General features: G+C 35.7%; 1 protein-coding gene across 1 annotated transcript; it reads right to left on the bottom strand.

Annotated features, from left to right (window-relative positions):
- Positions 1-52876: 52876 nt before the first annotated feature.
- On the bottom strand, positions 52877-133638 carry LOC149544745 (acyl-CoA-binding domain-containing protein 1-like). Its single transcript, XM_089795326.1, has 6 exons — positions 132635-133638; positions 131823-131928; positions 131588-131694; positions 131259-131350; positions 95741-95838; positions 52877-53408 (listed from the first exon to the last, which is right to left on the bottom strand). Exons 1-6 carry the CDS (start codon positions 133501-133503, stop codon positions 53241-53243), a joined length of 1440 nt encoding a protein of 479 aa, XP_089651452.1. The 5' UTR covers positions 133504-133638; the 3' UTR covers positions 52877-53240.
- Positions 133639-144179: the final 10541 nt, after the last annotated feature.

The following is a 144179-nucleotide window of genomic DNA, read 5'->3' as shown; positions in this document are numbered from 1 at the left end:
GATAGGGAGTAGGAAATGGGGGTTGAAAGAGTACATTGGATGGGATACAGAGAGAGAGAGAGTAGGTGATTAGGGTTCAAAGAGTACATTGGATGGGAGGCATAGAGAGAGAGGGAGAGGATGGGATAGGGAGAGAGGGAGGGAGAAGAGATAGAGAGGGAGAGAGAGGGAGGTAGGGGGGAGAGAGAGAGAGAGAGAGGGAGGGAGGGAGATAGAGTGAGAAGGGGATAGGAGAGAGAGATTGGTAGGGAGTAGGGGATGGGGGTTCAAAAAGTACATTAGATGAGATGCATCGAAAGACAAAGAGTAACACAGAGTAGAGGATGGGGGAGATATATATATATATATAAAGAGACACAGAGAGAGTAGGGGATGAGGTAAAGAGTATAGGATAGGATGAAAAGAAAGAGAGAGGGGATGGGGTAGGGAGAGAAGGAGGCAGGGAGGAACAGAGTAAAAGAGAGAGAGAGGATGGGGTTGAGAGAGAGGGAGGGAGAGAGAGTAAGGGTTTTTTTTAATGTGATTTTCAATAGTGCTTAAGTGTTATAGCGTGTATGCACTATGGAGAATCTCATAGTGTGTACACACTATAGCATGCACACCCTGTGGCCTAGGCTCCACAAGCCTAAGCCTAGGACATAGTGCATGTGTGCTATAGCATGTGCACACTATTGGAGATTTTTAAAAAAAAGAAAAAAGGTGTCATCTTTTCAGCACCACAACATGGTGCACTCACCTAGATCATAGTTCTGACTTGTAATTATAGAGGACTTGTTGATGGATCAATGGTTGCAAAGATGGAAGATTGATCTTGTTGAGGCATGATCATAGAGAGTTTGTAGATTTCAGATATGTACTCCTAGACTTGTGATTTGGTTCTTGATTGTTCGTGTGAGTGGAAAGTTGTGATCTGAATTGCAGACAATTTGAGGTTGTCACAATGAGCATGGGAATAATTTGTTGCAGAGGGTTTCCAAAGATCTTGGAAGATGGCTCTAAGAGGATTGGACCCTGAGATGATTGTGAATCTCTGTGATGTGGTGGAAGAAGAGGTTTTTTGAGATGTCTACTTGGTTTGAAGCTAATTTAGTTGATCAAGCTAAGGAAGTTTTTGCTCAATTTGAAGCTAGTTCAGTTGATCAAGTTAAGGACAAGGTGAGGATGGCATTCTATATATTTTTGTGGAGATGGAGTCTACCAATTCTAAAGATATTTGTTTGGCTAGTTAGAAGACATGTTCAAGAGAGAAGATGTCATAGCAAGCTCGAGGTGGAAGAAGTTGGTTTTATTGATCAATTTGTGGAGTCTGATGTGAAACTTACAAAGAAACTTAAGGCTATTGCTAAGGATATTCCTAACCTTGTTGATGCTGGGATAGAGAATCTTTTCATGATCAGTTGGTTGAGTTTGACATGGAAATTACAAAGCACTTGGTTGTGGATAATCAAGTTGATGTTGGTGATGAGTTACATGTTGCAGAGCATCTTTTTCTGAACAATGAGATTGTTGAAATTGTTAATTATGAGGATTTTCATATGGTTGTTGATATGGATCTTAATTCATATGTTTTTGCTAAGTTGATTGAGGATATGGATGTTCCTACTAAATTGGATTTTGATGTTGCTGGTGTGGATTCACTAGTTGTTGATTTGGTTTTGGATCTATGTGATATGGTAGATATGTATGTTCCTAATTTGCCTATGGTTGACATGGCTTAGGATTTACATGTTCTTATTGGGGATTTGATCTTACATGTTTCTAACTTGGTTTTGGAGTTACATGATGTTTATAACATGGATTACATGCTTGAGGATATTGTTGTTTCTAGTTGTGATCAGTGGTAGAGATTCTTGGTGAAGCATTATGTTCAGTTTATTCTTGGGATTGAGCATGTTTATTGGGTTGCTAAGATTTATTTGATTTTTATTTTTTAGTAGATGAATCATACATGGTTGAATTTCAAATTTTTCCTATTGACTTTGATGAAGTGGAAGCCTTTGGTAAAGATGAAGTTAGTTGCAGATCTTTCTTTAGGCATCAAAGTATGGGACATACTTTTCTATTTACCTTGGGAGTCTAATGTAGGAGCATCAAGCTTGGATTTTGGTAGACTTAAATTTTTCATAATTGGGGATTTTTTTGAGACACATTGGGCAACCTTGTCGTATGTGCACATAGAGATTGGAGTTATCATGTTGAAGTTAGAGTAATTTTTACCTTGTTGAAGCTATGTTTTCTGGTTTCTAGGTGCCTGTTGTGGGTTGTGTAACTAATTTTGGAAATGAATTAGAGGATGATCTTTTCAAGAATTTAAGAGGGCCTAGATTACTATCTATATCCCAAGGTGAAATACCTAATTCATCATAGTTTGGGATATATGGTCATTTTTCTCATGCATCAATTTTCTACCAAATTCACCATGGGTTTCTATGCATGAATTTCAAGATGGATGTGTAGTTATCCTTGAGGATTGAGCCTTTTTGCACTTAAGGAATTTTAGAGGACCTAAATTTATACATTTAATTCAAAGAAAAAGCTCTAATTCAATCAAAGCTAGGAGATATCACAATTTTTCTTAGGTGTCAATTTTTGGACAGTTTCATGTGAAACATGTCAAGTTTTCATCTTGTGTGGTTTTGTAGGATGAAATGGGATCTTGTTAAGATAGGGAAATGTTTTTGGATCATATGTGGACCTAAATATAACTTTTTATTTATTTTTGTTCATGTTTGTTAGATTTTTGGTTTACTCTTCCAAGGTGGACCTATATTGTAATTAAATACTTGACTAGCCAACTTGTGGCTTAGCTAGCTATATAAGGAGCTTGTGTTGAAGTATAAATCATGATCATGGGATGAGTGTGGATAATTGGAGTATTCTATATCATTAGTGGAGGAATAGATGAGATAGTGCATTTGGAGAAAAGCTAGTGGTTGTAATTTACAAACAAGGAGGTTGCTAGGTGGTTGTTAGCTATATTTGCCCTCCCACCCAAACTAAAATATTTGAATTCAAACATAGTTAACATTCAATTATTTAAATTTTCAAATATTATGGCACGTGAAAAAAATGTTTGAGAACCTTATATTATATTCTATTTCCTAAGTGACTATGTGTTTTAATGTTTCTACGGGCCCGCATCTTCCCAATCATCATATCCTTCAAAATCAATGATTGGCACTTTCTCCCATTTTCAAGATGTTTTTAAAAATTTTGAGGACATGCCAATTTGGCATGCATCCATGGTGGGCCATTTTTTTTTGTGGCTAGTGGGTTGTCAAAGGAGTGGAAAATGCCAATTTCTCATTTGTTGCTTGGCAAAGTGGGTCAGTTTCTCGATGTGTTTTCATTCACTATTAGATAGATTATCATCTAGGATTTACACTTTCCCACATTTTCAATATGCAAAGTTTTTAAACAATGTGGAGAAGCGACATTATGACATGTACCATTATGTGGAACTTGTTCTCATTTTGAGCTGCATGCAAGGATGTGTTAGGTTGATTTGGCATACGAAAGGCAATTCATTAGTTGAGGTACTAACATGGGAAATCTTTTGTTGTCCAATCTTTTGTTGAGTGATTGCACATTTCTTTTGTTGTCCAATCTTTTCAAATCAATGACAAGAACTTCCCCAAATTTTAAACTTGCACGGCCTTTAGATAATGCAGGGAAGTGACATCTCAACATATGTCCTTGTAGGCCTAGGTGGAGTAGTTAGTAGTGACACTTAAGGTCCCAATGGTTTGCAAGGTAACAAGCATTTCATGTTAAGAAAAGAAAACCATGGGTGACGATGTAGTAGCTTAGAATCCTATAGTCACCAAGTAGTAGAGAGCTTGTAGACAAGCTAGGAAGTAGTGATCATGGTTAGTCTGACTGAGTTCATAGTTTTGAGGGGTAAATAATTAATAGAAGTAGAAAGGTGGGAAAGCTAGGACTAGGCTACATGGTCAACTCATGAAGACTTGCAAGCTAGCGAAAAGGAAATAACATTACTGGTCCATGTGGCTCACTCTAGTTGCTTGACCCGGTTGACTGCTGATTTTTTGATGATTTGTCATGCCAGGGATGAATTTCATGCTAGGGATGAAAGAAGTTAGTTTTTTTTTTCATGATATGATCTCCATGATTGATCCCAACCACTCCTAAATGAATGTAAGGCTAGTAACGATGCAAAAGACATGCTTCTTGTTGACTAGCTATCCATCTACTCGGTTAGAACAATTAATGGCATCATTTCTATCACCTTCAAGGTTTCTTCTAATCATGGTTTTGATGATTTTCATGCCTCTAGAGGTTTACCAAATCAAATCTATCATCTAGATCATATCCAATCACCCTCTAATAGTCTTAAATGCATCAATGAAGTTGTGAAGCAATCTATGAGTTATTCTTGAGCTATAAAGACACATTTCAAAACCCTTGTAATGGTTGATCCTTCTCTATTTCTTTGGCATTTCTCTAGCATGCTTATTGTAAATTCCCCTTGCCTCTGAACTTCATGACTTTATACCTTATCTCTTTCAGCGATTGATGTATTGTGCAAGATCCATTTTCCTATCTTCAATGCTTTGCTATTATCTTCACTCTGTGTGATTGTATCTCTTTTGGCCTATGAATCATATATAGTGAAACTCTTTTTCTTTGTGTCATTTCTTTGGTTATTTGATCTTTAGGTGGTTATTAGATTATACAATTTTGAATCTATATATTTTGGTGTCAAGGTAGTTTAACTACATATTTATGGGTGGATATTGGGTTGAACACTCTAGTTTGGTTCATCACCTCCTTAGATTAGATTAGGTAGTTTTTGTTTCATTCATTCCTTCTCCCTTTCCCTTTCAAGAAGTAGTTAGGTGCATCCTGATAGAAAAGGAAGTTGGCCTTCTCTAGAGACTCAACCTCATTGTTCAAGTCCCAAAACTTGGAGGTTTTTTCCATGTTTCACAAGGTTAGCTTTAGGTAAAAAATTTAGGCAAGGGTGAAAACTTTTGTGACAACAATTTTTGGCACGCCTAGTGGGACAACATTAGAGCATATTATAAGTTTGCTAGTGTCAAAGAAGAAAAGTTTCAATATATGCTAAGAAGATAGTGTTGTTCTCAGTATTTCAAGCCTTCAAGAGGCTCATTTTCAAGTACTTGGCAACTCCATCTCTACATTCTGGTATCCAAACCAATGTTTTTTTGATTCATGCCTAAAGCACACACAAGGGCATCTGCTAGAGGTAATTTTCAATACACTAAGCTTTCATTTTCACACCCTAGAAAGAAAATAAAGAATTTGTCCTTACCACCAATTAAGAGTGTTGCAATAAATCATAACCTACAAGATCTCTTTCCACTCCTATTGTTCATATGGTGTAGCCTAGGTTGTCATCTTTTCATTTGAATAGGTCATTATTCCATATGGCACAACCTAGAGCACATGTTTTTGCCACCTTCGATGGTGGAAGTGCTCTCCTCTTGGCTCAAATACACGACATAATAGTATCATCTCTTAAGATTATACCTGAGTTTACTAGTGACACCTCTATTTCTCCTATAGATCACATTCAAGAGATATCGAATGTTTGCAATATTCATGGTTAGGCTTCTAGCCTCATGCTTGAAAGGAAAAGCACTCCAATGAGAGGTTTCCTCATAAATCTATAACAGATTGGGATGGATTAGGAGCAGCCCTATGCAAACATTTTGAAGATAAATGTGACTATATTTCACTCCTAGAGTAGTTGACTGCTATAAAGAGGGGACTTCATGAATACATGACTGATTTTAACAATAGATTCCAAAAAACATGGATTAGAATACCAACTCTAGTGAAGCCTACTCCTGGTAATGCCTTCTTTCATTATCTAAGAGCCTTAAACAATGATATTGCCACTACAATCCAAACTATGTGAGGGGATACATTGCCTGATGCTTATGAGATAGCAATAAGGGTAGAAAACATTCTAATACAAGGAGGTAAATTAGCTCCAAGGCCTCCTATGCCTTTCTTCCCTGAGATGCCAAATCACTAGCTAGCAGTAGCCCCTATTCCCACATCTTCCACATCAAAACCTCTTGCTCTAGCCCGTCAACCTTCTACATCATCCAGTGAGCTAGGAGAGTTGAAGGCCTTATTGAAAGATATTGGGAAAAACTTGAAAATTCAAGATAAGAAGTTGGAGGATAGGTTCTCTATGATTCAAAAGGTGAGCAACAAAGTGGTGACTTTGGAGAGGCAGAATTCTAAGGGTAATAAGGTTTCCCAACTACAATATCAAGCTCCTTTGAATGGTAGACTTCCAAACTAGAATCAAGGAAATGTGTCTTTTAATAAAAATAGGCAGAATGGCCATGCTTCTACTTCAAATGCAAATCAAAGTAGGGCTTTAGTCCCTCAAAATAATCTTTCTCAAGATCAAGATTTTTGCCCCTCTTGCAACTACTCCTATGCCTATTGTGTGTGTCAAAAGGTTGAATCCTATTTATCTTTGACCACTCAAGAGCCTACAGCTAGGCAATCATACAATGTAAGCCAAACCAATGATGCCTCACATTTGCAACAACAAGGTGATTGCTCCTTTATGAATCATTAAGTGGAAGAACATTGTAATGTTAATCAAGACCCCATTGCTCGCAACACTAGGAGTAAGAGAAGAGCCATTGAGGATGTTGCCCCTCCTCCTAATCATGCCTTAACATCAAATGCAATACCTCATGTACAAGTAGTAAATGATAAATCTCATGTCCCTCAATAGCATAGGCAAAATAATAGTAGGGGAGATGTAAATGATCATTAGGTTATTCCATCTCAACCTCCTGCACATGCAACTACCATGGTTTCTACCAAAGAACCTAATGCACCATTCAGTATAGTAGAACAGATGAAGAAAAAATTGTGAGAATTTCCATGTGGGATGTTGTTTCTACCATACCCATACAAAAGAGGTTGTTGCAACAAGAATTGGAGAGCATTGAACCAATGGATTAGCCATCTAGCATGGAGAATGTCACAAGTCTTGTACAACCATCAAAGGAAGGAGAAACAAGTAAGAAAAATAGACCTCCTCCCTTTTATGTTTCTTTGATTATAGGGGATAAACTAGTCCACAATTAAATGATTGATTCAGGGGCTAGTAGTTCTGTAATGCCTAACAGTGTTGGTGATATCATATGAATGAAATATGAGCCCATTATTAGGGATGTATTGCAATTGGATGGTAGTAGTATCAAGACTATAGGAATCCTTAGGAATGTTGAAATGGCCCTACATGCATGTGCTGGTTGTATTAGTAGTTCAAGATATATCAATTGTTGAAGTTAAGCCACACTTTTCCATTTGTCCCTCAAGAGATTTCACTACCCAAATAGGTGGCTACATATCCTCTGATTAGTCATACATGTTTTTTAGAGAAAGATATGGAACTAAAGCTTCAATCAAAGCAAAGCCCCTAGCCTCAATTATATCAAGACCTACACTCCTAATCTCATCAATATGAATTGTACTATCCTAGAGATAGATGAAAATGACATAGTAAATGAGCCAGCACTTCCCTAACAGAGACACCTAATTTTCTCTTAGAAGAATGGGCTAATGCATATCAATTTGATTCTATATCAGAAACCCTAGATACAAGCCTTTGTACTTATTGCATACTTGAAAAGGATACTCTTGTCCCTAACCTTATGAAGACCAAAAAAGATACTAGCGGGATATGGAGTATGTACTTTGATGGGTCAAGGAATAAGAATGGATTAGGGTATGATGTGATATTGGTTTCTCCTACAATAGAAAGGTACTACTAATTTAGGATTCAATTCAGTTGTACTAATAACATAGTAGAGTATTAGGCATTGATTCAAGGTCTTCTACTTGCTCAAAAAAGAGGAATTCAAGCCTTAAGTATATATGGAGATAGTGAGTTGATTTTCCATCAGGTAAGAAATCAAAATGTCACCAAAATTGGTTTGCTCAATTCTTATAAACATAGAGTGTGGGATTTTCTTGAAGGTTTCAACACATTTAATATTCAAAGCATCCCTAGGAAAGAGAATAAACATGTTGATAGACTTGCAAAAGTAGGTGCATCTTATGATGTGCCAAGGATCCTTGAAGATGAGAAGCATCATATCAGAGTGGTGGTTAGGCCTACTATTCCTGATAATAATCTCAATTGGCAAGTGTTTGAATCTAACGCACTAATTGTGAGTTTCTTGTAGAACGAAGTAGAGTTTTCAAATAGAAACTCGCCAAGATTACATGACCAGTATGGGGATCAGATCATTAATCTCAGTTCCAACAAGTTTCCTAAGGGTCTGATTACCTGAGAGAGTGCTTTCACTCCAAATGATTGAGCAAGAGATAAAGGTATGAACCTTTCTACAAGAAAGGATGATCATATACTAGTCATGGTTGTTGATGGGAAGACGTTAAACATGGGAAAGGTATGTACCAAAGTAGAACAAGAAAATTTCATTCCTCTATGTCAAGAATTTAGTGATGTGTTTGCATGGACATATGATGACCTAAAGGGTTTTGACCCAAGTCTATTTCAGTATACCATATATTTAAATGATAATGTCAAACCAATGAGACAAAAGCAAAGGCCAGTGAATCCTAAAGTTAAACCATTAATGAGAAAGGAGTTATCTAAGTTGATTGAAGCTAATATTATCTTTCCAATCAAACACTCATCATGGGTAGCCAACTGTGTCCCTATTAGGAAGAAGAGTGGAGAAATCAAATTATGTGTACACTTTAGGGACCTTGACCAAGCCTCCCTTGAGGATCATCATCCCCTTCCCTCGATGGAAAAAATCCTATCCAAGGTCAATGGTTCAAAAAGGTTTTCATTCCTAGATGGATTTTCAGGCTACAATCAAGTGTTGGTTAAAGAAGCTGATAGATATAAGATTGCATTTACCACAAAGTGGGGCACTTATGCTTACAATAAGATGTCATTCGGGCTAACAAATTTAGGTGCCACTTTCCAAAAGGAAATGGAGATAGCTTTTAAGAATATGATAGAAAAAATTGTATTGGTCTATCTTGATGACATTAGAGTATACTCAAAGAATGTGATAGATCATTTTGGCCATCTCAAACAAGTGTTCATAAGATGTCGAGAGTATGGAGTATCTTTGAATCCAAGTGTATGTTTTCCACTAACCAAGGGAAGTTGTTACGAGACATTGTATCTAAGGATGGTTTGATATTGATCCAGAAAGAGCTAAGGCTATTCTTTCTCTTTCTCTTCTTAGCCACAAGAAAGGGCTGCAAAGTTTTCTTGGTAGGATAAATTTTGTAAGGAGATTCATTCCTAATTTAGCTACCATGGAGAAAACTCTTACAGTTATGCTCAAGAAGAATATGGTCTTTGTATGGACCAAGGAAGGGAAAATAGGTTTTGAAGAGATCAAAGTAGCCATAGCCTCATCTCCTACTCTTATCAATCCAAATTTTGAGAAAGATTTCATTCTTTACACCCTAGGAGGTGAGTCAAGTATTTCTACTATTTTGACTTAGTTGAATGATAAGAGTGGGGAATAACCCATTGCCTTCTTTAGTGAAGGGCCTAAGGGATATGAGGATAACTACAGTTATGTGGAGAAATAAGCCCTTGTAGTCATAAGATCCTTGAAGAAATTTAGATATCTTCTATCCCACAATAAGATCCATTTATTGGTCCCTCATGCAATTGTTAAGGACTTCCTTTTGAGCAAGGATATTAATGAGAAAAGAGCGGGTTGGATTACTAATGTGATGGAGTATGATGTGAGCATCTAGATCACCAAGTTGGTAAGAGGGAAGGGATTGTGCAAGCAAATGATCTCATCTCAAGAATCAAATGATGAAGTTACCTTGGTATTAATAGATCAACAAGAAGTAGGAGATGAGAATCCAAGGATTTGGATAAATGACATGATGACCTTCTTATCAAAAAATGGATATCCTCGGGGATTGGATAGAGCTAAAAGAAGACAGTTCATATTGTAGTCAATCCCTTATGCCATAGTTGATGGTATTCTTTTCAGGAGGGACTTAAATGAAGCTTTGCTAAGATATATTGATGTAGATCAAGCTGAAAGAATGATTAAATAATTACATGATAACCTAATGGTGGCCACTTTTCAGCAAGAACCACTGTTGTGAAGATAATGAGGGTTGGCTATTATTGGAAAACCTTATTTAATGACTGATATAAGTGGGTAAGAAAGTATGAAAAATGTGGCTTCTTTGTAGGAAAGAAAAGGCTTGTAGCCCTTCCACTTCATCTTATTTAGGTGGATCAGCATTTTCCCCAATGGGGATTAGATCCTATTAACCCTCCTTCTAGCATTGGCCACAAATGGATTATAGCTGTGACAAATTATTTTACCAGGTGGATGGAGGAAATTTCATTAAAGGATGCTATTGAGAGTTCAATTGTTGTGTTCCTAGATGGAGTCATCACAAGGTTTGGTACCCCTTCCACCATCATTTCAGATAATGCAAAATCATTTGTACAAGCTTGGATCTGTGCATGGGCAATTGATCATGGTATTTATTTGAGTACATCTTCCAATTACTATCCTCAAGGTAATGGATTAGTTGAGTCATTCAATAAAAATTTGATCAAAATAATGAGAAGAACCATAGAAGATAATTAGAGGTGTTGGCATCAAAAGTTGAAAATAACTCTATGGGTTGATAGGATAACACCGAAGAGGGCCATGGGAAATCCTCCATTTATGTTGATTTATGGAAAAGAAGCTAGGCTTCCTATATCCTTGGAATTTCCTACTCTTAAATTGGCTCATCAAATTGAGTTAACTGAAGATGATGCTATGACAGTGAGAATAGCAGAGTTGATGGAGTTGGAGGAGAAGAGAAATCAAGCAATGCAACCCTTGGAGACACGTCAATAGCAAATGAAGAAAACCTTTGATAAGAAGGTCAAGGCCAGGAGCTTTAAGGAAGGTGATCTTGTGTTGAAATGGGATGTAGATAGAGAAAAACCATGGAGGCATTCAAAATTTGATGCAATATGGAGTGGTCCCTATGTAATAATCAATTGCAAGTAGTCAAATTCTTTCCAGTTAAGCAGACCTAATGGTGAAATCTTGCCTATTCTAGTCAATGGAAGATATCTTAAGTTTTGTTTGTAATGGAGATGAGTTTTTTTTCATGTATATAGTTAGATTAGTTTCCTTCTAGTTCTTTCCTATTTTCCAAGAAGTGCAAGGTGCACATGGTGTTGTTCCTTTGGAATGATAGTTTTGAAGAGTTGTGTAGAGGCAAAATTTCATGAGTTGCTACAGTTATAGAGAGTCACAATTCTTCAATTTTAATCATTTTATAGGGTGGGTCTTCATTTTTTTCATGACTCAATAGCCCAATGGATTCTTAAGGTCATTATTCATATGCATAGCAGGCTCGCATCCCCCTTGAGTCACCAGAATTGTTTGTTATATTTTCCCTCCCACCAAACTAAAAGATTTGAATTCAAACATAGTTAATGTTTTATTATTTGAATTTTCAAATATTGGGGCACACAAAAAAATGTTTTAGGATCTTAGGTTATATTTTATTTCCTAAGTGACCACACGTTTTAATGTTTCTGTGGGCCTGCATCTTCCCAGTCGCCAAATCCTTCAAAATCAATGATTGGTGCTTTCTCTCATTTTCAAGATGCAAGGTTTTTAAACAATGTGGGGAAGTGCCAATTTAAAACATGTCCATGGTGGGATATTTCTTTTTTTTTGGTTGGTGGTTTGTTAGAGGGGTGGAAAGTATCAATTTCTCATTGATTGCTTGGTGAAGTGGGCCAATTTTTTAGTGTGTTTTCATCCATCGTCATATCAAAGATCATCTATGATCATCACTTTCCTACATTTTCAAGATGTGAGGTTTTAAAAAATGCAGGGAAGTGACATTATGACATGTAGCATTATGTGGGACCTATTCTCACTATGGGCCATAGGTAGGGATCTGTTAGGTTGAGTTGGCATATGGAAGGCAATTCATTAGCTAAGGTACTATCATGGGCAATAGAGTGATAGCATGTTTCTATCACCGTCCAATCTTCTTAGATCAATGATGTGCACTTCCCTAGATTCTAAATTTGAATGACCTTTAGATAATATGGGGAAGTGACATCTTAACATGTGTCCTTGTGGGCCTGGGTGGAGCAGTTACATGTGATAATTAAGGTCCCAGTGGTTTGCAGGGTCACAAGCATTTCATATTAAGCAACGTGGACTGTGGCGATGATGTGAGATCTTAGAATCCTATAGTTATCAGGTTGCAAAGAGGTTGGAGACAAGATATGAAGCAATTATCATGGTTAGTCTAACTAAGTTCATGGTTTTACGAGGAAAATAGGTAATAGAAGTAGAAAGGTTGCAAAGCTGCGACTAGACTGGGTGGTCAACTCACTAAGACTTACAAGTTGGTGAAAAGGGAATAAAATTATTGGTCTACATGGCTCAGTTTGGTTGCTTGACCTAGTTGGTTGCTAATTTTTTGATGATTTATCATGCCAAGGATGAATGTCATGTGAAGGATGAAAGAAGTTAGTTTTGTTTGCGCAATCTGATTGATCCCAACCACTCTTGAATGAATGTAGGGCTAGTAACAATACAAAAGACATGTTGCTTACCAATTGGTTATCCATCTACCTAGTCAGAATGACTAATGGTGTCATTTCTATCACCTTCAAGGTTTCTTCTAGTTAGGGTTTTGATGATTTTCATGCCTTTAAAGGTGTACCAGATCAAATCTATCATCTAGATTGTATCCAATTGCCCTCTAACAGTCTTAAATGCATCAATGAAGTTGTGAAGAAATATATGAGTTATGTTTGAGCTATAAAGACACATTTCAAAACCATTGTAATGGTCGATCCTTCTCTATTTCTTTGGCATTTCTCTAGCATGCTTATTGTAAATTCTCTTTGCCTCTGAACTTCATGACTTTCTGCCTTAACTCTTTCAGCCATTGATGTACTATGCAAGATCAATTTGCCTATCTTCAATGTTTTATTATTATCTTCACTCTGCATGATTGTATCTCTTTTGGCCTTTGAATGATATATAGTGAAACTCTTCTTCATTGTGTCATTTGTTGGATTATACAAGTCTGAATCTGTATATTTTGATGCCATGATAGTTTAACTATACATTTATGGGTAGAGACTAGGTTGAACACTCTATTTTGGTGCATCACCTCCTTAGATTAGATTAGGTAGTTTTACTTTCAAGCATTCCTTCTCCATTTTCCTCTCAAGAAGCAGTTAGTTGCATCCTAATAGCAGAGGAAGTCATCCTTCTCCAGAGACTCAACTTCATTGTTCAAGTCCCACAACTTGGAGGTTGTTTCCATGTTTCACAAGGTTTCCTTTAGGTAAAAACTTTAGCCAAGGGTGCAAACTTCTGTGACAACACTAGCTTGTGGGCACAAGTTGAGATTGTGGAGGTTTCTACCAAATTGTTGTTGTGTTATAGATTTGGGCTAGTTGTTGTTTGAGTTGGATCTTGAGGGATCTTAGAGAAATATTGTAATTTTTTTATGTTTTATCATAATTAGGAAGCTTACATCCTGACACACTAATTGTATTCAATTGTTTTATAAATAAAGAGTTGTGAATTTGTATCAGATCTTGTATTGTTCTTTATTTTCCACTGTGTGGTTATTTGATGGGGGTTAGGACATCTCCATTAGGGATTCTCCTACCTTGCATTGCATCATATATTACTATGCTAAATAATGGGTATACTCATTTTATTTTACTATATAAGAAATTGAAGCCAACAAGTCTATCTTAGCACAAACTCCATCATGTCACCATGTATCCATTGTTTGGTTTAGCTTTAGAAGTAGTCAAGTCTCTAAGGTAAAGTTTGGCGGTTCCAATACAAGTTAACTTACATCTTTATTTCCAAAGAAAGGGCATTCATTATAGCTAGATGATCTTTCATTAGAACCCATTACCATGCCAGTTCCTAAATTCATAACTTCCAAATGAGTGGCTTACAAAGAAGAGCACTTATTTTAATGATTTCATCCTCCACACAACCACAATATGTTTTTCACCAGAGAACATGCCATATTGTTTCATATTTTGACATACAATACACATCTATTAGTGATGTTAGAAATAGTCTTTGAAATAGTCAAGGTAGATACAATGAGTTATTACAATTGAAGGGTATAATACATTTTGGTATGAGATATTTAGGGAATGATGAATTGATGTTGTAGAGAATTATGGGTTTTGACTAGGAAGGAGATGCAAGTGATAGGAAGAGGACTTCAGTATATTGCTTTAGAATATGACTTGTTCGACAATGATATGTCACTTAGTGTAAGTCTAGTTCAACTTTTATATGTTTTTTTTTAGATAACTAGTAAATGTTAAAATGCCTACTTATTTTCTGGGCATCAACACGAGGTAATGATCGATTTTTCATTTTTTCCATGTAACCTTGAAATATTAGTAGTGTTTGATATGAAGTTTCAAATTTTCTTAGTCAATTTGTGTATTGGAAAGACCATGAGAATGATGATGCAAGGGAGGAGGCAGAAGATTTTGATGATGATGAAAAGGCAGACATTGAGACTCTTAAAAAAAATCTGCTTAGACAGAAATAATAAAATCAATAAAAATCAATAAAAAAACTTTACTAAGTAAAAAATCATAAGCTATAGATGTGATGTGGTATATTTTAATCTTAGGCCCTTGTTTGTGTGGGGACAACTAAAAGTGCAATGGGGGAAGTTAGGAGTCCTACAATTAGTACTATTTTAGCTTCTTTATCCTTTTCATTACTTCCATCAAACTTTAAGGTGCGGACAATTTTTTCACTTAATTATGATATACATGTTATATATAATGAATGATTATGGTATGTGATTGTCCATGGTTATTATACTATCATTGTGTTATTAATGGTATAATGTGAATGGATGCTTTTTTGTTAAGAGGGCCCTTGCAACCTATGTAGAAGAAGTTAGAGGGCATAGACCAAATGCAATTGCCAGAAAAATTTGTCAACTCTATATTGGAAGGAATTAATACCCAAAGGATCTAGAGGACTTTTCAAGATGATAATATTGTGTTTCATTAACTCATGTAGTGATTCTTGCATGTTCCTATATTCTTGTATGTTGACTAAAAGTTCAAATTGTTAGTTTGTGGTAACTGATCAGGGAAGTACTATACAAAAGAGCTTAGAGTTAGGGGTTTTCATAATGTGTGAAAATACTTGTATTAAAGAAATTAGGGTTAGGGGTTTTATTTTAATGTGTGATGCAAAAATTGCTTCTTGCAGTGGTATTGAGTTGTAAGGGATTATGGATTGTAATCAGGTTGTAATCACTAGATCATAACAATATTGGTCTTGTTGTTTGGTGGATGTAGCCTAGGGTTTGGGTGAACCATGTTAAATCTTAGTGTCTTGTGTTCTCTTATGTGTGATCTATTATCTTTGGATATTGTTTATATTTGCATGTAATTGTTATTTATGTCTATGGTTAATCCTAACATAAACATGACTGAGACACCTGTTAGTTAGTTGAGGTATTTTAGTTTCAAAAAGGAATAAGTCACCCTAAATGTTAGGGAGATGTGACATGTCTCCCTAGAAGAATTTAAGATGTAACTAAGACCACTCTCGTGGACTGTGTATAAAGTCCAATTTTTCCAACAGTTGGTGGATTAGCCAATGCACATGTGATATACTCAAATTCTACCTTGATTTTTGGTTCGCTAAGTTGTTACTACAACTATCTACATGTACTATTTCAAAGGAATAAAGTGAATGACTTGATTATGTGTTAAGGTTACTTGTGAGTCTGAGGTTACATATCCTCAAGCAATAACTACTTGAGGCAATTTGATTCTCTTGTAGTTAGATTCATTTAATCAAGCAATAATGGTTTGTATTTGTTTTCTATGCAATAACTGTTATGGTGAAAATGAATCGATTAGCAATTATACTACATGCTCAAAAAAAAATTCCTAGAAGCCATCTATAATTAGACAAATGCATGGGCCAACTTAATCTTGGTGCCTTAATCATTAATCATTTGATGGAGACCTTGTGTTGCTAGGAGCTTTGATCATTTTATGAATATGATATTAAGTGTGGTGGGTACCCTCTATTTTGTGTGTGGATTCATTCATGTTTGTTATGGTTTACCTTTGACATATGTGGGTGTGAGGGAGTTAATCATCAATAGGATATGGTTAACTCACATACCTACTCATGGTATAGGTGGGCCAGCATGCTACGACCCCAACATAAATTATCTCCCTCTGTATGGTCTGGATGTAGGGAATGAGACACCTTGATAGATGGGAACCTCATCCATCTATAGCAACTTATAGTGCTATCAATATAGGTCTGTGAAATCTCATCTCAAGGTGGTGGTAGACCCACCAAAGACCTAAAGATAAATATCCAAACTAATCACTGACTAGGTTGTTGTCGATGATTACTTTGGATATTTAACTTCCAATAAAAATGTTTTAAACAAAACATGTTGATCAAAATTTCCACCAATTTCCCAACATTGGTGGAAATTTCAACCAATCTTGGTCAACATTTCCACCAAATATTTGTCGGCATTTCAACCAATGCATCAACCAACATTGGTGGTTTGACATTTCCACCAAAGATTTTTTGAAATTTTGACCAATACATCGACCATCATTAGTGGAAATTTTGACCAAACTTGATTGAAATTTCGACCAATGTTCTTATTCACAAGAGAGGTCAATTTTGACCAAATGAATCATCCCAATTCTGACACCTACAAGCTTTGGTCAAATTTTTTACAACAAAAATATCCATAAACTAAGTGGTCAAAAATTAGACCAACATGAGTCAAAAATTCAACCAATTTTCATCAAAAAAAGAGTGAAAATGTACTAGTGAAGTTGCCTACTACCATGGAGCTACCACAAAGGAAGACCATCTTTAGGACTTCTTGCAACTCAGGAGGTAAGGTATGTAAATTCATCATTGACTCTAGATCTACTAAAAATTTAGTTTCTCTTAAGATGGTTCAGAAGTTAAATCTTAGGAAAGTACCTCATCATTTTCCTTATAAGGTTTCATGGCTAATAAAGGGTCAACAAACTCTTGTAAATGAGCAAGCATGGGTTGATTTTCATATTGGAAAGTATAAGAATAGAATTTTTTTTTGATATAGTTGATATGGATGCATGACACCTATTGTTTGGTAGGCCTTGACAATATGGCTTACATGCACAACATAATGGAAAGTTAAATGTATACACCATCAAGAAGGATGGAAAGCTGATTAGATTGGTTCCATTTGCTAATCATGAAGAAGTGATAGAAAGAAAAGAGAGAGAATCTAAAACCATGATGGTTGATAGGAAGGAGTTCTTACAATACATTAAGGATGAATGTACTCCTTTTTTCTTTTGATACCTAAACCAAAACCATAAGGATTAGTTGAAGATGACAAGAAGAAGGTTGAAACAAAGAAGGTAATTCCTATTGAAGTGGAAGCACTCTTGGACAAATATGAAGGTTTGGTTTCATAAGGTATGCCCAAGTTTTTACCACCTATAAGAGACATTATTCATTGCATTGATTTTATTCTAGGAACTACTTTACCAAATAAGACTACATACAAGATGGAACCTCAGCAAATTAAGGAGATTGCTAAACAAGTGAAGGAGTTGATAGATTATGGTTTAATTGCAAAGATTTTAAGTTCATGCATTATATCTATTGTTTTGGAACCAAATAAGGAAGGGTTGTCAACACACCTTTACCTAGTCACTTAAAATTGACTAAGGATATGTGTAAAAAGACACTAGAAGAGGTGGCTAAGATGTCCAAGGTACCTTATGCTTCAACTGTAAGGATCTTAATGTATGTCATAGTATGTACTAGGCCAGATATTGCACATGTAGTGGGAGTCATTAGTAGGTATATGAGTCATCCTAGAATTGAGCATTAGAATAAAGTTAAATTGATTCTTAGATATTTGAGAGGAAAATCTAGTAAGTGTTTACATTTTGGGGGCTCTACTACTGATTTACAAGGCCATGTTGACTCAAATTTGGCAAAGGATATTGATATCAAGTGGAGTACTACAAGTTATGTATTTACTATTGGTGGAACAATAGTGAGTTGGATTTCTCAGTTACAGAAGGTAAATGCTTTATCCATTACAACAGAAGAGTATGTTACTGCTATAGAAGCAACTAAATAGATGATATGGCTTCAGTTCTTCATGGAATAATTGAGACATCTACAAAGGGATAATTATTTGTTTATAGATAGCTTGAGTGTCATTCATCTTGCAAACAATCTTGCTCCACATTCAAAGAAAAAACACATACATTTACATTATTATTTCATTCGGTGAGTTTTCGATGCTGGACAATAAAAGATGGAGAAGATGCATACATATGATAATCCAACATATATATTTACCAAGGTATTGACAAGGGAGAAGTTGCAACCCTCTTTAGCTTTGGTTGGTCTTCTAGACTAAACAAAAATAAAAGAACATTAGAGTCTAGGGTGGTTTTTAATTCTAGTAGGAGCTACAGGTTCAGCAGTGTTATGATCAATCTCCAAGTGGGAGGTTATTAGTGTGGAGTCTAGTTAGTCTCTTAGTGGGAGATTGTCATGATGTGGAGCCTAATTAGACTTGGAGGTTAATTTATCTCACTTTATTTGGTATGATTTCCCCCCATATTATTGCTATGAGGGTTTGGGGGTGCTTCCCCCAAAACAAGGTCAAGGGCTAGCACCCCTTGCAAGGCCTTGAGATAGAACCCCAGGTGTAGGGGAACACCTTGGCAAGGGTTTTAGGGGGTAGCGCCCCAAAAGCCAAAAATTAATTTACTATTGTAAAAGGCATCATCTGTTATTTTTCTATTGGATGACTTATTCTAGCCCTAATTTTGTAAGCAAAAAAAAGATTGTATAAAATGACTTAGGGTTAGGGATTTCATTATGTATGATGAGATTGTAGCTTCTTGTGGCGATATTGAGCTGTAAGGGATTGCAGATTGTAATTAGGTTGTAATCACTAGATAATAAGAATAGTGGATTCACTATTGGTGGATATAGTCCAGGAATTGGGTGGACCACGTTAAATATTTGTGTCTTGTGTTCTCTTCTATGTGATTTATTATTTCATGATATTGGTTATATTTGTATGTAATTGTTATTTCTATCTATGGTTGATCCTAATATTTACAATATGTTTTTTTGTAGAAAAATAACTCCTAACACCTTTTATAATAATAAATTCACTCATATCCTCAAAGGTACTACCCCTTGGGACCCTACTGATGTAGAGATATCAAAATTCCACAACACTCTTGCAAGATTTCATGAAATCAATGAGTAAATAGGCCTAATTTGGCCACATTAATGAAGCAAGTACCAAAAATTAGATTGATTTCACAAAAATTTAACTTGTAACAATTAGGAAATCCAAATACCAAGTTTTAGCCTCTACCTTACTACTGCCTATAAGTTACAAGTATTTTTTTATGTTTGTATTCCTTGAAATTAAGAGAAATAACCCGCCTAGGGCCTACCAGCATACACTATAATTAAATTATTCACCAAAATAAATTTTATAAACCTTAAATAGACTCTTTAAACTAATTAAATCCAAAAGGAAATTGAGTTTTGTTGGTGGAATGAGGAGATAAATGAATTTCTTTTTAGAACCCTTGATTTACAAACAACTTCACACCTCCTATCAAAGATTTTATCGTTTCTCACCCATGTGGACATCTCAAGACTTCAAACTTGATTCATTTGAAATATATTTCAACCCCTTAAATGTTTGTAAATTTTTTAGACATTTATCCTTCCATACGTGCACGTGCCAAAGCTACAAACAAAAAAAAATAGTGAAATATAATACCTAGTATTTCAACCACTGTTCAATAAATTTCACTTTTCTCCCACATACGGATGAGTTAGAACGTCTAACAAGATTATTTGGAAATATAATTCAAAGTTATTTTCAACCATATAATTTATCTAATAGGATTATTTGGAAATATAATTCAAATTTATTTCCAACCATATAATTTTTAGACCTTATCTAAGCCATACAAAAAATTGAGAACTAGACAACAACAATGTTTCAATCAAAAATCAGATTTTTTTCTTTGTTTTTATATCCAAACTTGTTCAAAAACCTTTTTTTGTTGTTCATAAATCTTCCTCCTGATATGATTTGACCAAAAAAACATATATAAACTTGAATCTTGGATTTTTGAGCTCTTGTGTGTTTAAAAGACTCTTAGACTTCTAAAATTGCTAGAATTTTCTAGTTGTAAAAGTGCAACTTTTTGGTATGCAAGCAATATTAAACTACCATGCATTTCTATTTTTGTGACCCCTCTAGAAAATTTAGATTATCTTAATATTAAACTAAATTTAACTAAGTACATGCTCATAGGAAAACTTATAAATTTGGTCATGATGGTGTATATAGATGCCAAACATTCCAATGCCTTACACAATAGGCCTTTATTACAATAATGATGAAAACAAGTGATTGAACATACCCTACTATGCATGGACATGACATGATCTATCTAATATGCATGATGGTCTATGTACATATGAAAATGAAAATATTAAACAAATTCCTCATGTGCATGCCCCTACACTACCTACCTTGGGCATTGTCCTTAGACTGACACGAAGCATTACCCCTTGACTATTATAATGGTGGTGCTTCCCTCAAACCCACATAGAATAAATATGGGAGGAAATTACAATGAATAAAGTGGGAAAATTAACCTCTGAGTTTGATTTGTCTTCACATAACAATAATTGTTCACTTACTAAAACCTTATGATCATCTTTGATCCATGCAATCTGATATAAGTTCAGGTGCTTCATTCCTAACAATTGTAACTTTGTAACCAAAAGCCTTGTTGGTAAACTATCTAAACTCCATTTATCAATGATGACTTTGTGACACTTCCTTACAACTTTACATATGGTTTTGAATAGACATTTCCTTATCGTTGGTTCTTGATCAAGATCCTCATTACATAGGGTACTTCTAACTATTAGGAATTTTCCATCTTTGGCATTAGAGAGTCCAAACGAAATTACCTTCCACTCTTACAATTAATTCATCTCCAGCCCTTATCCTTATCTAATGGTAGCCACTCTTGAAGTTAATCTTGGAGATATATTTTGCACCATCTAAGAAATCAATCAAATATTCAATTCTTGGCAATTCATTCATCTCCAACCCTTATCCTTATCTAATGGTAGCCACTCTTGAAGTTAATCTTGGAGATATATTTTGCACCATCTAAGAAATCAATCAAATCTTCAATTCTTGGCATTGGAAACCTGTATTTGATTGTAATCTTATTAATGACCCTTGAATCAATGCACAACCTCCATAATCTTTAGCATTCTTCAAAAAGAAACATTAAAATACATTCTCAATATAATCAGCCTCAAATAATGTCAATTTTGTGTTCTTCTTATCTCTACAAATTTTGATACCAAGGATTTGTTTTGCTACCCCCAATTCCTTTATAGAAAATGAATGTGCTAACTGTTGTTTCAACCCCTTAATGTGATCCATTTTAGACCTAGCTACACGCATATCATCAACATAAAAACATAAAATAATGTAGTTGTCATCATCCAACCTCTTAAAATAAACACAATTCTCTAAATGACAATGACTATAAACATGCTCATTCATAAAACTGTCAAATTTAATATACAATTGTTGAGGTGCTTGCTTCAAACCATATAAACTTTTCTTCAATCTGCATACTAAATTCTCCTTACCTTTGACCTTAAATCCATGTGTCTGTGCCATATATATCTCTTCATCCAAATCACTGTGAAGAAAATTTGTTTTAACATCAAGTTGTTCCAAATACAAATCTTCAGTAGCCACAATAATTAAAAGTGAGAACAGAGGTCATTCAACAACAAGAGAAAATATCTCATCAAAATCAATTCATTTTTTCTGTGCAAATCATTTTACAACTAATCTAGCCATCCTCTTCTTTCAACCTATAAACCCATTTTTTATATAAAGTCCTTTTACCTACATGCAACTTACATAAATCTCAAGTCTTATTTTTCAGTAAAGATTCCATTTCTTTAGTCATTATTGACTCCCACTAAATATTTGTATCCACCTACATAGCTTCATCATAATATTTAGGTTCACCAACATCTATTAAAAAAATAGAATACAAAGAGGGAGAAAATCTTTCTGGATAAAGGTCTACTTAGCCTTGTTGACCATCTAACATTCAATAGGTTTTGTGTTATTTGTTGTTGTGTTTGCTACGGGGCATGAGGAACTGTTGGAACATCATTCTTTTGAGTATCATCTAACACTACATAATCATTTTTTTTCTTCTCGTATTATTCCAATAGATCTTTATACAACACTTTCTCATTGAATATGACATCCCTTTTTCTTACAATTTTAAGATTTCAAAATCCCAAAGCCTATAAGAAAATTCATCAATGTCACATCCAAAATATACAATTTTCTTTAACTTAGCTTCTAGCTTGGTTTTATTTTCAGAATCTATGTGTGAATGTTTCACAACTAAAGAGTTTGAGAAAACAATAACTCACCATATTACCAGTCTATGCTTCCTTTGGAATACCACAACCCGAAGGAGTATAGGGACCTCTATTAATCAAATATACAACAATATTGACAACCTCCACCCACATATTAAAGGGTAGCCCAACATGTAACCTCATACTCCTTTCATGCTCCATTATTGTCTTGTTCATATGTTTAGCCACTCCATTTGCTTGTGGAGTCCTTGGAATAGTTTTATGTCTATGAATACCATTAGTGGAGCAATAATCTTCAAATTTATTGCTGCAATACTCACCACCATTATCAAATCTAAGATGTTTTAATATTTTACCACCATTTTCAACCAAGCATTTCCACTTCTTAAAAGTTATTAATACATCATATTTCTATCTAAAGAAATAAACTCATATGTTTCTAGTTGCATCATCAATAAATGTAACATAATAATGAGAGCCACCAGGGGAAGATACCTGAGCTGGTCCCCATACATCTATATGTATAAGCTCTAATTTCTCATCTTTCTTTTCCTTCTTGCTCTTCACAAAACTAACTCTCTTTTGTTTTCCATACACACAACTTTCACAGAATTCTATATTCACAAAATTTAGACCTAGTAAAACTTCTCTAAAAGAAGTAATTTCATACCTGTTTCACTGATGTGCTCAAGTCTATTGTGCCATAGCATTATTTTAGAATCTATAGAAAATATTTGTTCTCCCTACTCAACTACAACAATTATTCTTGAACACTAATATTTCTCTACAATAATTAAATTAGACGGAACAGTATGACTTGTACAAAGATATAAGGTGCCTACTTTCACAACTTTTTCTACTACAAGGGAACCTTTTGAAGCCTTCTTTTTTTTATAATTAAAATTAACTATTCAACCCTCATCACCCTGTTGCTCTACTGAAATTAAATTCCTACTCAACCTTGGAACATGTTTTAGCTCTTAATTTTCCCCTTTCCAACAATCTGACAGAGTTCATTCTCTTCCAAATAAACAAGCCCAAAATCCCCTTGGGCATAATTAAGAAAATAATCTCTATGGTTAGTAGCATGAAAGGAAGCCCATGAATCATCAACACTTTCTAAAGAAAGAAGCAAAGCATCCTCTTTGGATTTATTACTTACCACATTTCCTCCTTGTTTGCATCTTATTTGTCTCCTTCATTGTTATTTCGAGTCCAACAATCTTTCTTCTTGTGCCTTGGTTTTCCATAGTACCAAAAATCTCTTAGTCCTTTTGATTGGGACCTCTTCCCCTTTGATTTTCCTCTTGATTTCCCACAGTTTCCATAATTATTTCCTCTCTTAGTCATCATGCCTCCATTTTGTGCATTCAAAATACTTCCTAATGTAGATCCACCTAAACTTTTCCTATGCATTCCCTCACTCACATCATCAAATTTTAGGGTATTAGATCTAGAAATTGAATTACTCAGCCATTACCAAGTCATTCCATATTTCAGGCAAAGAACACAAAATCAAGAGAGCCCTAATTTCGTCATCAAATTTAACACTTACAGAAGATAACTGACTAGTAACCATATTAAACTTGTTTAAATGATTTGCAACAAATCCACCTTCTTCTATCTTCATATTAAATAAAAGTTTCATGAGAAATACCTTGTTTGAAGCAAAGGTCTTTTCATGCAAACTTTCTAGGGTTTGCCTCAACTCTTCTGTCATCTTTTCTTTTGGAACATTAAATGCCACTGATTGTGCCAGACATAAATGAATACTTCCAAGTGTCTTTCTATCCAAAATATTCAAGTCCTCATCTGTCATAGCGGTTGGTTTCTTAGTTTTTCCTTCCAATGGCCACTATAAATCCTTCTGATAAAGATACTCCTCCATTTGTATTTTCCATAACTAAAAGTTGCGCCCATTAAACTTCTCAACCTTTGGCTTACCCTCATCTTCCATTGCTCTCACTCAATCGTGAGACTTTCTTGTAGAGGATAACTAAAACAACCTGTAATTGATACCACTTGTTAGGATCAACCATAAACATAAATAAAAATTACATGCAAATATAACTAATATCATAAAATAATAAATTGAACAGAAGAGAACACAAGAAACAAAGATTTAACATGGTTCACCCAATTCCTAGGCTACATCCACCAAAAGTGAGTCCAATATTCTTATTATCCAGTAATTACAATTTGTAATCTCTTACAACTCAATACTACCACAAGAAGCTATAGTCTCATCATGCATAATGAAATCTCTGACCCTGAGCCATTTTATACAAGTTTTTTGTCGCTTACAAAATTAGGGCTAGAATAAGTTATCAAATATAAAAATAACAACCAGTACTGTTTACAATAGTAAATTTGTTTTTGGCTTTGGGGGCACTGCCCCCAAAAACCCTAGCAGGGGCATTGCCCTACACCTAGGGCTCTTCCCCAACTCCCCACAAGGGGGATTGCCCCTTGACCTTTACTTGGGGGCACTGCCCCCAAACCCTTGTAGTTATAATCTAGGAGAAATTGTGCCAAATAAAGTGAGAAATTACCCTCAAAGTCTTATTAGGCTCCACATCATAACACTAACCCTAATTTTGTAATGGCCATAAGTCTTGTATAAAATGGTTAAGGGTTAGGTAGTTTACCACATAAGTCTTGTATAACATAGCCTAAGGTTAGGGATTTTATGATGTATGATGACTTAGTAGCTTCTTGCAATGGTATGGAGTTACAAGGGGATGGTAAATTGTAATTAGGTTGAGATCACTATATAATAATATTAGACTCGCTATTTGGTGGACGTAGCCCAAGAATTGGGTGAACCAAGTTAAATCTTTGTGTCTTTTGTTTGTTTATGTGTGCTTTCTTCATTTGTAATATTAATTATATTTGCATGTAATTTTTTATTTTTTTCTAACTAATCCTAACATATGGTATTAAATGAAAGGTTGTTTCAGATATCCTCTATAGGAAAGTCTCACAATTGAGTGAGAGTCTTATGGTTTACTAGGAGAAATGGAAAGATGAGGGTAAGTTGAAGGTTGAGAAGTTTAATGTGTAGAATTTTTGGTTATAAAAAATACAAATGGAAAACTATCTCTATCAGAAGGATTTATGAGTGTCATTGGCCAAGAAAGAAGCAAATATGACAAATGGGGATTGGGATATTTTGGACAAAAATGTACTTGGGAGTATTCTTTTATGCTAGGCATAGTCGGTGACATTTAATATTAAAAAAGAGAAGACAATTAAAGAGTTGATGGAACCCTTAGCAAAGTTGTATGAAAAGTTTTCTACATCAAACAAGCTATTTCTTATGAAGCATTTATTTAATATGAATATTGTGGAAGGTGGTATTGTTGTTGGTCATTTAAATGAGTTTAATATGGTTACCAGTCAATTATCTTCGAGAAATTTCAATTTTGATGAAGAAATTAGGGCTCTCTTGATTATATGTTCTTTCCCTAAAAGTTGGAATGGCTTCGTAATGGTTGTGAATAACTATGTTTCTAGTTCTAATATCCTAAACTTTGATGATGTTATTTGTGTTACTCTGAGTAAGGAAACTCATAGAACAAACTTAAGCTGATATACATCAAGAAGTGTCTTGAACAGACAAATAAAAGGCAAAATGAATGAGAGGAAACAATTCTAAAAAATGTGAAAAATCAAAGGGAAAGCAGTATTCCATAGGACCAAGAGCTCGTTGGTACTGTGGAAAACTAGATCATAAGAAAAAAGAATATTGGTTATGGAAGAACAATGAAGGAGACAAACAAGAAGGAAATAAAGAGGCAAATGTGGTAAGTAATAAATATGAAGAGGATGATTTTCTTCTTTCCTTAGAAAATATTGATGAATCATGGGTTTTAGATTCAAGGGCTTAATTTCATGCTACAGCCTATGGAAATTATTTTCTTGATTATGTCCAAGGGGATTTTGGGCTAGTTTATTTGGGAGATAATGTATTGAAGGGTGCTTCCCTTGATACCACAAAAAACAATAGAAATAGAGAAAAACACAAGTTGGAAGAACAAAATATGGTCTTCTTATTATCGTCTTAAATGCAAAATTGCAAAATTACAATATGCCAACTCACATGGGCACCCTCCTTACAACAATTTACAAGATAGAGGTAAGTCGTAACCCTTGCAGTCGACCAAACTCATATTATATCATTTCATTACACTTTAGTTTCATAAGATCAACTCAAGACAAATTACAAATTACATTTTTGGAAGGATCTACTTCTGAAGACCATAACTAGAAAATCGTTGACCCAATGGGCTATTATAACCCCATTCTAGAATCCTAGACTAGAAATCTATAGTAGTTGATTGTAAAAGCTTTCATTAGTCAAGGTTTCGCCTCATTTTGGATTCATTTAGGCCTGCATCATTGGATCTGAAGTTTGGATAGCCAAAATTCATACTGAAAATCTGTAATAATTGCACCAATACATATGATATGATAATTAAACTTAACTGGAAGGCTAGTATGTCTAATATGAATCTCCATTTATGAGATTAGAACAATCTAAGCACATAATACCAACTTACTAAAATTAGTAAGCTCTACAAATAGAAACTTTGTACAGGAATAGCCCTTCATGAAAACACAAAAATTAGAAAACTAGAAATAGAAATATTTTTAGGTGATGCAAGATTGTCCTTACATCAGGATGCTTTTGCATCAAACACCTAGGGTAATTTGAGAAGTGGCCATATCCGTCTCAAGTAGCCAAAGGAAAACCAAGATGGTCAAACTCCTCTCATGCTTGCCATGATGAATCCTCCACTGGCCTCCCTTTCTATTTGACAATATACTCCTCATATGTTATGTTCCTTGTGCTTCTTCCCACATAATTGCCTAATACCTCCTCAATCTCTTGTGTAGATGAACTAGATGTAGAATACTCCACTAAGCTTCTGCAACTTCGTCTCCATCACCTCCCTCATAATATTTTATCAAATCTAAAATATTAAGCACTAGTGAGATGTTCAATTTAGTAGGCAACTCTACTTCATAGGCATTTTTAGAATCATGTCTTTTCACTACCTTGCATGGTCCAAAATTCTTCATTTTCAACTTATTATATGTACCCACAAAAAATCTCTCCTTCCTCAAATGAATTGTGACTTCATCACCAATCTGAAATTCCTTGTACATCCTTTTCACATTAGCCTTTGCCTTATATTGTGTATTCATATTTGTAATGTGTTGCCTCACCTCCTCATGGATATTCTTCAAATGTTCAATAAATTCCTTTGCTTCAGTGCTAATTATCTCTCATTTATCCATTTGTCTCAATTTAGAAGCATTTTTGGGACTACTCCCATATACAATCTAGAATGGTGATTTACCAGTACCCATGTTGACAGAATTATTGTATGCAAATTATGTCTATGGTGAAATCAAATCCCAACCATTTGGTCTATCTCTAACCAAGCATCTAAAAAAGTTCCCCACAATCTAATTCACAACTTCTATTCGTCCATCTGTCTGTGGATGGTGTGATGAACTGAACTTTAAATCTATCTTCAATTTCTTCTATAATGTATGCCGTGAATTCCCAACAAACTTGGTATCTCGATTAGAAATTATGCTCTTTGGCAGCCCATGTAGTCTCACCGCTTCTTTGACAAACAACTTTTCCACATGAACAACATCACTTGTCTTCTTCTAAGGAATTAAATGTCTCATCTTTGAATATCTATCAACTACCACAAATATGGAATCATGCCCTCGTTGTGTCCTTTTTAAACTAGGAATTAAATCCAAGTTAACATATTCCCATGGTTTCTCAGGTACAAGTAATGGATGATATAACTCCATATTTTGTTTTACTCTTTTTTTCCATCTGACATACTCTATAACTCTATACAAACTTCTTCACATATTGTTGCAACTATGGCCAATAAAAATTCTTAGCAACCAAAGCAATGGTTTTATCTCTACCAAAGTGTCTAACCAATCTTCCACTATGCTTCTCCTTGATGAGATTCTCTCTCATGGAACTCTTGTGAATGCACAACTAACTTCTCTTGAACAACATTCTATCTTGGATTACAAAATCTAACAACTTTGTCTTGTCAAGTGTAACAAGTTATGTACAAGATTTTCAATTCTCACCAAAATCAAGAGCATACGTATACAAATTCTTAAGTTCCTTGAACCCAACCACCTCAATCTACATTTTTGTCAACAAAACTTGTCTTATAATAAGAGCATATGCAACTCTATTAGACTTTCCACTACTGTCTTTCAAAACAAATTTATAACTTTGCAAAAGATCAATCCACTTTACATACCTTTGATTCAATTTTCCTTGACTATTCAAATTTCGCAAAGCTTGATGATCAGTATACAAAACAATCTCCTTAGGGAGAAGATAGTGTCTCCACTTCTTCAATTCCTAAACTATAGCATAAAATGCATGATCATAAATAGAATACTTCCTTTTGGCATCATTTAATTTCTCACTAAAATAAGCAATAGGTCTACATTCTTGACTCAAAATAGCTCCTATTGCAGTACCACTAGCATCATAGTCTACATGAAACACCTTTTTAAAATATGGAAATGCTAAAATAGGTTGCTCTGTAACTTTCTACTTCAACATATTCAAACTTTGATCTACTCCTATAGTCCATTTAAATTATTTTCTATCCCCTCTCATCATTTCAGTCAAGGGTCCACAAATACTGCTAAAACTTTTGATAAACTTTCTATAAAGACAACCAACCCATAAAAATATCTTAACTATGTTGCACTCCTTAGAGTAGGACATTCAAGGATACAATTTAATTTCTCAAGGTCCATTTTTATATCTTCTATTGATACCACAAATCCCAAGTACACCAACTCCTTCACAAAACTACACTTCTTCAAATTCATTAGCAATTTATCCTCCCTCAACCTATCAAATACCTTGCAAATGTGCATCAAATGATCCTCCAATGTCTTACAAAAGATCAAAATATCATCTAGTTAAACAATGAAAAACTTACCCAAAAACTCCACTAATACCTCATTCATGAGCCTCATGAAAGGTCTCAGTGCATTGGTTAACCAAAAATGCATGACCAACCACTCATACAATCCTTCTCTTGTCTTGAAGGAATTCTTCCACTTGTCTCCTTCTCTTATGTGAATCTGATGAGGCCCACTCTTTAGATCTATCTTTGTGAAATATACAACTCCATTCAAACAGTCCATAATATCATCCATCCACGGTAATGGAAACTTATACTTGATCATGATCTTATTGATAGCTCAAGAATTCATACACATCCTCCATTTTCTATTCTTCTTTGGTGCTAATTTTGTTGGTACAGCAAATGGACTTAGATTCTCTTGAATCAACCCCTTCTGCAACAACTCATGAACTTGTCTGTTCAACTCCTCACTCTCTATTGGTGTCACCATTTGTGATGCCTTATTTGGAAAACTAGCTTGTGCAATCAATTCCATCTGATGACTGATCTTCAATCCTTGCTAGGGGTAATCCATCAGGGATGTTATTTGACACAATATCAAGAAACTCTCCCAATAAATTTGCAACTTTCGTAGATACCTCCTCGACTTCTTTACCATCTTTTAGGAGTATAGAAAAATACATATGATCGCACCTCATACCCTTGAGAAACTTTTTTCCATCAGAAAAGAAAATTCTATTTGCACTACATAGCTTCTCTTCTTTCTCCTTTAATGGATTTAACTTATGTTTCACTCCATCTTTTCTTAGAGCATATGTGTTTGCATGCCCATCATGTACAGTATGCCTATCAAACTACCATAGCCTGCCCAGCAACATGTGACATATGTCCATAGGTATGATATCACATAGAACCCCATCCTAGTAGCTTCCAATCTTGAACTTCTTTGAGCATTGCTCATTGACCATGACCTTGTGGTCATCCTACACCCATGTAATATCATATAGATGCAGGTGTTTCTGCCTCTTGAGGTTTAACTTTGTGACCATCTTTTTTGACACCAAGTTCTCATTGCTTCCACCATCAATGATAACATCACAACACTTATCTTCATGTTTGTACCTAGTGTGAAACAAGCTCCTCCATTGATCAGGTTCACTCTCGTCACTCAACAGGACTCTTTTGTTAACTAGGAATTCTCTTTTAACATCTTCAGAATGTGATGATTTAGCATCTTCATCAACATGTGCAATTTTGGCCTGACCTTTTGTTCTTCTATTAGTACTTCCTTGGTGTTGGGAAAAATCAAATGCTTGATGCCCTCCTTCTCCATAGTGAAAACATTTTCCACGAAAGCCTCATCTTCTAGCTCCTTTTCCTCTTCCTCTTCCTCTTTGATCTGTATTGTTTTCGTCATGGAAATGATTGAAATTGTTTCCCCTCTGGTTGCTACTACTAGCCTCATCCTTGTTCCTTTTCTCATCTTTTCGGCCTCCATGAGACCTCCCACCAAATCTTCTGCCAGGACCTCTTATGCTATTTTTGTTATCAAATTTCTTGTTCATCTTTTCCTCAACTCTTAGGGAAAATCGATATGCCTCTTCGATATTGTTTATTTGGACTAGAGTTAATTCCTCTTGAATACATGGCCTCAACCCATTAAGGTAATGGGAAACTTTCTCCTTGTCAGCTTTTGCATGGCCTGTTATGATTAGAACTCGGTAGAGCTCCTCGGTATACTCTTGAACGGATCTTCCTACTTGCTTCAACCCTTGCATTTTCTTTAGCAAATCAAGCTCATAATCCATAGAAATGAATTATTGCTTCAGTTTGGCCTTTTCAAATTTGACCTTATCTAGGTCTTCAATATCTTCATGCTCAAAGTATTCGTCCAATTCATTGATCCAATCAATCAGTTCCTCCAAGCTAAGATTTCCCAAAAAATGTGGGAACCTCAAGCTTAGGTCTTTTTTCCAATTCTAGAAATGGCCCAAAAAAGTCTATCTTCTTCTAGGTTCAAAATGGCCTCTTCTTCAACATTTGCTTCTTATTCTTCATCCTCACTTTCATCCCTTATGACAAGATGTATTCCTCTGTGCATTTGTTCTTCCAATGCTTGCATTTTTCGTTGGAGGGCTCTAAAACCCTCATGTGTAATCCTTATGGCTCTTCCACCATGCTCTCTTTGTGGAGGTAGTTTTACACTTCTGCTCTAACCCTAGTACAAATTGTCTCACAATTGATGATCCCTCCACACACTCAACCCAAACCATAGTCCTAGTGTAAACTACCTCCATTTGGTGAACTATTTACATACTGAGGAACTCCCACTCTATACCACTTGATGAAGGGTGCTCTCTTTGATACCACAACAAACAACAAAAATAGAGAACAACACAAGTTGAGATAACAAAATATGGGCTTTTTACTATCGCCATAAATGTGGAATTATATAATTACAATATGCTAAGCCACATGGGTGCCTTCCTTACAATAGTCCTCAAGATAGAGCTCTGACTATCACCCAAAACTACGCTAGAAAACCTTTGGGTCTTCCTTATATAGGAACTTTTAACCATCCAAGAAGGTTCTAGACACTAGCCCTAATCCTAAAATAAAGTGTTCTAGATAATAAAACTAGTAAAAGATTAAAATATCTTAGATCTAATAATGATGGTGAGTATTGCAACAAATATTTTGAAAAAAATTGTTCCTCTAATGGTATCTGTAGGCAAAAAATTATTTCAAGGACTCCAAAAGAAAATGGAGTGGTTGAACGCATGAACAAGACAATAATGGATCATGCAAGGAATATGAGGTTACATGTTGGTCTACCCTTAAACGTGTTGGTATAGGATGTTAATACTATTGAATATTTGATTAATAGAGGTCCTTCTACTCCTTTAGTTTATCATGTTCCTAAGGAAACATAGACAAATAAGATAGTGAGTTATTCTTTTCTCAAAACCTTTAGTTGTGAAGCATTTGCATGTATAGATTCTAAAAATAGAACCAAGTTGGAGCTTAAACATAAGAAATGTGTATTGTTGTTGGATATGGCATTGATGAATTTTGCTATGAACTTTAGGGTTTTGAAAATCATAAAACTGTAAGAAGCAAGGATGTCATATTCAACGAGAAAGTGTTGTATAAAGATTTGTTGTAGTAGTATAAGAAGAAAGAAAATGATTATGTAATACTACATTATATTCCAATAGTCTCTCATGCTTCACAACAACATAAAAAATAAATACCACAAACCCTAGTGAATGTTAGACAATCAACAAGGCTAAGTAGATCTCAAAAAAGATTGTATCCATTTTTGGATTCTATTTTATTAACAAATGTAGGTAAACCAGAATGTTATGATGAAGCTATGAAGCTAGATACCAAGATTTAGTGGGATACAGAATGAAAGAAGAAATAGACTCCTTGTTGAAATGTCGGACTTAGGATTTATGTAAGTTGTCTACTAGTAAAATGGTCTTACAAAATCAAATGGATTTATAAGTTGAAAGAAGAGGATGGAGGTAAGCAAAGATTTAAAGCCATGTTAGTTGTCAAGATATTCACATATAAAAGGGGTGTTGATTTTGATGAATTTTTTTCTCAAGTTGTTAAAATGACTTCTATTCTCACTATTTTGAGTATTGTGGTGCTTGAAGATTGATTTGTGGAATAGTTTGATGTTAAAAAAACTTTTCTACATAGTGATTCGTATGAATAAATATATATAAAACACTCACAATGATTTGAGGTCAAAGGTAAGGAGAATATAGGGTGCAAATTGAAGAAAAGTTTATATGGCATGAAGCAAGCACCTCAACAATGGTACATTAAATTGGATAATTTTATGAATAAGCATTGATAAAATTGGTGTCATTCAGACCATTGCATTAATTTTAAGAGGTTGGATGATGATAGCTACATTACTCTATATTGGCAAGGTCTAACATGGATCACATTAAGGGATTGAAATGATAGCTAGCGTATCCATTATTTTATCGAGGATTTGGGGGCAGCAAAACCAATCCTTCGCATGAATATTCGCGGAGATGGGAAGAATAGAAAATTGACATTATCTCAAGTTTATTATATTGAGAAGGTGTTGCAATGTTTCCATATAAAAAATGTCAAAGTTGTAAGCACACTTTTGCCTAATCATTTGAAATTGACTAAGGAGATGTGTCCAAAGACACCATAAGTTTAGTATAAAATGTCCAAGGTACCTTATTCTTAAGTTTCAGATAGTTTAATGCATTTCACAGTATGAACTAGACCAAATATTACACATGTTGTGGGAGTCAGTAACCTATATATGAATCATGGGATTGAGCATTGGAATGCAGTCAAATGGAATCTCAAATGCCTGAGAGGTACGTCTCATAAATATTTATATTTTGAGGGCTCTACTAATTCACAAGATTATGTTGACCCGGATTTGGTAGGGGATCTAGATATCAGGTGAAGTACTGTAGGATATGTATTTATTGTTGGTGGGACAACAGTGAGTTAGATTTCTTGGTTGCAAAAGGTGAATGTTATATCCACTATAGAGGCATAGTATGTTGTTGCTATAGAGGAACCACAGAGATGATATGGATTCAATTTTTCATGGAAGCGTTGGGACCCTCTAGATGAACAATTATATGTATACAAGTTGTAATACCCCAAAATTGGCTCATTGCCATGATACCAATTCTGGTCTATTTCTGATCAATCCTAAGTCCTATTTCACTAGGAAAATTCTTATTCTACTACTTGCTACTTGACTTAAATGTCAGATGCAGAAAACCCTAATCTACATTCATCATGCTTATTATTTAATTCCTATAGTATTTACTCATATTAGTTACATTAAACCTATTGATTAATATTTAATTTAATTAATAAGTATTTATACTTTAATTAAATTAAATTATATCCTAAGGCTAATGTACCATGGAATTAAATTTATTTAATTTAATAAATATGCCTATTTTAATTAATTAAACAAAATTATTTAATTAAATGGAGAACTTACTTCTAATTAATTAAACAAAGTTATTTAATTAAATGGGAAGTCATTCCTAATTAATTAAATGAAGTTATTTAATTAAATAAGAAAAGTGCCTCTAATTAATTAAATAGAATTATTTAATTAAATGAAAAAGGTAATTATGAGAACATATCTCATTTTATTAAATTAAATTATATCCTAAGACTAATGTATTATGGGATTAAATTTATTTAATTTAATAAATATGCCTATTTTAATTAATTAAACGAAATTATTTAATTAAATGGAGAACTTACTTCTAATTAATTAAACAAAGTTATTTAATTAAATGGGAAGTCATTCCTAATTAATTAAATGAAGTTATTTAATTAAATAAGAAAAGTGTCTCTAATTAATTAAATAGAATTATTTAATTAAATGAAAAAGGTAATTATGAGAGCATGTCTCATTTTATTAAATTAAATATCTCTCCAAAATCCTTCTTCAGTTCAAAAAGGGAAATTCTCAGTTCACTGTTGATCAAAAAGGAATTAAATTAGTTAACTCCTTATTCTACTCAAATTGAATAAGTTAACTCCTTATTCTACTCAAATTGAATAAATTAACTCCTTATTCTACTCAAATTAAATCAGTTAACTCCTTATTCTACTCAAATTAAATCAGTTAACTCTCTTTAATTTGGGAATCTTCCTTTATGACTGAACTTCACCTTTAATCCTGATCGTTGATTGAAATCGATTTCAACCGTTGATGGATTCCAGGAAAGTCTATTTAAGAGACCCTCATCTCTTCATTTTGAGAGAGGGTTGAATGAGAATTTGCATCGATTTGCTGTTGGATTGTGCATTCGTTTGAGCTCCCTACTTTCATATTCATTTTCTAGATTTAATATGCATACATTTAGTATAATTTCTTTTACATGTTCTTAGATTAAACGTGCATACTATTTGCATCGAATCGCTGCTGGAATTCATACTCACATTTGCTCATATTTTTACATACATCTTGCATTCTTAGTTTAAATTCATCTAGCTTAATAATGCATACATTTTTAGCTTAATGTCTTTTATTTCTTAGATTAATTGCTTGCACTTCATCTAGATTACTTGCACATTCATATAGCTTAAATTGCATTCAAATCTTTCGTTCTTACAGGGTTTGGTTGCTTAAACACCTCGAATCTGAGGATATCTGACAAGCAATTCCCTTTAGATAGAAGGCAACAGGTTGCTTTGCAGGCTGATTTTCGGATGAACAATCCAATGTTCATTTCGGGATGAATCCGCATACAATGACCATGTTGAAGTGTGTGTGTTAGCATAGGCCGCATATTCACACATACACAAGTAGCCAGAGTGTCATTCATCTTTGAAAGAATTGTGCTTTACATTCAAAGATGAAACACGTATAGCTATGGTACCATTTCATTTGACTAGTTTTGGATTATGGACAATGAAAGCTAGAAAAGATACATACAGATGACAATCCAGCAAATATGTTTATTGAGTAGGTACCAAGGCAGAAGTTGAATTGTCTTGACCTTCGGTTGGTCTTCTAGACTAGACATAACAAAAGAATAGTAGAGTCAGAAATGGTTTTACATTCCAATGGGAGCTACAAGTTTACCAATGTTATGATCAATCTCTAAGAGGGAGGTTATTGTTGTGGATTCTGATCAGTCTCCAAGTGGGAGATTATAGTTACATGGAGCTTAATCAAACTCATAGATTATAATTTTCCACTTCCTTTGGCACACTTTCCCCCCAAGTTTCATCTATGGGGGTTTAGAGGCAACACCCCCAAGATAGGGGTCAATAGGAAACATCCCTTATGGTGTTCAGAGGCAGATGCTAAGGCAGGTTCCTAAGGTAGAGTCGTGGGTAAACTCCTCGAGATTGAGAGGTAACACCCTTGAGGCCAAAAATGACTTTATTATTATAAAAGGTGACAGAGTTTATTTTTAATTGGATGACATAATCTAGCCCTAATTTTTTAATTGTCATAAATCTTATATAAAATGGATTAGGTTTAGGGATTTTGTGATGTATGGTGATTTAGTAGCTTCTTGCAATAGCATTGAGATGCAAGAGATTGCAGATTCTAATCAGGTTAAAATCACTAGATAATAATATTGGACTAGATGTTCGATGGATGTAGCCTACCAATTGGATGAACCACGTTAAATCTTTGAGTCTTATGTTTGTTTATGTGTGCTTTTCCTTTGTGATATCTTTATATTTGCATAGAATTTTTATTTCTATCTAACTAATCCTAACAATAATGTCTTGCGAAATTGGATATTAGGTTATATCATGATGTTCTTTGTAATATTATGTCAATTAATTGTTCTCATATCTTGTTGAGTAGACTATAACAATATGATAGAAAATAATGTAGGATGATAGATTAAATATGTATATTACTGTGGCTAATGAGTTGAAGCAAGTATTATTACTCTTGGTAAAATATTTTAAGAACTTGAATTGTACCACAGTAAGAACTTGTTTAGTCAAAGAAAAAGCATTTCTAGTTAGCTTGAAGAAAGCAAGTATGTGTTTTACTTTGATGCCTAAAAAACTTAATTTGGGGACAATGAGTGAGTAACCACCAAAAGTAAAAGAATTACTAACAAAGTTTGAAGACATCATTTCAGCGAACATACTTGATGGATTACCCCGTGTTAGGGGTATCAACCATTATATAGATCTAATTATGGGAGCAAGTTTACCAAATAAGGCACCACATAGAATGGCACCTGTAGAAATGAAGAGTTAAACAAGAAAGAGCAAGAATTTTGCAAAAGAATTGATAAAATAAATTTTGATCCTTGTGCACTACTTGTATTAGCACCTAAGAGGAATGAAAAATAAAGTTTATTCCAAAGCTATAAACAAAACCATACTGAAATGTTGCTTTCCTTTACCTAGGATAGATGATAAAATAGATGGTTTGAGTGAAGCAAGGTATTTTACCAAAATTGATTTTGAAGAGTGGTTATCATAAGATTAGAATCAAAGAGGAGATGAATGGAAGACTACTTCAACACTACTAAGGGTTTGTATGAGCGGTTGATTATGCCTTTTGTTTTGACTAATGCACCTAGTCTATTTGGGGCTAATGAATAAGTATTGGAGAAATTCTTGGGAAAATTTGTGATTGTATAATTGGATGATATTTTGATTTCCAATCAGAGTAAGAAGAGCATTTGTTGCCTCTGAGACAAGTATTGAAATTATTGAAGGAAGAGAAAATGTTGATCAATATCAAGCATTGTATTTTCATAAGGGAAGAGAGTTTATCTGGGATTTTTTATTCTAGCTAAAGGTTTAAAGATTGATCCTAAGAATGTTAAAGCAATTGTTGAATGCCCTACACCAGAGAGTGTTAAAGAAGTCGGATCATTTCATGAGTTGGGTAGTTTTTAGTGGAAGTTTATCAAGAAGTTTAGTTTGGTTCACAATCATATGACAAAGACTATGAAAGATGATAAGAAATTATTTCAAGTGGACATAAGAAGCTATTAAAAGTTTTGAATTATTGGTTTTACCTAATTTCACAGCGGTATTTCAAGTGGATTGTGATGCAAGTGGAAATACAATCAGAGTAATGAGTCAAGAAGGTAGACCTATTATTTTTTACAATAAGAAGTTGAATGGTGCCAAGAGGAGATACTCAATTTATGACTAAGAGTTTGTCATAGTTCAAGATTTGAATAAACGAAGACATTAATTCTTACCCAAGGAATTTGTGTTGTATAGTGATCATAAAGCATTACAATATTTGAGTAGTCAAGATAAGTTGAATCAAAGACACGTGAGATGGGTTTCCTTATAGAGCTATACTTTTGTTTTGAAACATATGAGTGGATAGTCAAAAGTTAGTTGATGCATTGAGTAGAAGAATAATTTTGTTAACAAATATGAGAGTAGAAGTGTTTGGATTTGATGAATTGAAGACTGTGTATGGGGATAATCCGGATTTTGCAGACCCATGAAAAGCTTGTAGTAACACATAGAGCTACAATTATATCTAGTGTAGTAATCATAATTGAGAAAATTGAAAATTGTCACTATTTCATTGTTAAAAGAAAAGGATAATTAAAACACATTTACCTAGATCGCAAATTAGATGAGTCAAAACAAGTTGAGCAAAGTTTACGGTAGAAACACAAAAGCATACAAGCACAAATTGTGTTGTGCATTTGATAATGCCATTTGTAGCATAAAATTGTTCGTTGACAAGGTGTTTTGGCATGATAGTTTTTAGAGCAGCATCATTATGTGGCACTAAAAGATTAGTATTATCAATCATTTCCTTGTTTAAGTTTGCAAATGAATATCTATTTTTATGTTTTTCCAATATAATTGCACATGTATTAGTATGTCAACAACTATTTTCCACATTTTTGGGTTTTTCATGTAGATTGCTAGAGAAACGAAATATATCATTCACAATGAGGAGGTTGGAGTCTAATGTAATAACATTTATGTTGTGTGATGTAGAAATTTTTCTCAAAATATACACTTTAGATTTATTATTAATTAATCTATAATATAATTATATTATTAAAACTAATTATATTAAAACTAACAAAAATTGGAATCAATTTTATCTATAGCACCAAACATGATGGAGGTGTCAAAACCCTAAACAAAATACAAGAAATGAACCCTACCGCACACAAATTAAAAGCTTTTTTGTTACCAATTTACACAGTGATCAAATTTCTACACAACAATGGTGACAATCTCTACAAATTTATAATGCAAGCTAGTTTAATTCTATAAACAAAACTAACATAACCATGAACATTCCAATTTAATCCATCTTCCTAGCATATATGCATATAGACTATGAATTCTCGTTGCTACACTAGTAATAGTGTAATGGTGCTAACAAATAAATAATCATTTTCCTGACTAGGATGTGTAGACACCTAAAAACCTTTAGAAAATAAAGTATTTTTATTTTCTGAAAAATTCTTGATGATATCATCATTTTTTAATTAATTATTTATTTATTTTTATGCCATTAAATCCCTTTATCTTAATTAAAAATATTTAATTAAGGAATCCCTCCCAAAAATGTTTAAATCTTATTTAAACATTATTTCCTTATTTATTAATTATTTAATTAATAAATTGACCAAAAAACCCAAAATAAATTAAAAAATTATTTTTTGCCCAAAACTTGGCCAATTTCCTTAAGACCACTAACCTCTTCCAAAATCTTCTAATCCTTCTTTAATTTTGATTAAAGGCTAATCCCATCATTTTCTACCCCTAATCCCAACTCAAAATATTTAATTAAGATTAAATATTAATCCTCATGTTTATTAAAAAAGTTTTAATAAATATCTCCTCAACCCAAACCCTTGAAATAAATAAAACTTTATTTATTTCCTAAAAATCTAATTTATCCTCATTCTAAGGAGTTCTAAACTCTTCTAGAAAGTCTTCATCCTCATCCTAAGAAGTTCTAGACTCTTCTAGAAAGTCTTCATCCTCATCCTAAGAAGTTCTAGACTATTCTAGAAAGTCTTCATCCTCATCCAAAGTCTAGACTCTTCTAGAAGATGTCTTTAAACCTAATCCTAATCCCCTCCTAACCTTGTCACATTCTCTAAACATGGGTTAAGACTTACTAACCCAAGCCAAAGTTAACAAATATCTCCTCCTTCACCCACCCTCATTAAATGTCATCCACTTGCCTATCCCTAAGCTAATCCTAAACCATCCTAATCCATCCTCTAATCATTTGCACAATCTTAAGCAACTTAAAACCCTCCTAATCAAGCCCAAGTCGAAATTGCTCTCATCTCCTTCAAAATATCTCAACCATAAAACTTTATGAAGCCCACTAGGCCATAAATGACTCTTCTAAGCCCTTTTATTGCTCTTACAAGCCATTATGAGGGTCTTTATGAAGATTTTATCCCTTGAGCCTCCTTTGTTGACTCATACTTCCCCTTTCTTCCATCCTCTCACCCTGTGACATGTGTCACTTCCTGATTGGTTGTAAGGAAGCACAATCCATGTGCTCTCCTCTCATGCAATCTGAGCCCTCCATGAGCTTTTCCCCATCCTTGCATCTTAGCCCTCAATCCCTCAAGCCTCTTTCCTATAAATTGGATCCTTCCCTTTTGCAAAACAACACAATCCATGAAGTAAAGTCGTAATGCCATTTTAAGAAGCCATTTTACATCAAAACCATACACTCACACCTAAATTCCAACTCCATTTGAAGCCCTTTTTGAAGCATAAGCTTGAGCATACATCCTATCTATTTAGACAAAGCCACTCAACAAGAGAGCTTCTTATTGAGAGAGCCCATTAATGGCTCATATTCTTAATTGAGAGCTCATCTTAATCTATCTTGAAGTTTATGAATTTTGTTTAGTTTGTAGAAGCTTTATTTAAATTTGGTTTCTATTAGCATACTAACATTGCTCATATACATTTTGGCACGCCTGGTGGGACCCCACATGGGTCATCTTCATTAGCTTTTTTAGTCAAGTTTTGTATGTCATTTGCTAATTTTGGCTAATTTTGCTTGTTTTTGTGATTGGTAGGATTGTATAAATTGGTTTTGTAGGTCCACATGAGCATGAAGAAGACAAAATAACTCATAGACTATCTCATAGTGTTTGCAGATTTTTCAAGCTTATAGGTGGACAAAGCACTTGAAATTCTTCTTCCTCTTCTTGTGGGAGATCTTGGCCAATTTTTTTTTAAGGAAGCAAAATCATACACACTTCTTTTTAGTGCTTAAAATGAACCCCCAAATCATACTTAAATCCATTAAAAAATTAAAAATTTGCAAAAAAGAAAAAATCTTTTAACAAGTGAAACTAAACCAATCCAATCATTTGCATCCTTGCAACATCAAGGTTTTAGATGCATTCATGCAAAGTTAGGAACACTTCATTTTTGAGAATTTAAAAAGAACTTCAAGTTTCCATTTCAAAAGGTTCAAAATCAACACTAAGTGCACACTAAAATCTAAATCAAACTCAAAGCATCAATCAAGGATAAAATGAACCTCATTTGCAAATATTTTAAAGTTTTTTTTAAAATCTCATGAAAACTAAGAGTCCTAAATGGTTGCCAAAAATTGTCTTAAAAGCTTTGTTATTTGTTCCAAACAAATGTCTTGTTGCAAAATCTTGAATGTTTCTTAGGTTTTTCATGCATCAAAACAATCTAGGAATATCATTTTTGGGCTTAAAATATGCAAACTAGAACACAAAATCTTGAATGAAAACCAAAGTCCAAAGAGTCATTTTCACTTTTGAGTCCAAAACAATCTTGAATGATCTAAGGTTAAAACAAAGCACTTCAAAGTTCTTAAAACAACACACAAAATCTCAATCTTGAATGCTCAAAGGAAAAAACTTGAATGTTTAATCACTTGTCTTTGAATGCATGTTGCTAAAATCACTCTTGAGTGTCATGGATTAAAATCAAGTTTATTTTTTTTATGAATGGATGATTAAAACAACAAATCCAATCTTGAATGCCATAGATCAAATAATCATCTTTTGGGGCATAAAAAGAATCCACATTTTTGAAATCTTCTAAGTTATAAAAACTAATAAAGACGCTTTTAGTAAGTTTGTAGTTGGACTCACCCTCTTTAATCACCCATCAATTTAACCATTGGTTGCAATCTTAGCGCCATCTATAGAGATGGGTCTACCTATGAGGGTGTTAAGTGCTCAACAAAGATCAAACTCCACTCACTTGGGTCTTTAGTGGTTTTTCTAAGTTGGAAAATTTTTTCAATGTGCATTAATCTCTCTCACACTTCATCTGGGCATAAAAATTGGACAAATCTTGACTTGGAGGGCCTCCGGGCGTGCGCTTCGCAATCGAGTTTCACACATCTTTGTTTTGGGCTTAAAACAAACTCACACTCAATCTTGAATGCCTAACAATCAATGAACATTGCATGGTTTGGACGCATTTTCAATGACGCTCGCATTTCTTATGTTGATGATCTCTCGACTTTCATTATGCTGACGATGCTGTCAAATTGGAATGAACATTGTATGCCATAATCACAAGTGTCTTCAATCATAGCTTACAAAATCTAAATCATCAATTGGAATAAACACGTGTCTTTTAAAGCCTAAGATCATGTATGTGGTCTTGTTTTACACTTTTTAGGAGGCCTGCTTGGGGATTTCATCACCCCTTGGGACGACCTCAACTCCAGCGTTTCGGCGGAGTATAAAAATCGGGAGGTGAATCCAAAGACACCTCTCTTGGAATCAAGATTTTGTCACTCAGGCTAAGCCTCAAGGAACTTTATACCCTTGAGAAGTGAAAGAGAAGTGGGTTACCGCTCCTCTCGGCTGTGTGACATCTTTTTGGTTTCATCTACGAATTTGGGTCTCACGTACCTTGCGTATATCGAGGACTCCCTAGCTATAACAAATTTCATCCTTGTAGAAAGCTTCCTAGGATGTTGGTGTGTTTGACGTGCTTGCTCCAAAATTTTGTCTGCTTGTTTGTTCATAGCTTTTGAATGAATGTTTGCCAACTTTGGTCAAAATCCCAAAAAAGCAGAAATCTCCCAACTCAAGGCATACTTAGCGTAGTCAATGCCTCATCAGAAAATCATCCAAGCTCCCTCGCTGCAACTGAATCTATCTAGTTCCTTGCTTTAGAACAATCCCAAATCCAAAGTCTCTCCAAATCATCCCCCCCAACCAGCTAGCAACCCAATCCAAAATCACCCAAGCCTTTAAGGAATTGTTGTTACTCTGCCAGAGTTTGCTATCCAATCAATCCTACCAATCAACCAATCTCACCAAGGTTATCCTTCTAACAGAGCATTGTCTAGGGTAATCCAGCTTTGTCACTTGTATCCCTCATCGCCTTGAGCTAAAGGTTGGGATCCACAAGTGGTCAATCTCGTGTCATACCCATAGGATCATTAGTCTATCCTCAAGTTGACACAGCCACCAATCCTGCACATAGGAAAGCAAAACCCTCACCTTTTGACAACATGCCCTTGAAGTCTTCCATCCTTAGAAAAGCCTAAAATCCCCATCCAATCCTCCTTAGGTTTGTCATGCAGCTTTGACTTTTCCTAGAAAATCTTTGCAAACCCAATCCAAAATCTAAGCTTAATCCAAATCCAACCATGAGCTTCCGTGTTCATCCATATTTAAGACCTCATCCCCCATCAAACTCACCGTCAAAGCATGAAGTCCCAATCCTATCATGATTAGTTTGGTCACATTGTCCTTGCTCCCACCACCTTCTATTCCAATGATGATGAAAATCTTGTTGACTATGACGGGTATATTGAAAGCCTTAGAAACATTTTGCCACCCATCCCCCAAAATCCAAGAATTCTTCCAAACTATCTAGTCATGCCATCTCATATCTCAGCTTCTCCTCCATCACCCAATCAACCAAACTTCCAATCTTCCACCCCCATCACACCAGCTATTCCTATCAATCCACCACCTCCACCTCTGACAGACGAGTCTCCCAAGAATCTCCTAGAGGAAATACAAGAAAAGCCACCTCCAACAGTCGATAAGCCATGTCATCTAATCCAACCATGTGAAGTAGTCAATAATGAAGCTTCCCCATCTATAATATCACTTCCATCTCCTATAGCTATCATCCCCATACCATCCATAAAATTGCTTAAAATCCTTCCACTTCCTGCAAGCATCAAAATCCCACCATCTGTCAAAACCCTCCAAATCCTATCCACATCACCTCCAAGCATTTCCCAAATCTCTCATAATGACCCTTATGCATCCATCTTCTACTCACCCATCTCCACTACTGAATCTCCCATCTATCCATCTGCTGCCTTTGAAGAGTCCATCCCTTCACCTCCTATTGCACCATCCACTCCAAACGAATCCTATCAAGATCCTGCCCAAAAGCATGTTGACATCCCCCAAAGAATAAATGAAGATATCATCGTACCATGTCTTCCATCCATAGTGTAGTCAATATCCCCTCCATCTCCAAAACCTCAAGCCATACCTCCTCTACTGTCGGATATCTTTTCATCCCATCAGCTAAATCAAGATCCTATCCTACCATCTCCTCCACTCCATGCTTCCATCTTACCACCTACCAAGCTATTTCACCATCTATAATATACCCTCTTGGTTCACTTACCTTCATCCATAGTGGCCTCCTCTTAGCAGAAGAATTAAGAATAGTATCTCCCTATTGCAGTACATCTGATAAAGCACTTCCACCATTTTCTGCAAGAAAAAAGTATCCTCAGCTAGTTCAAATGCTCAATCGATGGCATTATCAAGGTCAAGGTTTAGGACCACAAGAGCAAGGAATCAGAAAGCCTATTATTGCACAAAAAAATCTAGGATTTCATGGTCTTGGATATGTATTCAAAGGCTCACCATCTAAAGGTGTTGGTACACCACACCCCCAAACCAAGCCTATCTCCAGACCCCCCATGCCAGCCTCCCATCACTCCTTCAAGAAATCTTATGTCATCCCCCCTCCACCATCTTTGCAACCTAAAACAACCGACCATATCCCCCCTTCATCCGCTAAATCCATTTTGGGTCCCTATGTCCCAAAATCTACCATCCTCCATCCTCCTATCAGCCATCATTCAAATCCTATTCCCTCCATTCCTATGCAAGATCAGCAAAGGCACATATCGAGGCACATCATCCATCATCATCCCCCTACACGCTCTCCCATATCCTCTCCATCTCACAAAGCTTCTCCTAACCATCTTCTCAAAGCTTACCACAGCAATGTAAATGCCAACTTCAAAATGCATAAAGCTAAAAATCCACATCCTAGGCGATCATATGTCTATTCTAAAAGACATACTCCAAAAAGGAAAAATCCAATCAAAGAATGCAAAATAATGCAAAAGCCTATGAAAAGAAAATCCAAAACCAGGTGGATCCCAAAGAAAAAAGTTGAAACCCAATGCATAATGGCATCCACCATTGCTAATCCTCCATCTAGTGACTCATGTCCCCCATCTCCTAACTCCATCTTGGGTGCCTATATCCCCAAGCACGCTTCCACAAATCCTCCATCACGCCCGCATCTACCATCTATCCCCCATATGCTCTTTTCACACTGGTCCCAACATGTGCCAATGTTGCTCTTGCAAGCATCCCCATCTCATGCTCCTTTCCAACCTTTTCATCCCTCCATCTCCTACCATCAATCCCATCTAATCCAATCGATTGCATAAATCACACATCCGGTGTACCAACAGCTAGCAACAAAATTGAACATTCCAACATCCAGTGAAAAATCCCAAAAAAGCCAAAATAGCTGAAGAAAGCCAAAACCATTCCAGCTAAGTCCAAAGTCAAAAAGTCAAAAAAAAAATAAAGAAAAATAAAGCGTCCACTGGTGAAAACTTGGCAATTCAAGCACCTTGGACAAGTACCATGATGAAAACTTGGCAAACAAGCGTCATGCGTAATCTCGCCATCCCCAGCTTAGCCTATCACCCTCATGCTTTTGGTCATCTCTTGACATCCAACTCCATCTTCCAATCTATCCACCTATCCTCCACCCTCCATCTTCCATCTCACACCATCCACTTATCTCCTGCAGCTTCAGCCAACCATCCCAGCTATCATCCATCTCCCTAGCCCCTTCAGCTTTTTCCATCCTAGCTTCAATCCTATCACATCCATCATAAGACCTCCTTCTGCATGTTATCTTCTGATTGGGGGCACTATATTCCTTGGAGATCTTGTCTTGTCCATCCTCCCTTGTCATTGGTATCTAGCTCTAGGCTATCCTCATGCAAACCCAATGTCATCTCTTTATATCCATCATAATCCTAGCTATCTACCATCCTATCCAGCCATCTCATCCTGCTCCTCTAGCTATCCTTGGTCACAAAATCTCTCATCATCATTGGATGCATCCTGCCAAATCCATATCTTTCGCTATCACCCCACCCTTAGCTTTCGCATCTTGCACAACATCGAACCATCCTGCTATCCTATCATCTTGAGCTTTTGCCTGCTTGTAACTATCTTGGTCAGCTTCAGCTTGTAAATATCTTGGTTCGTCAGCTTGTACATCCTCTTTAGCTTAGTACCATTGTATCTATCTAGCTTTTGTGGCAGTTGCTCCTTGATCAGCATCTTGCACACATCGCACATCTTGGTTAGCTATTCCAATGCATCCTTTAGCTAGATCTCTTGTCACCGAAGTGTTATCCTTCTTAGTTCAGCTTGCCAGACACATCACTCATCTAGATCCATCAGCTTAGGTGCTCTCCGATAGATCCTTGCAGGATATAGCTTTCATCATGTCTGATCTTGGTCCGTTAGTACCTTGTCCTACCCATCTCGTTGGCAAACAGTTCTCTTTTGGATTTTCACTTTCTTTCGATTTGGAATCTTCCCTTTTGGGTCTTGAAGTATCTTTTCCAAGCAATCCTTTTGTTCCCTCCTCAAGGTTGCCACGATCTTCCATATCATGGTATATTGTGAATGGGGCAATCTGGGCGTAAGGTCTTGATCAAGTCTTTTGTTTGTTTTTCTTTTCTTCTTGTGAGTTACCCAGTGTCGGTTCCACTCTGATTCTTTCGAGATTTATGTGTGATGCTGGGGCAATCCTTGCGTATTTGTTTTGAGTCAGTTCGTCTGTCCTCTGGACAGTTGGTGAAAAGGCATTGATGTTCTTGGTAACCTTGGCAATTAACCAACAATCCTATAGCAAATCTAGTGCTCAACTACATGGTGGTACTTCTCTTTGAAGTATCCCCCTGCTCAAAAAGCTTCAATGGTTTTCCTTCATCTCCATTATCCCCCATCCATATCCAACATCCGTCTCTCCTACCCCAGCTTATGCATCAATGTCTCTTTGAATCACTCCTCACCTTTAGCTTTAGGGATCCACAATCCTAGTCTTAGGGATCCACCAATCCAAATCAATCCACCAAGCCTCATCTTTCGAGATCCACAATCCTAGTCCTAGGGATCTTCGAAACCCATCTTCCACCAATCTGACTCTTTGAAATCCTATTGCATCAGCTTTTTAATCCCCTCATCCATCTCCCCATCCTGGATTCCTTTTATAGCGCTCCGCTCCTTCATCCTCTGTAATCCCTGAGATCTTAAGCTTGCTTCCTCTTGTGCCTCTGATTCTCCCTTTATCATTCTCCCGTAGTGAGAGTTTGAGCTAACTAAACCTCTTCTCTTAAGCCAATCTGAGTCTTCTTGTTCATCTCGAATTCTTGTACTTTTCAAGAAGTCGTCGAGCCTCGCTTTCTCTCCCCGCCGCCTTCTTGAGGGGGCATCTTGCAGTCCATTCTCTCCTCTTCTGCTCTAGCCTTGGGCATCTTATTTTCTTATCTTTGATGTCATGCCACTTGCGGCATCACATCAAAGAGGGGCAAAATGTAGACACCTAAAAACCTTTAGAAAATAAAGTATTTTTATTTTCTGAAAAATTCCTGATGACATCATCATTTGTTAATTAATTATTTATTTAATTTATTTATTTATTTTTATGCCATTAAATCCCTTTATCTTAATTAAAAATATTTAATTAAGGAATCCCTCCCAAAAATGTTTAAATCTTATTTAAACATTATTTCCTTATTTATTAATTATTTAATTAATAAATTGACCAAAAAACCCAAAATAAATAAAAAAATTATTTTTTGCACAAAACTTGGCCAATTTCCTTAAGACCACTAACCTCTTCCAAAATCTTCTAATCCTTCTTTAATTTTGATTAAAGGTTAATCCCATCATTTCCTACCCCTAATCCCAACTCAAAATATTTAATTAAGATTAAATATTAATCCTCATGTTTATTAAAAAAGTTTTAATAAATATCTCCTCAACCCAAACCCTTGAAATAAATAAAACTTTATTTATTTCCTAAAAATCTAATTTATCCTCATCCTAAGAAATTCCAGACTCTTCTAGAAAGTCTTCATCCTCATCCTAAGAAGTTCTAGACTCTTCTAGAAAGTCTTCATCCTCATCCTAGGAAGGTCTAGACTATTCTAGAAAGTCTTCATCCTCATCCAAAGTCTAGACTCTTCTAGAAGATGTCTTTAAACCTAATCCTAATCCCCTCCTAACATTGTCACATTCTCTAAACATGGGTTAAGACTTACTAACCCAAGCCAAAGTTAACAAATATCTCCTCCTTCACCGACCCTCATTAAATGCCATCCACTTGCCTATCCCTAAGCTAATCCTAAACCATCCTAATCCATCCTCTAATCATTTGCACAATCCTAAGCAAGCTTAAAACCCTCCTAATCAAGCCCAAGTCGAAATTGCTCTCATCTCCCTCAAAATATCTCAACCATAAAACTTTATGAAGCCCACTAGGCCATAAATGACTCTTCCAAGCCTTTTTATTGCGCTTACAAGCCATTATGAGGGTCTTTATGAAAATTTTATCCCTTGAGCCTCCTTTGTTGACTCATTCTTCCCCTTTCCTTCATCCTCTCACCCTGTGACATGTGTCACTCCCTGATTGATTGTAAGGAAGCACAATCCATGTGCTCTCCTCTCATGCAATCTAAACCCTCCATGAGCTTTTCCCCATCCTTGCATCTTAGCCCTCAATCCCTCAAGCCTCTTGCCTATAAATTGGATCCTTCCCTTTTGCAAAACAACACAATCCATGAAGTAAAGTCATAATGCCATTTTAAGAAGCCATTTTACATCAAAACCATACACTCACACCTAAATTCCAACTCCATTTGAAGCCCTTTTTGAAGCATAAGCTTGAGCACACATCCTATCTATTTAGACAAAGCCACTCAACAAGAGAGCTTCTTATTGAGAGAGCCCATTAATGGCTCATATTCTTAATTGAGAGCTCATCTTAGTCTATCTTGAAGTTTATGAATTTTGTTTAATTTGTAGAAGCTTTATTTAAATTTGATTTCTATTAGCATACTAACATTGCTCATATACAGGATGAAGACTACTAATCATGTCCTTCCTTAAGTCTTCAATATTATCCCCAACCAACTATAGTTTGGGCACGTGCCTATCCCATGGGTCATCATGGGAGCCACTATATAAAATGATTATTAGGTTGTTGATCACCACTATTTAACACAAGTTTTTCTAATGGCAATTGATTCAAACCAAAGCCTTGGCTCATTTGTACTTATGGGTTGGTAAAGGCAATATTAGTTTAGCTTACCATCATGCGCTAACTTTATTTATGTTTGGAAAAGACTTTAAATAATCACACCAACAAAAAAAGTGGTTGCAATATGTTTGGAAAAGACTTTAAATAATCACACCAACAAAAAAAGTGGTTGCAATAATGTATTGCAACCAAAATCAATTGATATTGATATAACCTAGGGTATCAATTTAAGTTCAGGTTCAAAGAATCGTTTCATTAGTACAACAAAATTTTAAATGGGGTTTTGGCCCGTTTGGGTTTGTTAGTACAAAAACTTGTAAAAATCATATGATGTATGTAAACCTAGAAGCATGACTTAAGAGTAGAACACCATATAGTATCATGAAAACAACAAAAACACCATAATCTTGTAATCATAGCATCATACCAACATCAAAATATTAAAATGATCAAATTTAGTTCAATAGTCATTTTTTTTACTCTCAACAATTGGAACTTTATACTAAGTTTCAATCATTTAATGAATTGTCCAAATCTTATTCTTCTTCATCATCAAAGACATTAATTGATTTAGAAACAGTGTCAATGCCAATGGGATAAGCTACATCAATAGCATTCTCCCTTTCCAAGATCTTAAATGCTCATCACTTTTTCACTACACTAAGAGCTTGGTTGTTTGTAATTAACATCCTACTTGAAAAATGTTTAAAAAGAAAGCTAGCAACTTCTTTAGCCTATTGAGAAAAAAATTTATCGGTAAAAGGCATAATGCATTATTTATTATATTTAAACTACGGGAACTAGAGGGGAAAAAACAAGGAAGAAAACCCCCAATATAGCCTAGGACTTTATATGTCCTGTTATAAATAACATTTGCATTTGTTTAGTCATAGGTCTTTGCAAGGGCACAATGATTTAACACTATAGATAGCTTCCAATTAATCTAACACATGGGTCAATATCAACAATTTGACATAAATTTCAGTGGAGAATCTTTAAGGCAATGATTATCAACATTTTTTTCATAATATACTTTTTAAGTGGAAATGTACTTGGTTTGCCTAATTATGATGTAGTTTGACCCTAATTCGACCTAGGTTCAACCTAGTCGAACCAACATGCCTAAGTTCAAACCCTAGGTGAACCAAACCAAAACAAAGTACCAATTCAAACGCAACCCTACTCTAGCGCTAAAACAAACAAACTAAGTAATTTTGGGTGTAACCATATGCATTTTAAAACCAAAAAAAAAATTATAAAAGAGTTGCAATTTTCTTTTAGCCAATAAACTTTAAAGATTAAAATATTGAAATAGAGTCATTATTATCAATGATCAATGTAATCACTCCCTAAATTTGTTTTGTTCAGTTCATGTTTGCCCTTTTGGCTCTATCTGTCATCTGTTATTTTGTTCTTAATTCAAATTCTACTATTCAAGTTCATTTTTTATTAAATGATAATAATATTACAAAGGACGGCAGTAAAGCGATTGCCCTCACTAGATATTTTCGCCTAAATTTAATATAGGCATGACAAACCCAAACCAAATAAAGGAACGGAGGGAGAGAGAGAGGGGTAGAAACTTGCCATCCTCCTAAAAAGCTTGGAAATAGGAAACGAAAATGACCACATGGCATAGAGGGAATATGTTTTTAAAGTTCGGCAAACCTCAAATAAATATCTAAGTGCATTTGGTCGACCCCTCCCCCAAAATGCATAAAAGGAATTTTTTTGCTAGTTGGGCAAACTGCCAATAAATAAATCTTTAAGGCTCGAGTCCCACAAATGCCATCTTTTTCAAAAGTAGAGCTGCACCTACCGAAATTTTTTATGAAAATTATAAGGTGGATCCTATCAATTCTATGGCTATGGCCCTAAACGGCATCTCAGAGTAATACCCATGATACTGAGATGTAGCCGCACCCCTACCACTGATAGCAAAGTCACTACCAAAAGTAAAAGGAGTGGGTAGACCCTAGATATGCCCTCCAATAACTACTGTAGGCCGCAGATCAGCTGCGATAATAGAGGTTCTCTATTGGTTGAGGGAGGAGGGGATATCAGATTCTAGATTAGAAAGAAAGGAGGGGGTATCCCAAATATCGAAATTATATCTAGGAAAAATAGTATCAGGGGGATTGGTGGAGTGAGTTGGGCGCCAATTGCTGGTTCTATGAATTTTGTAGTGACAAGTTTCAGCTCCTAAGTTTTAAGGAAAATATTTTTAAATTTTATACTTTGGTAAAAACAAATTAAATTTTGATGAGAATAAAATATATCAGTTTTTGACAAGATGCTAAATTTTTCTTTAAGTTGGTGGGGCTATTTCCAGCCCCACCCCATTTTCACCCACTCAAAATAAGAGTCCTGAAAAAATCAGTCTCTTATTTTGAAGGGAAATACTCTAATTAATCTAGTAGCCCCCAGAAAAATTCTTGTAGGACCTTTTGAACCTTAAAAATAGACCTATAGAAATATTATATTAAGGCAAAGAGCTGGAGATATAATGTTGATAAACAGCAAATGCCACTTTTGGTAACAACTGATTTCCATTGCAATGTATCAAGGAAACACAGTGTGATAACAAAATGTGTTTTTGTAGCAACCAATTCATGTTAGTTTGTGTTCATACAAATCATTTGAAACTTCTAACAGATCAATGAAGGAGATGTAATTCAACCTCCGTTAATATAATAAAGATCATCTAATCTGTTCATAAGGAACTGCTTATAATGAAATATAATTGTACAATTGGTCATTTGATTCCTTAACTGCAAATCTTTAGACGTTTTTCAATTATGAACTCATTATTGTGCAATTGGTCATTTGATTCCTTAATTGCAAGCCTTTAGACATTTTTCAATTATGACCCCATAATTGCACAATTGGTCATTTGATTCCTCAATTGCAAGTCTTTGGACATTTTTCAATTATGAACTCATGATTGTACAATTGGTCGCCTGATTCCTTAATTGCAAGTCTTCGCACATTTTTCAATTATGAACTCGCGAGGTGGTAGTTACAAAAATTGAAAATAGCAATTTACTTACGATAATAAGAACTTATTCTTTAAATTGCTTCCGGCGATCTTAATTGGGAATATTGTTGTATAGGAACTACTCCTATAAGCAGGCACTTTGCGAGGATTCGCTCCATTCTGTTATATTAAAAAGCAAAAGAACCCGAGTTTTTTAAGTCTTACTCGCAACTTATTCTGGAGGATATAACAAGAGAGGAAGGTACAAAAAGAAAGCCCAAGTGCATTTATATTAATGTGGTATATACTTTAGTAAAGCATGTACGGATGTCAGAATGATTTACAACGCTAACATATCACTCCATCAAAATACAATAAAATAATGTATATGATGCTTCCAAAGATGAATAATCAAGGATGAACATAAGGATCAACCATATTTACCATCAAACATTGATGCAGTCTTCTTTCTGGTACATATTTACAGAAAATCAAACCCCACAAATGCTATTGCATTTATAATAGTTCAGAGGTGTGACAAACATCACAAATCAATCATCACATTCATTTATAATAAATGCACCATCTGTCTCGTATTCCATAGTTCATCGGAGAAAAATACACCAATCAAGCATTGCCAGACATCCATGTCCATTTTGTAGGACAAATATCGCATGGAGCATCACCATCATTGTCCTTGATGGAAACATCTGCACCATGGTCGATAAGGTACTTGGCAATATCCTCCCGCTCACAAACAAAGGCATAATGAAGAGGAGTTTGCCCTTCCATGTCCTGATACAACAGGTGGAATATAAAATGTCATTTACTGTAAATAGGCAAAAATATTTTAAATGACTCTTTACATTTCTCAAATTAATTTCACAACTTTATTAATGATCCATTAAAATTGAAAGGAACTAGTTAAGATGCACGTCATAAGATTGCTAGAGAGGCAATCTTTATAATTCCGATCAAGATGAAGAAGCAAGATCCCGTGCAAATCTTGCTCCGGAATGCCAACTGGTGCAACATAGACTTATTGTGCAACATACATTTTCATAACAAATAACAACAAATTTGTTTGTAAAGGAACATTAACCTGTCTGCCTTTAAAAACCATTTTACTGCTCAAATCACATTTATTACAGCCCAGTGCAGTATGATCAAACTCTGGCTAATTGCATTGTTATGATTAGACTGGCATAAATTATTTAAATACATCTATTTTTTTAAATACAAAATTTCTATATCTTGTTTATTTTGAAATATTATGTTCGTTATTGTAGATTAACATTTTGGCATGTAAGACAATTGTCAAATTCGATACTAAAATAAAAGTTATTAACATAGGGAGCATATTGTGGTGTAACGGCAAAGGGGTTGCATCATTAATAGTGCAGCCATGATTCAAATCCCAACTTGACCCAAATAAATGGTGTTAATAACTATATATTACTGTCGGTTTGGGCGCTCCTTCACAGGGTTAGTGTGCTCGGGATCTATACCCCTGCTGGATTAATTTCAACAATAAAAAATATATATTAACAGAGTTTGTGTTAATTTTCACGGTCATCTGTTCTGACTTATAAAGAGTTTCTCCTCACGTCTATATAGTAAGCTCCCTAATTAGATATAATGCCCTCATTTAGCATCCAAAATTTTAGCTGAAAATATTTTCCTGACCACTATGCTTTGTTTGTAACTATTTCCTCCTGTTCGTTAGCTAGGAGGATGAGTGGGAAAGACTCCAATATGTGACACTGGAAAGAATGGAATGTGCCAAGTATGTCCCAAGAATTAAACACACTACAGATGAGTTCATGTCATGCATAGGCTTTGCCCTCCCATAGAGACACTCAAAGCTGAGAAGTTTAGAGCCTATGGGAGTTGTGGCCCTATTAGCAGGGCAGTGGCTGTAACAATCAAGTATGAGTTCTAATCATTTATAAGAAAAGCCTTGAAATTTAACAGTTACATTTTTGGATGTGGAACGAACACATTGTTAATATGTAGGAAAACAATAAGGAAATGTTGAAGAGCAAACTCTTTTTCAAGCATGAAATGAATATAAGAGAGCCAAAATCCATGAAAACAAAAAGAAATGTTGAAGAACAAATTCTTTGTTCATGGTTGCATATTTATGTATTAAAAAATATAAAATGTGAACAAGCAACCCATAAGACGGCTCAAGTCTGAACGAAAATTATGACTCTGTAAGATATTTAAATAAGCAAGTTAAGCAATAGCATGATAATAGCAACTAAAATTATAGACCCGAGCCCTAACACTCAGGGAGTTGAGTCCACCGAGTACTCGCACAAGTCTTTATCTGGGACTCGCCGAGTCTTAGGGCCGACCCCCCAGTCCTGGGTGAGGTCTCTCGGGTCTGCCAGCTTAAAAACTACGTTTTTTTTCTTTTATATATATCCTAACAATTTAGTTCTAGATAAATTGGAAACTGGATTATTATTTTTTACTTAATTCTTATATTTCTAGTTAATTTTATTTAACATGAAAGAATTATGGTGCTGACAAGCCTAATCTCTAAAGACAGCTGTTTGTATTTTGTCTCAGCCATGTAGTGCTTCTTTATCTGAATGCTATTGGAGATTATATGAGAACATTCACACAAAGAAAAGATAGGTTGACTTAGCAGTGCCTCAAAGATCTTGTCTTTTGTTCAGTTCGACCTTCGCCTTCCATCTAGGAAGGTCGTGGGTGTTTCACAAGTCCATTGAGTTGGATGATATTGATCCATATGTTGAATAGACTGTCAATGAACAAAATGATGATAATGTCCTCTTTACTGAAGATACAGCAGAATCAGATGCAGTGGAGAACAAAGGCACTTTTTTAAGAAACAATTCATCAACATTTTAATATCATAGCACCTTCTAGAAGCCTAAAAATTGAGTTACAGTAGGAGAGGAAAGAATAAGATGTATATTGTATTTGATTGGTTTCCCATTTGACATATCATTATATGTAAACATTTATGAACTTATGATGCTGCTATGAATTTGGGGAAGTCTGAAACTATAAACTCTGAAAATTCAAATATTGATGTCTGAAGATCATATGACATGTGTAATGCTTTAATTATGACAAATTGGTAGTCAAATTAGGTTCTTAACTTTCTCTAAATGCATTAGAATTTCTGTTGTTTTATTTGGTAGAACTAAAGTTTTCTTTTTTACCATCCATGCAACTCCCAAGACAGTCCTTTTTTAATCTGCTGAGTCTGCAACGAGTCTGAGTCCTAGAACACTGATACAAGAACTTTTATGACAAGTGTAATATATCAAAAGTACCAGGCACACAAGAATGCCGTAATTAATTAGAGATCAACGAGCATGTCAGCAATATAGACACCAACGAATCTTCTCACAACAGCAGATCAATACATAGATATGACGTGCAGACAGATGGTTGCTGTTGCACGACGTCAGAATGCTGCTACTGTGAAGGAATGGGATCAAATGTATCTCGATCTGATGACTTTCAACAATTCCTCCAATCTGTATTAGATTTATGTAGCCATCAATCCAACTTGGAAATTATTAGATCAGCTTATAAATTACTGGCAGATTTCAGAGATATGAGATTACCATTTGCACTGGGAGAAATCAGGAAGGCAGGTCTACCTTTCAGCAATCCAATTAATATTGATGAGTTAGTCACCTTGCACAGAAAAACATTAACTTTCTCTTTCCTTGGTTCCCATGGTAATTTCCTTAAAACTGTTTTGTGTTTGTACATCTCATGCAATCTACGGAGAATAAGATATTTCCCTCCCAAACAACAGTTTATGGCAGAGTTGATTGTAATTGCTTGTGATTTGGATATTATCTTTTTGCAAACTATATCCTCACCACTTCCTAAAGTCTTCTGTCTAAGTCAAAGAAAAACTCAGCTTCAACAGTGCCATGGGATTGGAGCATCGATCCAATTGAGTAGATAAGCATGCTAGGGTGGTTGCTAAACACTGAAACTGTGATTACAGACTAGAGAGGGTCTTCCAACTCTGAAACTATAAACAAGACAAGAAGTCTGCTTACCAATTCCAACTGGAACAGAAAATATAATGACAAAAGATGACTGGATGATCATATACACAATACCCAGCCATGACTTTTTAAAGGGTTTAAAAGTGTCTAGAAAATTACAATAGGTCAATGGCTAACATTTATTTTAATATTTTATTAATTTTGGTACCCTTCAATTAAAATTTAATTAATCAAAGAAGCTCCAATTTTAAAAATTTAGGACCACATAAATTACCTAATTAAATCACATCAATTAACTGTGGGCATTACAACAACGGGCTTGAGAAATTCTGGTGAAAATGACAAGTAAAAGCATGACCATCTAATGGAGATAGATATTTAGATGCTGCTGATATATACACCTTCGTAAACAAGATGTTTCAGGATTGGCAGACCAAAGCTTTGCCAAAAATGGCTACAAATAATGATGTTTTACAGATTTGTAAATTAAATTATAAAATACAAAAAACTGAGTACAAATGTAATTTAGCATTGCATAATCAGTGAGTACAAAGCAGCTTTCTTTGTCCGTCTCCATTCCTGGTTTCTTTTTAAGAATTTCTAGCGGTTGTTCTAGTAGGTCTTTCTCCTTTTCCAAGTAAACATGACCCTGTTTCGACCTAAGCTCCCAAAACCTGAAAAAGCCTGTTTGTTGAGCTCCCTGCCAGAAATTCAAGACATATTCCCGGTAAATGTAAACCTAACTGAGCTCGTGGAAAGAACCAGAAACACCCAAAGCTGAACCATAGCTCATAAGCTAGTCAATAGTGGATTGTTAGAAGCAGTGGCCTTTCTGCCCGCTATAGAATGTCCTGAATTGGTAATAGAATGTGTGAACCATTATGACCCTCAGAGTAGGTGCATAAAGAAAGCTTTAGGAGAAGTCTTGGCAAGAATTGACAAGATAATGGTTTTGTCGTCTCTGAAAATTCCCCACAAAGAGCCTTACGAGCCTTGGACTTTTGAAGAAGCATAGTAGCTGTATAGAAAGAATAAGAAGGATTGCGATTGTGGTGGTGCAAAGTTGGCTCTTAAAACCAGCATCTGGGGGATCAAGGTTGCCTAAGCTGCTGACTATTGAGCATTTTATTGAAGAAATTGCTGATATAGTATTCCTCTTAAATAAAGTGAAAGGAAATGAGCATGCTTTCCACTGGGAAAACTGTATGTAACTCTTCATCTAGAAGATTGTAGGAGACGAAAAATTTATTGATTGGGTGGACTTGATAGCAGAGGGATTGCATAAAGGGCTTTTGGGTTTGACTAACTTTACTCCCTTTTTCATGTCATCTTTCCTTATTTACATTCTAGTTGTTTCCAAAGAGTGGGAAGGGCTTCTTCGTGAACCATGGACAAAGGATATGACAATATATCAATACTATAAACATTTGTAGACTAGAAAACCCTCTCAAGATTTCAAGAGGATCAATGATGTGTTCTTAGGAAGGCTGGTGTTTGAACTCTGAGAAAAAGAAAATTGCAAGCTTTCTGAGGAATCCATGCAAGCAATACAAACCTATGGTTGCTATTACATTCAGTTTCCCAAGTTTACCTATCTCAGAGTTGGCGCTTTTGATGGCAAGCCCTTCAAGTTATCTCACTATTGTTTAGACAATATTGTTCTACTGGAGCTTTGCAGGCAACTGATCATTGTAGAAAATGTGTCTGAAAGTACTAAGAAAACGTCTGCGATTCTTTTTCCTATAGAATTGGGTCATTACAGATGCACAAATCTCAAGCATGCTATGATGGTAAAAATAGAGATGTCTGACCTCTATCTCAAACCTTATATTGCTAGGAATGGTTTTGACTATTCAGGATTTGCTAAAGAAAAACTCAAAGTTGCATCCTCTTTCAGAGATATTCCTCATTTAGAGGATTACTGGGCCAACTGCTCTAATGAATTGGAGGTTAGAAAATGGTTATGTTCAAGGATGACTTTAGATCAAGTAAAAACCTTCCAAGGTAACATAAGTTGCATCCTCTTTCAGACGTATTCCTCATTTAGAGGATTATCGGGCCAACTGCTCTAATGAATTGGAGGTTAGAAAATGGTTATGTTCAAGGATGACTTTAGATCAAGTAAAAACCTTCCAAGGTAACATGGACATTGGAGGAGTGAAAGATGAGGAAAAGGAGGAGGTAATAGACCCTTGGTATATTGAACAAATTGAATGTTTTCCCATTTCTGAAGTAGACTAGAGCAAAAGGGAAGAGGATGATCTGCATTCCCGAATGGCAGATGTGCTTACAAGAATTGAGGAATGGTTTAAAAAGAAGAAAGGCCAGGGAACCATTGTCAAATTACCAAAGGAGCGTTCAAACACTAGAGAAAAGAAATCCCCTCAAAAGCTAATCGTTTCCTCTTACTATGGTGTAAATGACTCTATTGCAGGTAAACAGGAAGTTGAAGCTGAAGTGGACATATACAAAGTTCAAGTTCAACCGAAGGTGGAAGCCATCAGAAGAACTACTCGTTCAAGTACCAAAAGGAAAAAGGACAAACAGCCCTAAAGGAGGAAAAGCCCTAATAGAATTGGATTCCCCTGAAACAGAACAGGTTCTTGTTAACAGTATTTCAAGAATGGAAGAAAGTGATCAAATATCAGCTGGAGATGGGAGTGTGCCCATGGATACCCTCACCCTAGCCAATACCTTCACTATGCCTGAGAAGAGTCTCATAGCACCGAAGTGGCTAGAAACCTCAGTTGTAAAGAAATGAAACATAGTACCATTATCCCTACCCATCGATGACCTAGTGAGCAAATGCCTAGGTAAATCTTTTAGAGCCAAGAAGGCAAAAATTGAATCCCGACTCGAGTTAGATAAAGACGCAGGGCATTTGTTGGCCGAGATCGCCAAACCACCTCAGGACAAAGCTGAAGATGAGATAGCTCCTCAGGACTACCAAGTGTCGAAGGTGGACCTTGGAAAAGATAATAGGGTGGTTGATATGAAGATATTTGAGGTCTCCAACAAGAAAATTGCAAACAGAGTTTGCAAGGATGCCAAAGATAAACAAGACATGAAGGAAACAATGAAGAGTATGGCCCAATACATTAATGTTATTTTGCATCCAGAGCCAAGCCACTTAGTGAAATGTCTGCCATCGTTGATGTTAAATCACCAGTCAACCAGGAGTTCTTAGACAATCCGCAAAGGAGCAAAGCAGTTACCAAAATATTTGAAGAACGGATTCAATTTGTCCAAGATGAGACCGTGAAGCAAATAAACCTCCTAAAAAAAGCCTGAAAGGAAACTGCCAATATGATTAGAAAGATGGAATCAATTATCGATGTTCATGAAAAAGAGAAGGCTAACTGGGTCAGAGAAGTTTCATGGATGAACAAAGTACAAGAATATGGTTTACAAAATTTCACTGCAGAACAGTCGATGGTAGGTTTGGATGACAAACCCTCTATGTGATCAAAGACTGCATTGAATGGAGGAATGAAGCTATCACACAAGAAATTTCAGCTATCAAAGATCTGCTCAATGGACTTGATGACATTGACGATATCATCCAAGGTGATTTGAAATGGTTCCATAAACAATGGGCTAAAGAGGATAAAGATCCAGTTGCTCCCACTGAAGAGATTGTCAAAGACATGCAAAAGAAGTTCCTGGAGGTGAAAGAAAAGAAGATGCTACCAAAGTAGGACTTCTCCAACATAGCCCACGTGGAAGTCATGCTGATGATTAATCAGAAACATCTGGAGATGCATGAAGCAAAGATTGGTGAGCTTCATAAGGAAAAAGAGGTCTGGAAGCAGAGAATCGCATATCTGGGTCTACCACATCAATCAACTATCTCTGCCTTCACTATTGCATATGAGAGATGGAAATTAGGGAAACTTTCTGCTGCTGCTGTGGAGAAATCTTAGGACCCTATGACCCCTAGAGTCGTCTAGATGGCAAAGATTGTCATATTTTAGTTTCTTTCCTTTATCATGCTTTAAGCAGTTAGCATAGTTAAGTAACTAAAAACTACTAGATTTTGGTGGGGTAATTTTAGATCATGGCTTATCTAGCCCTTAAAAAGGATATATATATGTAATAACTGACTACTACAAAGGGTAGACTCTCAGTAGATACGAGACAGAACTATTTTTGATTAGTATCTATGCTTTGAATTCTAAGTAAGATCCTAGTGATAAGGAATATAAAATTCTGCTAGTTTTATGATTTGAGCTTTCTCGGATAGGTATTGTTGTCTATTCAACTGTGATTTATTTACTTGTGAAGATGAATCACATGTGAAAGTTATTCATTACTTATAGATGAAATCTTGTATTGAAATGAGAAGAAACTGAGGGAAGCAAGTGAAAGTCATAGTTAGTTTTCATTTTTAATATATAATCATGTGGATGATTGTTGTTATTAAATCTGAATGGTTTTTCCAACTGCACATTCTCTTCATATTGAAGAATTGATTGTTATAATCTTTTAAGTATTTTCTGGTAAAATATTCATGGTAAGGTATAACCTCATAAAGAGAAATTAACGAATATCTTTCAATTTGGTTGCTGCACATTTAATATTGGAAAGCCATATTATTTCCGTGGGAACTCAAACAGTTGGTGTTAATCTGGTATTTTCTCTATTAAGTTTAGCTCACTTTTGTCAAGAAAAAACTGTTCACTAACAAGGATGATGTCGCAAGGTTTTTTATATGAAACCCAGTCTCTCAAATGTCTTTTTGAAAACAATAGTTTTTCTATTTGCAATATTTTAGTTTGAGAAATAAATATGTTTTCTCCTGGTCATAAAATATTCCTACTAAAAAGAGAGAATATTTTGATATGTAGCTAGGTCAGATCCCTTCTTGGGCTGACCTAGTACACCTAATGGCTAATTGGCTTGTCGACCTTAGCTATGTTGCAAATGAACCTTGTCATATCAATCCTTATTTGGGTCTGGACATAATTGGGTGATTCATGTAACTTGCAGTTATGTAATTGGGCAAGACCTACATGAATGTAACTTCTAATTAACCGATCTGATCCTTTTCTTGGTGCCAAAATTACAAGGCTGACTGGAGGTAAATTAGGACATGGATATGCAAGGCCATTATTGCATCAATAGTAATGAATTCTGTATTGTACAGAATATGCAGTGTGCTAAGGAGTGATGATAAGAACGTATCATCTCTGTTTGGGAAGGCAACAGATTTGATGCTTTGTCTATGGTTAAAGATCACTAACTTAAAATTACCATGGTATCAGACTGGGTCTAAGGAAACAATCCGAACCAGAATAGGAAAACTGAATTCTAGAAGATTTGTGATGACTAATGGGTGTCAAATACATGGTTCAATGGATTATTGAAAACTGAGAAATTCTTGCTAACTACATAGTGATAGGAATTTGAGAGAAAGAACCTATTCAGATTGTCATTGCAAATAGTTTCTTCAGAAAGGAAGAAATGACAATCAAAGTGAGACTATTCAGCTGCAGAAATGAGATACCGAAGGAGCTTGAATGGCAGATGTAGAATGACAAGTTTTTTGCAGAGGATCAGCAATCTTGTGTAGCAATGTGACTGCAAAGCTCATAGTTGGGCAAGCATTGGAGCCAATAACCTAGTATTGTGATAATCAAAGCTATGAGAATGTTTCTCTTATTAGGCGGCAGTCACAGCTGAGAGGGAGTCTCAGAATTTAGGTGATCCTTTATGTGCTTTAATGAATTCTTCTCTGTGAGAAAGAAGTTTGAGGTGCAATCCCTTGTTAATGAGTTCTTTGTGAAGGAGAAATCTGAGGAGCAATCCCTTATTAATAAGTTCTTCTCTCAGAGAGAAGTTTGAGGTGCAATCCCTTGTTAATGAGTTCTCTACAAGAGAATTTCAAGGTGAAACCCTTGTTAATGCTTTCTTCTCTATGAGAAAAGTTCATGTCGAAATTCCTTATTAATGCATTCTTCTTTGCAAGAGAAGTTTGAAGTGAAAGCCCTTTACAAATAGGCACAAGGCATGGTGGAGATGCATTCTTCTTTAGAAGACTAAGTTGAAAGCCCTTGTTCCACCTTTTGCAAGTAGGTATGGTAGATCCACCCTTTCCAAGTAAGTATAGTAGATCCACCCTCTGTGAGCAGGCATGGTGGATGTCATGTAAGAAATCCCATGATGTAGCACTTTTTGTCATCACATTTTATAGATGATCACTTGCGTTTCCATTCATGGAAGTAGCCATAATGGACCCACCCTCTAGGAGTAGCCATGGTGGTTGTGATCATTTGCATTTCCATGGGAGTAGCCATGATGGTTGTCTCTATGCAACTTGGATATTGATAAGGAATTCACCCTAGCTAATGCTTAAGATTGTAGCTGCGAAGAGATCTTTATCTCTGATTTTTCTGCATGTTGAAATTGGGAGAATACCTCAGTATTGTGTCAACAGCTAGAGAAAATATTTTTGATGGTACTCCCATTATGTTAAGTGAGCACAATGTGGCATTAAATGTGTGCGAGGTGTCTCATTATATAAAGAAGAATGCGACATGCAAAGAGTCATGTGAAAAAACTTGCATTCGGAGATTGAGACCTTCAGTTGTGGTAAGAAGAGTCTCCTAATTCAATGTATATATATGATTAGTGTGTGATTATGTGATGGGGACACAACCCAAGAACCAAATAGACACAATAGAAAAGGGAAAATTATATTAACTGAGAAAATAAGCTAGTACAAACAGTACAGGAAAATAAACTTCAAAACATGCCCTAAGGGCTTACAATAGCATAACTCTGGAGATAATTTCTCCTTTCAGTCCCTCCTCTCAAACTCCACTCCGAACTGCCTTTTACAATGCCAAAAATCTCCTTAAATAGACCCCAGAGGGTTAAGGACTAGGAGTACATTCTAGAAAGTGCTAGTAGGCACCCACCGACCAAATAGAAGGTTCCAAAAGCTACGGTAGAAGTCGGTGCAAATCTAGAAGAATCCAGAAACGATAACCAAACTTCCGGGAGGCATAACTTTTGAACCGTAGCTCTGATTGACGAACCGTTTACATTTCCGGAAAGCTCTCGAAGCGCTCTATAGCCCTATGGACCAGCTTCGCTCGTCCCCCATTTTCCGACCCTTTTCGAGGTCATTTAATGCCCCTAACCTGACTTTGAAGCATTCTTAGGAGGTCTCCAAAACCCGAAAAACTGCAATAACTTTCAAACCGTGGGGCCTTTTGACTTGATTCTTTTTCTGGAATGCTCTAAATCACAATTACATTCATCTGGCCAATTCACACCTTCTAGGTCACCAAAATGATGGCCAAATTGCATGCTCCTATTTTTTTGGGATTTTCTAGCACACTGATAGTTGAACTGTGAGAGTTGGAACCTTTATTTGACCCAAATGGGTGTCCAAAAATGAAAACACATGAAACAGAAACTAAGTCTAAGTACATTTTTTTTGGGTGACACAGGATTGCCCTTATACCTCTGGATGCTCCTGCATCATTATGATATTGTATCAAGTTGAGAGCATTGAACTTGAACTTTTATTATTAATTAAATAGAAATTTTTCTGGTGTGGCTGGGTTTTCCTCTATATTTGGAGGGTTCTCCCAAGATAAAGTCGTCCTGTCTTTTGTAATTATTTTGTTCTACATTTAGTTATTGTTGTTTATCATTATTTTCAAGCAAAACATCAACATGGTATCAGAGCCAAGTTTGATAACATCAACAAAGAAGAATGCTTAAGACAGTACATGATTGTTAATGTCCTGGTAGCTATGTGAGAAATCATTCATATTTGTGATTATCATGTGGCTAGGAATCACTCAAGGTTGAGTGTGTTCTCATCAGTCAACGGCATCCTCTATGTCTTATCAATATTCTGAAAGAAGTCGGGATGTTATAAAATTATTTTGATCTCTAGTTATGCAAGATACAAGATGGAAATTGGATTGAGTTATTCATCTATACTCAGGTTAGATTCAAGTGTTCACTTCATCGGGGAGTACTTGTTCTAGTTATCTTCTTGAGAAGAATATTGATTGACAGCAGTTTATTTGAAGGTATTGGAATATTTGATTAAATATTTGTACTAAATGTGCCCAATGTACATATTATTATGTCAATCAGGGATGGTGTAAAACAGAACGGCATATTTACTCCATATGAGAGGACCTAATGAATATGGAGTAATCTGCAACTGCCAAGTGTTTTATCTGTCATGACAGTATTTCTGGAGGGATTTGCAATGGTAGTTAGTACTGATTGAAGAAACAATTGCTCGTTGTTTATTGTATTTTCGGTTCAGTTTTACTTAATGGTTCCATTTTCCTTGCATCATCGATGTTCTATGCAATCGTCGGTGGACATTCTTGTTCATATCATCAGTTATGAAGAAGACTCCACCTGTGGCTATTCACCTTCAGCATTCGAGTATTGTCTTGTTCATGGCATTATCATTGGCCACCATTCTTTTTATTATGGCATATTATTCATGTACTGTGATGATTGTGTCAGTCATCCCCTCTCGAATCCTCTGTCAGTTCACAACATTTTGACTACTAAGTTTCAATTCATAATTGTAACCATTCTTTTATAGCCTTGGTCGGTGAATTGTCTATTGGAGATTATGTGTTCAGGTGACAAAAGACTGATTATTATTTGTGAAGAACCCAACCAGTTCAACCCTGCTGCTGTACTTTTTTTATTTAAATTTTTTTTTTGTTGGATCTTTCAGAAGTTGCAGAATGAGGTTTTTGTTTAGGAATTCAGTTAGAGTTGTCCACACAATGGCAAGCTTAGATTAAAATACAATAATTGAATACTGAAAAAAAACAATTAAGGCTTATTTCCAACATACCCGTGTCGAGACCCTAATTTTATTGAAGCAATAAATCAAAGTGCTGGAAATTATAAAATCTGAATTAAGTCCAGCAAACACAATGTTCAAATCTGCTCTTATTCAAACAGCAGGATGCCCAAACAATGGTAGATGAAGTCAAGGAAATGAGCAGTTGTGTTGTGGGAAAGAGACCTCCAACCACAGTGAAAAAAATAACAACAGCAATAATTGAAAGAGAAAGCACAGCAAAAATCCACCCTTCAGAAACACACATCTCCAATAAAACAGTTCCAATTTGGCCTCTGAAATGAAGCCAGCCAGCTGCAACAATTCGTTTGATCTTTCACAAAATAAAAGTCATTATAATCCTCCAGTGCATGCATTCCCAGGAAGACTCCAAACCATAGTAACCACAGGGACGCATCCCCATTATTTTGGGGGGCCACAACCTAGACAGGGACACACCCAAGACAAGGCGATGGCATTCCTGCATCTCCAGCAGTGCCACCAAATTGCCACCAGGAGGGGGACATCCCTGCATCCCCATTGCAGACTTGGGATGACAGGGATGCGTCCCTCAACCCAGCTAGGGACGGCCGGTTGTCCCCTGTTTTTTACATGAAAAAGTGCAAAAAAATAATTTAAAAGGTTTTGTTATGAAAAAAATTGATGTTTGCTACCCCTAGAGTATGTGGGGCCCATCTAGAAGTTGAAATCTCATTAAATCTCTTTGTTTTCTCGTTTCTATTCATTTCATGGATTTCTAATTTTTGCAATAGCAGCAAGAAGAAGAATAAAGAGCTCATAGAAGGGTGATTATTTGAGTGAAGAGTGTGTGGAAGGCAAAAAGAATTAAGGAGCAAGAAGAAGAGGAGAAGCAAGATTGTTCAGCTTATTAAAGAGATTTGTGAAGCAAAAGGTAGGGTTTTTCATGGTTTTTTAATTTTATTTTCTCGTTTTTCAAGTCCAGATCATTGTTTTTTGTTTCTAGTTTGTAGCTTTTAGTTTTAGTTGAATTTTATTTCTAGATTTTAGTAGATGTTTCTTGTTTCATTTCCAAATTTTTTTCGCTTAAATTTTACTTTAAAAAATAGTGATTTTGAAGAAGGGCATAGGCTGAAAGCATGTATTTATTTTATATTTTTTTCATTTTGTAAAATGCAGTGTGAAAATGAGCTCCCAAGGTCATGACTCAAGTAAGTCAAATCACAATGATGATGAGATGGATTTAGAGGCCCATTCTCATAGTAGCCAAGATGATTATAACCCTACGGCTGAGCATAATGAAGAGAATATAGAAACATATTCAGAATCAACAGATAATTGGCCACCCGGTCCACCAGCTACAGATTGCTCCTCTTTTAGCAAAGTGGGCTAGAGGTACTTATGACTCTAAATCTCCTCTCAAACAATTTGCAACAAGGATAACTACACGGACAGCTGCAGGTGGTGGTACAAGGAAGTGGACATGTAACATTTGTAAGACAGAATGGTTTGGGAGCATCACTAGAATTCTCGATGAAAAAGACAAATTTGCATTACAGCATTGAGCTCACCAATCTTTGGTGTGTTCCAGATCCTTACCACCTTGACTTGTAAGCAATAGGTTCAAAATCTTCAGCAGGCTTATGAGTAGGGGCATCCACATTTTTCTACTCCTAGTCCTAGGGGTAGACCACAACAGAGACCTATAGCTACATCATTTGCAAGGGCGGCCACAAGTCCCCCTCTGCATCTAGTGCTATGCTTGGAGCACAGTGCAGCAAGGGGAAAAGAAAGGTGTCATCTCAAAGTAACCCCATTGCTGATTTATTTAATGCTCATCTGAGAGATGAGATAGAGGAGGCCATTAGTAGATTTCTTTTTTCCAATGGAAACCTCTTCATGTGACACGGTCTCCTTACTATAAGGAGATGATGCAGCTAGTGGCAAGGGGAGGAGGACCATCATTTGTGCCACCTGATGAGCACAAATTGCAGACTACAATCTTGGATGAAGTGTATCCCAAGATTGCTTTAGATAAGGGGAACTTGAGGCCTGTGTGGGAGGAGTTTGGTTACAGCATCATCATGGATGGGTGGATGGACATTAGGAACCATCCACTCATCAATATCATCATCACATGCATAGAGGGGCCATTTTTTCTCAAGGCTATTGATTGTTCAAGGCATCGAAAGGATGTCGATTTTCAATTGCATATACTTCGGGATGCTATTGAGGAGGTTGGGCCACAAAATGTGGTCCAAGTAGTGACAAATGCAACACCTATGTACAGAGCTACAAGGAGACTTGTTGAGACACCTGACAAACACATTTGTTGGACTCCATGTTGTGTGTGTGCCACGAACAATGCATTAAAGGACATGGGGAAGATTCTTGGATTAAGGGAGTAGTGAGCGATGCTAGAGATGTGCAAATGTTTATCTGCAATCACCACATATCACATGCCTTCTTCAAGAGCCTCGCAAGGAAGGAATTCCTAAAACCAGTTGAGACCTGATATGCATCCTACTTCATTCTTTTGGAGAGAATGATTGAGTTGCAAGAACCATTACAACTCATGGTTATGAAGAATGAGTGGAATATGTGGGATAGGTCTAGGACAGAGCAGGGGTTGAGGGTGAAAGAGATAGTGAAGAACAATGTATTTTGGAATGATGGAAAATACATTGTCTCTTTCATCACTCCAATTTTCCAGGTCATCAAATATGGGAATGCGGATGCAACTACTCTTGGAGAGTTGTACGAGTGCATTGATGCAATGCTTGGCTAGATGAGGGCAATTGTTCGAGAGAGGTACCTAAGTCTAGCATTTTACACTGAGCACATGTGGTCTATTATTCAACATAGATGGGACAGCCTCAACATTCCCTTAAATATGGTTGCTTATGCATCGAATCCAAAGTGGTACGTGCCTAGGCCTGGGAGAGTTACACTATTGAATGATGATGAAGTAATCTATTATCAATTTTGGATTTAGTAGACTTGCACTTGAAAGTTAGAAGTTAGTACACTTGCACTTATGAATATTTAATTTGTTAATTTACTGATTTTAAAATTTGAATTTCAAGTGAAGGAAGGATTCTTCAAGTGCATTGATAGGATGTATGACATTGAGATAGCAGAGAAGGTTTAAACTAAGTGGACCAAATTTGCTAATCTTTGGGGTTATACAGCTAGAGCAAAGGCTGACATAAAAACAATGGCACAAGAGGATCCTATTTTGTGGTAGAATTGTCATGGAACCAAAACAACAACTACCACACTAGCCATTCGTCTCCCATCTTAGTTTTCATGTTCTTCAATTTTAGAACCTTTACTTTTCACTTTCAAATTTCATTTTCACTTTTACTTTAGTCTTTTAGTCATGAATTTCAATTTCCTGATTCTCATACTAGTCATTTGATTGCTATCTTAAGTATATCCAGTTCTTCAGCTTCTGAGAAGAACTGGTCTACTTGTAGCTTCATCCACTCTCTTAAGAGGAATAGACTTACCTCTGAGAAAGCAGAGAAGCTAGTGGTTGTACATTGTGCCTTGCTTATCAAACATCGCAAGACACGTGTGCACAAGGAGAGCCTTGCAGCACAATGATATGTAGAGCCAAAGGAGCCCTCATTGGTTGATGAGGATGTAGATACTTCTGATGCGGGGTTGGTAGTGATGGAATATTGTCATTGATGTCAAAGGATTGAGAAGTATGAACTAAAAGTATCATCAATGTCAAAGGGACGATATGTGAAAGATATGTCTAGAAGAGATATGCGTATAAGGTTGATAAGAGAGAATATGAGTGTAAACATTGAGATTGTTGACAAGAAAGAGGATATGTTTTAATTAATGATTTAAACATTGCTAAATCAATAAAGAATTAAAGTCAAGATAGTTGGAATGATTAAATAGGATGGATGATTGTTTATCAATTCATAATAGATATTACTTTTATAGTATATATATCAATACTTTGTAACGATTATATAAACAGTGACTTCCTTGTCAAAGACTTTAGCAGATATAAAGACAACATTCAGACTTAAGAAGGTCTCTGTAAATACAACAAATGATGACAGTATGTTTTTAAAGTAAGCAATAAGAATGCAGACACAACATAAATAGTATCCACATCATTGTATATGCATAGTTCATGTTTGAAGACATGGACAGAGCCATTATTTGTAATAGCATTCAATTTAATGGAGACAAACAGGGCAATAAAGAAATATTGATACCAGCAATATATCCTACCTTGCAAACAACGGAGGAGAAATGAAATTGCAGATGTGTAGAAGATATTCAAATCCTTATATATATATATATAGGCCATTGGAATATATAACTGCAACAAGTATATTGAAAAGGTATGATGCGAACACTCATAGCAACATTGGAAGGAAAAAGATATTTACACCATTGTTACCGCAGAGATAATGGTTAGTAATATGGAACGGTATTGCATTTGTAATAGAGATGTATGGGCAAGTGCATGAAGAGATCTGAGCATGAAGAAGTAGCTGTATAGATGTAATGGTAATGGATGAAGAGTATTGTTATAAAGAACTATTATGATTGTAAATATCTTATGCGACTATGAAAACTTGTAACTGTAAATATCTTATGCGACTATGATGAAGACTTGATGTGTATGGTTTCCTATGTGGTCAATGGCAGCAGTTTGAGAACATTGTTTCGGTAAATAAACAAAAGGGGTATATTAGATTCAAAATGGTATCAACGTCAAGGTACCATATGCTTAGTTACCGGATTCGTGCCCTAGAGGCCGAATCCGGATTCGGGTCCGATCCGGATCCAAATTTGTGCCTGGATTCGTGCAAATCTAGGCAGGATCCTTGTTTTACACAGTGGATTCGTCCGGATTCATGGCCCACGAATCCTAACGAATCCACTGTGTAAAACAAGGATCCTGCCCAGATCTGCATGAATCCAAGCACGAATCCTCAAGGATCCAGCGTGAATCCTCAAGGATCGACAAGTTTAAGTGAGTCTAACTTATTTAATATGACTTTTTTAAATATATTTTTTTGCTTTCTAGTGCTAAAATGACCTTTTTATGCATTATATATACTAATAAATGAGAGAAATAAATATATATATATATATCTGTTACTAGTTGGGGCTTGGGCAAGATCAGTAATATATATATATATATATATATATATATATATATATATATATATATATATATTCACGAATCCTCCACAAATCCTAATCGGGAAAAAAAAAATCACGAATCCACGGATCCGATTCACGTGCCCGAATCGGATTCGTATCCCGAATCGGTAACTAAGACCATATGTGATTATTCATTATAAGGTCCGAATCATCAATATTACATAGCAATTTGTAAAGCAGTAACAATCAGAGTTGTGCTACAAGCGTACAGAAAAATGGAAAAGGTGTGTGCAGATTGATATTAAAGAATTTATGCAAATCCAAGTATCAGTTCAAAGAAGAAGAGAAATTGTGAAATTAAAGTATCCATCATCAGTTGAGAAAGCAAAAGTGTCAAGGTGGAAAAGCAGTCTATGTGCAGTGGGTCGGTGCTCATGAAGACAGCACTGGGGTTGGTGTTTCCAATAGGTGGGTGCCTGCGAAGTGTGGGAATTGGAGCCTCCAATAAGTCGGTGCTCATAAACATAGAGGTTGCAGCCTCTAGGACGTTGGAGCCTACAAATCATTGTAAAAGACCAGTTTATATATAAGGCAAATATTTGCCATGGTTTTCTCCCACATTGGGTTTCCAAGTAAATCTTCTTTCATTGTGTTCATGTGCATAATTGTTTAATTCAGCATTTGAAGTTAATTGTTTGGATAAAAGTTTTAAATTGGTAAATTTCTTATTATATTGATTCACCCCCCCCCCCCCCCCCTCAGTAAAATAGTGTGCTCTTCAGGTAGTATTCCTCTCACAGCTCTTATACTTGAAGAGGCCGAGAGTTTGGAGGATGAGTTTGTTGAGCTCGAGCCTCAGGTTGACATGGGCAATTAGGGGGCTTCTACTGCATTTTGGCAGCCCTTAGTACTTGACATTTTGTCTTTTGATCTTGTAGTTTGTACTTAGACTTGGATATTATCATATTTGTCATTTGAAGTTTGAAACATTGAAATATTGGACATTGTGATCATATCATGGTTGTTGCTATTTGATGTAATTAAGTTTATGATGCCATTGAATGATTGATGAGATAAAGATACTCATTACTTTGATGCCATTTGAATCTTCCATCTTTGATTATTTAAGTTATTTGATAGAAGTTAGAACTTAGAACTTAGATCTCTTTCATTGTTCACTGTTCAATGTTCAATGAAATGTAAAACTATACTAGCAATAGTGGTCTTGATGAACTTATACTTCATATTTATGTCTTATATTGTTATACATCTTTTCATAATTAGCATTTTAAGTATCATATGTATAGTATATACTATATACCCTCTGTCCCTCGCCGCCGTCCCCAAATTGGGGCCCCTTTGTCCCCATCCTAAAAACTTGTCCCCCTATCTTCTTGTCCCCCAAGATGGTGTAACTATGCCTAGCCACCATAGCAAGGATGAAAGAATGAGGGCAAAATATTAAGTGAACAAAAACAATTTTGGTTGGAAAAACCTTTGTCACCCTAATTTCCCTTTTCCAATTAGGCCCCCAACTTAGGAGAACTTTAATTTCAAGTTATAAAAAACAAAATGACTTAATTTTAATTTTATTCAGAAGACTTTAGTTGCTTGCAAGAACTTTATAAAAATTCATAACTCCCTCAAAACAACTCAGAAATTGAATCCGTCAAAAGTTGGGATCTCGGTGAGTCCACCCAATAAATCCCGAACTAAGTCAAAAAAAATTCACTTAGTACCTAAAAAATAGAAAACCACCAAAAAAGTTGTCTACCACTGAACACGAGGTCTCACTTTTACTTCCCTTGGCCTAGAGCAGAACATCACAGTCCACCCCTCCCAAATTTGCTTGCCCTCAAGCAAACTCAAAGCTAGATGTTGTAAAATACAGTCACTCTCCCATAAAGCATCCTCAATCACTAGGAACTTTTTCGTCCTAATTTCCCTTTTCCACTTAGACACCCAGCTTAGGAGAACATTATTTTCAAGTTGTAAAAATTAAAATGACTTAATAAGTCATTTAATTTTTAATTTAATGAAAAGATTATAGTTGCTTACAAGAACTTTATAAAAAATCACAACTCCCTTAAAACAACTAGGAAATTGAATCCGTCAGAAGTTGGGGTCTTAGCGAGTCCATCCAGTGAATCTATAGTACTAAGTCAAAAATATTCACTTGGTCCCTATAAAATAAGAAAACCTAAAAAGTTGTCTAAAACTAAACACAAGGTCTGACTTGTACTCCACATGGCTTAGAGTAGGACATCACAATCCACCCCTTCCGAATTTGCTTGCCCTCAAGAAAACTCAAAGTTCGATGTTGTAAATATTGTCACTCTCCCATGTAGCATCCTTAGTCGACAGGGCCTTAATTGTCTTCTCGATCTCATCCTACAACCACTTAGGATGCTGATATGATATAATTATAATGAGCTTAGTGCCCTCCTCCAACTTGATGATGCGTTCACATCCCCTTTCAGGTGGTCTATCATTGAACACCATAGAATGGTTAATTATAAAGTCCTAATTATCTTGATGGTATGTTGTTTTGTGAGTTTCATTTTTATAAGGCATCACTCTAAACTTTTTGCCCACTCCACAGTGTCATGCCTAATCAATCTCTCCATCCTCCTAAGTGAAAGGGTCTTCGGATTACTTTATCTGATGGCATTAAGGATATGCTTAGACCGATCAATCTCAAACTTCATCTTCATCTCACATAAGTTCAGTATGAACTCTCCAATCGCATGGAGCCATCTCATGCCAAGGAGCACATCAATATCACTCATATTCAAAACATAGAAATCAACCTTAATCCGGAACCATTCTCTCACATTGGAGAGTGTACCCATCTGCAACCTTTCCCCGAAACCCCTCAAATCCCTGTGTCTATATACCCCTTCTCTCTACAAGGTGTGTGTTGCACCTGTGTCCAGTAAGGAAATGACTCTTTGACCAGCCAAAAGTCCCCGCATTCTGAAAGACCCCTCCCACTGCATGCTAGATAGGTGGGCTTTTTGTAGGTGCAAAACTCCTTCAACTTGCACCCTATTTTCTATATGTGTAGCTTCAGAATCATGGTGACCAGCTTGCTAGTCTATTACAACAGCAAGGTCCTCTTCTTCATAAAACCACTACATGTACTTGTTAGCTCGTTTGGGTCTGAGAGGACATTCATGGTTAAGGTCATAGGGACCTTTGCAGTAGAAACATAGCCTTCTCCTGTGCAAGTCATTTAAAGTCTACCTATCCAGAGAGGCTGGAAATTTCTTCTTCTGATCGTCATTATCAGATTTCCTCGGTTCCTATTGGTTGTTGATAAATGATGAGGATGATGCACTTGGAGTAGACTTGTTCCGTAGAGTTGTGAGCTCAATGTTTCATGCCTTCTTCATGGTCTCTTGCAGAGTGGGGGGATCAAAAGCCTTGATCCAATCTCTCATAGGTTCATACAGCCCTTCCACGAAAAGTATAACAGCCGCCTTTCTGAAATTCTTGTAACCATCACTGATAACTTCTAGAATTCACTTATGCAAGTATCCAAACTGTCCACTTGTTTGAGCTGTGACAAATCTCTGAAAGACAATTTTGGGCCTCACTTAAGAAATCTTTCCACCAACCTATCTGTAAACTCCTGATAAGTATGAATCTGATCATGACGCAAAGTAATCATGCCATTGTTCCACCAATCATGAATTACACCATCTAAATATAAGGCTGCAAATTTTAAGACGTCCTCTTCTACCATTGGCCGTAGTGTCAAGAAAGTGCCTAGCTTACTCACCCAAGACCAAGCTGTGATCTTACCGCTGCCATCAAAGTTGACCGGCATGAGTTTACTAGTAGCCTGTCAAATCATAGTTCCCATTCCTGGGTCCCCTATTATTTTGGTTTCTACTGTACTCTCTCCTTTGGCTAGTGAACCTATCAAAGTTAAGGTGATCCTTAACTGGTTGAGGTAGAGCATCCCCCTCTTCATGCAATGTCATGATGTTGACATGCAAACTTCTTCCTCCTCAATGTGTGGTACATCCCTAATAAAATTTGGGCGTTTGGACCTAACAAATGTGTGTTGGTGTTATCGCCTTGCATGGTGTGCCATGAATGCTGCCCTCTTCCAGTTCTGGACCAAATCTTCTTTATCCTTATAGTTCCTGTAGTGCTGAAGCACATCAGCTTCCTGTTCCTGCCCTGTAATAAGCCCCCTTAGTACCTCTCTGACCTCTAAAACTTCCTCATTTTTGTCACCAATATTTCAAACCCTACAGGCTGGCAGGATTATGGCACTGATACCACTGTGAAGAACCAGTTCAACCCTGCTGCTGTACTTTCTTTTTATTTTTATTTTATTTTTTTCTTTGATCTTTTAGAATTAAACAGAAGTTGCAGAATTAGGTTTTTGTTTTGGAATTCAGTTAGAGTTTTCCAAACAATGACAATCTAAGATTCAAATACAAAAATTGAAAGCTGAAAAAAAAAAACAATTAAAGCTTGTTTCCAACATACCTGTGTCCAGAGCCTAATTTTATTTAACCAATAAATCATGGAAATTACAAATCTGAATTAATTCCAGCAAACACAAATCTTAAGATCTGCTCTTATTCAAACAGCAGGACACCCAGACAGTGGTAGTTGACATCAAGGAAATGAATAGTTGTGTGTTGGGAAAGAGGCCTCCAACCATAGTTAAAAAAAAAACAGCAGCCATAATTGAAAGAGAAACCACAGCAAAAATCCAACCAGTAGAAACCCAGATCTCCAATAAAACAATTCCAATTTGACCTCCGAAATGAAGCCAACCAGCTGCAACAATTTGTTTGATCTTTCACAAAATCAAAGTCACTATAATCCTGCAAAGTATGCATTCCCAGGAAGACTCCAAACCCTAGCCACCATACCAAAGATGAAAGAACGAGGGCAAAATATTGAGTATGTAAAAACAATGCTCTTTCTAAAAGTAAAAATGGTCCATATAGGGCTGGCGTCCAACCTAATTAGGGTTGGAAAAACCTTTTTCACCCTAATTTCCCTTTTCCACTTAGGCGCACAACTTGGGAGAACTTTATTTTCAAGTTATAAAAATTGAAATGACTTAATAAGGCATTTAAGAGTGCGAAAACAATGCTATTTCCAAAAGCAAAAACAGCCCATATAGGGCTGGCGTCCAACCTAATTGACTTAATAAGTCATTTAATTTTTAATTTATTAAAAAGACTATAGTTGTCTGCAAGAACTTGACAAAAATTCATAACTCCCTCAAAACAACTCGGAAATTGAAGCCGTCAGAAGCTGCGGTCTCAATGAGTCCACCCAGTAAATCCAGGACTATGTCAAAAAATTCACTGGTCCCTAAAAAATAGGAAACACTAAAGAGTTGCCTGTCACTGAACACACGGTCTCACTTTTACTACCCCTGGGCTAGAGTGGGGGCATTACATTATTCTTCTGCATTGTAGTTCAAGATTTAGCTAAGTGTTATTGGTTCAAAGATAGTCATTTTCTATAGTCTTATATCATGATATTATTGTGAGAATGATATCACGTACTATGCATTTCAAGCAGATCTGGAACTTATGTAATAAGCACATTTTCATTTATGAGTATCATGATCTTTGAAGATGGATACTCAGTTTGCATAAAGCATAGGTCTTTTTGGTTTGTGGGTATTTCATGCCATCCTCTATACGAGAAAGAGCTTTGTCTCAGTTGTGGTCTCACACACACCGGCATAACTTATGCTTCTTTACAAAGCGTGGTTGTGATATGTAGGTCTCCAGATTCGAGTATCAAATACCTTGAGTTTAATTTACAGAGACTCCATTGATCGGGCGTGTGCATGGTGTGGTTCGTAGTGGAAGTTAGTTGCCTGCCTGTTCATGTTTTCAGAGTTGGCTGGATGGTCATTACCTTGTGTGCATATTGAGATCCTTCTCAAGGAAGATTAGACTATAAAGAGAAAAGTATTCTATGATTACAATCCTGAATGTTGATCATGAATTTTTTATATATCACTGGGAATAGGATATGCTTTTAGCATGGATAATCCTGAATATTGATCATGAATTTTTTATATTTCACTGGGAATAGCATATGCTTTTAGCATTGATCTCTATATTTCATTTCTTTATTATTAATATCTCTTGATTGTAAGACGAATCAAGAAACAATGATAATGAAGATTGCAGCTGTGAAAAGATATTTTTCTCTGATTATTTGAAAATATGATTGATATAACTGTCACAGTCATCATTAGCTGAAGAAGACATTTGTAATAATATTTGAAATAATATTAAATATAGTGACATGAGTCATACGTCATGCATAAAGGCATGCATTTGGAAATATGAAGAGACTTGTTTTGGGAATTTTAAAAGACCTTCAGCTGTCATGTGAAGAGTCTCCCAAACTCTATATATCTGTATGATTACTTTGTGTATAAGCATCACACCAAGCAAAAGCATTGTACTTAAAACATTTTCTGTTATCAATAAAGTAATACTTTTGTTGCGTGCTTGGGTTTTTCCCTTCAAATGGAAGGGTTTTCCACGATAATTTTGTGTCTTTTGTTACTATTATATTTTCATTATCGTTATTTTCATTATTTATGGACAAAACCTTGACATGGTATCAGATCCAGGTTGATACGAGCAAAAAAGGGAGTTTCGTTTATTCTTTAGTTTATCTGCTGTAGATTGCATTGAGTATCTTTCAAGTTTTTTTCCTGTGTTAAATCTATAGCACCAATAGATATTTTTGGTCATTATAGAACTTGCACCTTCTTCTATTTACATTTGTAATTCCTCTCTATGGTGACGTCTCAGTTTCTGTTCATGTTGCATCTTTATTTCTACTTGGATATTAAATTACTTGTCAAGTCATCATGCTCTATTGGGAGCCTTGGTGTATTCCTTGTGTCACATATTCTTGTTTTGTCTTCTAGTTTGTCATTCTCCTCTTTTGTGAGTCGTTTGTTTTAAAGGCTTGTGTATTTCTTTTTATAACTACCACCAATATACATTTTCTTCTTCTCCGGTATTGTATCCATATGAGCATTGTGGGTAATACAATTCACTCTGGTTCTAGTGGTTTATGTTTTTGTTCCAGGCACATGATATTAAGTCCATCACCATCTTTCAAAATTACTGAGGAAGATTATCTGTATGTTTATCTCAAGTTCTTCATATTCAGTTGTCATGTTTGTCAATACCAAACAATATATGTACATACATACGCAATTTTGCATTCAATGTTTTGGCTCTGCTAGTTTTCGTCAGGTTGATGTCCAGTTCCAAAAGACTTTATAATCCCTTATTGCATTTTTTATGTTGCTTGTGTGTGTCAATCCACTTGTCACCTAAATCTTCTCACTATCAGTACGTGCCCTTGTTTAATATTGTTCAACCACAGAGACTTTTGTATCCTCTTTCTGGTGTGTTTTTCCAGATTGCTTGCACAGTTTTCTCAACTTCCCAACTCGATGTCGTCTCTGGTTTCTAGGGTGCAGCTTCTGCAACAAGGTATCCCTTCTTCTCTGCTCTATCTTTATCTCCCTTGTCTCCTTTCTTTCTTCCTCAGTCACATTTTTTTAAGTTTCTAGCATTTGGTTTTTCTTTTGCTCTGCAGGTGATCCCTATCATGTATGTCAAGTTTTTCCATTAGTTTCTTTGCTATGTGTGACACTGTTCCTTTTCTTTTGTCATCATTCGTTTCCTTCCAAGATTTTGGCCTATTCATGTTCTTTCCATATCAGCATGATGTCTTGGCATCTTACGTGTCGATTATTGTTGGCAGTTATGTGCCTATTGATACTTCTTTAGCATTTTTTGTATTAAAAGTATTTTGAAATCAATTCTCCCTTGACTACTTTGTGTCCTCCCATCTGTTCTTTATGCATATTGTAAGCTATGGATTTCCTCGGGGGTGGTCTCTACTTGTATATGGTTACTCCTTTCTATTCATGGTTGGTGTGACAAGAGTCACAAAGTAAAGATCAATGAAAGTTTTATTAGATTTGGCATACTTCAGACTAGAACATAATGTTATGGGCAATAGAACACGATGGTGGAGAGGACTAAAATAGTGAAGGCCTTAGAGTGCTATGCAAGACTCTTCTCGTTCTTAACTAGGGAAAAAAATACTTATCTCTGATCACATGCCTTTTATTGATTGATTAGGGGTACTGCATGCAGTCTGTGAACGAGAATCTCAAGCAACGACTTGTTGTGATTTAGAAGTTGGTTGCAACATCACAAACAGCAAATGAAACAGGAAATTCCAAAGGCTCTTTGGGACAAGCTACTGGAAATGCCAGTGCTAAAGGTCTTGGAATAAAATCTCAGTCATGATACATCATCTATCTTATTGTGGTGATTGTCTTGTTGATTATGAAATCTTATTAAATTAATAAAGTTGTATGGACAGCTATGCAAACTCTTTCACTTATGAAAGAAATCATAGTGAACATCATGTAAAGAGAGTCCATGGCATCATCACGTTAAGAGATTTCGTGATTGGAATTGAATGTCATGTTGGAAGATTCCATGACAGCATCACATTGAGAGAGTCTGTCATGTAAGCTGGTTGCAAGCCTTGCAGACTTTTCATATTGAGAGATTCCATGACAACATCAAGTTGAGAGAGTATGTGTGACTGCTATACTAAAGATCTCTCTCTTGCTAAGAGGGATTGTTGAAGATTGCAGCTGCAATATAGATCTTTAGCTCTTAATTGTTTAGAAATATGATCATTATAACTGATATAGTCATTTTCAGCTTTATGGTGGAAGTCACAGTGGACGTAGCTATGTGTGCCAGCCATGACTTTAATCTTATGTTTATATGGTTCACCCTCTAGAAGTAGCTATGATGAATAATGCTACAATGTTTTAACGTGGATCTATGTGATGAGAATTTATTATTAACATCTTGGGTTGCAGCTATGTGTGCCTACCATACTAAAGATCTCTCTCTTGCTAAGAGGGAGTATTAAAGATTGTAGTTGCAATAAAGATCTTAATCTCTGATTTTGTTGTATGTTGAAATTGGGACAATACCTCTCTATTGTGTCAACAACTAGAGAAGATATTTATGATGATATTTTCATCTATTAAGTGAGCACAATGGAGCATTAAATGTGTGCTAGGTGTCTCATTACATGAAGAGACATGTGACATGCAAAGAGACTTGCATTTGGAAGTTGAAGAGACCTCCAGTTGTGGCACAAAGAGTCTCTCAATTCTGTTAAGTTTTATTGATCTCTGATAGATAAAACAATTACAATGCAATGGAACTCTTACTTGTACTATAGAAGAGCAGAGTATGCCTTCAAATACTGATGATCTCTTACTGACCCGGTTCAATATCTTCCTTTTATGATTCGTTGAGAATATCACCTGTATGTTGAATGTGCTCTGAATGTCGTATGCTACTGCAGGTTAGATTTAAGTAAAATATATTGGAAATGATAACAAAGTATTACTTGCAAATCGTTGGATCCTGTGATGCCGTGGATTAATTACATTCCTCAACGATCTGCTCTCTTTAAATATGTAGACGGAGAGTCATGACCCCCGTAGAGTCATGGCATGACTAACTGCCCATTAGTTAAAACAAACCAAATATAAGTGATGAGCCCGATCTCAATACAAGTAATGAGCCCGATAACACATTCATTAACATGTCGATGCAAACAGCGATTGCCTTACTGCTTTAATATGCAGTTGATCATACTATCGATAGGCAATGTGTTGCAAACATATATTAATCCACACACACACACACATATATGTATACATACATACATATGTATATGTATGTATGTATGTATGTATGTATGTTTAATAAGTAACAATGACAGTTTGTCTGAAAACATAAACACTGATTAGTGTATCAGATAATCATCATTTTACTTCTACTGATGCTAAAACATTAACACTCCCTCTTTAGCAAGGGAGAAGTAAAACGCTTTTAGAATTTTAGTATAGAATACTTGATCACTTTATCTGATCTTCACACACAATAAATAGTTATAAGTTAGATAATAAAAATCACAAAATTATGAACACTAATCATAATGTATATTATAATCTCTAATTGTCTAAAACAATATCTAGAGTAACCACAATGAAAATGTTACTTATGATCTCTAATTGCTTGAAGCAATGTCTAGAGATGTCCATAGTACTAACATAAGATTTCATGATCTCTAATTGCCTGAAGCAATGTCTAGAGATGTCCATGCAAATTTGTTACTCATTATCTCTAATTGCTCGAGGCAATGTCTAGAGATGTCCATGATAATAACATGAGTTCATTATCTATGATCTCTAATTGCCCAAAGCAATGTCTAGAGATGTCCATGATAACAGACCTATTATTTACAAGATCGTCACCTTGTAAATAATTACCTTCTAAATAAATGTCCATGAAAGATCGTCACCTTTCATTACATATGATGCTACTAACAAACAATAGATGCATAAAATCACATGATTTTTTAGAATTTAATTTAATATTCAATATTACAAATTAATCATACCAAGTTTTTCTCTGAAGTATTTCAACTTCACTTGAACAAGAGGCTTGATAAAGATATCAGTTGTTTGCTCATTAGTATAGATATACTCTAATATAATGATTATTCAATTCACCATATCTCGAATGTAATGAAAAGGAATTTCAATTTCTTTAGAGCGATTATGGAATACCAGATTGGTTGAAAGCTTGATGCAACTTTGATTATCACAATGAATCACAGTGGGCTTCAAAGGTCTTTTAAACAAATCTGCCAACAACTTCCATAGCCATACCGTTTCTCTAGCACCCAAGGAGGATGCGATGTATTCTGCTTTGGTGGAACTTAATACAACTAAAGCCTATTTTCTACCGGACCAAGAAACCATGTCAGATCCTAGACTGAAGCAATATCCAGAAGTACTTTTATGTTCAATAGGACTGCGAATCTGAATATCCATGAAGTTCGATCTTGACTTTATCATATTTGATTCCCATTCCAATAGTACCCTTTAAGTATCTCAAAATGTATTTCGCTACATGTAGATGTATCCTCTTTGGCGCACACATGAACTGACTCAAGGTGTGAGTAGCATAGCATATGTCAGGACGAGTATTAACCAAATACATTAAAGATCCAATAATCTGCCTATAGTAAGTGGAATCTATAGATTCTGATTTGATCATATCATCTTTCAACTTATGTAGATTTACTTCCATAGGAGTAGCTACAGGTTTACATTCCATCATCCCAAATTTTGTTAAGATGTCAACTGTATATTTTCCCTCATTAAAAATAATGCAGTTATCCTACTGCCAAACTTCTAATCCAAGAAAGTAGTGAAGTAGACCTAAGTCTTTCATTTCAAACTCTGTTGTGAGATCTTGTTTGCATTTCTTTATGAGATATTCCTCACCTTTTATCAACAAATTATCAACATATAACACAAGGATAATCATATCATCACCATCTGTTTTGAAATATAAGTTGGGATCAGCTTCATTTTTGGAATATCCTAACTTTAGTAGGGAGTTGTCTATCCTTTCATACCAAGCTCTAGGAGCCTGTTTGAGACCATAAAGTGTTTTCTTTAACTTACAAACGTGAGTTTTGCTATCATGAATATTAAATCCTTCTGGTTGCTCGACGTAGACTTCTTCTTCAATCTTGTCATTAAGAAATGTTGTTTTGACATCCATTTGATGTACCTTCCATCCATTGGATTCTGCAATAATGAAATGTTGTTTTGACATCCATTTGATGTACCTTCCATCCCTTGGATGCTGCAATAGCCAAGAGGGTTCCGACTGAAGTATATCTAGCAACTAGAGCAAATGTTTCTTCATAATCGATGCCTTCTTTCTGTGAGAGACCTCGTGCTATAAACCTGGCTTTGTATTTTTCAATGCTGCCATCAGATGCATGTTTAATTTTAAACAACCATTTGGAAGAAACAACTAATTTGTTCTTAGGTCTTGGTACAACATCTCATACATCATTTTTTAATATAGAGTTATATTCTTCAATCATTGCTTCTTTCCAAGACTGATTTGAAAGTGCTTCTTTAACACTAGAAGGTTTTGTTTTAATAAGTTCAGTTAACAATGCAACATAACATGATTGATTTCTTGTTATTTTTCTCTCTCGCATTACTTCATTAAGTTCAACATGATTTTCTTCTATCATTTTCCTAGCCCAGAGTGGCCTCTTTTTTATTATTGATATTTTCAGAATCTTCATGATCAAGCATAATGGAAGAGGAAGGTTCAGAATCATTCTCCCTCTGAATTTCTATTTGTTGATTTTCATCTTCTTCAGGAATAAACTCAGCGATAGATTCATCATTGTTTCTGGAAATTTTAAAGGCGGTATCTTCTTCAAATTTCACATCTCTACTAATTTCAATTGTTCTTTAACCTAGAATGAAGATCCTGTATCACTATATCCAATAAATATTCCCTTCTTCCCAGAAGGTTCTAGTTTTGTTCTTTTCTCTTTAGGTATGTGAATATAAACTGGACATCCAAATATTCTTAAATGACTTAAATCAGGTTTAATGCCAATGAATACTTCTTCTAGAGTGGTGTTCTCTAAAACTAAATGTGGAAATCTATTTTGAACGTAGACTGCAGTGTTAGATGCTTCGGCCCAAAAGGAAGTATGAAAGTTTTGATCGTGCATCATTGCTCTGACTGATTCAACAATTGATCTGTTTTCACATTCCGCAATTCCATTCTGTTGAGGATTATAAGATACAGAAAACTCCCTCTTAATCCCAACAGAAATACTGAAATTCTTAAAACTATCAGAGGTATGTTCACCTCCATTGTCTGATCTTAGAGTTTTTATTTTATGTCCTGACTGATTTTCAACTAAGGCTTTTAATTCTTTGAATTTTGCTAAGACTTCAATTGATTCCTTTTCCTTCAAGAAATAGATCCAAGTTCTTCTAGAGTAATCATCAATAAAAATTATATAAAAGAAGCATCCATTAAGAGAAGGTATAGACATAAGACCGCAAAGATCAATGTGGATCAGTTGAAGGATGGATTTGAATTTGTGAACACTTTTAGGAAATGATTGTTTAGAATTTTTACCTAAAGCACATCATTTGCAAATACTTAAATGATAAGTTTTAAGGCTAGATAAACCTTTCACAATTTTTCCTATGGATGATAATGCCCGGTAGTGAAGGTGACCTAGCCCCCTATGCCAAATTTCGATGGAATTTGAAGTTTCATGACTAAGAGCTAGGTTTAAGTTTTGATTATTACAAAGTTTATAAAGACTTCCATCTTTAAATCCGATGGAAATGGCTTTCTTAATATTAGAGTTCTTGGGCCAAGATAGAACTTTGTCATCTTGAAATGTGATTCTGAAACCTTGATCAACAAGATCAAAAATAGATACTAGATTTCTCTTTATTCTTGGTACATATAGAACATTTTTGAGTTGTAGTGTAAATCCTGAGTTTAGTTGAATTGAATAGGAACCAATTCCTTTAATAGGATGAGTAGAGTTATCTCCAATGGCAACTTCTTCTAAAGCTTATTCAGAGAAGGTTTCAAATTTGTCTTTAAAACCAGTGATGTGTCAAGATGCTCCATTGTCGATGATCCAAGTATTGTTATTAGAGTTTAATTCACTTGAAAGGGCTAAGGTAAAGGCATAGTTTTCTCTTTCTTCTTTCACTTCACCCTCTTCTTTGATTTCTGCTAAGGCTGCTTGAATTCTCTTCTTTTCAGAACAGAATTTGTGGGGGTGACCAATTTTGTCACAATTGAAACATCTAACTTTAGACCAATCACGTTGCTTGTAAGATTTGTTAGATTCTTTTTTGTTCTATTTGAATTTTCTCTTCTTATTTATTTTTACATAAGTGCTTGAATTTCTCCCTCTTGATTTGTGCTTAGTCCTCTTGAGACTAATCTAGATTCTTCTTGAGTGCATTCATTTTTTAATATATCAAATTTTGGAAGTTTGGGTCGAGAGCGTAATACTCGAATAAATGTTTCCCATTATAGTGGAAGACCCATTAGTGCTATCATGTTGAGTTCTTTGTCATCAACTCAACTGTCCATTGTTGCAAGTTGCTCTTTTAGTTCAGAAATTCTTAAAAAGTATGAGGTGATAGATTCTCCATTTTTCATCTTTATGTATAGTAGCTCTTGTTTTAGAGTTAATAATTGTTGGTGTAAACACCTACTTTACTATTTACACTTACTTAAGCTTACTTAGGTTAATGCATTATTTTATTATTTTGCATTATTTTATTATTTTTATTTGTGAGACACTTGGGAGTTTGCACATCTTTTGAGTTGTCATGTTGACAACATAAGAGTAAGCAACTCTATTTGAGCACATGGTGTCTACAACACTGTTTTGTGTGTCCCACCCTTGTAGGCTTATCCTCTCATCACCGCACTTACTTCCGTGCTTAATGGAGGATAACCCATATCTGGTGGACATGTGTTTGGTTGTATGACACATCATGATGCTAACTTCTATGCATTCTAGAAGCTCTCCTGAGGCCTTTATATTCAAGCACTCCTAGTGTACTCTGATGAAGAACCCGTTATTGAATACATTGTTATTCTGATCATACTCTCTCTCTCTTTGGTCTACTGTGTGCTTGTGTTTGAGTTCTTAATTCCTGGGTGAATTTTGCCCTTAGGCAAATTCTTACATGGTATCAGAGCAACTTGGAGATTTTCTCATCACAAGCCATTTGAGACCTCTTACTTGCTTCATCACCTCAACCTGAATCCGGAGTGCTGCAAAAATTATGAGTGTCCAGCATCAGATCATTGCGTCCGGAACACTAAACCGGTGAAAATCGACTATAAGCACGCCTACCTTGGCCTAAAGTCGACCATGAGGCAAAAAAAATTTTGCAAATCGAAACCGGGAGGCCTTGATTTGCGGTATGGGTATGGTCATTATTTTCAGATCTATAATTTAATTTTAATTCGAATCTGTTATTTCTTTATAAATTTTTGGAATTTATTTCCCAGGCAGAGAAAAAATTTTAGCAAACCCGGGCACTGACACCCTGGATCTGCCATTTTGTGGAGGAGATTTTATTGTTTCACAGGGTATACATTTTATACCACGTGCATCCTCAGAAAATCCCGCCACACAGATTAAGCCAAATTTCGGCCAAATTTGGCGACAACATTTCCCAACCGAGCCCCACCAACCAGCACGGAACCCTTCCGGCGAATCGTTGTTCATTCACTGCGTGCGGCTTTTCACATTTAAACAGCACTGAAACCCACCGCAGCCTCAATGTGGGATAAACCCACTTAACACCCGATCTCGCGCACTAGTTCCATACTCCGGCCCTCTGCTTTTCCCAGCCGCCTGCGATCTATTCTTCGGTGGCTGCAGTCTGAATCTCGGCTCGACCCTGACAAATCCGGTGCACAACGACCGAAAACCAATGGCCTGCGCAATTGTTTCTCGGCGTCATTCAGTGGTTTGTGGCACGCATTGCCCATTTTCTGACACTGCTTTGAGTCACGGCCATGATCTGTGTTTGATTCCGGCATGGTGAAAACTCAACCATCTGCAAAAAAATCCCGACACTATTTCAAGTTTTTCGGCCACGCGTTTCAGAACCCTGTCTGCAGATCCTCCGGCACTCTGTCTTTCCGACATCCTTTGTTTTTGGGCGCAACCTGCAACCACGATTTTCAGGCAACGCATTTCAAAACTGCTGCTGCTTCCAGCTTTTCCGACGGCCCGTGTGGAAACCCTCCCGCCCACAGACGCCACGCAGACTGTTTTGCAGCAAGCTGTCCAATCCTTGCTCGCCACGTGGACATCTTGACACGACTGCACAATCATCATCTCGGCATTGCCACGTCTGCCACGTGGACAGCCGGAGGTCTTTTTGCCAGGTCAGCATAGTCCGTACAGTACAGACACAAACAGTCATCCTACCATGTCAGCTCGTGCGCTAATTTGTTTGCTGACGTCATCATTTGCATGTGTTAAATTTGACGCCCATTTGAACGTCATATCCAAGCGTTTTTCAACTATGTTGACGGTCGTTTGATCGTCAAATTTAGACTCGCAGTTTCTCCTCTAGACCCCTCTTCAGATTGCTTTTCAGTTTGGCAGCCTAACTTCGTGAGCTCATAACTTGGACATCCGGACTCCGATTCAAATGCAATTTTTTTTGAAATCAGGTAGAATTTCCTAAATTTTCTACTATCATTGTTTTCGGGTTTTGGTGCACGGATTTTGCAGATTTTGCATTTTTTGGCGACTTTACCTGCATAATCCTGCATTTTGCAACTTCAGAAGCTCCGTACGAGCACATCTAGTCACTTTTTCAAGTTCTATTTTTTTTGAAAGTGCATGTTTTTTCATCTACTTTCCAGATCTGAAGTCAGATTCTAGGGTTGTGTGGATAAATTTCACTTTCAGAATTAGGCCTTCTTTGGCATTGTAATGCTTTGATTCTTTTCAAAATTGTTGTAAAACTAAGCTACAGTGCTTCAGTGACAGATTTCAGCCTTATAAGGCAATTGTAAAAGCACAATCAAAAAGTCCACTTTGTTCATTTTGACAAGTGGCCCATTGTAAACACACTACTTATAAAGTTCCCAAGCATCTTTTTTTGGGGGGTCTTTTGATTGAGTGAAAAAGGGGGGTGTGTACTGTGTTTTTTGTCTCTCTTTTGTGCGCTTTCATTTCTGCATCATGGGTTTTAAATGTCCTCCTCTAACTTCACGCAACTATTCTACATGGAAAGATATTGCATGGAGTAGATTAATAGAAAAAGGATATAGTCTATATGTTGATGGTACAATTACTAAACCTACTGATGCTAAAGAACTCATTGAATAGAAAAGACAAGACCAACAGGCTTTAGGTGTAATTAAGAGTTGTGTACATGGGGATCTTCTCTTTCACATTAAAAATTGTTCAGAATCTAAGGAGGCTTGGGATAAACTTGAACAGTTGTATGGTAAAGTGGATGAAGAAAAGGGATTTTAGATTGAAGATGATCTACTTCTCTTGGATCCTAAGAATTATGACACAATTCAGGATTATATTATCAAAGTCAATGAGTATAGGGCACTTCTAAAAGATTGTGGAAATCCCATGAAGGACGACAGGTTGATTCATCACATCCTGAAGCACCTACCTTCTGAGTACGCCAACTTTGTTTCGAGTTTTAATACTCACAGGTTAACCATGGGATCTGCTTACCAGAAGCCTTCCTTTGATGGATTTTCAGATATGTTGATTGTTGAACAATCTCACTTGGTGGATTTTGGACTTCTCAAGTCATCTAAGACCAAAGCCTTAGTGGCTAGTGATGCTCAGAAATCTAGTCAAGGGGGAAAAAGCAACAACAACAAGAAGCAATGGAAGCAGAAAACACACTCTGAGACACAACATGACTCCTCTCAACAAGGCGGTTCTTCTCCAAACAAGAAAGGAAGCAATGAAAAGAAGGACAAACTCTTTTGTGCATATTGCAAAAAGCTAAATCATGACGAGCATCATTGCAAAACAAAAAGAATCGATGAGTTAGAAAATCTACTCAAGAAGAACAAGATTTAAGTGCCAGGTACTTCCAAAGATTCTACTCCTACCTCTTCCAAAGGTAAAGGTCAAGCACTTATGGCAAACACAAATTCTTCTTCGGAATGGATACTTGACTCAGGTGCCTCTTACCACATGGGTTCTTCAAAAGAAGACTTTTCTTCAATGAAGCAGTCAAAGGTACCACACATCTTCGTGGGAGATGATGCTAAGATGGAAGTTAAAGGGAAAGGACATATAGAAATGCTAAGATGTTCTCTACGTTTCAAATCTAAGCTCTAATCTCCTATCAGTTTACCAAATCACTCACCTTGGAGATGGTCATAAGGTTGAGTTCCTTCCCGATTCAGTGATGGTGCGAAGTCTCAAAGATGATTCATTGGTAGCAGTTGGGAAAGTCAATGATGACAAGAGGCTATACTCCTTCTCCCACTTTGTGCCTAAGAGTTCTTCCCAAGCCTTGTTAACCCACTCTACTTCAAACAACCTATGGCATGAGCGGTTTGGTCACCTTGACTTTCGCTCTCTTCAGCAACTTTGCTCAAAACAAATGGTCAAAGGTCTACCCAATATCAACTTTTCTAAGGGAGAGTGTTCATCTTGTTCAGTGGATATGAATCTCAAGGAGAAGTATGATAAAAGGAAGTCTTCTCGAGCTCCAGTTGTTCTTCAGCTAGTTCACATGGTATTAGCAGGACCCTTTGCAATGACTTCAATCAGCCAAGGCCGCTACATACTCGCATTTGTTGATGACTTCTCAAGATTCACTTGGGTCTTCTTCCTGCATCACAAGAATGAAGTGGTTCAGAAGCTTCAAGACTTCAAGACTCATGTTGAACACAAGTCAAGGAAAGCTATCAAAGTACTAAGGGTGGACAATGAGAACAAATATGTTGACAGAAGACTTATGAACTTTTGCAGAATTGAGGGGATTGATCTTCAGAACTCACCAGCATTCAGTCCGCACAAGACAGATGTTGCAACTATGAGGATTAGACTCTCAAGACGATGGCAAGTTGCATGATTAAGGCCAAGTCTCCCGATCCTACACTTGAAGTTGAAGCCATTAGCAGTGCTACTCACATACTTAACAGATCTCCTCATCCAGCCTTAGATGGCAAGACTCCTTTTGAGGCATGGTGTAGCAGAAAACCAGTTGTGAGTCACCTTAGAGTCTTCGGTTGTCCAGCATGGGCAAACCTTCCTTCCAGGAGTTGCAAGGCACCGACACCTAGGCCTTGTACCTTTATTGGTTATGAAGACAATGTGAAGGCTTACAGACTAATAGATCCAGAGACTCATGAAACTTTTGTGGAGAAGGATGTTCACTTTGAGGAAAGTTCTCCTAGCTTGTCCTCTACTCCTCTCCGCACATCATACACAGTGGAAACTGATAGTGACACCAGCGATAGTGCTTCAACAGGTTCAGACATGTGGGGTTCTATCGACAGTTGCAGTGAGAGATCACATCAGTCCACTCCACATGCTTACATTGCCACAGTGAAAGGTCCATCACAACATGGTACATCTCGTCTTCCAGCTCCAGCTTCACTCGACTTGGGAGACAGACTTCAGGACTTACATCTTCTCATTGATGATGATTCTTCTACAGTTGTTGCGAGGGCTCACTCTAACCCTCATGTCCATTCTCTACATGATCAATCTTCACAGGTTGGCGTGATTGTGGATCCTTATGAACGGCAATTAGTGGAGGTCTCTTTGTCAGTAGAGGAGACAGAGGGTTCAGGGAACAGGTTCAGCATACATCCTTGCCAGATTTGCATTCATTCTTTTCAGCACAGTTGGAAGGGGTGAACCTCAGCATCAGTACAGGGATACTTAAGCAGGTTTCAGGGCCACCACCAATTTTCAGGGTTGTACCTTTGGCATTGTTTCTTCCTAAGGGGAAGAACACCATTTTGCATTTTTGGACCAGCTTCTTCATCAGAGCGGCTTTCACTTGTTGGCATTCTTCTTTTGGGGGGGGGGAGCCTATTCTGTCTCTCTTCCTTCTTTCATTCTCTTATATATATTGGATATATGTCATAATGGGGGGGTCTTGATTGTTCCATCCATCGATGCATCCTTACTTATCTCTCTTTTTGGGGGAGGGTTTTTCCCATGAGGTTTTCCCTCTTTCTCCGCTTTATGGGAGATTTGCATTTTCATTATGTACATGGGTACCTAACATGACCTAGTAGCCAGGACCCATTCTGCATCTTCATCCTAGTTCGTAAACTTAAGGGCATTCCTCTAAGTTGCACTTAAGGGGGGGTGTTGGTGTAAATACGTACTTTACTATTTACACTTACTTAAGTTTACTTAGGTTAATGCATTATTTTATTATTTTGCATTATTTTATTATTTTTATTTGTGAGACACTTGGGAGTTTGCACATCTTTTGAGTTGTCATGTTGACAACACAGGAGTACGCAACTCTATTTGAGCACATGGTGTCTACAACACTGTTTTGTGTGTCCCACCCTTATAGGCTTATCCTCTCATCACCACTTACTTCCGTGCTTAATGGAGGATAACCCATATCTGGTGGACATGTGCTTGGTTGTATGACAAATCATGATGCTAACTTCTATGCATTCTAGAAGCTCTCCTGAGGCCTTTATATTCAGGCACTCCTAGTGTACTCTGATGAAGAACCAGTTATTGAATACATTGTTATTCTGATCATACTCTCTCTCTCTTTAGTCTACTGTGTGCTTGTGTTTGAGTTCTTAGTTCCTGGGTGAATTTTGCCCTTGGGCAAATTCTTACAATAATCTACTAGTATTGTTGATTTCAAATGTATCTTGAATTGTGGAGAACATTTCAAATGTAGTTTTGAGACTAGATATGGATGATAGGATATGATCTTTTACTGAATCTATAATGATCTTCATTTCTTTGTTATTATGTCTTTTCCATGTTACTTTCTATGGCCCTTTTTCAGGTATAGACATGTTTGATTCAATATATTCTTTTAATTCCATTTCCCTTAATATTATCATTACTCTAATTTTCCATGAAGAGAAATTAGATGCACCCTCAAGCCTATCTTCTAGTCTCACATGATTCACCATTTTAATGATTTAAGGTTTTAGCCCCTTTTTCTTAAAAAACTGAGTCTTTATTTTGTGTAATGGTTTTTCTTATCAGAATGGCTTTGATACCATATTAAGTTTTATTGATCTCTGATAGATAAAACAATTACAATGAAATGGAACTCTTACTTGTACTATAGAAGAGCAGAGTATGCCTTCAAATCATGATGATCTCTTATCGACCCGGTTCAATATCTTCCTTTCATGATTCACTGAGAATATCACCTGTATGCGAATGTGCTCTGAATGCTATATGCTACTGTAGGTTAGATTTAAGTCGAATATATTGGAAATGATAACAAAGTAATACTTGCAAATTGTTGGATCCTGTGATGTCGTGGATTTATTACATTCCTCAGCGATCTGCTCTCTTTAAATATGTAGACAGAGAGTCATGACCCCCGTAGAGTCATGCCTATTTGGTGGCATGACTAACTGCCCATTCGTTAAAACAAACTAAATATAAGTGATGAGCCCAATCTCAATACAAGTAATGAGCCCGATAACGCATTCATTAACATGCCGATGCAAACAGCAATTGCCTTACTGCTTTAATATGTAGTTGATCATACTGTCGATAAGCAATGTGTTGCAAACATATATTAATCCAAACACACACATACACACACACACACATATTATTAAGATAATATCTTCTACTTTCTATAATAGTCAACTACTTGTCTGTAGTTCGTCTTTCAGTCTAGATAGGAATGTTTCCTATCCTGTATCTTTTGTCTTCAATCCAGATAGGAATGTTTCCTATCCTGTCTCTAGTTTTGCTTCTAATTCCGTCTTCAGTCTACATTGTTTCTTTTAGAAGCAACGTCCTTGTAATTCTTTATAAGGAACACATTTGTTCCTCTGTTAATCAATCAATCAATCATCCAGAAATCCGTTAATCTGCCAATTCTTGAATCTTGTAACATGGTATCAGAGCCAATTTTCGAAATTATTTTGTGATCCTTGCTTTCTAAAAACCCTGAGATTTCAACTAGGGTTTTTGTCTGAGGTTTTTTGTCTGAGGTTTTTGTGTCTGAGATTTCGACCAGTCTGCCCTAAAAATCGTGACTTCCAAACACGTTTTTTCTGCAACTCCCGTCATCTGCAAAACGCGTGGAAATCGTGGACGATTATCTACAACTCGCGGTTTTTCTTTTTTGCTCCCATGTTTTGAAACTCACATTTGTGGCTAAGGAACTCACATTTTTTTGCTACTCTCGTGATTATGAACTATCGTTTGATTTTAGAACAAAACGTGCAAAGATGCAGACCGAAGCTGCATTTTTTCTGCTAGAATTTATTTTCGAAATATTTTGCTCACGCCTATGTCTAGGGGTCTGATCACGATCGCGCCCGCGCCTGGTCTTCATTTCTGCCCACGTATTCAGCTACTGGCGTTCTTGATTCTTGGACGTGAGTTCTTTCAAATCTGGAGGTCGTTTTTCTCAAGTCTTTAAAAGCGCACAATTTTGGAGGCCGAACTGTGCAAATCACGGCTTAGCCTTGGTCGGCCTATGTTGGAACTCAGAAGTCGTCATTAAATCTTGCAAATCCGACTGCAAACGCTGCATTTTTTTCACCAAATCCGCCATTTTTTTGGCAAATTTGACCTTCAAAGCCACCGACTAGGGTTTTGCTGAAACCCTAGTTTTTGACCTCTGAATTTTTTTTTGTTTGCAAATTCTTGGTGGGTTTTTCGAGACCTCATTTGGGTCTTCGTCAAAAATTTTTGGGTACCTCATTTTTCATGCCTCAATTTTCAGGCCGACGAATTTACATTGCGACTGTAGATTCCTTCTGGGTTTTCCGTCTACTCTTCTGGGCACTTGTCATTTTTTTCTAGGTCAGCCTCAACATTGCCTCGAACTTCATGCAAATGGCATCTTTGACTAATCTGATGTTGGAGGGCAGTCTACGATTCAATGGCCACAATTATAATCATTGGAAGCAGCGCATGTTAACCATCTTCGAATATTGTCATTTGGATGAGCTTGTTCTAAGCACAAAGACTCATCTGACCTCTGACCAAGCAGAACAGGACAAGTTTGATGATCGCAATCGAGAGGTTGTTATGCTTCTTAAGCTCTGTTATCGATGATCAGTTACCGCAGACTCCTTCCGAAAAGTCAGCTGCAAAAATATGGAAATATTTGAAGGCGCTGCATGAAACATCTGACAAAAGTCGAGCATTCTTTCTAAAGAATCAGTTGTTCTCCATTATGATGGATGAACGTATGTCCTTACAAGAGCATCTGACAAAGATTAAGGACATCTGTGATCAGCTCGAAGCTATTGGTCGAAAAATGGAGGAAGCGGATATGGTAGTCATCACTCTGAAAAGTCTACCATCATCCTATGAGCACTTCATAGAAACACTCAACATTACGTCAACTAATGTTGATCTGAAGTTTCCAGAATTATGCACCAAACTTCTGCAGCAAGATCGTTGGAAACAACAATTTAGCAGCAGTGCTTCTACAGCCTCCTCAAAGCAGGCATTTGTTGCCAAATCCTTTCAACAGAACATCGGCAACCATTAGTCTTCTCAACCTTTCCAGCATCAACCTTCTGCTCAATCCCTGGATGGCTCTATGAAGCAAAATGTACAGTGTCATTACTGTCACAAGTTTGGCCATATGAAGTTCGAGTGCCGTAAACATTTGGCTGCGCAAGCAAGGCAAAATGCTTCCCAACCAACAGCACAAGTTGTCGAGCTTCCTAATCAAGGCGAAGCTGCATTTTTCGCCTTCTGAATCTGTTTCTGTTTTTCTGGGTTTGTTGATTTTCTCCTCAAAAATCATTTCAAGTTGTCTGTAATACGCAAGGTTGCGTGAGATTCTGGGTTTTACCGTTTTTTTCACAAAAACGAAGTTTTGTAACTACAACCTATTTTGAGTCATAGCTCTCTTCTGGCAAAGCTTCGTGGTTTTAGCATTCTGTAGATCCAGGGAGGGTCTCAGTTATCACAGAATGTTCCGACATCCGTACGTTGACCATTAAGGGAGAGTATTAAGATAATATCTTATACTTTCTATAATAGTCAACTACTTGTCTGTAGTTCGTCTTTCAATCTAGATAAGAATGTTTCCTATCCTGTCTCTTTTGTCTTCAGTCCAGATAGGAATGTTTCTTATCCTGTCTCTAGTTTTGTTTCTAATTCCGTCTTCAGTCTACATTGTTTCTTTTAGAAACAACATCCTTGTAATTCTTTATAAGGAACACATTTGTTCCTCTATTAATCAATCAATCATCCGGAAATCCGTTAATCTGCCAATTCTTGAATCTTGTAACAGATATATGTGTGTGTGTGTGTGTGTTTAATAAGTAACAATGACAGTTTGTCTGAAAACATAAACACTGATTAGTATATCAGATAATCATCATTTTACTTCTACTGATGCTAAAACATTAACAAATTCAACGCATATAGATATGATTGCTTTGTGTGATTATGATATCACATCAAATTGAAAGCATTGTACTTTTAACTTCTATTATTAATAAACGAAGTACTTTTCTAGTTTCGCTGGGTTTTTGCCTCTACTTGGAGGGTTATCCGCCATTATGTCTTCTATACCTATTTTCTTCTACTTCTGTTTTTTTAACTGTTTATCATTAGTTCTGGAAAAAACATCAACAGGTAGGAGGAAGTGTTGATGTGTAGCTAAGTCAGATACCTTCTAGGGCTGACCTAGTGCACCTAATGGCTAATTGGCCTATCTGCCTTAGCTATGTTGCTAATAATCCTTATTTGGGTCTGGCCCTAATTGAACAATTCATGTAACTTGCAGTTATGTAATTGGGCAAGACCTATATGAATGTAACTTATAATTAATAGGTTTGATCCTTTTGTTAGCACCAAAACTACAAGGTCGGCTGGAGGTCTATTAGGAGGCATTGAAACTTGATTCGTATATAAGCAAGACCATTCTTGCATCAATAGTAATGAATTCTGCAATGTACAGAATATGCCGTGTGCTCCGGGGCGATGATAAGATATCATCATTTATGATTGGGAAGGCAACCAATCTGATGGTTTCCCTGTGCCGAACGAGCACTACTTTAAAATTAGAAGGAAAATATCTGTATTTTTGTGCTATAGCTTTTTGATTGATAAGTATAAGAAAGTGTAGCATTTTAAGCTTTCGCCATAAAATCATCAGACTTTATAAAACAACATGGAACACCAGATAATTTTGGAGTGCATTATTTAAATTTTGGTACTTAAAAATGTACAGCACAATTTGAAGTAATTCCGATTAAAAAGGTGTGCCATAGTATCATCATCGATATCTTACATTTGTTAGAATATATTGCATTATCTTAAGTATAGCATCACGTAACTACCAATGTATAGTTTATCTGAATCAATGCATCCCAAACTCAGATTGCATCATTATTATAGAAAATGCCTCAAGAGATAGAGGGAAAAAATTAAAAAATCTGGGAATAAACAAGTATAATGGCTCTTATAAAACATACCTTAGCATTAACATTTGATCCTTTTGAAACAAGAATTTCAATAGTCTTCAACTGACCACGATCTACAGCCCAGTGCAATGCAGTTCTACCTTGACTATCTGCAAAAGTGATGAATAAAATCTTAATAGCAATGAACCACTAACATCGTCAATTTGAACTGAAATAATAAGACTCAAACTTGCCTCAAGATTGGCACCCAAACTTGGCAAATTGAAAAACACAATAAATTTGCAGATTTTAAGGAATTAAAATCTTGTTTAATGCGGCTTTTAACGAAAAAAACCTTAGCAACCAAATAACTTCATCCCTACAATACTTGTATACTAAACAAGTTGTTCAATGCATGAAACAAGATAATCCTAAATTGTGGCTTTGTCTGAGAATATTTAGAGATTTGCAATAACAAATATGTATTTTGCAGATTTTTATGAAAATTAAAGTGGTCAAGTCTTAAGCTCGAGATTTGCCCAGACTCAGCTAGTTTAGTGCATCTTGACAGCCAAATATTCCAAGGCTCTGCCCTGATTCGAACAATACATCAAACTCAATCATTCCTACAATCTATTTAGTATTTACCTTAGAAAATCCCAATTCATAGTTAAAAATTTTGGCAGCATATTGCCAATACCAGATATTTCGCAGACCTTAACTGCTCCCAGTATAATTGCAGCTAATATTGGGGCCAAAATTACCAAAAAAACGCTGCGAAAAAAATATAAAAAACTGCCGAAATATTCGGAAAATCGCTGGAAATATCAATCAAACCAAAATGTTTAAGTTTAGTGGTTTAGGTTTTAAAATTTTATCATTTTTGTTTTCAACATTTTTTGAGACCTGCTGCATCAAAGGAAATAGTAGGTCAACTGTAGCATAAAGGAAAATATCAAACGCAGGTCGCCAGAATCGAATATTTGAAATTTTGCAGTCACCAGGTTGCAGATCGCAGGTCGCCAAGTATTCTGGAATCTGTATTACCATTTTGTGAAGAACAATATTCTTAGGCATAGCACTCTGGAGCATAGCATGCGTATTAGATTTTACAGAGTCTTTAATATTTAATAGAAAATTATACTGTGTTAAGGTGTTTAATATTTAATAAAAATTTATACTGTGCTTAATTTAATAAAAAATTATACTGTGTTTAATTTAATAAAAATTTATACTGTGTTTAATTTAATAGAAAAATTATACTGTGTTTAATTTACTAAAATTTTATACTGTGTTTAATATTTATTAATTCAATAAATACATTTTGTAAAATTTATAATTTTATACTGTTTAATTTATACTTAATTTGTGAATGTATACTAGTAATTATTAAATATTTAGTAAACACTATTAATTATATTTATTAAATTAATAACACAATATGAAATTTTATTATGTTAATGAATTTAATTTATAATTATTAAACTAAATATTTAATATACAAGAAGTTACTAATTATAAATTTTATTAATTGTATTAATTAAAAATTTAAATTGATAAATGTAGTAAGAACTTTTCTTAAATTAATGAATACTATTTAACTTAAACTTTGATCAATATATGGTGAACATCTCAAATCATTATATGTTCTACAATTTGGTGTGTATGTGTGTGTTTTAAAGAATATTTTAATAAATTGTATACTTTCAAATGTTTGATAGAAGTGTCGATTTATTGCCAAAATTTTTGCCCAGCTTTTGGCGATCCCAATATCTTCAAAAAAATTGGCCTAGCCGAGATATTGCTGAAACCGAGTTTTTCAACTATGCCCCAAATAATGTGAAGGGGAATAGTTAGATCATATTGAAACAAACTATTAAATTTACTCAATGTGTATTGATTTTTAAAACCCAAACTAATCTTTAGCATTGATACATGTTAATTATTAATAGGTTTTTATGACTCATTGTCTCCTACAATATCACCCAATAGAATAGTATCCAATTGTTGAGTTATTGTATTGTTTGATGGATTTTAACAGTAACACACATTAGTTTTGTGGAAGGCTGAAGTACAGAAGATAGCTTTAATGGGTCAATCAACGATGTCATGAGGATCAACAGAAAAATTGCAAAGCTCTGCTATCTACGATTTGAATCTCAAATCACAACAAAATAAAAAATCAGCATATTACTCTCATTGAACAGATTACAGACTGTTTCCAACCCATAGTTTTCTGGTCCAGCAAAATGGCTTTGACATCAGGTACAGAACTAGGATAGATACAGGCCAAAAATATTGAATTAGTACTGCAAGAGGTACCTTTCTATAACATTTAAACAAGATTGATTATTATTTACATTAGTTGACATTTGAAATCACTATACAACGAAGGACTACAGTAAAAAGCAACTTTACCAGAATCTTCAATTATCTGGTTTACTTCTACAAATCATAGCTTTTCAATTACTAGGAAATACACAATTTCCCAAAAGATGTGTATTTTACCTAAAAAGCAATAAAAAAACTAATACTTTAACAGTCTTGACTCTTAACCATTTCTTGAATTACAAATTTCCTAGCTTTTAACGTATGGACCATAGTTCAAAATAGCGCAGAAATTCTAGTCTCGGCAAGAAAACTCATACTTTTTGTGCAAGATTCTGGTCCAGAGAATTTGAACTTCTCGCCGCAATAAAAGACCAATTTCTCGGCAATATCTCTGCAACTTCTCACAAAAAGTGCTTAAGTTCTTGCAGGCAGTGCATGAGTTTGCCAGTAAAATGACAGAGATGCCCAGAAATGAGTTTATTATTTCCAATTTGCAGCGTTGAGGTTACTGGGTGTGGGAGAAAGATTTGCGAGGAGAAAATTGGTGTTTGCTCATTATTTAGAGCAATTGCCAGTGGATTCAGAACAGATTTCGAAGCTATTTTCAAGCAAATCCAGATTCACAAGTAAGTTTCTTAATTTTTTGTTCGTTTGAGTTAAAAATTGTTTTGCCTTGCCATACTTGCATATCTAACTTAGTTAAGACTCTACAAATACCATTTCTAATGTTCTCTAACACGTTTTAGAGTGTAATGACAAAGATCTAACACCATGTTTTTGCAATTTTTCCAAAGAAAATCATTTTTTTCTCAATAATTTCATAATCTAATACAATTTTTGTTTATTCTTTGAATTTGCAGCTTGTGTTTAAACTTATTTGAAGTTTTAATCTAATATAGTGAATTCCTAAATATGTTTATCAAATTTCTAAATTTGTGGCTCATTTTGTACGTGTAGATAGGTTGATTTTACATCAAAGGGCAAATATGGCTTCCTACTGGGTCAAATATAGCATCTCCCAATACCCCAATAGCATGTCCATCTAAATTCATAGGCATGCACCCTAAAGGGGCTAGAGACTTTGCATGGAAATAAGTCTTTGAAAGAACAGAGTATAATAGTGTCATATGCATAAAATGCGAAAAACAAGTACACGGAGGCATATCTCGTATGAAATACCAAAGTGTGACACAAGGATTTGTGATGCGACTACAAAGAAAATAAAAAGAGAGATGATTGCTTTGTTCAATGCCCAAGAAGAGAAGTTGTTGAAAAGGGAGGGGGCAAAATTGGCCAATAGGGCAACCATTTACGAATACCAAGGTATCTTTCCTTTTAAGAATCATTTATTATTTTCTAGTCATGACTAATGATTGTGCTAAACCAATTATCATGATTCATAATGAAATGATGTGGGTTATGACCAAGTATCCCAGTCACCCTCGATGAAGAAGAAGATGCACTTGAGGGGATAGAAGGCTCTTTCCGTGGCCACTAATCCACGCATGGAACACACCTACCCGTGTTAGGCCCTTAGGTTCTAGACCCACAAAACTCTTCTATTGATGTTTATTTTGTGTACAGAAACACACTTGGAACCTAAGTCATAGCGTTCACCAAATTTCGGCCATGAGGTTCAAAAATCGGCAAACTTCAAGACTTAGAAATAAAAATTGTTTAAATTTGCCAATAAATTTGTACAGGTCAAAGGCATGTTCTTTTAATAAAACATAGTTTTAAAATAGTGATTTTTTTTGGGTTTTTCAAGTAGTTGAAGAAAAAACCAAACGAATGTAGCCAAGTTGAGTGAGTATCCTGTGGACAGAAGCACGAAATGAATTCCCAACCTGTAATACGAAAATTATTTTCCTTAATGGATGGTAAATGGACAGTTGAAAATCTTCAACATCTTATGGCATGTTTGTCCACCGGTGGCACCAACTTTGCCAAAGGCATTCCTACGTAACTCTTAAAATTTTGTATCACCCGTCAACAATGACTCATAGTCATCTACCTAATTGTCCTCACATTTACGCTCAGGGCATCATCGCTCCTACATATTGTAACAATCACCAAATCGAATTTGCCAATTGTGATGGGAGGACGAAACTAGCAAAACTTATTTTGTTAAAAAACTAAAAAAAAGTAGATTATATGTAGCACATGTCAGAGTAGGGTAAGGTGGTTGTTCTTTTAAAATTTAATATTTCAATTTTTTTTTTTGCTTTTGCTTTTGCTTTTTCAAATAAAATTTAGATCTTCATATTTTATATTTCAAAATATGTTGATACGTTAATTAATTTTGTGTTTTATTTAATACAGTAAACCTTTATATTTATTATATTTAAATTAGATTTTATTATGAGATATATGTATTAATAATTTTTAATTTGAAGTTTTCAATATACTAAATGACATTTTTTTAAAGATTATTATAATATATTCAAATTTAATAAACATCATTTTTATCAATTTATCACATATTAAAAAGTAAAATGAATCAAGGTGAATTTAATTATTAAAAAATTTTGGAACTTTTTTCTTTGTCGAATTTCATCCGAATTTTATTATTGTTGAACACGAATTCGAACTCGAACCTTGTGGCATAGCCTAGAGTACAACCATCACTAGAGGGTACTAGATGGAACCATGATGTGCATGAGCAACTTGACATTCAATGTGTTGATTTTTGGTTTTTTAACAATCTCTCCTTCAATGTGGCAGCAAGTCAATATTTTATGTATTTTGTGACTAGTCGTACGCTAGCAAAAAAGGCCTACAAGCCACATACTCCTGCAGCCTTGAGTGGGAGGTTAGTTTACTTATTTCAAACTTTAATACTTTTACAATTTACTTATTTTTGTTATAAGTAATTGTTTTTTAATCAAAGTTTGTACTTAATCTAATTTTCTAGAATTGTTGATACATGCTGTTTCTAGGGGTAAAGATGTAGTTGAAGAGCAAAAGTTACAATGGAAGTAGTATGGCTGCACCATACTTTCAAATGGAAACCGTACCATTATCAATTTTTTGGTTTCTTGCAAGGATCAAGTAGTTTTTCTTAAATCTTTTTGATACCTTAGACAAGATAAAGACAGTTGAAACTTTGGCTCTAATGCTAAAGAATATTGTGATGGAGGTTGGGCCTGAAAAAGTGGTGCAAATCATAACCGACAATGCAACAGCATATGTGGCAGCAAATAGGATCTTACAAGAAAAGCATCACACACTCTTTTGGTCTCCTTGTGCATCGCATGTTATTAACCTTCTTTTGGAGGATATAGGGAAATTGGATTGGGTGAAACTGGTTGTAGAGGAAGCAAGGAAGGTAACAAAATATATCTACAATCACCCTTGGATCCTTCGCTTGATGAGAGACTTCACCGAAGACAAGGAGTTGGTTAGACCCACAGTCACAAGATTTGCAACAATTTTTTAATGTTGCAAAGTGTTCTTCTTCATATGAATCCTTTGAGGCAGATGTTTGTGTCCAAAATGGCTACAGTCAAGTTATTCAAAGAAGGCCGATGGACAAAGTGTTCCAGGCATTGTCTTTGACATCCAATTTTTTGATCAAGCTATAGAAATTGTGGAGGTAACTTGGAAACTTCAAAAGTTGAATTTTTTTTTTTTGTACTTATTAATAAAGTATTTCATTATTAATTTATAACCCTAATCTCTAATTAATAATTGTTTTCTACATTTCAATTGTAGATGGTGAAGCCCTTGGTTAGAGTTCTCCGCTTGGTAAATGGGGAACAAACCCCAATTAGGCCCCTTTATGAGGCCATCGATAGGGCCAAAGAGGCTCTAAGAAATAAGTATAGGGGGAAGAGCCTAAAATTTCAGCCCATATGGGATATTATTGATAGGAGGTGGAGCAATCAACTCCAACAACCCATTCATGCAGCGGGGTATTTCCTCAACCCTTGTTACCGCTTCTCTCCATCATACACGAATCCCAATATTGAAGTCATGGAGGGCTTTAGTGAATGCATGCAGAGGATGGTACCTAACATTGCGGTGAGAATCCTCATTGTGGCCAAGATGGAAGAGTATCAAAATGCAACAGGCAAACTATTCTCCTCAAGCCCCAAGTACAATATTTGGAATTTGGAAACCTTGTCCTCATCTTGCTTTCTAACTCTTTAATATATATCTTGCAAATGCTTGGTGGCAAAACTGGGGTGGAAATATCCCAAATCTGCAAAAACGAGCTCTTCGCGTCTTATGTCAACCATGTAGCTCATCTAGTTGTGAACGTAATTGAAGCTTGTTTGAATCCATTCACACAAAGAAGAGGAACAAGTTAACACAAAAACGCCTAAATGACTGTGTCTTTGTGCATTATAACCTCAAGTTGCGAATAAGAAAGGTAATGTCATCGGCAGCTAAGCCAACTGATTTGGCTGACAAAGATCCTTTTGGTGATTAGACAGCACAGGAGTAGCGTTCATTGTTCATCAAGGATGACATATATGAGTTGGAGAGATAGGCTATGGAGGAGTAGGGTTTTGCAGCAAGATTGGACAACTTTCAAGAGGAGGCTAGTGAGAGTGAGGACACGGACAGTGAGTACATTGATAGTAAGGACGAGGAGGATGAGAAGTCACTGCCAAGGCCAGAACTAGCACCACCACAAACGACTGCTACGGCTAGAGTTGCTAAACCCCCTCCCTCTCCCATAATTTTTATTAAAACTACTAGGAGGGGGAAAAGGAAGATGTAGACTACTTTCATATTATACTTGACATTTGTATTTGCTTATCTTTATACAAAGACAATTCAGTATTTGTAGTTTGCTTCAAAGTTCAAAGTCTCTTACTACATCGGCATTCCACACGAGGATGTGATTTTGTTATTTATTGCATTTTTATATATCTAGATCAGCTTATTTGGTTTGTTTACTCATTTATTGACTCAGTACATGCATCTACTTATTGAATTTTGTAGGGAAAATGCATTTTTAATTAAATTTAAGTCATTTTTCTAAATTCCCGAGAAGTTATCGATTTCCCTCCAATATTTGCAAAGAAAAAAAATTGCCTTTCTAAGAAGTGGCAGAGAACAAGATTTTGAACTATCATTTGGACACCTTTTTCATTAATATAAATTTTTAGGATGTTAAATTGTCACCTGCAATGAACCTCGACTAAGATTAAAAAATGTTATGTATATTGTTATAAATCAATTAAATACTGTAATGAATATTGTTATAAATTAATTGAAGATATGAATGTAATATAATTGATGTTAATTAGTTGATAAAATGATTAATATTATTATTTATTTTAAATTGATTATAAAATAAACAATTGAATTAATCACATTTTCTAAACTAAGTTATAAGTGAACCCACTGCACAAAGCAATTGCACTTGATTACAATTTAAGTTAGGGAAAATTATATTTAATTTGAGTCATGGGGGTTATAGCGCACAACACATAGCAAACCGAAACGATCCACCACTTCAGAGGGGTCACATCAAGTCAGACTCGTATAAACAAATAGGGGTATGAAACAATCAAAGTCGTCATCGAAGACACAAGCACAATCATCCGATTCTCATCGCGGAGAGGTAGTTAACAGCAACCAGTACATGTGCAAGCCAAGGCAACTAGGAATCCGTTCACGTGGAGGAGTAAACGCAGACACTGACAACATTGACATTATTCTGTACAAGGGAAAAATATACCTAACTCCTCACTCAAAAATGAAGGCAAGAATTCTGAAGGAATATCATAACAGTCCATTAGCAAGACATCGAGGGTACTATAAGACATGCAAACATGTCAGCTATAATGCACACCCTGGGCAAAGTCCTAACTCAATGAAGACTTCAAAATATGAGAGAGGTAGTCAACGGCAGCCAGTACATACTCAAGGCAAGTACAAATCTGCTCACGAGGAGGAGTAAACGCTGACACTGACAACATTGACATTATTCTTTACAAGGGAAGAATATACTTGACTCCTCACTCAAAAATGAAGGAAAGAATTCTGAAGGAATATCATAACAATCCACTAGCAGGACATCAAGGGTACTATAAGGCATGCAAACATGTCAGCTATAATGCACACCCTAGGCAAATTCCTGACTAAATGAAAACTTACCCAACAAAGACTTCAAAATATGTGATGACATTGTTCTTTACAAGGGAAGAATATACCTAACTCCTCACTCAAAAATGAAGGAAAGAATTTTGAAGTAATATCATGACAATCCATTAGCAAGACATCACGGGTACTATAAGACACGCAAACATGTTGGGGAAAAATATTCTTGGAAAGGCTTGAAATGAGATGTACAAAGACATGTACAAGAATGCATGACTTGTTAGCAGAATAAGACCGAATTAACATATCCAACAAGGTTATTGTAACCATTGCCAATTCCAACCAAAAGAATGGAAAAGTGTGCTCATGGATTTCATAACAGGGTTTCCAAAGGTACAAGGGAAGGATAGCGTCTTTGTGATAGTAGACAAGCTTACAAAATATGCTCATTTCTTTGTTATTTCCACATAATACAAAGCCCACCAAATAGCTGAATTGTTTTTCAAAGAAATTTACAAACTCCATGGGCCTCCTCAAAATATTATCAGTAATAAACATAGTAAATTCCTTAGCAAATTTTGGTAAGGGCTCTTTCATCTAGCAAGAACAACTCTAACTCTGAGCACCAAACTGATGGGCAAACTGAGGTGGTGAACAAATGGTTAGAAGGATACTTGAGGAACTATGTTACAAAACAACAGAACACATGGATTAAGTGGCTACAACTAGGAGAATATTGCTACAACACCACTCATCATATGTCTATAGGAATGAGTCCTTTCAAGGCACCATATGGTTGTGATGCTTCAACATTTGGAGAATTGATACCCCAAGAAAGCAAGGTCCCAAGTACACAAGGTTTCACTAAACAGAGTGTTGACATTGTCAAAACTCTTAAAGAAAATCTACATCGAGCTCAAAATCAACAAAAGATATATGCAAATAAGAAGCATGTTGAAAGATCCTTCATGGTTGGAGATTTGGTATTCTTGCGATTACAACCTTACAAGTAATCTCCGATCAAGAATAATGGAATGGAAAAACTCAAGCCTCAGTTCTATAGGCCTTATAGAATTATAAGAAGACTATAGGAAGTAGCCTATGAGCTTGAACTTCTTGAAGATAGTAAACTTCATAACATATTCCATGTCTCGCGGCTTAAGAAAGTTTTGGACAAGAAGTAATTTCTGTTGAAGATTGTAGCTGCAATAGAGATCTTTATCTCTCAAAATATGGATAGTATTACCATTATTGTCACCTTCAATTGAAACTAACACTTATGTTTACTTTGTAATATTAAATGTAAATGACATGTGTCATTCACATGCATTAAGGCATGAATATTCGAAGGGTTATAATTAGTTATAGGAGTTATGGGAATCTCAAGAGGCCTTTCGATTATAATGTGAAGAGTCTCTCCGATTGTTATATATTCACATCAAGCAAAGGATATTGTACACTTGGACTCTTATTATAAATAAAATGATCTTTTGTTGTGAGGCTAGCTTTTTCCCTTCATCCTAGCAGGGTTTTCCAAGGATATCTTCTGGTGTTGATTTTCTCTCATATGATTTCTTTATTACTGTATTTCATCTTTAGTTTCTGGGCTCTAGTTTTAACATGGTATCAGCATCTAGGGAAGTCTTCCTCTCTCGTAATTTCAAATCTCATATGTTCTCGAGGCTATCTGTCATGCTCACATGAATTTGAGATTTACCATCTTTATTCTTGTTCATTAGAATTCTGTCTATTGCAGATTATGTATCATAATCCTGATGTTTGGTGGACCATTCTTAACTTATCACTCCTGGTGATGGAGCTTGGAGATTTTTTGTTTGATATTGTTGATCTTATGGATATCTTATTCTCTGTCAAATCCAATCTAGAGTATAGTAGGGGTTGTATATGTTTTCGTAACCTCCTTCTCAGTCACCTTACTCTGTATGAAGCATGGCGACATTCATTATTATTATTTTTGGTGGTTCATGTCTCTTGGTATTATCTGCATGCCTCGATTTTGTATGAATTTAATCTTTGTGCTTCTCTTTGTGTATTGTTTTCCATATTGTCGTCTATGATGACTAGGTTACATCGTGATTTGCATTTTTTTGGTCATTATTAGTGGAAGTTTATTATTTTCTCATGTTGTGCTTTTGCAACCTAGATTTCTCTTTCTCCCACATCTGCGTGGACTCCACATCTCAAGTCATCATGACTAGGCATTGTCATTATATTCTTCTTTTGTCTATTTCATATCTCCGTTTTTTCATGCCTTGCCACTATGAGTGGCATTTGCAATTTATTACCTCCATTTTGAATGGTCTTTATTTCTTTTGCCTCAAGTTTGCTTGCGGCTGGATTTTTTTTTGGTGGGAATTTCTCTGAGTTATCGTGGAGCTAATCTTAAGTTGATGGTTTTCTTTGACTTCTTATATATTTTATTATTGTGTGCGCTTTCTTCACTGCTGGAATCAAATGTCATGGCATCATAGATATGTCAAGATATTATCTATTGATTGTTGTGGTTACTACAAGACAACAGTTCGTAATTGTTAATTGCCGACATTTCATGAAATGATGTTGGTGTTTGTTACAATTGTCCTCCTACATTCTTTGGAAGTCTTGTCGATTCTTGTGAAGAATAAAATGTTTGTGCTTGATGTGTTTGTTGTTTTTTTGATATTCAAGTAAGTCTCCATATTTATCTGACGATGACCTGTCTTCTTGTCGCTTCATCTCCATTTGTCTTCTTGATTTGATTGTGTCAGTCACCGTTTTTATTCTCTTATTTATTTCCGTCGATGTCTGTTACAAGTGTAAATGACGAAATACTTGAATGAATTAATCAAAGATCAAACTGATCTATATATACAAAGAGGAGAGTCGAATAGAATAGAAACATTCTATTCTAGACTACACCTAAATATTAGAAACATTCTAATATTTACAAAGATATAATAAGATACAATAGTGAGCATTAAAAAGAAATATGAAAGTTATTTTAATACCCCCCCTTAATGCTCAATCTATTTACTACACCAATAGATCCCCTGAATTTAACAAACTTGTCAGGACCAAGGGGTTTTGTGAAAATATTTGTTGATTGCTCTGAGGTAGGGACATAGCGTAACTGAATAGATCCATCTTCTACTAATTGTCGGATGTAATGGCAATGAAGCTCTATGTGCTTGGTTCGTTCATGAAACACTGGGTTCTTGGCAAGTTTGAGTACGCCCTGATTGTCTGAAAACAAAGAAGTCGGACCTATTTGAGGAATATGCATATCTGCAAGCATCTGCTAGAGCCAAACTACTTCACAAGCTGCCTTGACAGCTCCTCTATATTCTGCTTTTGTACAGAAGAGTGCATTTGCCTGTTGCTTCTTACTGGTCCAAGTTACTGTTGCAGATCCGATACTAAACACATAGCCAGAAGTAGATTTTTTGTCATCAACTAAGCCGGCCCAATCAAAATCAGTGAATCCACTGAGCTGAGGTGTAGTGCTCCTTGTGTAAAGAAGACCATAATTTGAAGTACCATATACATAGCGTAACACACGTTTCGCTGCAATCCAATGATCAGTCTTGGGCTTTGTCATGAACTGTGAAATGTAGCTGACTGCAAAACTAAGATCAAGTTTAGTAGTAGTAAGGTAGATGAGACTACCTACTAGCTACCTAAAGAGTGTTTCATCTACAAGAGGAGAAACAGATTGTGCGGACAATTTCAGACCAATCTCCATAGGAGTGGAGGCAGATTTGCAATCCTGCATTCGAAACCTATCAAGCAAACTTCTGGCATACTTGGACTGAGACAAAAAAATACTGTTGTCAATCTACCAAACCTCAATACCTAAACAATAATGAAGCAATCCGAGATCTGTCATATCAAAAGTTCTGCATAGATCCTGTTTGATTTCTGAAATCAAATGTTCTAAATTTCCAGTAATGATCAAATCATCCACATAGACAACAAGAAAAAGAATATCATTACCAGAATGTTTAATATATAGATTACTATCTAATGGACTACGCTGAAATCCTTGAGCAACCAAGTAATGATCAATCTTTATGTACCAAGCCTTAGGGGCCTGTTTAAGACCATAGAGGGCCTTCCGGAGTCTACATACTTTGGGTTCTGAACCAGCAACCTTAAAACTTGGGGGCTGCGTCATGTAGACTTCTTCTTGTAATTCACCATCGAGAAAGGCGCTCTTCACATCCATCTGATGAACTTTCCAACCATACTGAGCTGCAATTGCAAGAAGAATGTGAATAGTGCTCATCTTGGCTGTCAGAGCAAATGTCTCCTCTTAATTAATGCCTTCGCGCTGGGTGAATCCTCGAGCAACAAATCTGGCTTTGTATTTGTCCAAGGTACCTTCTGCATGGTACTTGACCTTATAGACCCATTTACAGCTAAGGGGTTTCTTCCCAGGAGAGAGATCTGAAAGAACCCAGTTGTGGTTCTTTTGAAGACTCTAAAGCTCAGCATCCATTGCTTGTTCCCATTCTGGAATTCCTTTGGCCTCTACATATATCTGGGGCTCAGGGATACAGTGGATGTTGGCCATAAGAGCTATATTCATTGTGTTGTGTTGGAGGCTCTTATTTCTAGAGGTTCTACCCTCAATGAGTTCATCAGGACGAAGATCACTAATCGTTTAAGCCCACCATTTTGGCCGAAGAATCGAGGAGCCAATATCAGATGCTGTCGGAATAGCTGGATGAGAAGCAGAGCAGGAGTTGTATTATCTGGAAGTGACTGAGGTGGTGTATCAGTAGCATCAGATCACTCATATAAAATGGAAGAACCCAAGTCAGAGATTGTTGAAGACTGAATCTCAGAATGTGGTGGGGAGTCAGAGAGCGGAAATGGTCTGAGTTCCTCATCAAACACAACATCACAACTGAAGATTAAACGATCAGTATTTACATCAATCAGTCTGTAGGCCTTATGTGTGTGACTGTATCCTGTAAACATAAGTTTCTGGCTTTTGGAATCCAACTTAGTGCATTTGGCATCAAGAATCCATACATATGCCAGAGAGCCAAAAACTTTCAAATGGTTGATCCTAGTTTTGCAACCAGACTACGCTTCCTCAGGAGTCTTATGATTAATTGCAAGGGTGGGTGACCGGTTAAGAAGGTAGACAGCTGTGGATACTGCTTCTGCCCAATATTTTTTGGGAACATTTCTATGTTCTAGCATAGCCCTAGCCATTTCTGTTATGGTACGATTTCGACGCTCTACAACACCATTTTGCTAAGGGGTGTGAGGTGTGGTGCACTGACGTCTAATGCCATGAGTAGTACAAAAGGCAGAGAAAGAAGAAGAACAAAATTCCCCCCCATTATCGGTCCTAAGAGTACGGATGGAGGAACCAGACTCTTTTTCTACTAGAGCTTTAAACTGTTGAAATACAAAAAAAGCATCTGATTCTTGCTTAAGAAAATATACCCACATTTTGCGACTGAAATCATCCACAAAGAGTAAAAAATACCTGTTCCCAATAATAGAAGGAGTATTCATAGGACCACATACATCAGCATGGACCAGCTAGAGTACTCTAGATGCCCGCCATAATTCACCATTCTTAAATGGTGTCCTATGTTGCTTCCCTGCTTGGCAAGCTCCGCAAACGCGATGGTTCTAGGTCTGAATATTAGGTAGGCCATGGACTAAATTATCCCGAGCAAGTTGTGCTAGTTATTGAATGTTCAGATGACCGTATCGTTGATGCCAAAGACTGCTGAGAGCAGACGATTTAGCGATGAAGGCATGCTCAAGGGAATCGCTTGAATCTTCAAGCCTATAAATACCATGATCCTTAAGACCGGAAGCAAGGGTAGTGCAAGAAGCACGATCAATAATCGAACACTTATTTCCACTGAAAACAACATCCAACTAAGGAGCGCCTCCAAAGATTACTGAGTCAGAATAGGGAGTGAATTTAACAAACCAATCACGCCTATGAATGAAATGTCGAGAGGCACCAGAATCGATGTACCAGGCAGAAGATTTCACATGATTTGCAGGTATGCTAGCCATAAAGGCATGGTAGATAGATTCTTTCTGCTCTAAGTGTTGGGCAGCATTGGCTTGCTGTTTAATTGAGTCTAACTTCTGATGCTACTGATACAGATGCTTATAATATGTAAATATTTCAAATGGCACAAACTTCGAGGTGAGAAAATGAAAGACCCAAAAAAATTGGAGTGCCCAAAAAAGAGCTCGAAAAACCGAAAAATAAAATGTTGTCGGAATCCAGATCCGCTGGCTCGAAAATTGAGGCACAAAAAATGAGGCAACCACAAAAAATCTGATGAAGACCCATTTGAAATTTCAAAAACCCCACCAAGAATATGTGATCAGAAAAAAATTTCATAAGTCAAAAAACTAGGGTTCCGAGCAAAATAACAATCGGCGGCCAAAGAGGTCAAAAAGGCAAAAAAATGATGTTTGCAAGTTTAAAAAAAACAACAAAACCCGGCAGCAGAGACGCGAGCAGAATATCCAACAAGAATAGACAGACCCGTTTTTGAAAAAAACAACCAAAAAATCCTAATTTATGAGAACTGGGTGTGAACATATTTGAAAAAACGACCTTCAAATTTGTGATTTACAGACTAAGCCACGGGTTTCCAAGAAAAAAAAATTGTAAAAAACAAATCCATGATTTTCCAAATGATTTTTCAATCGATTTGCACAGAGGGTTTAAACCCTAGCTCTGATACCATGTTACAAATGTAAATGGTGGAATACTTGAATGAATTAATCAGAGATCAAACTGATCTATATATACAAAGAGGAGAGTCAAATAGAATAGAAACATTCTATTCTAGACTACACCTAAATATTAGAAACATTCTAATATTTACAAAGATATAATAAGATACAATAGTGAGCATTAAAAAGAAATATGAAGGTTATTTTAATAATGTCTTCGATTATTTTCCTCTGCAATTCAAGTGTTACTTTTATTGGAGGTTGGTAGACAAATTTAAACTTCCAAAATAACCCTTATTTGCCCAACAACGAAGACACAAAAAGCTACAAACAGTTGGGTTGCTTTGCCATTAGATGGTGCAAGCGCCCTCTAAATTTTATAGGGTACAACTCCTTGATTAGATATACAAAGAATGAGATTATGAAATGCTTTTAACCTGAAAGCGAAGGCTACCCTCACTATTCTTAGATGGGGGGCAAATAGCTATTACCTACTTCACATAAACACTACACACCTAAAGTAAAGAGATACAATCTCTCACCATGTTGTGAACTTGAGGAACAAAAATAGAAACATAATTGCAGCTTTTGAAATAAATTGATGAACAAGTAGATGAAATTCTGGAGATATAACATTATCAATACCATAATCATGTGATGGCAGAATGAGTACACAACTTCAAGCTTTCCAGAACAACCCTTCAATTTGGGAAAACTATACTCCAAAATTGAGTCAGCCTTGTACATTCAAAAGGAAACTACAAATACATGCACAAAAAAAACACTAATTTATCTTTCCATCTCTTTCTCTTCCTAGCATACAATCTAGTAACATAAGAAAATGGAAAATCGCTTCCCCCTCTCATGCAGCACACAGTCTGCCTCTTTCAAAAAAAGAACAAAAACTAGAACCCCCTATCTGCAAAAAAGTGGAACCCTTCTTGCTTCTCTCGGTCTATTTATCTTCTCTTCCATCTAGTTTGGACAACTGATTCTTGGGAATGACTTTCTTCCCCTTCTCTTTTTGTACATACTTTTAAGACATTATAAACATTGTTTATAATATTATGAATACAGGACCCCTAAAATATGTTGATTGGTGGCATATGATTTGGTAGTAGGAACTCCATCCTATAACGACAATAAGAGTGTTCATAACCATGGAATTTACACCTAACGGTTACCAACCTATTATACAATTACGTGGAGTCCGGCTTTATTTCTTTGTGAGGCATCCACAATATGAACTTGTGCATGTGTTTACTGACTTCATCACATTGGAATCTAGCTATTCCATGCCATCTTTCAAAGACACCTTGGTGGATGTGCGAAGTGATTACATGGGCACGGTTTTGGGATTGAGGAACTACAATTACAACATGACACACTCAATGCATATTGGGAGAGAGCTTTTAATGATGAGAATAGATATTCCACGACCACACCTCTCACCCTGTTCAGCAACCTTAGTGCAGCGTTAAAATTATTGGCCACAAACATGTGAGCCCATGCCTCTCAGGGTTAGCTTCTCTAATTGAGAATCAATCACATTCACACTGATCTTCATTAATATGACTTTCAGGCTGTCCCCATGGAAATGCTCACATTATGTCAAACGGTTAGTGAATGTTCTCCTTAGGTGCCGAGTCATTACTTCTAGATGTCACCGATTGCACATTGGAGAATAAATTGATACAGTGAGACCTTTTCCATGTTTTATTTATAACTCGAGCCTTGATGCTTCAAATACATGGTATGTTTCACCATATTAACATACGACTCGATGTATGAGTTCGGTCTATGGCTTTTGTTATTCTAATTGACCATCTCCTTACAAAGTCAAGTGTATCCCCGTTATGTGGACGCTTCCATTCCCAAGCACGTATGACATATACACATGAGATGGGCAAGGTCCCGCATTCTCTTTGTGTTCATGCCTTGAATACTCTCTTCATTCAACCCGAGGGCACACCATACTTGATCACCATCTGCAATTACATATAGAAGGAGAACTTGCATATTGACGAAGTTCGTGTCTTTATGAGAGTAAACTCAATGAGCTCAAGTGCCTTCCCAAACTGGTATTTCATCTAATATTTCTCTCGTGCCAAGTGGATCCCGACTACTCAATTCCAAAAGAAGCACTGTGGCTCCATTTGGTATATCTATATGTCGTGCTCTTCTCACGAGCATTCTGTTGAGTAGTTGGCATACTTGGACACTATTGCTACGTGGAGTTTAAGCCGACACACAGCATTTCACCGAGCATAATACATGCATCATCTATGAATCCTTGCTTAAATAAGATGGAAATGACTCATTTCATGTGGGTTGACTCTTTATTATGCTTCCCTTAATCCATGAACCACTTCTTCAAACATCGCAACGGCTTTCATAGTGATTAGAAACATTATAAAGCCGACATCTTTGACACTGCAAACTATTACCCAAGTGTATGATCATCAATTATCATTGTCAAAGGGTGGCATCTTGGCAAACACTTCGCTACTATTCCCACATTATGTACATTAACTCACAAATTTGAGTGGTTGTGCCTTTGGGGATTACTTGCATAGATTATGGACCAATACAAACCTCACTTTTTTATAAAGTATTATACTTTGCTAACCCAAATGTAGTTTGTGCCTTCAAAAGCCATACTGCAAGATGGGCATATACCTTTCATGGTATTAATCGCTCAAATAGTTTTAACCACACTTCCGGTCCAATTAATGGTTGGGTAACACCTACTATATTAGTATTCTTCATTTTGCATGTATTCTCTCTGATACTTAGTTTATAATGAAATGCCTCTTGATTATCCAACTTGAATCTTGGAACTGAAGCACTATTCTGGGGGTGTTTCAATTTGCATTCTGGAATCTTGAACCCGAACTTTGGACTTCACTCTTGGATTCATATTTGGGGATCTTGAGTCATTGTATTTTGCCCTGAATTACAAACCATAAAGGTCATATGAACCAAAAAGAAACTATCTAAATCACTTTGAAACAAAGACATATCTTGTTGGATCTGGACTTCACTCTTGAATCAAGAGCCTGAACTATAAAACTATGTTAAAAACTGAACATGGAGTCTGAACCTTGCACCTGAACCAGTGAATTTCAAAACTCTAATACATGATTGGATTATGGCAAACCTGCATTTGAACTTGAACCACTGCATTCGTGTTGAAAACATCTGATCTTTGAACTTGAACCGCAAATCAACTTGGATCTAAACTCTTGAAATATGAACACTGCATCATGGAACCATTGAACTTGTTGAACTTCTGAAACAGTGAACCTTGTTCAATGAGTACGAGATACTTCAGAACCACTTTGAACCTAGCCCAATATGGTTCCAAAATTTCAAAGGAAAGCCTTGAACCTTGGGCTTTGAATATTTTGCTTTGCTGTCATGAAATTTCATCCGAAACTTGCCTTCCACAATATAACTTTACACAACATTTCCAATATAAGTCGGAGGAGAATCAATAAAAAAACAAAAAGGAAAGACCATTACAAACATTGGGTTTTCAAGTTTAAAATTGGGGTTAAAAACACCAACTAACAGGGTTCTTGAGGTGTCTCTTGTATATTGGATGCTCGTAACTATTCTCATTTCTTGTCTCGGTTCGACCTTCATTTGTGCTTAGTATCTTTTGATTGCATGGGTCTTGATTTTATATAATTTGAGAGTTTTTGTTTCCAAGCATGTCTTGATGATTGTAGGGAATTGCTTTTCTTTGCATCCTTCGTAATAGTTAGTCGTGCGTTGCGTGTGGTGTTTCTTCAATATAAATTTTCCTCTCATAAGTTTGAGCTGTATATGTGAGTCATTGCAATGTGTAATTGAAATGCTCAGGTTCCTGTATTTTTCAGATTTCTAATTATGTTGGCATAATGAATTCATATCATCTAAGATCTTTTTGATTGTTTGCATTGTTTCTGGATAGGTCTTCTTTCATGCTGAAATGTAACTTTGTTTTGATAACTCTCAGGTGATGGGAGTTTGTAGGTTGTGGTGCAATATGCTTGGTTTGTTTTATGTAGTGGTGTTGTGAAAGCAACTGCAAATCATCTAGAACTTACATCTGCTGCAAATATAAGACTCAGAGGGAGCTTATGATTTTAGAGGGAGGTTTTCTTTGTTATCTTTATGATGATTTTAATATTATTGTGATGTTAATATTATATTCTTATAATTATATTGATGCTATGAGATTTATGAGCATTATTCTAAATCTCTTTGTGTATGTGTGTTTATTGAGATTAAACCACAAAGATATGAGTATTTATGGTTATATTGCTTGAAAGAGATTATTTTTAACATTGATAGTTGATTTTAATAATCTCTCTTGATTGGAGGATGCAACAAGATAAGGATTATACCTTCAAAGGGAGATGTTGAGCTTTAGAGGGCGATCTTAGCTTTAGAGGGAGGCTCCATAACTAAGAGGGAGTGTTTATGGAATCCCCTTAAGTCTCATATTTAATTGTGATGCTTGTGGTATTTGTAAAATTTGAGACTTAAATGGAACTAAGTTTTGTTTTTATGCATACTTCTATTCTTGTGTGAACAAATGCATTTGTCAGATTAGCTATGATAACTCTTTCACTGTGCAATAGTGTTCATCATGTTGAGAGAGTCCATGATGTCATCACTTTGAAAGATTTTGTGATGGGAGTTGGATGTCATGCTGAAAGATTCCATGACAGTTCACATTGAGAGAGTTTGTGATGAAAGGCTTAGTTGCGAGTCTTACAAATCTGTTGTGTTGAGTAATTTCATGTTGAGTGATACCATGAACATGAACAATTGTTACAGGTTTTCATGTTGAATGATTCCATGAATACAAGTAATTGTTATAGGTTTACATGTTGAGTAATTTTATGTCGAGTGATTCCATGAATATGAGCAATTGTTACAAGTTTTCATGTTAAGTGATTCCATGAATATGAGCAATTGTTACAGGTTTACATTTTGAGTAATTTTATGTTGAGTGATTCTATGAATATGAGCAATTGTTAAAAGTTTTCATGTTGAGTGATTCCATAAATATGAGCAATTGTTACAGGTTTACATGTTGAGTAATTTTATGTTGAGTGATTCCATGAATATGAACAATTGTTATAGGTTTTCATGTTGAGTGATTCCATGAATATGAGCAATTGTTATAGGTTTTCATGTTGAGTGATTCCATGAATATGAGCAATTGTTATAGGTTTTCATGTTGAGTATTCCATGAATTTTATAGGATCTATGAGGTGAGATTTTATCATTGACATTTTAGTTGCAGCCTTGTGTGATTATTCAGCTAAAGATCTCTCTCTGGCTAAGAGGGAGTGTTGAAGATTGTAGCTGCAATAGAGATCTTTATCTCTCAAATTATGGACGGTATTACCATTATTGTCACCTTTAGTTGAAACGGACACTTATGTTTAATTTGTAATATTAAATGTAAATGACATGTGTCATTCACATGCATTGAGGCATGAATATTCAAAGAGTTATAATTAATTATAGGAGTTATGAGATTCTCAAGAGACCTTTGAATTATAATCTAAGTTACTGATTCAAATGCGGATTCCGAAAGCAAATACAAGATACGGGGATTTTTATTTGTTTGGATGCAAATGAGAGAGGAAACGTGTGTGTGTGTGTGTGTGTGTGTGTGTGTGTGCACGTGTGCGTGTGCAAAGAAATGCAAGAAATATCAAATATACTAATATATATATATATATATATATATATAAAAACTGCGATGAGTATTTAGTATTGAAGACCCAGTAAAGACATAGTGTCAGTGTGAATACTTTTGGTGAAAGATTTTGATTAGCAGCAAATATTAAGAATCATACAAAACAAAGTTGTATCTACATATTGTTTAATAATCAAATATTCTAGGCACTAGCAATATCAGAGTTTGGCATTTAAAGAAAACAAATATATATAATTAACGAAGATAAGTAGCACGTAAATAACATGAATGCTGCAAAGAAATTACAATGGAAAAAGACAAATTATCCTTTTAAGAGAACTGACGGTGGCCATAATAATATTCAGTCAGCAGGCAAGCCACAACATATAAAATAGCCAAATAACAACTAGACAAGCAAAGGGCTGATGATTTCTATCATAAACTCCATACGATGTATGATTATATAAAGATATATTTCAAATGCAGAAAATGATTAAATGATATGTACAATAGTGACAGAACAAGTTATGTAGAATACTTAAGTGTTTTAAAATGTTTTTTTACACTTTTCAGGCAGCTGGGCCTGCGGATGCTCTCGAATGCTCGCTGAAACCCTTGCGGATGCTGGCTGGAAGCCAGCCACATGCTCTCGGATGCGTCATCCGGGAGCTTGCGGCTAGCTTCTGGCCAACATCCGCAGGTCCTCTGGGAGCCTACGGCTAGCTTCCAGAAGCATCCTGCATCCAATGCAAAAGCCTCTGCATTTCCAGAGAAATCGGTATCCTAGGTTATAATGTGAAGAGTCTCTCCTATTTTTATATATTCGCATCAAACAAAGGATAGTGTATACTTGAACTTTTGTTATCAATAAAATGATCTTTTGTTGTGTGGCTGTGTGTTTTTCCTTCATCCTAGAAGGGTTTTCCTAGAATATCTCCTGGTGTTGATTTTCTCTCATATAATTTCTTTATTGCTGTATTTCATCTTTAGTTTCTAGGCTCTAGTTTTAACAATTTCATGTACTGATTTACTTTTCTAGTTGATGAAGGACAAACTTACCTTAGTACCAGAACGTATACTCGAGACATGATAAAGTAAACTAAGGAATAGGAATATTACTAAGTGTTTGATTAAATAGAAAAATTTACCAACTATAGATGCCACATGGGAGAAGGAAGAAATGTTTTCGTTACTTGAGGGCAAGCAAATTCGAGATGGAGGGACTACAATGAACCTCAACTAAGATAAAAAAAATGTTATGTATATTATTATAAATCAATCAAATAATGTAATGAATATTATTGTGAATTAATTTAAGCTACAAATGTAATATAATTGATGTTAATTAATTGATAAAAATGGATTTAAAAAATTGTTTTAATAGGTAATGGGCCAAAGCCTTGAATTTTATTTATTATTTATTATTTATTGTTAAAATTAATTATTATTATGTATTACGCTCGAGTAGATTCGAACCCAAGACCTCTCAAATGAGAGGCTCACAATTTCTTGAATTACAAGTTTCCTAGATTTAATGTTTAAACACCTTTTTTGTTAATATAAGTTTTTGATATGTTAAATTGTCTCTTGCAATAAACCTCGACTAAGATAAAAACATGTTATGTATATTGTTACAAATCAATTAAATAATGCAATGAATATTGGTGTGAATTAATTTAAGATATAAATGTAATATAATTGATGTTAATTAATTAATAAAATGAATAACATTATTATTATTATGTAATTTTAATTGATTATCAATTGATTATAATAAAAACAATTAAATTAATCACATTTTCTAAACTAAGTTATAAGCGAACCCATCGCATAAAGTAATTGCACTTAATTACAATCTGAGTTGGGGGAAATTATATTCAATCTATGTCACGAGGGTCATAGTACACAACACATAGCAAACCGAAAAGACCCGCCACACATCGACTTAGACCTGTATAAACAAACAAGGGTACAAAACAGTCAAAGTCATCGTCAAAGACACAAACACAATCATTCAATTCTCATTGCGAAGAGGTAGTTAACAGTCACTGTAATGTCCCGTTTCAGAACATTAAATAATTTCCTCTTGAATAGTATACATTTTATAATATTTCGTATCATGATTACCTTAGCCTGAGATATACCATATATATATCAATATATTTTATAGAGGTGTGTCTATTCAAATATTAATTATATATGATTACATATTAATAATATATATTAATATCAATTATATGTGATTGATTATATATTATTATATTAATTATTTATTATTATATATTATATATGAATCACTTTAATTATTTATAATATTATAATTTTAATATAGGCATAATGTCATATACTATAGCACATTAAATAGTTAATGTATATATTAATTATATATATATATAGATAATAATATTCACATATTCATATATATAATTAATATTTATAATTGTATAATATATAACATTTTATATTTGTAACTTACAATAATTATAATTTATTCTATATAAATTTCGATTATTAATATTATACCCTTTATGTATAATTAATTTATATACTAAAATGGGGATATCACAGCCATCCCCTCTCGAATTTGCTTGTCCTCAAGCAAATCATTCATACGCAAGCTTTGTCATAGACATAAAACATTCTTGCATTTAAAATACCAAAAAGATTTATGAAATATACATTGAATGAAAACATGAAGCATACACGATGTAGACAGATCATGAAAACACGAAGTAGACACGATGCAGACAAATGAAGACATGGAGCAAACATGATGCAAACACATAAGACACACATTATGCATTTCTTTAATTGTGAACCTGCAACCAAAAAAATCATTAGTACACATTATAAATCAATCTTCTCATAGGGTGTTTATAGTCTCATCATTTCCTAAATATGGGAGGAGGAACCATAATAGGGTGCCCTGTTACCCAACCAGTGGGCCTCACCGTTCTCCCTCATTATCGTTACCTTCCTCCGATCATCATTTCCAAGAAGGTGCCTTTGTATGATGTACCCTGAGATGTCCCATCACCGAGGCCTTGCCCAATACCCATAGGTTTTATCTGGTACCTCGCATGATGTCCCCCAGTCCATTCCACCGCAGGCCTTATCTCGACTTGGAGAATCATGATCTTAAAGTGATTCTATCAACTATTTTCCAATAAGAATTCTTTTAAAGCATAATCTTTGAAATATCAGATAGTTAATCTTATCATTCAATTATAGGAGGAGAAACCATAATGGGGTGCCCTGTTACCCAATCAGTGGGCCTCACCGTTCTTCCTCATTATTGTTAACTCTCTCCGACCATCATCTCCAAGATAGCACCCTTGTATGATGTACCTTGAGATATCCCGTCTCCGAGGCCTTACCCGGTACCCATAGGTTTTATCCGATACCCCGAGTGATGTTACCTAGTCCATTCCACCGCAGGCCTTACCTTATCTTGGAAGATGATGACCTTGTTTTCTTGTGTCGACTTCGTCCTTATCAATGTGAAGTGGTCTTCAAGAGACATCAACAATGTATCTCTCTCCTTTGTTTTATGTATTACCATATGGTGATCCATTTTCAAACAGCGATACAGGCAAAATGATAAAACTAGTGATTCTTTTTTCTTTACATATAAATGTCTGATGAATGTGGTTCAGGTTCTAGCACCTCAAAAATTGTAGTATCCATTCCTCAACTATCGTTATAATAATTAAGTATATGACTTGGTAATATACTCATCTCCACTCGTCCATGCATGTGAGGATAGTTATTTTGAATTGAAGTCATTTGTATTTGTCATCAATGACCAATGTCATAGTTTTGTTGTCATTGCATTCATATATATAAGAATTGGTTTGAATTCTTCTACTTATTTTGTCCTTGAGCATTTGTCGACTAAAGGTGCATTTTCATCTATTCTTCATTTCAATCATTTCTGATTCTATGGACATGAACGATTAATAGCTGACAAACTCACCCTTGCGTCAGTGCATTCACATCTAATGTTAACATTTGTCATCATCTGCTCAGATTTTAGCTTCTAGTTCTCATTTTTTATTGTTTGTCTCTTTATATAAGAGGTGTTCTTTCTTCTTGATATTAATAGTTATTGTATGCGAAAGCTTGTCCTTAATTCATGGTATCACCTCCATTCATTGTGTAATATCATTGATTGTGGTGACCATGTCTCTATCAATATCATGACGAATTCCTAGGTTATTGTGTGATTAGCATATCCCATTATAATCTTTCAATATGATCATTCTTTGCATCCCATATACGGAGGTAATTTCAATCTTCAAATGTGAGCATGGATTGGGCATCTCATCCTGGTTAATTCTAGTCTTCTTCTTAATCTACTAATACTCGGCTTCCCTCCTAAGACAGATGTCCCCATTTTATCCTAAATGGATTGTATCAATATCGATGATGATCCTCCCTTATATGCGCAGTGCTATTCCTTTACTAACTATAACATCTGTCTATCGATGGACTTCTGTACTTGCAAATATTGGTGCCGGGGGTTATCACGTGCATGCTCTGACATTCGGCACTTTCCTTACACAAGATACTTGCTCTGTCTATAACAAGGATGTGTTCCTACTCAAGCAAGTTGGATGGTTAGTGTTGGTTGCTCTACATATCTATGCTTTCTATATCCACTTAGTCCCTTTTGAGTTCTTCATTCTTGAATACCTTTATCCGCATGCTCAATATATACGCTTTTATCACACTGAGTTGGATGTCTAACATTGTCTGTTGGTGTTCTTCTAATTCACAATTGTCCTTTCTCTAATTGTAATGTTCCTCCAATACTCTGCCCTTGGTAAAATATCAGATGCTCCCATGGCTACTGTAACCTGATAATTATTCCTTTATCTACATATGATATCCTCTCTTAATTCTCTTATGATGATAGCGATTTTAGGGGTTCAATATCTTAGACAACTGTGCATTAAAAATATTTTGTTCTTTGCTTCGATGCCTTCTATTCTCAATCTTCCATATATTATTGGAATCCATCAAAGGTAATAATATTGGTTTTATTCTATTCTTCATGGATGTCTTATGCCAACGTGTATTTAGCAGAGTCCGTGACTGAATGGTCACAGCTTTTCAATCATTTTCGCATGGTAGATCCAATCCTGTTTAACAGTAACTATACCAATCTGCAAAATCAATAAATTTAATTTTTAATTTCTTCACCACTGATTTGTTTGTATTATCATTCACAAGATGGCAAGAACTAGAGCTCTGATACCACTTGTAATGTCCCGTTTCAGGACATTAAATAATTTCCTCTTGAATAGTATACATTTTATAATATTTCGTATCATGATTACCTTAGCCTGAGATATACCATATATATATCAATATATTTTATAGAGGTGTGTCTATTCAAATAGTAATTATATATGATTACATATTAATAATATATATTAATATCAATTATATGTGATTATAATAATATATGATTATATATTATTATATTAATTATTTATTATTATATATTATATATGAATCACTTTAATTATTTATAATAATATTATTTTAATATAGGCATAATGTCATATACTATAGCACATAAAATAGTTAATGTATATATTAATTATATATATATAGATAATAATATTCACATATTCATATATATAATTAATATTTATAATTGTATAATATATAACATTTTATATTTGTAACTTACAATAATTATAATTTATTCTATATAAATTATCGATTATTAATATTATACCCTTTATGTATAATTAATTTATATACTAAAATGGGGATATCACAGTGGCCAATACACATACAAGCAGGGAAGTACAAATCCGCTCACATGGAGGAGTAGACATTGACAGCATTGGCGTGTGCAGAACAACAAGGGGTACTCAAGTGGAGGAGTAGACACTAACAGCATTGACGTGTGTTGAACAACATGGGGGTAGACCCCACTTTCTATTCAGCAAGTATGGATATGGTCTAATGAAATTTTACACATCTTATATAATGTTTATGCATATAGTAATATAAGGTTATCATGGATTTGAGATTCATCCAAATGATATTTATTATAAATTCAACAAAAAATATAAATGATTTTTATTTTGAATAACATGAACACATTAGATTTGTGATAATCAATATAGTTCTTAGATTTTTTAAATATTGGATAATATTTTGTTAGTCTATGAGGCTAACACCAGGAGATCAAAGAGGCCCAAATCATGGTGTATGAGAAGCGTTAAGGTCTCCCTCTAACTACCATGACTAGGATTAATAGATAATCTCCATGGGCCAAAATATTTGAATGTTGTCAACATATGCATGTAACTAGCCTTAGATAGAGGATGTCTCATCCAAGAAGAATCTTATGGGGATGTCCCGTCCAAGAAGAATCTTAAGGGGAACACTCCCAAGAAGACAGTGAATAGCTATGAGCTAGGGGGCCTGATCTAGAGACAACTTTAAGATTGGGGTAGGTTAGAGGGTAGAGTAATGTAAATAGAATTGTTATTAATATGATTCTAACAAGTTTGCTTGCAGGTATTACTAGTACAATTATCTCTACCAACGAGGACATTACATCTCTCCCACAAAACATTAGAGATTAAAAGGTACCTTGCAATATACACAAAACTAAAACAACAAGAATAACCATTTGAGAAAACTATACTACTTTCCTCTATATGTTGCCAAGAATGGAAACAAAATCACTAGTAAAGCTAATATTCGTTAATGGGATAATATTAGAAATTTTTAGTTAGAAATTTGGCTAATAAATTAAGATTTAATGCAACCTAAATTGCCACATTTTTATAAAATTTAGTTCTAAAATATCTAAAATCGTTCAATATTTTATTTTATTAAAAGAATTAAACTCAAAGATTCGCCACAATATTATATATTATTGGAGAAATTAAAATTAATTCACCAAAAATTATCACAATTATTAGTTACTTTAGGGATATATCACCAATATTTAGTTTTCACTATTTATTTAAAATATAATGTAATGATCCTCATATATTCCCTGAGGTAAAAAATGTTCAATTTTGATTTGTAATTTTCCAGGGTGATTAATGAGCTTCCTATTATTATTGAAATTCACCAATATTTTCTACACAGAAATTATGATTCAAAAATAATCACCAATATAAATGATATTTAAAATTAAAAAAATTGAGAGATTCACCAAAAAAAAATTGTTTTTCAAAATAATGGAAGATACGCCAATATTTTATATCTTTTTTTTGAGGTGTGTTTCTTAAAGTTTACCCTGTTACAAACCCTATTAATGGTGAGAGTTTGTACCCAAATGGATCACTTAGCTCGTATATGTAAAAACAAGATCATCAAACTTGCACAAAATAACAAGAAGCAAGCTGCATATATTATTCATAAGGTATTTTCTCATGCAAAAGAAGCACAAAAGGATATAAAAATCATAAGAGAACTTTTAAAGGAAATTTTAATATCTTGAATTAATGGAAATATATAGTCAATTCAATTGAATTCAGCATCTAGCATGCCCCATTTATTCAAAATCCATGTAAGTTTATCGAAGGGTGATCTTAACTGTAGAATCATAGCATAGCAGAGCATGCAAATTTTCAAAAATGACATTATGGTATGTCCTTGGTGTATTGGACTATCAGTATAGATCACACATTTATTATAAGTTTATAAACATCTTGCTTAGGTGTATATTATAGATGCTAAGTATTTTATTTATAATAACTCTATTACAATAATCCTAGGATTAGTTTGTATTACTTTACTTCCAAAATCTTTTGGGAAAATCAAGCTTCTTTTTATTCAGGAAACTAGGTCCTTGTCTGCTCCTATATTCTTTGAGAAATGCACATTATCTTATTTATTTACGAATTATTTATTCTACTTTACAATTAATCAAGGGTTATGTACATTGTTTACTTCAATTTAGTTTTATTTACTTTATTTTTTATTAAGAGTTAATTTTATTTGCATTAGATAGATTTAAGAGTTATTTTATTTATTTATTTTTACAATGCCCTCCTCCCCAATAAATTGTCCCCTCTAACCTCCCTCTACTTCTATATATGACCCCAATAATCTCACCTTCTCCTCCTTTTTCTAATCTTCTAGAAAGTGTAACTCCCATTTTTTAGTACCCAAAGGTCCAGCTATTGATTTTCCCACCCAATAAAATAGTTTACTTGAAATTTGAAATTTAATAATCAAAAGCACTACTTGGAGCCATTACTTTGACTCACATGTCTATCAGTGTTTATTGTCGGAAAGCTTGTGAAGAGATCTACAATGGTGAAATCATCCGAAGATTACTTAATCCACTTTTCAAATTTGTAGAATTCTACAAACTGAAAATTTAAGACCGAAACTTTTCATGAGCAATTTTTTGGAACAAATACTTCAATATTTCTCAGATGGTACATAATATTGCGACAATTTTTTCCCATTTGCTCAATTTTTCAATTCCACTCTTTGGAATATGTTTTCAGGTCCATATGTGCCCAAATAGGCCAACTAACTGAAAAGGCAAATTACAATTTTCAACCTTTCAGAACTACTATCATAGACCCCTGACTCGTCATCATGGACGCCAACATAACTATAGAAACATAGAAAAGCATAATAAGTATAAAGTTTTAAAAAAATGAGTGATGCAACATTGCCCTTGCACCACTGGCTGCTCTACGAGAAAAACAGTTAATAGGTTAACTTAAGATTTCATTTGGTGAATTTGATGTGTTTTGTTTGTTCTTTCACGTCTGTGAGCCTTTATTTATACTTGTAATTGCTTTAATTCTATTCAAGTTCCTTGAATTAATCCAATATATGATTAGATCTAACATGATATCAACCATCCAAAGTGAGCTTTGAGCCATAATCTTAAATATTATGATTGCATCAAATAAAAGTCACTACTTTTGTGCAAAATAAAATTTATTTTTCTTAACTATAGATTTGTCTTCGAGTCACCCCTTGCAGAAAGCTTCCTCAAGAAAAATGGACAAGTTCAATAGGTACAAAAACTATTGAAAATCCAATAAACTCATCCAAATAAGTCAATTTGACCATTGGCCCCAATTCGGTTGCAGCTATAGGTCCTGGAACAAAAAACTGCGCAAAAGAAAATTGGAAATGAAGAAATCAGAAACTATCAAGCAGTCACCTAGATGATGATGATGTCCATGCTCGCTTTGGGATGGTGCTTTGGATGAGAAGCATTACTGAACATTTTGGTTTTCCTTTCTGATCCTAACAAATTAAAAGGAAAACTTGCTTTGTAAAGCCTAATTTTAGAGACAGGTTTGGGACTTGATATTGCGCGCTCAATATGGATTGTTGTCAAGAGAGCTTCAAATCAGATGATCGAGAATTATACAATTTTGCGATCACTAGACAATGATAGAGATATTCACATCTTTTTGGGATCATTGTTGAATAATTCAAGGCTTTGTGTTTAGGAAAGAAAGCTTACGAACACAGCTCAAAGCTACACCTTTCTGAAGGTCATAAGATAGCTTGATGGAGCCTTGCATGGTTCAGGGTCTACTACTTCAGACAAACATTTTCTCAAAACATGTATTCAAAGTATGTAATCAGCACATTTTGTTAAGCAAGCCTTGAGGGGGTCCCTAAGGTGAATTTTAAATTTTTATGTTATTAGGATCAATGTAATGTTGGGGGGGGGGGGTGGTTGGTGATGGCGTCAAATCTATTACATAATTCAGTTAAACTGTCTGCAGTTACATATCACAACCGAATAACATATGTATGTAATCTCCTCACTGCTATTGAATAAGATATCAAAAATGTTTATTGTTATTTTATCTCCTTGACAAAATACATCAAAAAACACTAACAACAAGAATTTGTTGGAGTAGTAAAACATCTTCACTGATTTTATGTTCAATAGACTTACTAAATAGTTAATGAAGCCCCTTTTGTTGCTACTAAAGAGAACTATTACAACTAAATGCTTTTATACCTTTTGTTACTTCCAAATCCTCCTTATCAAATTCCATTTGAATCTTCTTCAATTTTGTGCTTGCCCTCAAATCTTTAGCTCTTCCCAATTTCTATTTACTGTCACTCTCTCTAATGATAATGACAGGCAAATATATAGTAAAATCTAGCCTTGCAATGTGACCTCTGTGGGCTTTACAAGGGTACAAAGTTCAATGCTTCATGCAGGTAGCTTCTTTGATTAAGGCAATGATAACAGAAAAGAAATGCATGCAGTATTTCAATGATTGTTCCTCTTTGTTTATTGAGTCTTTAAATTTGATCCTTTGTTGCTGAAATCTCTATGTATAAAGCACAAGTGGGAATCTTATAATTCTGACAAACTAACAATCCGATATAAGATCATAAACCAATTTACATTATTGTTTTCTTCCCGACCTCAACATATGTAGCTATAACATTCTTTCAATATCGTAAAATATATTCTCAAAACTGCAAATGCACAATACAAACTACAGCAAAGTGCATTGTCTTCTTCTACAACTAACTAATGAATGAAATTCTGAAAAACAATAAATCGACTAACAAAAAACATTTTTGGGTAAGTGCGAAATTTCCCTTGGCAATATGCAAACTTCATTGCCAAAATGATCATAGAGGTGTTAGATAGTGGGAACTGAAAACATTGACCAAATAATTGCTGACAACACTGATAATTTGCATGGCAACAAGATTATTGGTTGAAGCAATATAGAAGCACATTCTTAGGACACCATGTATTGTCCAACCCCTCAACTTGGTGAAAATATATCATTGGCACAGAGCTAGAATGGATGAAATAAATGTACATCCACGATGAGAAGATATAGATCTTGATGACAAAACATCATAGCACAAAGCTAGAGTATGTGATGAAGGTACGGCTCTGATACCACTGACAAAGGTACACTCTGATACCACTGATGAAAGGCCACACCACCCGTACCAACTCACAACCAAGAATGCAACACTCTAGTCCAAATCTAGATCCACACTCTGGTAGAAACCTCCAAGGTCTCAACTTGTGCTCGCAAGCCACCAAGCAACCTCCTTGTTTCTAAATCGCAGCCACTAGCTCTTCTCCAACTTTATCCAAGATCCAAGTGTAAACTGCCTCACATTTGGCGCTCTGTCCACAGACTCAGGAAAACTCACTTTTCACTTCCTCCTCTTTCACACCTTGAAGCCTTCCAAACTTTCCAAGCTTCACCTTTCCAAGCTACTCCTTAAACTTCCCCTTGAGCTTCTACTCCTCAAGCTTCCCCTTGAGCTTCCACTTCTCAAGCTCCTTCTTGAGCTTGATTTAGAAATGCTCATATGCCTTGCTTAAATAGGCACTTACCACCCCATGCATGACTTATCCACAACCTTCTAGAATTCCACCTACACAACCTTCTACAACTTCCAAAACTTTCTACAATATTCATAACTTTCTAGAATTCTACCCACACACCTCGATAAATGGAATGACAACCATTTTTATTTTATTTTTTCTATTATGCCACCTATGCACCTTGAAAATAGAAATTTCTCCTTTTTCCCCTTTTTTATTTTTTTTATTATTTCTCCTCTAATTTTTGTCACTTTCTCTCTCCTCCACAAAAAAAAAAAAAAAAAAATTTCAATTTTTTTTTTTCCAATAATTTTCCCATGCAAGATACTCTGCATCAGACTTCCTCGATAGATAGAAAAGTGCGTCCCACACTTTGACGCCAAAAGTAAAATCTACCACCATCTTCATCTTCACCAAAGGTTTCCACCTCAACGGGGACAAAAAAACCACCATGCAAATCCTCCACACCAGCATCTCAACCATCCAATCAACATGCTCATTCCCAAGAACAAACTGAACATAATGCTTCAACAGGAAACTCTCATCCACATCAGCAACTAGTGAATTCACACCCATAGCAACAAACCCCACATCAACAGCCACATGTAGATCTCCATCAACACATGCCAAACTCTCAACACCAGCAACCTCATTGCTCACAACAAGATGCTCTGCAAGATATAAATCACCACCAACATCAACCAAATCATCCACAACCAAATGCTCTGCAGTCTCCATGTCAAACTCAAATAATTGATCATGAAAACCAACATCTGTCCCAACATCAATAACATTAGGAATATCTTCAGCAACAACCTCTAGTTGCTCTGCAGGTTTTGCATCAGGCTCCACAAACTGATCAGCAAAACCATCCCCTTCCACCTTGGCCTTCTCAGCTTGATCAGCCAATCTAGCATCCAACCGAGAAATCATCTTAGAAAAATTCCTCTCCACTATATCATGGATTTTGGCAATCATCTTAGGGTCCAATCCTCTTGGAGCCATCTTCCAAGATCTTCGTAAACCCTCTGCAACAAATCCTTCCCACGCTCCTTGTGACAACCTTGAATTGTTTGCAAGTCAGATCGCAACCTGCCACCTTGCACGAACAATCAGGAACCACATCACAAGTCTAAAACCACGGATTTGCAATCCACAAGCTCTCTACGATCATGCCTCAACAAGTTTAGTCTTTCATCTCCGCATCCATCGATCAATCTACATGTCCTCCCAAGGTCTTGGTGCAAACTGCCTCAGCTTCGGCGATCTGTTTACACACTCAGGAACTCCCACTCTGATAAACTTCACCCAACCAAGGTCCTGGTACAAATTGCCTTACACTTTGGCGATCTGCTTGTACACTCAGGAACTCCTGCTCTGATAAACTACAACCAACCAAGGTCCTAGTACAAACTGCCTCACAATTCGGCTATCTGCTTGTACACTCAAGAACTCCTGCTTTGATAAACTTTACCCAACCAAGGTCCTGGTACAAACTGCCTCACACTTCGGCGATCTGCTTGTACACTTAGGATAACCTAGCTCTGATACCACTGATGACGATACGACTCTGAACCAAGAATGGAGGGCCGCTCTGATACCACTGACGAAGGGCCACACCACCCTTACCAACTCACAACCAAGAATGCAACAATATGAAGACAATTTTATTATACTTGAAAATCCAATAGTAATTACAATAACATTTTTGCAAGATCTCTCAAGATCCAATCCAAAACCCAAGCTAGTCCAGATCCAAATCCACACTCTGGTAGAAACCTCCAAGGTCTCAACTTGTGCTCGCAAGCCACCAAGCCAACTCCTTGTTTCTAAATCGCAGCCACTAGCTCTTCTCCAACTTTATCCAAGATCCAAGTGTAAACTGCCTCACATTCGGCACTCTATCTACACACTCACAACTCCACCATAATCCTGCTGTAAACTACCTCACATTCGGCGCTCTGTCCACAGACTCAGGAAAACTCACTTTTCACTTCCTCCTTCTCTTTCACACCTTGAAGCCTTTCAAGCTTTCCAAGCTTCACCTTTCCAAGCTACTCCTTGAACTTCCCCTTGAGCTTCTACTCCTCAAGCTTCCCCTTGAGCTTCCACTTTTCAAGCTTCCACTTCTCAAGCTCCTTCTTGAGCTTGATTTAGAAATACTCATATGCCTTGCTTAAATAGGCACTTACCACCTCATGCATGACTTATCCACAACCTTCGAGAATTCCACCTACACAACCTTCTACAACTTCCAAAACTTTCTACAATATTCATAACTTTCTAGAATTCTACCCACACACCTCGATAAATGGAATGACAACCATTTTTATTTTATTTTTTCTATTATGCCACCTATGCACCTTGAAAATAGAAATTTCTCCTTTTTCCCCTTTTTTATTTTTTTTATTATTTCTCCTCTAATTTTCGTCACTTTCTCTCTCCTCCACAATTTTTTTTTTTTTCCCCAATAATTTTCCCATGCAAGATGCTCCTGCATCAGTATGTACTAATTTAAACCAAAACTGTTGATTTCTGCACATTGCAACTTTTGTCTCCAATTAAATAAACAAGTTGACTACAAAGGTACAAAAAAAGAGTGATGACGAATTGGGATGTAACACCCAAGTGAGGTGCACAGGTTGCATGACTTTCCACGACCTCCTTTATATTTTGAGGAGGCTCCTACACATGATGTAGCTAGTGGAAGTGGCAATGCAGTTGTTTGGTTGATGCTCCAAACAAAGTGAAAGATAAATATTATTGATTTTATTTTGTGTCCATTGACATTTACCATTGAATTATCAACTATATTGGATGATTATGCCTGGCCAGACTAAATAAAAGCAAAAAATTGTCACACCAATGAGGCTGATCCCCATAAACAAACCAACAACATAACTAAATACATCCCCCCCAAACCCCCACGAACCCGGGTCAGGGACATCGCCAGGCCAGGGACATGGCGTTCCCAAGTCCCCCAACCACCATCTTCACACCACCATCTTGCCACCAGGGATTTCTGCAAGCAAAAGTTGCAGCTGCAGAAATTCTGACAGAAAGGGGGTTTACTGGCTACTGTAAAGGTCACTGTTACACACACATACACACACACACTACAAGCGCATATTTCTGACTATATGTACATTATCTTGTACTTGTTTTGACATCATGTAACACACTGTAATCATCTTTATGATATTTTTTATATTTATGTTACAATTTTTCTATGTTCAAGTATTTGGTATTATAATTTATAAATTCTTATACTGTTATTCATCATTTCATAACTAGCATTTCAAGTACTATATGTATAGTATATTAATGCAAGAAATCAAACAGAATAAATGAAGATTAACAATTACATATGATAACCAATTATATAAACAAACAGTAGCGAATTCAGAAGAATGGGGAAATGATCTTACCTTTCATATCAACGGGGGTTCCATGTTCAAGAACTTGGAGGAGTCCTGTTGTATTACCTTCACTGGCATATGAGTGTATAATTTCCAACTTACTGTAAACCAAAAAACATGATGAAAGATCAAAACTCAGGACACAAGTAAGCATGGAGGTAACAATGAAATGCACATATGAAAACTATATTTGACTTTGTCCTGTCAATATTGGAAACACGGAACCGCAAATTTCATCCTGAAAATTTATATTGAAAGAATGTAAAGTTGCATTAAAATCCAGGCTGCATACCCACTATTAGTATGCCTGTATCTCTAACTTGGATAAAGATGCTTACGTTTCATCATCAGATCCCTCATTGTTTACAAATGAACTAAAGACGGGCCCAATTGCACCTTTTGTTGAAGATTGATGAGAGCTCTCTTCGTCTTGCTTTTTGCTCTTCTGAGAAAAAATAACAATTATACATGGCACAATCAGGAGATTCACAATGAATATCAAACTAGCGGGATAATAAAAAACACAGTGGGGTTAGCAAATAAATCTAGCTATAAATAGCATTCAATACTCACTTGTTTACTACCATCAGCCCAGTTGGGTCGGATCTCAGTAAGAAGTGAAATGTACTTCTGCATAGCCACCTCCGGAGACATGGTTCCCAATCTTTGCCAAGCATTCCTTGCACACGTAACGAAAAATGCTTCCTGCCATCACTCAGCCATTCCAGCCCTCACGTCCTGTAATTGTACTAACATAATTCACTAGATTACCCCTAAAACTAGTCGTTCCAAGCAATGCCTATCCCACTACGACCAAGCAAACATTAGGTTTACATTGCTCAGATCAAGTTCAGGTGATGCCTCACAAGCAAACATAGTCCAAAATTTGCCAGGCGGGCCTAGTAATAAAATATCTACCACAGGGCCTAGATGAGACATAGATGACCTACAAAATGTTTAAGTTGGTGGACTGTCTTTGTTGATTCAAGACAAGTTCAGATGATGCATGCAGATTTATCTTCAATGGCGTCAATTACCAGTTTTACTTGTCAAAAATGAAGCTCAGAATTTTGTTAATTGAGAGTTTGGTTTACCTAATGTAGGTAACAGATCCAACATTTTTTGATCCAACTCTTCACCGTAAATGTGAGTTTTCAAAAGAAAAAGTCACTGTTGGAGGGGAGTTAATAATTATTTGTGTTTCACTGTAACTACTAGAGCTGCGTATCCATCTAATGTCAACTTCAAGACAGGAAAAACACATACCTAGGAAACTAATCAAAAGAAGAAAAGACTTCTTAACAAGAAACTTCTAAAACATAGATAAAAATAATTGTCAATCACAGAACATATGCATAGACCACAATTGAGTAAGTGAGCGATACCATTTAGCTCTGGCAGTCATCTTAAGAGCTGAAGGCTGAGGGACAGTACACGGCCCCTCTGTAGCGAGCTTATAAAGTCCATAAAACTGCAACTGCACATCATTCGAAATTCTCTCCGCAGATTGACCAGCCATTGTTGCAATATATGAGGCAGCAGCGCCAAAAGCTTCATCCAATTCCGTGCTCTCGACACCCTCCCAATCATCGTCCTCTTCGTCGCCTAAATGGCCTTCAGCGCGCTGGCCCCCGGCTCCTAAATCCTCGCTAAAGCCCTCATTTACTACCGCTTTACTTCTCGTTCCAAGACTTTTCTCCTCTGGGCCTTCGCTCTTCAGGTTTTGAACCCCCAAACCCTTGCCTCTTAGGGTTTTACGATCTTCTCCCTGAGTTTGAAGCTCCGAACCCTCGTCAATTAAAGTTCTACCGTCTTTTCCTCGGCTTTGAGCATCCAAACCTTCACTAATCATGGTATAAACTTCTTTTCCTGGGATTTGCGCCTTCAGATCCTCGGTTTTCTCGCTCCCTTCCATAATTTGAATTTCTGAATCCTCGTCTATCGGAGTTTCAATTCTCAAACCTTCGCTTCCTAGGGTTTGAAGCTCAAAACCCTCGTCTCTACTAATTTTATCATGTTTTCCTTGCATTTCGCGTTCATTGATTCCAGATACTCTTTCCTCCTCTACATATTCATCCTCTGGCAGTATTTCGGCCTCTACTGCATCTTCCGGCACGAAACTGCTAGCGTCATCACGGGTAATCCGCAAATTGTCGTCTCTGAAAGAAATAACGATGGAAATCAATTTCGCGAGCATGAAGGCAAAGATCAGAGCAATTAAAGCGGACTGCGCGAGCTCCACCCAGTCCCCCATTGATCCTTTGTATTATTTTCCTCGGTTTATGACAATCTGAGTCTCCAATTGAGCCAAATTTCAGCGAAGATTAACAAGAACGCACAAACTGTACAGAGGCAGAAAACGCTGCTCTGTTGAAGAAACAGCGAAGTTGAAAAGCACCGACGCGGAGAACGAATTTATAGAATTTTGTATGGTACGTGAACATTGTTCAAAAGGAAATTTGATTCTTAGCCCCAAACTATGAGCGTGGAATATGCCATAGCATGTCCGTTTAAATTGTGTATATAAACCACCGGTGATGCTCAGACTTTCGTAGTGTTGCAAAGAGGAATTTGAGGAATGTGATGGGTGGGTTGAGATTCTATAGATAGCAATGGAGGAAAAGTATTTGGCAAAGGAAACTAGCCACCTTCCTAACTAGATTTAGGGCAAATAAGAGAGATCGTATTTGGTTTCTAGATGGTTTGGTAATGGAAATTGTATGGACCTTTTTTGGAAAAGAAACTTCCTAACTAAATTAAGGGTAAACAAAGAGATTGCAAAGAGATTGTGTTTGGTTTTTAAAAGCGGTTTGATAATTGAAATTGTATTTCGTAAGAGAATTAGAAATGTGGGTATTTGTAATCAAATTTGGGATACTTTTTATTGAGTTGTATAAGAAACATGTAAAATGTAGAAATTAGTTTGTGAGGTGGTTTGGTGGTTGGTCTTATAAACTTACTTTTAGCCTTGTAGCTGTTCACATAATGTCTTTTCTTTTTGTACAATGGATGGACTTTTTTTTTTTTTTTTTTTTTGTTTGATCGGTAAATGATCGAAGCCTGGGTATATATTTTATTAATCAAATATCAAAATTTTACATGTCCTCCGATCAAACGGGCATTGGTAAGAAAGAATGGGGAAGAAAACCTCCAGTCTTGCCTGAAACTTTTCGTCCTTAAAAATTACATAAGAATAAGGGGCATACCCTCATATACAAATTACAGAATTTATACAATGGATGGACTTGCATGATGATGTAAAGCTTATTTATTGTTCAAGATTGGATTTGTTATTGTTGAAGTTTGTAATGACAGTTATTTCTTTCATCTGTAATATAATTAAGTTTAGTTTTTGTTATTGATGTACAACTTATTGTTATGTATCATAGTGTAAAATTTAATGTAAGCTTTCTTCAATTTTATTTTATTTTAAAAGTAGTTATTGACATAAAATAGATTTTTGGTGCTAAGGTGAATGTACAAAAATGTGAATCACAAAACAAATACAATGTAAGATCCAAACTCACAATCCACACAATCATAAAATGAAGATTGGAATCTATGCATAAATCAAATGATAAGCAATAATACTACACAAAGACCTTAGGTTAATCCATTCCTACTTTAGATTGGTTTTATTGTTTTGTTATGTGGGTTTCTCTTTAAAATAATATAACCATGATTATGCAATCATAAGATAATGATTATAGCTCATTGATAAAGGAGGTTTGATAGTTGATAGTCTTTTGATTGATAAAGTTAATGAGAGTGATAATTTGACTATAACATTGAATTCTCAATTTGATAGGAGAAAATGAGTGAATGGAGTTCTTTTTTTATATGTCAAGCACAACATTTGATCAATGGTAGGAATTAGATGACAAAATCAATAGACCAAAAAAAAAATTGAGAGAATGTAAGACTTATAAAGCAAATGAATTGATGAGGTGAAAGGCTAAAGAAGGGTGTAAATTACATAGAGGAAATAAATAAAGTATTAATTTTATTTTTTTATTTTATTTTTTGAGACAATTGTTAACTAGTTAAATGATTTTAAAATTTATTTTTGCTCAGTAAAAGGCTATTAGCCATATTATTTTATTAAGAATTTATTACTAATTACATTTTAGCTCACTAAAAGTGTTGGGAGGAAAGAGTCAGTTACAGAAAACAAATTAGCATCGCTCCAAATATATAACTATAAACATTTGGATATTTGAAAATATTTAATAATGAGAATGAAATCAAATAATAAATAATTTAATCAATGTTGGATTTTTTTTAAAAAGTAGTGGTGACCCTTTGGTTAAATGATGGAACTTCTTGTCTATAGTATTGTATCGTCTTAAAATGGAAGCACTTCCATGATAAGAATGTTTAGCCCTCCGAGTAAGTGGTTTGAGGTCATGTCAAGCGCCTTGAATAGATCTTTGCATGGATCTGGTTGTTTTCTCTTTATTATGCTTTTCTCCCCTTATTTCCAGCCTTTTTCTGACAACTCTCTCTAAGAAACTAAAGACTTTGGCTTGTTAGGTCAATGACGACCTAAAGGATCAAGGTTGACCTTGACCCTGACCTAGGGAAGAGTCGACCTCGACCCTAACCCCAAGTCCAAATTTCAAGTTTCAGAGGTTTTAGGATATCGAGCTTCGAAAAGTTTCATTTTCCCACTTCCAAGTTGGTTGTTTCGGGTTTCAAAATGGTAAACTCTTAAATTGTATTTAATCTAGGTCCATTTATAGGGATTAAAGCTAATTGGAATTTAATTCTCTATTGTTTGCCTCTCTAAAAGTTTGTGCCCTATATCACTATATTAGGAAGCCTCCTCTTATTTACTAAGAACGCACATTATGATATCGGTCGATCCATTATTTTCACTTTCATGATCAAGCATTCAAGCATTCAAGATCCAACTCATTAAAGAGATCCATTGTTAGCCATTGAAGGATTCAATCTCTATGGAGCCCTCTTGTTGAAGATTTCTCCATTCACATTCATTCAAGCCTCTTTCTATGCTAAGATCCATTCAAGATTGGTGTTGAAGATCCAATGTTGTTGGTTTGAGACATCCTATATTCATTTCTACATTCATTTGGAGGATCCATACTTGTGGATTCAAGGATTCGAATCCTCCACAAGGATTTCAACATAAGCAAGGTCAATAGTTCCATTTACTCTATTTATACATATTGCAATTTCAATTACATTTCAAGGTTGATTCCATACTGGGGTTTGACCAAGGCAAATCCCCTTTCCAAATAAAAAAACCATTTTTCTTGCAGGTACAGGTACAAGACAGTGAATTGAAGTTCAAATCTAGATACCCTTTTTGGCGAACCTCTAAGATCCGCAAACAAAATTTATGTCAGAGCAATGCAGGTCAAGGTTAGAAATAAAGGGGTAAGATTGTGCCCCACTATTTGTTGAGAATATATTGAAGAAGCTAATCAAAGAAGGAGATTGTTGAAAGAGGGAGATTGTTGAGAACATGTAAGTATGACAAATAAGCTTCAATCTTGTTTTGTCACTAATGTCAAACCTACTATTTGATGGTGAGACCATTGCTTATAAGATTCAAGTACTATCACTTATTTGATTGATGAAGAGGATTTGATCAAAAGATGTAACAATAGCACCTAGAGGAAAGGTTGAGTTATGATTATGTAATGAAGTACAAGAATTAGTTAAGATAGTGATAACATGATGTATTGATAATCTACTTAAGGATACAAAGATTGGTTACACTAAGAAAGTTTAGAAGAACAAGTCACACAAAGTTTGTCTACCAAGCTTGACTAAGTGGATAGTAGGTGTCGAGCAAAGGCAGAGCAAGCCGAGCAAAAAATTAGTTGGAGTTGAGTAAAAGTTCATTCTAGTGTATGTTGAGTAGAATAGTGGATGTCGAGTAAAGTCTAGTAGATGTCGAGCACCAGTAAACTTTAGTTCCTATCAAGTGATTTCATAGTATATGTCGAGCAACACATATGTGCCAAGCATCAGAAGCTTGATAATGTTGAGCTGCTGCATTATTCAAAAGATTGTGAATTCGATGGATTTGAGCTGACAAGTTTGTTTACTTGGATTATGTGAACTAGGTGGAAGATAAGGTTGATGAGTTGGTGGCACAAAATTCAAGGTAAATCATTTTTAGGCGAATTCAAAGAGGATTCTAGGAGAAATTTCTAGAAGAGATATGAGATATGGGGTAGATACATTGTATCCTACCTAATCCATCCAAACCCTAAATTGGATGATGGAGAATGAGCGGCAAAATATCTTAATTTCCTATTTATAGGAATGGCTAATCACAAAGCAAGTTTGTCATGTGCGAGAACCTAAGGGAGACAAAGAGTCAAGGATTTTGCTTCATCACATGACCTAAAAGAATGTTAGAAATCTAATCAAAAAGATCATTGTTGAAGAACGAAGTAGATTGTTTGCAAAGAGGGAGATTATTGATAAAGAATGTTTTCAATCATTGTTTTGTCATTGATGTCAAACCTGCTATTTGCTGGAATGACAATTGCTTATAAGATCCAAGCACTATCACTTAGTTGATTGATGAAGAGGATTTAATCAACAAGATGTAACAAAAGTACCTAAGGGAAAGGTTGAGTTATGGTTTTGTAATGAAGTACAAGGATCGGTTAAGACAATGGTAAAATGATGTATTGATAATATACTTGAAAATACAGAGGTTGGCCACACTTAGAAACTTTAGAAGAACAAGTTGTAACAAGGTTGTCCACAAAGCTTGACTAAGTTCATTAGTGAGTGTCGAGCAAGCTAGTTCATGCCAAGCAAATTTTTAGTTAGTGTCAAGCAAATGCAAAATCTAGTGTGTGTCGAGTGACATAGAAGAAGCCTAGCAAGTAATAGGTGTCCAGCATCAGAAAAACTTAGTGAATACCAAGTGAATCCACAGTAGGTGTCGAGCATCAGTAGAATGTAGTTGGTGCCAACTAACATAGTATATGCTAAGCACTAGAATTTCAATAGTGTCGAGCTATTGCATTACGAGAAAAGTCAAAGATTTGCCAGATTTGAGCTGACAAGTTTGTTACCTTGAATTTTGTGAACCAGATGGAGGTTAAGGATGATGAGCTGGTGGCATAGAATTATAGGTAAACCATTTTTGAGCGAATTCAAGAGGATTTTTCATGATGTTTCTAGAAGAAACAAGATATAGGGTAGATTCATTGAATTCTAGCTAATCCATTCGAACTAAAATCAAAAGTGGGAAGAATCGAGCAGGAAAGAGGATTCCAGACTTCTATTTAAGGAGTCACATGCCAAGAAGCTAGAGTTGTTGGAGTGCCAAATTGCGAAGTTGTTGAAGGATGTCAAGACGGAGGTATTAAGAAGGAAGAATAGAGCACATAGACTCTACTTTGATAAGTGGCCATATAGGAGATTGCATTGGTACATCGAGCATGAAGACTCAAGGAGACAGAGCTTGAAAGGAGAACAAGCGATTAGAGCTACAGAGACTAAAAGCCAAGCAATGTTATGAGCTGAACAAAGATCTAAAATCTGCAAGTTAAGTTGTGAGTTGTATTAGGTCAAAATCCCTTGTTGTTACTCTCTAACAATTGTGTTAGCTAGGGTAAAAACCTATGGACTTAGGTTTGTTTAACAACCATTTGTAAATTCTTTAACAGGGTGGCATTCCAAGTGAATGTTCTAAAGTCCTCTAACTAGACCCACTTCTAACAGGGTGGTTAAATCCTTTAACCAAGTCACATTTAATAGTGTGTTGTAGCCTTTAACAAGGTAGGCCTTTCATAGGGCATCACTTCAGAATAGTGAGAATTGAGTAGTATGTTGTTGGTGGTTTTTCCCAAGTCGGGTTTCCACTTAAATCATTGTGTTATGCGTTGATCTCTCATGTCTTATTCTTGCATGTTGATTTTACAGTAACTTGCTAAATTAGGAAAGTTTAAGCTTGGATGCATGAATAGTTCAATGGGCTCACTTTACTTGATGAAAAAAATTTATTAGGACATTTGGACCTTGAATAATTGATTCATCCCCCCTCTCAATTATTCTAAAGCATTTCTAACAATTGGTATCAAAGCCATCTATTGATTTAGTTTTAAAGGTACTAGAAGCAGGAAGATCAAGATGTCCAAGAGAGAAGTTCCCAAGCTCAACAAAGATAACTTTACTGCATGGCAAAAGTTAACGAAGTTGCATCTTGGATTGATAAGTGACCATGCACAAACCTCAATTGAAGTAGAACATGTCGATACAATTGTACCCACTAAAGAAAAGGAAGGAGCACAATCAAGCAATGCTAGAGATTACCTCTACCCTCAACTATGTTGAATTCAATGACATCAAGGGATGTGACTCTGCATTCAATATGTGGAAAGCCTTGACTGATATCTGTGGAGGAGATCAAAATGTTCAATGAGAAAAAAGAGAAAGGCTCATAGGAAAATTTGATGACATGAAAATGGAGAAAGGTGAGAATGCTGCTCAATATGCCTCTAGAATGAAAGAAGTAGTAAGTGCAATAAGAAGTTTGGGTGGTCGTTTAGAAGATGACACTATTAATAGAAAATACTTAAGAACCTTGCTCCCCATCTCTGTTATTAAAGTTTCAGCCATCCAGGAGTTAAGGTGTGTACTAGGAAACCAACTAACTTTTGAAGGTTTAGTGGGAAGACTCACTGCATTTGAGTTGTCCAATTTTGATAACTATAGACCTAAGAACCTTGAATTTATTTTCAAGGCCAAGCTATCATTGAAAGACACTAAGGAGGTGAAACCAAAGAAGAAGAAGAAAAAGGTAAAGTATGCATCTAGTGACAACAGTACAGATGAAGAAGATGTGGAACAATTGGAAGCACTACTAGCTAGAAGATTTCATAGAGGTAAAGGTAAATTCAAAGGTAAGCTTCCTATCATTTGTTTTAATTGCAATGAAGTTGGACATATTGCTGCAAGATGCACACAAAAGAAGAACTACAAAGAAAGTAACAAGAACAAGAATAGGAGAGAAGATGATGGCATAGACTAGATAAAGGCAAAAAGTGCTACATTGTTGAAGAAGAAGATTTTGATAAAAATGATGATGAGGTAGTCTATGTAGCCATGAAGGATGAATCAGATGAAGATAAGGCAACAACACTAGTAACCTATGTGAACAAGAATGACAAATGGATCATTGACAGTGGATGCTCACATCACATGATAGGAGATAAAAGTAAGTTTGTTACCTTTACTCAATATGATGGAAATAGTTTCATATTTGGAAATGATGCTCCATGTCAAATCAAAGGAAAAAGTTCTATTAAACTTACAGAGAAAATTTCATGTGATAATGCATACTATGTGGAAGGTTTAAACTATAATCTATTGAGTGTGTCACGATAAGGCATGTAGGTTGCAAAATATAATTTGGAAACAAAATTGCCAAAATCTATTACACTGATGGAAATCTGATAGGAAAAGGAGAACAAACTAGGAGTAATTTGTTTTACTTAGATATGGAAGATGCAACTTGTCTTATTGTAAAACTTGATGATGTGTGGCTATGGCATAAAAGGTTATGTCATGTTAACTTTGATAATCTGATTAGCATTAGCAAAAAGAAGAAAGTTAGAGGTTTGCCTAAGCTGAAGAAATCTAAAAATACAATGTGCAAATAATGTCAGCTAGGAAAGATGACCAAGTCAAGTTTCAAAAGAAAAATCTACACTTCCAAAGAAGTACTGAGTTAGTGCATACTGACTTATGTGGCCCAATAGAAGTACAAAGCTACCAAGGAGACATATACATAATGTTGTTTGTGGATGACTACTCTAGGATGATGGCTGCCATGTTCCTAAAACAAAAAATCTACTGCATTTCAAATGTTTAAGTGGTATTTGGCCAGGGTTGAGAAGAAAACATGAAAAAGTCTGAAGTGTCTGAGATCAAACAGAGGAGGAGAGTTTACATCAAAATAATTTGAGACATTTTGCAATGATAAAAGAATCAAGAGACAAACATCAGCACCAAGAACTCTCCCACAAAATGGCATTGTGGAGAGAAGGAATAGATCAGTGATAGATTGTGCTAGAACATTAATGATGGAGAAAAATGTCGCTCTAAAATACTAGAGAGAAGCTATAAGTACATTTGTTTACACTCTGAATCAAGTTCAAGTCAAGAAAGGTACAAATGCAACACCTTTTGAATTATGGTATGGTCACTCACCCAATGTAAAACATTTCAAAGTATTTGGTTGTAAATATTATATTCTTAAAGATTCTAAAAATGGCAAGTTTGATGCAAAGAGTGATGAAGGCATATTCCTTGGATACTCCACTAGAAGTAAAGCATATAAGTGTTTGAATACTAACACTAACAAGATTGTGGAGAGTGTAAATGTAAATTTTGATGAGTATGTAGAAGTCCAAGTTGATGAATCCAGGAAACTAGAAGATTATAAACCTTTTGTATACTTCTATGAAGGAATGCCTACTAAAGATGAAGCTACCAATCAAGTTGGAAATCAACAACCAGTTTCAGTATCAGCCGAGTCATAGCCAGTGAATGTCAAGTTGCATTCAAAAGTTGAGTTGCAGAAAGAAGAAAATGCACATTTTGATTCTAAAATTAGTACACATGAAAGAGATGATGTAATACCAGACAAAGATGGTGCATAGTGACTCTGAAGCTGAAGGATCAAACATGAAAAGAAGTAAAGAACCAAGACTATCCAAGTATGTGAGAATACATCACCTTGTAGAAAAAATCATTGGTGACAAGGAAGCCAGACCAATGACAAGGAATAGATTAAGGAATGAATCATGTTTACTGAGCAAGATTGAGGCCAAAATAGTGAAAGATGCACTGCAAGATGATAATTAACATAAAACTATGGAAGAAGAGATAGATCAAATAGAGAAGAACAAAACCTGGACCTTAGTCCCAAGACCAGTTGATAAGAATGTGATTGGTACCAAATGGGTCTTTAGGAAAAAACTTGATGAGAATGGTGAGATCACAAGAAATAAGGCTAGTCTAGTTTGCAAAGGTTATGCACAAGAAAAAGGACTAGACTATGGAGAAATATTTGCCCCTATTGCAAGAATGGAAGGAGTGAGAATACTACTTGTATATGCTACTTATAAAGGTTTCAAAGTCTACCAAATGGATTTAAAGTCTATTTTTCTAAATGGTATACTAGAAGAGGAAGTCCACATAGAACAACCAGAGGGATTTGTTGATGACAACAACAAGGATATGGTTTGCAAACTACATAAAGCACTTTATGGTTTGAAGCAAGCACCTAGAGCATGGTATGAGAGACTGCACAAAAATCTTGTGAAGATAAGATTTGAGAGAACAGATGACAACAACAACCTGTATATCAAGGCAGAAAAAGGTAAAGATATTGTGATATCTGAAATTTTTGTTGATGACATGATATTTGGAGGAAAAGATGCCCTATGCAAAGATTTTGCTAATGAAATGAAACATGAGTTTGAAATGTCAATGTTTGGAGAAATCAAATTCTTTGTTGGATTGCAAGTACATCAACTAAATCATGGCATATTTGTGATCCAATCAAAATATATCAAGGAGATACTTAAGACTTTTGGATTAGAAGACTCAAAACTAGTCAGTACACCAATGGTAACATGACATGAGTTATCCAAGAATGATGAGTCAGCTAAAGTAAATCAGGCAATGTATAGATCAATGATTGGAAAGTTGTAGTATGTTGTGCATAGTAGACCAGACATTGCATTAGTTGTTGGGATAGTGACAAGATTTTCTGCAGACCCAAGAGAAAATCATCTTATGGCAGTAAAAATAATATTGAGGTACCTAAAAAGAACTTATGACTTTGGATTATACTACAAGAGGAGTGAAAATTTTGAGTTAAGAGCCTACACTTATGCAGACTGGGGAGGTAATATTGACGATAGAAAAAGCACCAGTGGAGGAGCACTTTTCTTAGGTAAAAGATTGGTTACTTGGACTCCATAGTAGAAGCTGAAATATGTTGTTGCTGCTATTAATTGCACCACTATTGTATGGATCAAACATCTGTTGCAAGGTATGAAGGAAGAGGTAACTAAACCTATGATACTTTATTGTGATACCACAAGTGCCATCAACATATCAAAGAATCTTGTGATGCATGCCAAAATAAAGCATATTGCAATTAAGTATCACTATGTAAGAGAATTGGTGGAAAACAAGTGAGGATGGAATATGTTAGCTCAAAGGAACAAGTTGCTAACATCTTCACAAAAGCACCACCTAAAGATGCATTTGAATATCTTAGAGGTAAGTTAGGGGTGATACCCCTATCCAAGGTTGTTTAAGCAACAACAAAAAAGCCCTGCATCAAATGGAGTTGATTGTTAAAGTGTTACAAATTGATGCAGAGGATATTTACTTTAGGATTTTTCCTAAAGTAATCAAAATACTAAAAATCCAAACAAGCCACAAGTAAGGTGACAGAGGGAGAAATTGGAGTACCCATAAATGCTACACTTGCATGGTAGGATGCTAAAATAGTATGTCTCTGGCATTGTTGTCAAAGAGGAAGAAATAGTAGAAACTGATCAAATCTGCAAAATCAAATGGACAAAGGGAGAAGTAGTTGATACATGGACAAAGGGAGAAGTAGCTGATACCAAAATAGTAGAAATTGATCAATTCATACAGAGGGAGAAATGAAGAAACAAAAATGTAAGAGGGAGAAATAGTAGTCAAGAAGAGTAGAACTGATTAAAGTAGCAAGCTACATAAAAGAGGGAGTCATACAGGAATAGACATGCAGAAGATTGTTTGCAGAAAGGAAAGAGAAAGGAAACAATAGCTAAGAGGGAGAAACGGAAGCAAAGAAATCAAGATAGCAAATCAGAGAGGGAGATATGAAAGCTGATGAAAATAGAAATGGTAATAAAACTTTTTTTGGCA

This window comes from Cupressus sempervirens, chromosome 8, assembly GCF_028749045.1.
Source record: "Cupressus sempervirens isolate cs-2001-9-10 chromosome 8, ASM2874904v1, whole genome shotgun sequence".
In the NCBI taxonomy this organism is placed as follows: Eukaryota; Viridiplantae; Streptophyta; class Pinopsida; order Cupressales; family Cupressaceae; genus Cupressus; species Cupressus sempervirens.
This window is presented reverse-complemented; position numbering and strand designations above follow the sequence as displayed.

What these genes read in the sequence shown, in the direction of transcription:
- LOC149544745 (XM_089795326.1), bottom strand. Translation starts at nt 133,503, where the DNA reads ATGGGGGACTGGGTGGAGCTCGCGCAGTCCGCTTTAATTGCTCTGATC. An exon ending in GGGCTGATGGTAGTAAACAA is followed by an intron (nt 131,695 to 131,822) that starts GTGAGTATTGAA and finishes ATTTTTTCTCAG; the next exon opens with AAGAGCAAAAAGCAAGACGA. An exon ending in GATCAAATGTTAATGCTAAG is followed by an intron (nt 53,409 to 95,740) that starts GTATGTTTTATA and finishes CTGTTGTATCAG; the next exon opens with GACATGGAAGGGCAAACTCC.